The sequence below is a fragment of the Perca fluviatilis genome, chromosome 6 (genome assembly GCF_010015445.1).
Source record: "Perca fluviatilis chromosome 6, GENO_Pfluv_1.0, whole genome shotgun sequence".
Lineage (NCBI taxonomy): Eukaryota > Metazoa > Chordata > Actinopteri > Perciformes > Percidae > Perca > Perca fluviatilis.
In genome coordinates, this window is record NC_053117.1 from 38,099,940 (window position 1) to 38,244,118 (window position 144,179).

The 144,179-nt window shown below is 41.3% G+C and overlaps 3 protein-coding genes across 3 annotated transcripts in view; all 3 read right to left on the bottom strand.

Annotated features, from left to right (window-relative positions):
* Window positions 1–17,198: 17,198 nt before the first annotated feature.
* Window positions 17,199–59,353, bottom strand: slc25a37 (solute carrier family 25 member 37). The gene is made up of 4 exons (XM_039804292.1): window positions 59,036–59,353; window positions 21,309–21,537; window positions 19,650–19,706; window positions 17,199–18,472 (listed from the first exon to the last, which is right to left on the bottom strand). Exons 1-4 carry the CDS (start codon window positions 59,231–59,233, stop codon window positions 17,949–17,951), a joined length of 1,008 nt encoding a protein of 335 aa, XP_039660226.1. The 5' UTR covers window positions 59,234–59,353; the 3' UTR covers window positions 17,199–17,948.
* A 20,986-nt stretch (window positions 59,354–80,339) lies between these two features.
* entpd4 (ectonucleoside triphosphate diphosphohydrolase 4) lies at window positions 80,340–101,009 on the bottom strand. The gene is given in 14 exon segments (XM_039804371.1): window positions 80,340–80,908; window positions 81,708–81,815; window positions 81,817–81,867; window positions 81,968–82,053; window positions 83,888–84,212; window positions 84,758–84,924; window positions 87,538–87,668; window positions 87,780–87,839; window positions 92,266–92,369; window positions 92,486–92,636; window positions 94,797–95,002; window positions 98,083–98,280; window positions 100,354–100,501; window positions 100,875–101,009. Coding segments are annotated over 13 exon segments (1,830 nt in total). The 5' UTR covers window positions 100,362–100,501; window positions 100,875–101,009; the 3' UTR covers window positions 80,340–80,673.
* Window positions 101,010–108,503: 7,494 nt separating this feature from the next.
* Window positions 108,504–144,179, bottom strand: part of abhd17b (abhydrolase domain containing 17B, depalmitoylase) — a 39,163-nt gene continuing 3,487 nt past the window's right edge. Inside the window, 5 exon segments of the mRNA XM_039803806.1 lie at window positions 108,504–109,210; window positions 110,397–110,576; window positions 138,081–138,412; window positions 138,415–138,467; window positions 138,470–138,579. Of these exon segments, the coding sequence (XP_039659740.1) occupies window positions 108,991–109,210; window positions 110,397–110,576; window positions 138,081–138,412; window positions 138,415–138,467; window positions 138,470–138,569 (885 nt within the window). The 5' untranslated portion in view covers window positions 138,570–138,579 and the 3' untranslated portion in view covers window positions 108,504–108,990.

Here is a 144,179-nt window from a genome sequence, read left to right on the forward strand (position 1 = left end):
TAAATAAATGAAAAAATATTTTAAGTATAATTTAAATAAATTATATTTAAATAAAAATAATTGGAAATATAAAAATTATATAAATAATTCCTTATATTGAAATAATATAAAGAAATAGAGAAAATAATAATGTATATTTTAAAATTGCAAATACAAAGAGCAATGAAAGCACCGAAGTGTAAAAAAGCATAAAACAATTATTAACATTAGTACATCTCAGTATACTTTATATTCCAGTATATCAGTATAAGTTAGACCAGCGGTTCTCAAGCTTTTTCAATAATGTTCCACCTTTGAAGAGTGTTTTAAGCCATGTACCCCCTAACAAAAATAATTTCCCCTGGGATTATTAAAGTATTTCTGATTCTGATTGTGATTAACCAAGCGCAAATCATTTTTGGTAGAAAATAAAAGTCTCTATTAAGAGGAAGAATACAGAGATGTCAGCGATAGATTTACTAAACAACAGCCTTGGACCTGGAACACATTTACATGATGATAGAAAAAGGAGACAAAAACTTGGAAAAATACGTAGAAAGAAAGAAGGATGTAAGGCAAGAATAGTTCGAAAATAATAACAAATACTTAGAAAAAGAGACACAAACTTCAAAATAGTAATAAAAACTTCAAAAAGACACAGGTAGAAAGGGGAAGGCAACACTAGGGACGACAAAGTGACAAAAAAATTCCAAAAAGTGACTTTGAAAAAAGACAGTAGAAAAAGTCAGGAAGAAAAGGCAAAGAACAGGTCAAAACACCACGACAAAACCTTCAAAAACAAGCAACAAACTTCAAAAACAGCGACAAACTTCAAAAGCGAGTAGAAGTAACTACAGCCTTTGAACTGAAAAACATTTTGCAAAAATCTTACGTACCCCCTGCAGTCCTCCAAAGTACCCCTAGGGGGACATGTACCCCAGAGTCCTCCAAAGTACCCCTAGGGGGACACAGTACCCCCTACAGACCTCCAAAGTACCCCTAGGGGGGACATGTACCCACTGTAGTCCTCCAAAGTACCCCTAGGGGTATAGGTACCACCTGCAAAGGACACCACGTGCCCCAGCTTTGAGGAAACACTGTGTCAGAGTACATCCCAGCCTGACAGACTGAATATTAACCGTCTATGACTGCAACACACTGATGTTACGGAGAAGTTTTTCTGTTTAATAACTAGATCTCGTTTGTGTTCCTCAAGCGTCTGTGGACCCGCCCGCCCCGGCTCCTCCGAGTCCGGCGCTTCTCCTCCTCCTCCTGCGGCAGGGGAAGCAGAAGCGCTCCAGAGCTGCGTTCACACACCTGCAGGTGCTGGAACTGGAGAAGAAATTTAACCACCACGAAATACCCGCCGGCCCGGAGAGGGGCTCACCTGGCGGCACCTTAAGACTACGGAGACGCAGGTGAAGATCTGGTTTCAGAACCGCAGGTACAAGACCAAGCGGAAGCAGCAAACCTCCCAGTTCTGCAGGGGCGTGTGCAAAGCAGAGGGACTGGGAGACGAGCTGCTCGATCGATCCTGAGTCTCGTCCTTCTGCAAAAGTGTACCAGTACAGACCCTACCTGTGGGACTACAGCGGCCCCTGGGGCCGACGCTATGGTGACCCGGGGAAATAATCAGGCGGTCTCTCATGAGCCATCGTACATAAAGCTAACGAAGGTAGCGTAAAGGACTGAAGTACTGCATGGGAGAAGGGCCGAGTGGATGGCTAGGTCATAAAACACAGGGCTCTCAATCGGAGAGGGACACAGGGCTCTCAATCGAGGAAGTGGCGTTCGAGTCCCGGGGAAAACACAAGACTTTCACCCCATGAACTATTCATATATCAAAATAAAGCACTGTGATTCCTATTTGTTTTCCAGCCATAGGCGTAATTTAGGGGATCAGGGGTTGCAACCCCCAATAATAGAAAGAACAGAAGTTGTTGTTACTTTTCAATGTTATTGCCGCTTGATTCAACGTTTCCAACGTTCAAGTTTTTATCTTATTTTTCAAGTTTTTTGGACAATTTCTTTATTTTTTGTGGACCTTTTCGATGTTTGTTTTTTGGCCAATTTTTTGAAGCCTTTTGACTTTTTGTCTCTTTCTTCTTCTTTTTCAATCATTTTTCCGATGTTTTTGTTGCTTTTTTTAAAAATGCATACGGACATATCCGGGACCTCCCTAGATAGTTGGAGATCTGAACCCCACACAAGTTCGCCCTTGATTCCAGGTATTTATTACTGTCTGAACCACATTGACTGCTGCTGTATAAAGCTTGATTTATAGTTCTGTGTTGTAGCTATGCCGTAGGTACTCGGGGTGTAAATCACACGTTTTCTTTTGCTTGTGAACATGTCTGTGAAGAGGAGACTCAATGGTACCCAGAGAACCCATTTTCATTCTGATGTTAAGGGACCCCTTTGAAAAATGGCCATGCCAGATAGCCTAACTTTGGAGTGTTAGTTAGTTTTATATGATACAAATATCTAGCTTCACTCTAACTTTAAAAATGGAGCCTCTGAAAGACAGGAAAGGCCTAAAAGATTCAGGGATTTTGAGAAAACATTCCCCCGAAACAGCAAGATCTACGTCATTTTGACGTCACATTGGCACACTGTAAAACGGCCTTTACTCTGCTAAATTGAACTATAAAGACTGCTGAACTTAACTGTCCAGCGTTCACTTAATTTTCGTAGGATATCGTACAAATTTGTGTGCGTAAGTTTTCGTAAGATATCATACGAACCTGTTCATGAGAATGCGATGCAATATTGTATGAAGCTTTGATTTATAGTCATAAACCTATGTGTAGCATCCCGGATATTTAGGCTCTTTGTTCACGATCAGAGTTGATTCTTTGTTGTTTTGGCTTTGATTCATTTGGTGTATTACAGTACATTTACCAGTCAATGATTTTGTTTATTCATACACACATCCTGTAATTCTGAATGCTTTGAAGAAGAAAAAATATGTACAAAATCATACAAATATCGTGCTAATGAACATGATGTGGATTTGCACAATGAAACGTTTGATGTCAGTTGAAGCATTGTTGTTGATTTATTCATTATTAAATGAATGTTGATACATGTGAATTGTCTTCAATGCTCTGTGTTAAAAAATACAAATAATACATTAGTCCAGTATTAAAGCGAGATCGCTGCAGTGGGACGGCGCGAAACAAGCTACAATGTAAGTTAATAGTAATTGTCCAGCTTGTATTTACCTTCACAAAAGTGCTTACGTTCTGCGCTGACAGACTCAGATTAATATTCTAAGTGTCTGACAACATTATGGAAAGGATCCCTTCAGAGATAGACCTTTAAAACCTCTTTGAGACCTTTCTGTTTAACCAGAAACAGCTCTGAAGTTCGCTAGCACTAAACCCACCAGACTCCATTAAAAAACAATACTTTTATCGTGTATAGAGCCAGCATATTTTCACATGAAAATTGGTAAACTATGTGTTTATTTCAAACAAAACTAGAGTTGTGATGGTTGGAAAAGTGGAAAGACGACCCAAAATGGCTTTTCATTCATTTTATTTTGTTTCTGTCGACTTTGAATGAAGTGTATTTCCACGATGCTTAAATACTATTTATTTACATGGAGTCTGGTGGGTATAGCGATTTCGCGGATGTTTTATGTCTAAAAAAGGATCTTACTCTTTAATAGAAAGGTCGACCTCCTTAGAAATCATTTCCATAATGATATCAGACACTTAGAATATTAATCTGAGTCTGTCAGCGGCAAAATGAGCACTTTGTGAAGGTAAATACAAGCATTTGAATGTGCCCGGCCAGTTGTTCTCTGTCCGTGAATCTGGAGGCGGAGTTAATGAAGGAGGGGGTTGTATTTGTTAGGCAGTTGAGTTAAAATATCAACAATCTTTGTGTAGAATCACTTACTGCACCTTTAAATTAATCGCTAACCAGAAAACAATCAACAGATTAATGGGAAATTAAAATAATCTTTAGTTACAGTCTTATAGACAAGTACACGTTGAACTTTAGCTTATTGTTAAATGATAATACAACATATTAAACTATGTATGTAACAATGAGTTCTGTGAAGCAGCTAGTTCGGGTATAAAAGAATGCCCTATAAGTTCATACTGGAGACATTTAAACTATCGTTGTGGAGTTAAACTCTGATAATACAGTACCACGAGAAGATAAGACGAGCCAGAGATGAGGGTGAGATTGTAAATGAGGGCTGAAGAATGAGATGTGATTCCTTTAAAGAGCCCCTGACCCGATCTCGTGGAGATAAACACGCTCCGCGGCTTTCTGGAGATGACGTCATGGGGAAGAAACTGCAGTTTTTTTTTTATCCGAGACATTTAGTTTAAAATGACTCAGTTTGGCAATCGAAAAAATAAAATCATAAACAGATTAGTTCATAAGAAATGATAAATAATATATTCAAAGAACAATAGGAACATATAGGAGTTGACATGAAAGGACAAAACGTATGATTGGAAAAGAAACAAATGGTATAGAGACGCAAACAGCAACTAAAATAAACTGTACTTTAACATGTATCCTAAAATATAAAGTATATGTCTTTTTTAAAAGATAATTTTTTGGGTCTTTTCTTTTTATTTGATAGTGACAGTGGATAGACAGGAAAGGTGGGCGAGAGAGGGGATGACACGCAGCAAAGGGCCGCAGGTCGGATTCGAACCTGGGCCTCTGCGAAGGACTCAGCCCACATGTGGCGGACGGCTCTTACGAGGTGAGCTAGAGGTCACCCCAGTATATATCTTTTAAATTCTTTTTTGGTGCTTTCATCACTAGTTTTTTAAAAGCTTGATTTTAGGGCTGCAGCTATCGATTATTTTAGTAATCGAATATTCTACCGATAATTCCATCGATTAATCGTATCGAATAAGAAAAACTTATTACAGCAATAGTAAATATTTATTATTGCTGTTTACTAAAAAAAGGATATATACAAAAGACAGGTTTCCTTTTTTAGAAAAAGCAACATTTTTTATTGCCAAATTCCAAGACCCTTAAAACAAAAAACATTACAATAGTACATTTTTGGTGGCCCAAATGTTAATATTTTTCACCCCATTCCCCTTCTTGCCTCTGGCTCTTTACACTGGATATGCAAAGAGAGCGGTTCACTGACCAGAGGCTAAATGTGACTGTATGAAGCTTACCGCGGGGCTATTCAACTACACTGTTCTGGGGGACATATTTTCAGAAGCCTGATACACCGTGAGGAGCATAGCTATATCTATGGTGAGCAGAAAGAATAAAGAATGCATGATGACGTCATTCACGTGCATATTAAGTAGCCATGCTGGGGGGAGGAGCCGGTTTGTCTCCGGCAGCAGCTAAGTTTCCAAAGATTAGAAGCAAACTAATAAACAGACTACAAACCGACAGCGTTCTTCTTTCCTTCATTTGTAATCTGGGCCGTCTGTCTTGTGTTTATATACTGTCTGTGCTTGTGTTGTGTCCATAGACAGTATCCGCAGAAGCAAAAAACCTCTTGTGCGCTAGTAATAATCCTCCGTGCGGAAACACAGTGAGCCGTACAACCTTAATTACACTGATTTAACGAAGCTTCGAGGCAAAGAATTTTGCTTCGAGGATTTTTTGTAATCGAATTATTCGAGTTATTCGAGGAATCGTTTCAGCCCTACTTGATTTAGACGCACGCTTTCAGCGTGTTCCACGTTCGCTTTTGATGCTCAGCGCCCACTTTCGATTCTTTTGATGCTCGCTTTCGACGTTTAAAAAAGTAAATACAAGCAGGAATACCCTGATTACTAAAGGAGTTATCTGGGTCAGTGAACAGGGGGGCGAGGAACTCCGTTTTTAGCCGGGGTAAGGTGTTTAAATGGCGTTTGATAAAGCAGGGTATTGGGTTAACCTGAATAGGATCTCACATGGTTTTGAAACCGCATGTAAACGCACTGACACGCTCAGACTGTTATTCTAAGTGTGTAAGTAACATTTCACTCCTTCACAGTTTCTCCAGTATAGATGGAGAGAATCGCTGAATCACAAACTTCACAATCATCAAGTGTGCCAATATAACCAATATAAGAGTAGCGTTGGGTACCGAAACGCCTACGCAACCGGTAGGAATCAGACCGGATTAGAACGCAAATTTCGGTTCCTCATGTGTCGACTGAAATATTTTCCCTCTGTAAAAATATCACCCTTTCTCTGTCTGTCTACCGTTAGCTAGCTACCGTAAATGTAGGCTACTTTTAAAATGCCATATTTTCCCTCTGGGCTCACCAAAACGGATGTTAATATATTGTTAAATTTAAATCATTTTCAATTAAAAATAACGCTATAAAAGAGCCTTTCTTTGATGTCCTTTTCAGTTTTTTCAAGAATCGGTTCGGCATCGGAATCGTAAAAATCCAAACGATACCCAACCCTACATGAAGTGTCAAATATTTGTTTTTGATAACATAACTGATAAAATCAAGCTACGATTATTTTAATAGCTTAGTATTCTATGCACTAAACAGGTATATTAATGTATAAAGGCTTTATGCGGCTCTACACGTTATTGTAGGCCAAGTTTAATATGCAACTTAATTTTATACAATATATGTAGTAGGGGTACCTTCTCACTTTCTGTTAAGGGGTCCTTGGCTTAAAAACTCCAAGGAACCCTGCTTTAAAAGATTTCTATCGTTTCCTTAAATGGAAAAGAAGAGTTGTCCTCTACGAGTTCTCTGGAACTATTTATATAAAAGCTGAACAATGTGACCTAAGAGTCCTGTGAGTTTTCTGTAGCTCCATGCAGGTTGGCTCAGCGCTGATAAGATGCCATGCAGGATTTAGGGCTTTAAGTATTTAAGGAGGGTAAGTTTGTTGTAACACAACCAAAGTGCGAGCAGAGGACTGATGGGATTGATAGAGGGAGAGTTGTAACCTGTCTGACTTTGGGAAGACGGGATTAGTCTTATACCCGAACGCAACAGAACAGTTATTTATCTTTCAACCGTTTGTCTCCACATTCTTCTGTTTTTGAGTGTTAATCGTTCCTCAACTCTGTTAATCTTTCTGTGGAGTTTTCCCAACAAGTCCTTCAAACGACACGACGATATAGCAGGTTTGTTCCTGCCCTCTAATACGACCCCCGCCGAGCGTTTTAAATAAAGCGCCCCTAGCGCTGGCGGGAAAATGACCTCATGTCTAAACCAGAAAACATCGGTAACGGTCGCTTTTTTAAAAACATGTTTAACGTCGTGAAACGGTCTCAGTTTGGTTACGTTTACGCACAAAAACTACAACCAAACTTGTGGTTTGGGTAAAAATCTGACGTTATGTCACTTCCTGAAGGTTACGCACGTGACGCAGAACGTGTTTAAGGCTTAACGCTTTGGCCACATTGAACGCGCAACGTATGCGGACCGTTAGCGGAGCGTATGTGCAGCCGAATGTATCTTTTAACCGGCTACGCCTGCTGCACACACACGGCGTAGGATCGTGTGATACGCAGGCGAGAGGGAGAGCTTTTGCTTTGGGATTGTAGTTGTTTCTTCCGTTTTTTTGGAGCCGGTACAGCGCCGTGAAACGTCAATCTACTGAAAGTCCTGTGATTACCTTTCTTCCTGCTTAACTACCACGGCCACTAAAGGGCGTAGCTGCTAGAAAGGTAAATATAAGTCGTAATTGCTGCTTGAATAAACAACGTCTGGGAGCGTTTTCCAGGGAATTTCTTTTTTTAAATTTATTTATTTATTTGACAGGGACATTGCACAACAAATGTGTTGCACAGACCAGAGATAGCTACAAGCTAATTTTCATCTGTAGTCCCTGGGCAGAGGCAAAGTGACAGCAGTTATATACAGTGGATAATGAGCATTCCTGCTAATAAGTTCATTCAATATAAAATACAGATAAAATACAAATACAGCACCTACCCACGGATCACCTCAATAGACCTGCAATTTCAATATTGACAGTATGTACAATTATTACAGTTTTTTGTGTTTTTAATTTTTTTAATTTTATTATTGCCTACCTAAAATTTAAACAGTACCCTAATTTACCAGTTTGGTAATAATGATCACAAATCTGACCGTCTTTCAACCACTTCTTGAGGTTAACTTTGTAACACTCTCTCAAACAACAACTGGCAACAAATTCCACATCCCTGCGGCTTTCACAGAAAAGCAGTTCTGCCCCAAAAGTAGAGGACCTAAAGTTAACATAACAATCTCCTCTAAGAAGAGGGCGCATAGTTCTAATACCTGCCTCTTCACAAGGTTTCACAAACTTTCTCAGGGACTGTGGGGGCAAATTATGAAGAATCTTGTATACTAAACTGACATTTGAAAACACAACGAAATTGTCAAACGTTAATAATTTAGATTTCTTCACAATGTTACAGTAATGGTATGAAAAAGTTTTTTTATCTAAAATTTTAAGTGCCTGCTTGTACAAGCTTTGAAGCGGTTGTAACGCAGAATTGGTTGAAAGAGTCCAATTTGTGATACAATAAGTAAGATGATAAAATATCATTGAATGCATATAAAGGAAGGACAGTTTCAGCTTTCCTCAACTCAACTGTTGGTTGTTTTGGGGACTTTACCTCAAAATCAGACCCTCTAGATCTGGTCACTCTCTAAACTACATCTACAGATAAACTAGTTTAGTTTAACGTCTATTTTACGTACATTGTTGGATTGGAATTTCCTTCGCTTATCATTCGAGTGGTTTCAGTAGATATCTCGCAGCACAATTTGGGGTGGTAGTAGCTCAGTCCGTAGGGAGTTGGGTTGGGAACCGGAGAGATGCCAAGTTCACCTCCTGGGCAGTGCCAAGGTGCCCTTGAGCAAGGCATCGAACCCCACCAACCGTTCAAGGCGCCTGTCCAGCAGTCGCAGCCCACTCACTAAATCTACATCTCTCCATTTGTGCATGTAAAAGGACCTGAGCATGTGTGTGTGTGTGTGTGTGTGTGTGTGTTTCAGGCCTGTGTGTAGTGTGTAGTTACATAAATTATAAATTGTAAATTGTAATTTCCCCCACTGGGGATTCATTTAAAAAGAAAAAAGGTATAAGTATAAGTAAGTAAAGTATAAGTAAGTAAAGCTGCAAAGATGAATCAATTAGTTGTCAACTATTAAATGAATTGGCCAATATTCTGATAATCGATTAATCGGTTTTAGTCATTTGTTGTGAAAAAGAAGTAAAAATTCTCTGATGTCATCTTGTTAAATGTGAACGTGTTCTAGTTTCTTCTCTCCTCTGGGACAGTAAACTGAATATCTTTGAGTTGTGGACAAAACAAGACATTTGAGGATGTCATCTCGGGCTTTTTGGGGAACACTGATCCACATTTTTCACAATTTTCTAATATTTTATAGACCAAACAACTAATATGTTGAGCCAGAACATAATCGACAGATTAATCGATAATAAACTCGAAATTGATATGAGCAGAAAGTTGAACATATTATTGGATAGTAAGTAGTAAATAACTTTATTGTCCCCGTGGGGCAGTTGGGTTTGCAGCACAATCGCAAGGCACTTTATAACATGACATCAGACATACGATACAAACAAATAATTCTTATATCAGACACCGACAGACAAAACATGAAGGATATCTTCGAATGTAAACGCTAAAAAGAAACGATCCAATTTAGACCTTGAATCTTAACATTTTCCTCAAACTAAGGTGATTTCTTATAAACAGCAGCGTTCGTTCGAGGCCCTTGGAGTAAACAGGTAATTAGACATGAAGAGGGCCGATAGCATCTGTTTTGACGGCGTTCTGAAATCTGACAGTATCTCTCAGCGTCTCTCGGTGTCTCAGGCCGTACACAAACACGCTCATCAGATAAAGGAGCTTGTTGAAGGGTGAAGCCGAAGGTTAGGAGGACAACTATTACATTTGCACTTGGCTTTTGTAATACCTGCACTTCCGCCGACTCAAAGCGACACGGTACATTGATTCACAAATACAGAAGCCTTTAAAACAACATCCTCTTGTCTGGATGCCTCAGATGGCTCGAGGAGTGCCTCTAAATCTGTCTATGCGCCGCCTGGATTAACTGGATTTAAAGCAAGTGAAGGATGAAAAGCAGTGAGGAGGAGTGTATAAAAAGCATTACTGCTTTATATCTAGTGTTGTTTTTGGCGGCCTGTTTTAGTCTAGCCTTTGTGTCAAGCTGTCATTTTAGTTTTTATTAGTTTTAGTTCAATCATACTCTGTTTAGTCTAGTCAAGTGTCAGTCGACTAAAAGTCTGAGCATTTCAGTCTTATTTCAGTCAGAATTATCCATGACTATTTTCATCTAGTTTTAGTTCCAGTAGCTAACGTCTAAAGCTAACGTTACCTAACGCACAATTAACCACAGCCTCATGAGTAGGCATGAGCTTTCTAAAATAGAAAGTAAGCTTATGTTAATGTCTTGACTTACCTCAATTTCATTATGGAATGCCTTGAGATGTCTCTTAAAGTGCTCATATTCTGCTCATTTTCAGGTTCATAATTGTATTTAGAGGTTGTACCAGAATAGGTTAACATGGTTTAATTTTCAAAAAACACCATATTTTTGTTGTACTGCACATTGCTGCAGCTCCTATTTTCACCCTGTGTGTTGAGCTCTCGGTTTTAGCTACAGAGTGAGACATCGCACTTCTGTTCCTATCTTTGTTGGGAGGCGCACATGTGCAGTAGCTAGGTAAGGACTACTAGCCAGTCAGAAGCACCAGGATGTTAGCAATACAGAGGTCAAATTTTTTATTTTATTTCCCTGAACTAAATATGTGCATTTTAAGACTTTAGGAGAGCAACTATTTTATATTAGTAGCTTCAAATGCGAGACTAGTTGACACTATACCCAAAAACAAACGCGTTGACCAAAGATAATCCACTTTACCGCCCACTCAGTCACCCACCGTCACAAGCAATGACGGTGATGACGGTCAGACAGAGGAACAAGTCGTATGTTGGCGTTGTACAAGTTTATTTTAGGCAGTTAAATCACTTTTTTCAGGGGAGGTGGAACGAGGTCGAGCAGGTAGGTATGGAAAAACGCCTTAAGGTCCCATGGTGGCCGAGCTTTGCCTCTCTACTCTTGGATGATAGATTTTGTACACGGCTACATAAAGATGGTAAATGCCAAAAGACACACAGCGTTAAGAAGAAGTTTATCTTCTTTGTCTATACATTTAGGGGATCTGATTGTGAGATGCAGTGTGGTCGTGGAGCCGTCGTCATGTTCTTCAAGGTGGCCAATGAGGCTTTGAAAAACAAGCAGATCTTCATAACAGATGAGGAGAAGCAGCGAAGCCCGACCACAAAGACAGCCTTTGTCAGTGCTCCAATATGCCGTGACTGTCTGACAAATTTGTTGGGAGTTGATAAGGAGGTTTAAAACAGCCCTGATCTTTTCACATGGGAACACTCGTAAACTTCCTCAGAGAGTGTAACTGGATCCCTCATGTTTCAAGCTACCAGTAGAGCAGCTGCCTTTCTTCTCCCATCAGCAGCTTGTCTGATGGTTAGCGTTGATTGTGCGGCCGCGAGCGGCGTGCAACAGGAAGAAAAAGACACGCAGACGGAGAGAGAAAAGTCATTTTCCACTGTTGTTATCTGCGGGATGAAGATGTAAAGTAGTGGGACAGTTTACTTCAGATTAAAGCGATTAGAGAACAGTATGACAAGGACGGAGGAGCGTTCATTGTGCGCTTCAGATAAACAACTTGCTCACGGAGAAGGGCGAAAACTAAACACACCAGGGACAATAACGTTCCAGCACAAGTGTACGTGTCCTGAGGCATGTTGTTTGGAATAAAGCTCTGCACTGTCTGCATCTCAATAGTCTCGCATCCCAGCTCTATCTCCACAGTGCTGTGGAGTAAGGTCTGGCGGGTCTGGCTACACCATTGATGCATTCTGGGATAGGAGAAAAAAAAAACACTCTGGGTTGGTCGCATTTCTTTAAAGGTGCCCTGCAACACGTATTTCATAACTTTGTGGTAATGTCTGAAGTTCTACCATGGACTCTGTAACCTTGGTTACCTTGTTTCAAGCCATTCTAGCGTGGTATAGAAAGCCTGCAGGAAGACTCAGCTCGATTTCTGCCAGTTCTCATTAATATTCAACAAGCTATGCTGTTTGAATCGGATTGGCTAACAGCTAGCCAATGAGAGCCTAGCTGTCAGCATCCTTTACCCAGCGCAACTGGGCGAGCTCATGAATAGTAATGAGCTCAGGCAACATGATGTCAGACTGACCAGCTTTTGTGATTGGTCTGATTTCTCTGCTTATTTCTGTTCAGTGGCTAGAGCTGACAGAGGAGGTAGCAGTTCATTTTCACATTCACGACATAACACAAACACATATGGACATAACATATTTTAAAAAATGGTTTTGTGTGGGGCGGCGGTAAGATCCGGACGCAGAAACGGTGGCTCTGCAAAATATAGTCTTGGGGAGGAACTTGTTTTGGTGAAACATTTGCAAAATTACACATTACAAATGTCATTGTAAATGGGGGTGCCCCTCAATGATCTCTTGAGTATAAATAATGTTTGAATTAATGAATAAACGTGGGTATTGTGTGGCCACTATGATTGGACACGTTGCCCCCACACATAGTATGACATCCACAAACCCAGTGACATCACATTTCAGTTTCAACTCTGCCTGTGGGGATTGGCGCGTGTGTGTGTGTATGAAGACATATTTTTTACAGTCTCTGGTGAAGACAAAGACTAACTTTATAATACTATACCGCCCTCTACTGGAGGATACTCTGTGTGTGAGTGTGAGTGTGTGTATAAAGACAACCTTTATGATACTATACAACCCTCTAGTGGAGAATACTCATTGTGTGTGTGTGTGTAAAGACAACCTTTATGATGCCACCCTCTACTGGAGAATACTCACTCTGTGTGTGTGTGTGTCTGTATGTATGTATATATGTATATGTATGTGTGTGTGTGTGTGTGTGTGTGTGTGTGTGTGTGTGTGTGTGTGTGTGTGTGTGTGTGTGTGTGTGTGTGTGTGTGTGTGTGTGTGTCTCTGTGTATATATTTATATATGTGTGTGTGTATATTTATATATGTGTATGTGTGTGTGTGTGTGTGTGTGTCTGTGTATATATTTATATATGTGTGTGTGTGTGTGTGTGTGTGTGTGTGTGTGTGTGTGTGTGTGTGTGTGTGTGTGTGTGTGTGTGTGTGTGTGTGTGTGTGTGTGTGTGTGTGTGTGTGTGTGTTGATGCTATACCCCCCTCTACTGGAGCTGTATAACTCCTGCAGGATACTCACTGTAAAGCCTCATACAGGTGTTTTCAGTTTTTTTGGCTGATTTGACGTCTACTCAGGTTGAAGATGTGCCAGAGCTCAGATGCGAATGTATTAGGTCACTAATTTGTTCTACCAATAAGGATGATAAAAGTGTCATTTGTGAATTCTCTACTTATAACTATAATTATACACAGTACCATAAGAAGATGATAACTCATGAGTATGTTTATGAGTCATAGATATTTTTTGAGGACATAGACCGAATACCGAAATGTTAAATACATTGCACTGGAAAAGGTGGTAATTAAAAAATAAAAAGCCCATTAACTTGTCAAACTCCTGGTGGTTTTACAGTATGTTCAAACTGAAAGAATAAAAACAAACCAACATGTCAGACAGGACATAGAGCAGAGCTGTCAAACTCAACTTCCCTAAGGGCCAGACTAGAAACAGAGAATCACATTAAGGGCCAGACTAGAAACAGAGAATCACATTAAGGGCCAGACTAGAAACAGAGAATCACATTAAGGGCCAAACTAGAAACAGAGAATCACATTAAGGGCCAGACTAGAAACAGACAATAACATTAAGGGCCAGACTAGAAACAGACAATAACATTAAGGGCCAGTACAGTTGTATTGTACATTTTATTGATATGCTTTTATTAAATATAGAGAAATAAGAGAAAAGTCAAATATCTTTGACTGTATTGTTGCATGTCTCATATAGTCTTCTCACTTCCGGTTTGGTTGAAATAAAGCCCTAAAAAAAAGTTCCTTAGCCATCATAGAAAAAAACAGCCAAAAAGGTCACAAAAGCAATAAAAGCGTAGAAAAAGAGAGCCCCAAAAAACATTGAAAAAACGCCAGAAAAATGGAAAAAAGTGCCACAAAGTAAAGTAAAAAAACAAAAACAAAAAACTGGCAAAGGTTGAAAAAGTGACAAAAACTAGGTGGGCCAAAATTCATTGAGAACCTAAATTGATGCGGGCCGGATTAAAATCTGCGAGGGGCCAGATTTGGCCTGCGGGCCTCGAGTTTGACACACGTGACATAAGAGCATCAAAAGCAAATCCTGATTTAGTTCAGTTTAGATTCTCACACACACACACACACACACACACACACACACACACACACACACACACACACACACACACACACACACACACACACACACACACACACACACACACACACACACACTTCAGCTCCAGTGTTATAAACTGTAGCAGCATTATCACAATCATTTCATATTTGCATCATCATCATCCTTTCAAGCGTTCCCGTTATGGATGTGACAACCAACTCCAATATTTAAATCACTTGTGCGTAATCAGCAAAACACTTTTATTTACATTATGAAAGTCAGCTGTTCTGGCTCCTTTAAAATGTGAGAAAGTATTAGAAACATGACACGTTAAAAGTACTTCGACACAGTTTGGGAATTATGATTCGACACCTCGAAGAAATTAGGGGGCAGTGCTGACTGCAGAAATAACACTAATTAATGTACGCGTTAATTAATGTAACGCTTAATTAATGTACGCTAATTAATGTACGCTAATTAATGTCACTTTTATATTCAAGCTGAGAAAACATCTTATTCATGTGAGATCCATATCACATGGGCAGCTATATTAACCCTTGTGTTGTCTTCCGTTGTCCATTATTTAAATGTTTTTTTGTCACTTTTTGTCACTTTTTCTGATGTTTTTGTCAATTTTTTCTGCGCGTTTTTCTTTTTTTGGTTGACTTTTTGTTGTTTTTTTCTGACTTTTTATCATTGTTTTTTTGCAAGTGCTATACAATTGAATAAAACACCCAAATTTAATGAAAGTAGGGGACTGATCATTTATTTTACTTGTGAAGGAAACCATCCACGTTATTTTTTTCTTGACTTTTTGGTTGAAAGAAACACAGATTTCTGATATAGAAACGTTTTGAAAATAGATCAAATTTGACCCGAGGACAACAGGAGGGTTAAATACAAGTAGTTTTTATATTTTTTTTTTTATATATATATATATATATATATATATATATATATATATATATATTTATATTTATTTTCAGTCAATCCAAATTAGGTCAGTGTTATTTTACCAAACATGGTGAATAAAAACTAGGGCTGGGTATCAAATTGGGAGCGACTCAGGATGGGAACTATGGGGTGGGAGAGTTGGCAGCAGCCAGAAAAATGGCATCGTAATTACAGGTGAAAAGAAAGATGAATAGAATACGACGACGCATGTCTTTGGTATGTTAAAAAACGATCACACTGTACAAGCACAATTAATCTGTGTGAGACAACTGGAATCTGACGAACTCTTTGAACTTTAGCAAAGAGACGAAGACGAACTAAATAAATAAACTCCATAATTAAAAACAAATAAATCTGGCGGCTGCTTGCTGGATTGCATCAATATATGAAGGAATGTCTTGACTACTGAATGGAAAACAGCCGAGAGGTTGGAGAGAGCAGTATAAGCACACAGGAAATGTGAAACTACAACAGGATGAGTGGAAATAAAAAGAAATAGCGTGGACTGTTTACCAGCTGATTCGCTTCGACTGGTCCCACGGTCACAGAGTGCCCTCAGTTTCAAAATAAAAGTCATGGTGCTACATTTTAGATCACAGAAAGTCTGCACTTTAAGTTTCGCTCAATCATATATTCTGAAAATGTTTATGTATGTATAATATAAATATATATAAAACATTTTGATTAAGGATCATTATGTAGAGAAGGTTGAGAACTTGGCCTCCGTCCCGAGTAAACAGTCTTATTTGAGCCACCTTTTGGACCTGCATAATGTCGTTTCTCAGAAATGGTGACTCTCAAAATACTGTATATATATATATTCATGTTTTTGAATACATATAAACACAAGCTGCCTCTCTTTCTGTAACAGGGCAGATTATTTAAAACGAGCCTGTTATTGTGCGTGATTCAGGAACATCGTTTGCTTTAACAAGGCCGATAACCTTCATAGTGAAAGAAGCTCTCGCAATTTGCACTTAAAGCAAATAACAAAGCTAACGTGAAAATAGACTTTCTGCAGGCTGGCATAAAAAAAAAAAAAAAAAAATCATCTTTTGGAAATTGATCTTAATGCCTTAATTAAAAAAAAAAAAAAAAGGAAAAATCCAACCTTTTAAAGACACCATTTTGGAATTAAAATACCCCACATCATCACATACCCTTCACCATACCTAGAGACTGGCATGGTTTTATTTCAGTTAGCCTAATAGCTGGTTTGATTTGATTTCTTATCTCAGTTAGCTATTAGGCTAACTGAGATAAAACCATGCCGTGAGATATGGTGAAGGGTACGTGATGATGTGGGGGGGTATGGTGAAGGGTATGTGATGATGTGGGGGTATGGTGAAGGGTAATTGATGATGTGGGGGTATGGTGAAGGGTATGTGATGATGTGGGGGTATGGTGAAGGGTATGTGATGATGTGGGGGTATGGTGAAGGGTATGTGATGATGTGGGGGTATGGTGAAGGGTATGTGATGATGGGGGGTATGGTGAAGGGCATGTGATGATGTGGGGGTATGGTGAAGGGTATGTGATGATGGGGGGTATGGTGAAGGGTATGTGATGATGTGGGGGTATGGTGAAGGGTATGTGATGATGTGGGGGTATGGTGAAGGGTATGTGATGATGTGGGGGTATGGTGAAGGGTATGTGATGATGTGTGGGGTATGGTGAAGGGTATGTGATGATGTGGGGGTATGGTGAAGGGTATGTGATGATGTGGGGGGTATGGTGAAGGGTATGTGATGATGTGGGGGTATGGTGAAGGGTATGTGATGATGTGGGGGTATGGTGAAGGGTATGTGATGATGTGGGGGTATGGTGAAGGGTATGTGATGATGTGGGGGTATGGTGAAGGGTATGTGATGATGTGGGGGTATGGTGAAGGGTATGTGATGATGTGGGGGTATGGTGAAGGGTATGTGATGATGTGGGGGTATGGTGAAGGGTATGTGATGATGTGGGGGTATGGTGCTCTACCCACTGACCAACCCGGCCACCATTTGAAATACTCTCGACGAAGGTCCAGAGGGAGGGAAACGTTAGTTTCTTCAATAAATGGTGATGCTGTGGCAAGGGCAGAGTTGCTGGATCGTTCTTACTTACACAAACCAGAGGGCAAAAAGAGAGGAGAGGAGAGAAGCGAAAGCAGCATTAAATATTTACGAGGCACTTGGAAAGCGCAAGTGTTGCGTTCGCCGCGGAGTGAAAGAGGAATGGGTCGTAATGGGTTTTTCATAAATACACAATGAAATGAAAACAACCAGCATTGTGTTTCTTCCACGTCCGTAAAATACAAGCTAACAAAATAAATAAAAAGTTCCAATATTTAGAACGATAAGCGCCGTTCAACACAACTTCATTATACGCTCTCCGCATGTAGAAAAGAGAGGAAGGAGATGACAACCCTTCTACATTTATCTGTCCTTTTAAAAGATTAGTCATCTCTGTTGCATATCCTGGTTGTGCAATGTTACTCACCTTGATCACACACACACACGCACACATGTAGGTAAGTGAACAATAAGGAGAGGCGTTCCCTGCCACTCCTTTACAAAGAGAGACAATAGCGTTTGTTATTTCCTCAAACAGAAACACAGCGTCAGGTTCAAGCCTTCCTCCGTCAGTTCCAGTCGAGGCGTAGTTTGATTTCCCCAAACACCCTTTTCCATTTACGCCCGTCTCGCCTCCTGTTCCAGCCGCTGCTTCGTCAGGAAGTACTTGAAGAACTCGTACACCGACCAGGCGATGGCGGTGGAGGGCATCTGGTAAATAACGCGGGCTTGGGCCCCTCTGAAGAAAGCCGGCAAACCGCCGAGCCGGTACACGGTCCTGAAGGCGTTGGCCATTCCCGACAAGTGTCCGCTGACGTTCACCGAGTTGAGCGCCACGTTCTCTTGCGTGTTGAGCAGAGTCTTACAGACGTCGAGCGGCGTGGTTATCGCCGCGGAAATGGCTCCCGCGGCCGCCCCCGACACGATGTGGCTGCCGGGGTAGTAATGTCTGTGCGGGTTCAGCTGTTCCTGCATCAGCTCGTAGGTGATGAAGTGAACGGCCTGGAAGGGGATGTTCATGGTCAGCTGTGTGCTGTAGCTGCGGTAGAAGGCGCCGATTCCCTCGGTGCGCGTTACCGTTTTAAGGCAGTCCCAAAGCCCTCGATATGGCGAGTTGTACATCTGCATCCTCTGCTTCACCACTGAGCCATGGAAGGACACAAGTAGCCGTGTTAGCATGTTTCACCACATACATGTCATATTCGTTCGATACAATTTTATACTTGGGACTTAAAAAGGAGAAATCCAGCGGTCAGTGTAACGCTTATCAGTTAAATTTTCTAAGAAAATATCAAATTTTTCATTGTTTTCCCACCTTGACAAATTAAAAAATTGGATCTTTAACCGGTTTTCCCAATTTTCTGTTTTTATTCAGAGGATCAGAAATTGAGAAAATTACAAAATTGCATCTGAGCTCCAATTATTCAATACTGCAATGGTATTCTCTGTGCAAACCGTTAATTAGCTTATAAAGCTAGTCGTCGGCAGAGGTGTATAGTCCAGGTGCCAGAAAGTAAAAATCCTGCCATGTTTTTGGATCTGCCTCTACATCTAGAACAGGTGTTTTCACTAACGAGCTCATCTACCTGGGAGAGGAGCTGGTTTAGTGATGGTTGAGACAGCTGCTGGACAGGATTTCTACTTTCTGGCACCTGGACTATACACCTCTGGTCGTCGGGGCAGAGGGTAAAGTAAAAATAAATCACTACACCACTAACAAGGCTCAAAATAGCACCACACTTCCACGGTAGCATAATGAGGGTCCCTACATGTAAACCGTGCGTTATTAGCCAATTAGCGGTTTGCGATAAAACTGGTCACATTCGATTAGCATGAAAACATATCCCAGAGAACAGTCGAGTGCGTACGTGTGTTATTAACCCCTAGGTTCATTTTGCCGGATTTGTCCTTCGCGGTCAGGGTTCAAAATTAGCACCATTTTCCAGCCAAATGCTGGTAAAATATGCAAGTAGCCGGTAAATTTGCTTCACTCACCAGCCAAAAAAACAACGGTAATCTATTGTGTGGCTGGTAACATTTACATTTACTAGCCACGTGGCTGGTGGATGAAAAAGTTAATTTTGAACCCTGCTTAAGGTCAAAAACGAGAAGTGGCTCATTGATGTTTTTTTGGAGAACAATGGAGCTGTACGGCACAGAGGAATAAAGTCTATGAAGCACTGGATACACAGAGAATACTTAGCTAGCAGGATTTGTTGGTTGTGCTCCTCTCAAGGGATTTGTTGACAATAGTGAAATCATAGAATATAGTGAACTTTATTCTTTAAAAAAAGGCACAATGAAATCTCTTTTTCTTACCTTCAGCCGGGTTCATGACTGCATCGTGGAGAACCGTGGCCACGCTACCTGCTAAACCTGTTAAAACAAACACATGGTGTCAGGTCTGAACTTGTTAAAACAAACATGTCTTTTCAGGTCTGAATAAATGACGTAAAGTGTTTTATTATATCAAATGAATTTGTTTCAGATGAGCTTTTATTTTAGTAGAGGTTAGGGTAAATGTTTGGATTTTTCATATTTGGAATACGGTTTAATCTTTTCCATTGTAAACAGGATATGGCAATAAAATGACTTATCCTAACTACACTCCTCTGGGACTTTTATCTTAGCCTAGGGGTAAAAAAAAAAAAAAGCCGTTAGTATGACGATCAAGTGATTTTTGTTGAGACGTGGAAATCATAGACTGTTAAAAATAATGGAGGGAGCTTCCAGGTCTGAAAAGTGATCCAATGCTGAAGCTCCTTAAAGCTGCATTCTGTTTCATCTATTCCATTCCTGGAGTCAGCTGGGAACTTAAGGGAAAGTCCGCCCATCGACCACCAGCTCTGCGTAGGCTACCACACATACAGTACGTACGTGCTGACCAACGGCGCCAGTACCCAGAGGTCCGCGTTTACCGCCAGCAAAACTCCGTTGGATGACTCGCTTCACAAGGGTTTAGAATCGGCAACTTTCCCTCTTTAGCGTTTAGCTTAGCTTAGCACCACTGCAACCACAAACAACACTGGCTTAGACGTGTCCTCCACCCTCTCGTAAGGCTTCAAACAACCAAGATGGCGACGGCCAAATTGCCAAACTCAAGGCTTCAAAATCAGCAGTCCACAATCCGGCTGCTACGTAGGCCTGGAACAATTCCAAATTTTGCTCAGAAATAATTGCGATTAACAATATAATAATAGTATAATTTTTATTATTTATATTTTACTTTTTTAAACAAATTAAAGTTTAAATGAATCCCAGGATACATCTTTTGTTTTTGAGAGAGATATCATCATCATCAAACTTTTATTACAGACTCAAGGTCCAAATCACCCAGAACAATACATAAATACATATCCATAAAACGCATGCATACACACCTACCTACACATGTAATAAATATAAAAACAAACAAATTGTAATCTCTGTTATATTAAACTTTAGTGAGATAGGAAAAAGTGCTTCAAATTTGGTTCAAAGACCCTTGGTTAGAGCTGTAGAGATAGATAGATAGATAGATAGATAGATAGATAGATAGATAGATAGATAATGCTTAAATGAACAGAAAAATTAAAAAAATAGAACATTTATTCCCGTCAATAAAAAACAAAGCATTAATTAATTTCTCTGGCTTTAGACGGCTACAGCCGAGGATGTTTGGAGTTGCTACGGCAACAAGTGACAGCGCACATATACTGAGAGGCTTATGCCTCCACGCAGAGGTTCAGGGTTCGAGTCCGACCTTTGACGATTTCCTGCATTTCTTCCCCCCTTCTCTTCACTTTCTCACCTATCATTTAAAAAGGCAGAAAAGCCCAAAAACATATCTAAAAATAAAAAAATAAAATATGCTTTAATTGCGGTTTTACAAAATAACGGTGATTATGTAAACAAGCTGCGGTTAGACAATTATTAACGGTTACAGGCCTACTGCTACAGTACGTCCATTATTTTTTACAGTGTATGGGATTTACGTACCATTGGCTAAATTGCTGTTGCCTCCACTATGCATGACGTCACCCAGTGAGCGTTTGACCCGTTCGTAGCAGGCGAAGTAGAGCGCGTGTGCGGGTCCCGCTCCCATCATGGTGATGTTGAGGCCCCTCAGGGGTCTGAGGAGCCCCTCCGTCTGCATGATCCTTTTCAGAGCCTGATACACACCCTTGTATTGTGCATTTGGGTCTGGCTGCAGGCTCTGCATCCTGGTCTGGAAAAAATGAAGACAGATAGTTAAGCCATTGTTTATCATTTGCTATCAAGTACTAAAGCTGGGGCTGCGCATGACTGGGACTCCGAGTCAGGTCTGCAACTACTGTAATGGTTATTTTCATTGTCGATTATTTTCTGGATTAATGGATTAGTTGTTTGGTCTCTTAAATGTCAGAAAATTGTGGATCAGTGTTTCCCAAAAAGCCCAAGATAACATCCTCAAATGTCTTGTTTTGTCCACAACTCAAAGATATTCAGTTTACTGTCACAGAGGAGAGAAGACACTAGAAACATATTCACATTTAAGATGCTGGAATCAGAGAATTTTGTACTTTTTTTTTTCATAAAAAAAATATAACTTGAACCGATTAATCTTATCAAAATAGTTGCCGATTATTTAATAGTTGACAGCTAATCAATTCATCTTTGCAGCTCATGTGCAAATAATGTGTCCAACATTCACATCTCGCTTTCACAGACCAACAAACAAGTAATGTTAGATTTCTTTTAACATAAACACAATATTTCCCAATATAACTAACTTCATTATAGCCGTTTAAGCTTTACTATAACTAAATGTAATGTAAACTTATATGTTCTTTCTATAAACTTTGAGTATTAGGCATTTGGTTACTGAAGACAAACCTATTTCAGATTGTAATTGCATGAGATGTTTTATGATCAGGAATTTAGAAAGTTATCACTAAAAAAAGAGCACAGTCCAAGGATGCAGTTTGAACTGTCTGCGGGTTGCTTCGTACCCAGCTTAATTTATCCTTCACATTATCTCTAGAGACAATCAGTCCGTTGACCTGAATATAAAGAAAAAACACACTTTTGTCTCAGCCTTCAACAGAACAATGTGATCTGTAGTGCATTAAATGTAATCACGCAAACTTAAAAAACGGTGCTACCAAGTTCTGTGTGCCCCAAGATCCCAAATCTGTATCAAGCGGATATGTAATTGATATTTTATTGTTAAGCTGGAGGAAGGAAACCCATGGGAACACGCTGGGGAAGATAGACTCGGCCTGTCTCCTGAGCCAGCGTCACATCTCTTTGCAAATAAAAACATGCTTTGTGGTGTCCTGATAACTTGGCATCGTTGAGTAAAACAAAGAGCTGCCACACAAGAGACGCACATCACCGCTGCCAAGTACCTACTTACTGTCAGAACAATGTGACGCCCATAGAAATAAAATAGACAGAAAGCCCATTTCCATACAAATCAACTTAGCAGATTGGTCAGAGCAGCAGACATTTTTATGTGTACCATTAACCATGGTATCGTATAAACTTCCGATAATATGCCGACTTACAGCAAGTCGCAGAGCTGAGGCTTTGCAGTAATGGACAAACGAGCAGTGGAGTTGAGCTGCTGCTGGGTCTAACGTTAGCGGTCTGCTGACCCACTGCTGCTGGGTCTAACGTTAGAGGTCCTCTGACCCACTGCTGCTGGGTCTAACGTTAGCGGTCCTCTGACCCACTGCTGCTGGGTCTAACGTTAGAGGTCCTCTGACCCACTGCTGCTGGGTCTAACGTTAGCGGTCCTCTGACCCACTGCTGCTGGGTCTAACGTTAGCGGTCCTCTGACCCACTGCTGCTGGGTCTAACGTTAGCGGTCTGCTGACCCACTGACCCACTGCTGCTGGGTCTAACGTTAGCGGTCCTCTGACCCACTGCTGCTGGGTCTAACGTTAGCGGTCTGCTGACCCACTGACCCACTGCTGCTGGGTCTAACGTTAGCGGTCCTCTGACCCACTGCTGCTGGGTCTAACGTTAGCGGTCTGCTGACCCACTGCTGCTGGGTCTAACGTTAGCGGTCTGCTGACCCACTGCTGCTGGGTCTAACGTTAGCGGTCTGCTGACCCACTTCTGCTGGGTCTAACGTTAGTGGTCCTCTGACCCACTGCTGCTGGGTCTAACGTTAGCGGTCCGCTGCTGGGTCTAACGTTAGCGGTCCGCTGCTGGGTCTAACGTTAGCGGTCTGCTGACCCACTGCTGCTGGGTCTAACGTTAGCGGTCTGCTGACCCACTTCTGCTGGGTCTAACGTTAGCGGTCTGCTGACTTACTGCTGCTGGGTCTAACGTTAGCGGTCTGCTGACCCACTGCTGCTGGGTCTAACGTTAGCGGTCTGCTGACTTACTGCTGCTGGGTCTAACGTAGGGTTGTGCCGATAGACGATATCATCGTCCATCGTGATGGTTGACCGGCATCACGATGGAGAGCCACCATCGTGATGCCACGCCCCCCACCCTGTCAGACAAATGTCTGTAGTTAAGTGAAAGTAGGTCAAGTTGTTATTTACTGCCCCTACCAGCGCCAGCATTTAATACGGTCTATTTACAGAGGGCATTTAAATGTATGTCAGATTGTTTCTATGTTAATTGTTAGCCCACATGTAAAATATCATCGTCCATCACGACGTTTTACTGTAAACATCGTCAACTGCCAATTTAGGGGACATTGACCAACCCTAGTCTAACATTAGTGGTTCTCTGACCCACTGCTGCTGGGTCTAGCTGTCCCTCCTCACTCCCTGCAGCTCCGAGAACATCTCCTGAGCTGCTTCGGTGCCTCTCCTCCCAGCGAGTCGCGAGACAGTTTACAGCCCCACTGACGCGTATTGTCACTATGACAACTAACAACAATCGCCATGTTGTTGTGTATCGGTCAAATGACCACAGGAAACCGTTCAATGGCCTTTCTATCCATTTTATTTGCTCAGAATAGAGCTGCAAAGACTAATCAAAATGGTGATTGCTGCATAATATGTATTAGGGCTGCAACTAACTATATTTATTTACTAATTATTGTTATTTCTGATTTTTTTCTCGATTAATCAATTATTTGTTTGGTCTATAAAATGTCAGAAAATGGTGAAAAATGTCGATCCTAGTTTCTCAAAGTCCAAGGTGACGTCTTTAAATGTATTATTGTGTCCACAACTCAAAGATATTCAGTTTAAAATGTAAATCCACATATTTGAAAGGCTAAAAAATTACTTCAACAATTAATCGATTAATCTACTAACATTTGCAGCTCTGATATTAGGGTTTCTGCACGTTTCAACAAGTCAAATTTAAGACTTTTTTAGACCATTATGAATGAAATTTAAGACCTTTAACACAACATAAAAGTACGAAATGCAGAGTCACAAAATTACTAAATAAATGTATTCCAATTGAATAAAAGCGAAACCGAGTACTAATAGTCGGTAAATATATAGCAAATTATATTTGGACCAGCGAAAGAAAAAACTACAAGACAACAGAATAAAACCCATTATATAGCGCTACGGAAGCACTAGAGGCAGTCTTACATGTAAGACCTGTTTAAAATTATTTAAGACCTAGAACACAATACTTAAGGCCTAAAATTATTATTATTATTATTATTTTGAAATTTTAGACTTTTTAAGACTTTTTTAGACCCCGTGGAAACCCTGAATGTCCAATGTCTATTTGAACATGTGACGATGTGATAGGATACTGTAGCTAGCGTTTTATCCATGATTTATTTGCAAATAAACATTTCGAACATAATGTGAAACCGGTAATAATACTTCGAGCAAACACGAGCAAAAGTCTGCATGAAGACGTCATCAATGTCACCGTCCAACGATGGTTACAAAACCATTTTAGCATACTATAAAAGGAAACCCCTCCACCATCTACAGTGCACATCTTCAGCCGTCCCGCCTCTGTGGCGGTTTACTAATCAACCCTTCGGCAGACACACACCCTTTACTGCGCCGGGCGGACTCAAAATGTGCACAACAGCGATAAGATCCCCTCCTTCCATTATCACGGGCTACTCCCCGAATCCTGCTGCGTCTCCGTCTTTACTGCCAGGTTGAAACATACCGGTTGATTGTTACGACTACCCAAGGGCGTAACTTTGGGTTCAACATTTGGGGGTGTGGGTTGAGATCTCCAACTCCAAGATCTCCAATCTCTTTTATTTTTTAAAAAGGCAGCAAATGCCTCGAAAAAACGGTCAAAAATGAGACAAAAACGTTGAAAAAAGCAGCAAAAACATTGAAAAGGAACAGAAGAACTTCGGAAAAAGTTCAGTTTTGAATATTGGGGGAGGTTGCAACCTCCAAAAATTCTACTGAAGTAGCAGGTTCAGTAAACTGTTTCCACTATTTTCTGGTCAATATTGGCAAGTAAGTATTAGTCTATGCAACCATCCGATACAACGTAATTTAGCCCCGAAATTTTTTTTATTTATGTTTATTTATGTTCCTTTGTTGTTATGACTGACTGTCAAACTAGATGTCAACTATTAAATTAATCGCCAACTATTTTGATAATCGATTAATCAGTTTGAGTCATTTTATTCTATATTAAAAAGAAATAAAGTTAAATATATAAAGAGTCAAAGTGGAAACAAAATCTAAGTGATTGAGAAAATCCGTGGCGATACGCAGCAGCCCGATTCTATGCTGTTCATTGCAACTGTCAGGAATAATAAAAAAAATAAAAAAAAGGATCAAATAGGAAATCGTGCTTAATTCTTACATCAGTTTAGATTCAAAGAAATTTCAAAACCGATTCTTTGTAACCTCGAGACAAGCACGGACCAAACTGAACGAGCTGGAAGGTTCTTGTGTAAACTTGGGACACCTCAAGAGGAAATGGCAGCAGTGGATTGTGTAATAAAAGAGGTTTCATTTGGAAAGACTATGACTCTGAAACAAAGAGCATATGAGGTCTTTTTTTCCCGTGCAGTTTGTTAATGAAGTTTGCCTGTGCCACGTCAGGATTACTGTGAGGGCAGGATTACTGTGAGGGCTACAGCACACAGCTGACCATGACACACCCAAATTATCAAAACAAAAAGTACATTGTTGGGGAAAAACAATAGCTGAGCAGAAGAGGAGGATTGTAGGGGCAAAGTTCACATTTTAAACCAACAGTTTGTGGATTTGCTTTTGCAGACATCGGCCAATTTTTTAACAAAGCTCAAAACTAACCAATCATTTAATTCAGTCACTGAACATGAACTTTAACAACAGGCTTTAACTTCAAGATGGCACTCATTAACAAACTAATTAATTGATTTGATTTTTGAACAACAGTCATATAACGTAAAAGGGATGTAAAGATGCATCGTGAACCGGTTAAAATGGAATGTGTAAAGATTACAATTGGTTGAGATAGAAAAATATGTCTTTAAAAAAGGTGCTCTAAGTGATGTCACACGTTTTTTACGCTACAACATGTTTTGTCACATACAGCAAGGAGGGAGGGGCGAGCTAGCCTCCGTTTTGTTTGACAATACCTCGGACGTCAACAAAAACTGCCGTCACCCAACATCACTTAGAGCACCTTTAAATAAATAAACTAAAAGAAGACGTAGTGACGTCTGAAGTCAAACAAGTGAAACGTAAGGTAGATTACGCTCTAGGACGTTAGTTAGTTAGTTCATTTATTTATTTGAAGAGGTGTTTTTCTATTTATTTAGTTATTTTGGATGTGGGATTTGTTTTAGAAGTCTAAAAACATCTGTTGTTTTGCAGTTATTTGTCTGCAGCTCATTGTGTAAAATAAAATAGTGATTATCGTGTACTCAAAATAGTGAATCGAGTGTATCGTTAAAATAACATGATTAAGTTAGGAGGGTGGCTGTCATTTCCTCTCTTTCCAGGAAATGAAACAAAACGCTCACATTTGGGCGAATGTGAAAATAAAGCTGACGGTGGCTCAGACTTGGCCTCGGGTTTGACTCCAGAGAGACTTTAGAGCTGCAGAGGTGTATCGATGAGTTAGGGCGCTCGGACTCGGTGCGATTCGGGGGGGTGAAGTTGCAACATTGTCTCCTCTGGTCTAAGAAAACAACACCAAATTTATATTTATAACGTCTTGGGTTTTATGGATCTGCTTTTAGTGTTTCTAATATTTTAGAAGAAGGCGAAGAATGTGAGCAGCTGATAGACAACATGTGAAGAGAGAGAGAGAGAGAGAGAGAGAGAGAGAGAGAGAGAGAGAGAGAGAGAGAGATGATGATGATGTCACACAGACAACCAGCGATGTGTGCGCAGAACAGCTTATGGATCTGAAAGTTACCGTCCCTTAAATCATATATAAGTCCGTAAATTGTGTGCAAGGTTGAAATAGCAGGCTAGTAAATGCTCTGTTGTTGGTTTACTAGCTGTATTTGGGTCGGATCTCGTTCCCACCTGAAGTGAACTGAACTCCATTTCACTTGGAACTCGAACCGAGACACCGGTTTTCAAGCGGACCAGAGTCGTCTAAGCTTTCACACCAGCCCAAACGAACCGGTCTATCCAATCAAACGCTCCAGGGTTTGTTTTAAACTGACCCAACGAGGCAGGTGTGAAAGCAACCTTAGTTAGACGCCAACTATTTTGATAATCGTTTATCGAGTCATTTTTTTTATTATAATATAAATAGTCAAAAAGTATCTGATGCCAGCTTGTTATATGTGAATTTTTTCTAGTTTCTTCTAGGGGTGGGAATCACCAGAGGCCTTACGATACGATATCACCACGATACGATATTATTGCAATTTTAAACATACTGCAATATTCTGCGATATATTGCAATTCATTAACTTTTTTCCCAACTTCAAATTTTTCCCAATTTCAAATGATGTCCCCAAAAGGAAACTTTGTCAACATCTGTTTTATCTATAAAGATACATTTCTCTGTTTGTTCATCTCACTTCAATTGTATTGCTGCAAAATCTGATTGTCAAGCAGACAAACTGACCAACACATATCATAAAAGATCGATACTTGGCGTCTGTGTATCGATACAGTATTGCCAAGGAAAATATTGCGATACTATGCTGTATCGATTTTTTCCCCCCACCCCTATGTGACAGTAAACTGAATATCTTTGAGTTGTGGTCAAAACAAGACATTTGAGGACATCATCTTGGGCTTTTTGTTACCATTTTCTGACAGTTTATATAGACCAAACGACTAATTGATTAATCGAGAAAATAATCTGCAATGATCGCTTAGTTGCAGTGCTTCTCTGTCAATCCTGATTGACACACTGACATCAACACTAACCCACATTGTTCACCATTTTCTTACATTTTAGAGACTAAACACCCAATCCATCCATCCAGAAAATAATCGACAGATTAATCAACAATGCAAATAATCATTAAAGTTAGTTGCAGTACTAGTTTAATATGCTCACCCACTTCCAAGAGCCCAATGTGACAACCAACTGTCAATCCCAAAGATATTCAGTTTGCAATTTTAAAAAGAGCGTCCTCAATGTCTTTTTCCACAACTAAAAGATATTCAGTTTACTGTCACAGAGGAGAGAAACTAGAACAATATTCACATTTAACAAGCTGTTTTAAGCTTTACTGTTCTTATTTGATGCCTTTTGTTGCTTTCTCTTTCTACTGTCGATTGGTCTCATTTTTTAACACTCACTCTTGTGAAAACACTGACTTTGTTCTGTAAGGTGCCAACTTATATTAGATAAACTTATTATTATTTTTCTGGGTAACTCATGTCGTTACACTGTATGAAAAAAAAATAGCCTGAGTTAGCATGGAAACGTGGTTGCAACAACTAGTTAACTGATTAAAAGAGAGCTTTGCTGTAACCTTGCTGGAAATGTGACTTTGGGTAAATAAAGGTGACACTGGACGTTCAGTAGCTATGTTAGCAAAGTTAGGTTACACTGAAGGAACTACGAGGAATAGTAAAACAGTTGCTCAGTTTATTAAATTTGAAAACAAAAGACTTTAACAATCTTAATAAAATGTGTTTGCATGCTTCAGATATGAGGCTGGTAATTCCAATAGTGCTGTACCTAGTTGTGGGATTGTAGAGAGTACTTAGTGGCAAAAGATTATGTTCGAAAAGTGATTACAATTTAGATTTCCAATTAGTTATTTTTTCCTAGACAGCTTTTGCAAAGGGTGTGTCAATCGGTTCTTCACATGGGAGCAACTGCCTGCCAAGCTCCTTCCCTATAAGCACCTCTGAGGATCCTTGATAGATGCTGCACTAGGTTTACCGGGAACCCTGCCAGAGTTAGTGTTGTCCCATGAGTTGCTCTCATAGCCTGGACCTCCTCGATTGCTCCTACTTTCTTATATTTTGATGAACCTTAGACAAAGAAGTAAGGCCAATCCAATATAAAATTGCTTGCAAGTTAAAGATTAAAAATCTAAAATGATAGGTGTCTGGACAGTAGTAACTAGGTGGTTCTATATTATTAGTGCTAATAATAATAATAATAATAATGGTAAGTCATTTAGACTGAAAAACTTGTAAAAAGTGTGGATTTGGTACAAAGGTACTAGATGGCAACTAGGTGGTTGCTAATGTTACTATCATAACCACCTAGACTACTCAATAGAGACATATATGTTTAATACTCCCCACCAGAGAGAATATCTTTCAGCCTTCCATGGAAGCTTGTATTTGGATGAAGGTGCCTCATCTTCAATTTTGTCTGCTGGCAAGCCAAACATTCCTAAAGCACGCGTGTGGTGATATTTACTACCAACAATATATAGAACTTAGAACCTAAGTTTTTCATAAGTTGTGGAGCAGCTACTTTTATGATGACTAAAGGTAGTGATAGTGAGGAATCAGCAGATGATTAGACTGTGGGATTCTACACTCAAACTAACAATATGCAAATGTTATGATTTGCGCAACATTTTTATTAACAAGTCAAATATCAAAATGTCAGTTTTAGACTATCTACAGTCTGTAAGGTAAGCTAACACAGGTATGTTGGATATAACTTTAGTTTAGTGTCAGGATTCCAGTCTTCCCATTCTTCCTGCTGATTACTCATGTTTCAGTTGTTTTGCTAGCAGAGGAATAAAGGGAAAACATGACACAATACAAGTAAGCGGGAGGCAGAGTGCTATTCCCCGGTGGCGGGACTCTTTCGTGTCTCTATGTATGGAGAAAAAATAAAAGCTTTTCTTTTGTCTGGTCACATTTTACTTAAAAAGTTAAAATTCATTGATGATGTAATATTTGTTGGTCTTTTTCCTATATCTAGAAAAAGAACTGAGTTTGTAGGCCAAAGGCATCTCTCCTTTCTCAATCTCCATATTGCACTTGGCCTATTGTTGATTTTGATAATATTTTTTTTGATTAATTTTTTCCTTAGGAGTCCCTAACAACTACTTGCAAAAACCAAGCAATGCTCTACCTGGTTACGGTATTGCACTTCCTTTTTCGATCTGGCTGCAAGTAAGTACGGTTTCATTTCCTGCGGCAAAATCACTTTATATCCCCTACTCACTTAAAATAAAAGAACATTTGTACTAGCTACCAGATCCCTTTTAGTTAAGCTCACTGCAAATTCCACAATTACCTTTATGTCTTTGTAAATCATTGTCAAAACCAATTTTAACGTTAATCTTAGATTGCTATACCTATGTGAGTACTGACGAAAAAAAAAAAAAATGGTCCAAATCGATGCTAGCTGCAGACTGCTGACAGCTAATGCCAGAGCTCCCACTCAGCTAAAACATCAGTTTGGCGTAAAGATAAAGAGATGCCTTTGTGCTCTTAACAGACACAAAATGCAATTAAAATGTTTGTACAGCCTGAACCGGGCCCTTACATGACAACTAGATGCATTTGTGTTCAGCCCGGCTTCTGTAATAATCATCACAAAGTAGTTCCCTGTGTATTTGTAGCATTTATATCCATTTTGTGTGTGATCATCTAGTTTGTTGTGAGGTCTTGTCTGTGTTGATTGTGGTTTCCTTAGCGGGCTAGAGGGCCGACCCCGTCCCAACTTCTCCTTCCTGCCTCCCTCATGGCTTACCGTGGCGACAACAATCCAGTGGCCCCGCTGGTCTGGTGGAGGCCTTCCAGAAGACCATTCAAGCCTTTGCTTTGATAAAATTTATATTTTATTTCCCCCCTCAAAAATAGGTAATTGAGCACTGTAGTGGCTTATCTATTAGTGATATGTTACTACATGGAAGCGGGCCAAATAATGCCCTGTTTCTTGTACAGTATAAGCGTTACTGAAGGCTAGCTCAGCTCCATGGTTACATTACTCAAGCTTCTTCCTTTGTGAACACCTCAGCTCTTCACTCTTCACCACCACGGCCTCCTCAAGCCTGCACCTGTTTTACCTTTTCCTGCTACAACTGAATTCAAAGCGGGACTTCCAGCGTCTGTAACACTATTTTACTGTACAAGGCATACATAATTTGGTCTGTTTCCATGTAGTTACATAGTCACTAATATGGTCACTAAATCACTACAATACATTTACAGTACTACTACTACATTTTGAGGTGGGAAATAAAAATTTGTAGCGAAGGCGAATGGTCTTCTGGAGGACATCCACCAGACCAGCGGTTGCTTTCGTTGGATTGTTGTCGACCGCGGTAAGCCAGGGGGCCGGCAGGAAGCAGAAGCAGGGGCGCCCGGCGGGCCACTCCTAGGCTAAAACCACAACAATCAACACTGGCAAGACTCCAACTCACCAGCATCCAAATGGATATATATACTACAAATACACACAAACTGCTAGCGTGATGATTATGACCGGAACCTGGCTGAACACCCTCACTCATCCCAGGCGGCCGCTAGCAGCTATCAGGGGTAGGTGAATTTAAACAATGGCTAAGGTTGCTAAATGCATCTTGTTGTCATGTAGGACCCTGTTCATGTTGTACAGATGTTTTAATTGCATTTGTGTCTGTTAGAGGCACAAAGGCACTCTTTATCTTATGCCCCCAAAACTGCCCGTTTTGGCGGTGAGAGCTCTAAGGTTAGCTGTATTAGCTCGTGCTGCTAGCACCGAATAGGCTCATTTTTTTGCTATGGCGGTGCTCCATACAGTAGGTATAGCAAGAATATTGTAAAAATTGCCAGGAGTTCTCCTTTAATACTATTGATTACAGAAAAATGCCATATCACATTTCAAATACCAAATTTAAGTACGGAGGAGAAGGCCGAAATCCATCATTAGTGGTAGGTAGATTTGTATATTATTCTGAAAATGACTCCAGAAAAGTATTAATTCTAGAGTTTAAAGATGTTTTGGTGTGATTGAGCTAGAGTTTAAACAGCTTACAATTTTACAATAGCTCGCGACCACTTAGTGCTGTGGAACCCGATTTACCAGGTCCGTCGGACTTAACAGGTTAAAAACCCTACAATTTCCCCCACTACTGTTATTGTCAGACCAAGTTGTGCATTTGGATTGTATGTGAACTCACATCTCCACTTTCTGCTGTCTTGAGTTCAGGAACACTTCATGTCCTCCTTTTTCAGGGGCTGGAACTTAGTTCAAGGATCACTGTAGAGTCAGAAGAGCTCTGGTCCATTTCCTGGGGATTAAATACAAAGCAAACCAATTATTGTTGTTAGGTTAAAAAAATGATATGCCATTTACTTATTGATAATTGTTCTGTTAAAACTAATTTATTTTAGAATTCCTCTCCCACTACATTCCATATTAGTATTACTATGCACCACATCTAGCGTACCTAGTATAACCTGCTAAACTGACTGACTCTACTCTACCTTTTGGTGACCTTTTAAAGGTGTAATCTTTGACACTGATGATGATGATGATGGATAAAGCCTAACAAGCATTTTTTTTTCCAGATTAACCTAATGATGAAAATGTGACATATTATAGTGGGATTCATGTAGGCTTATTGCTTGGATTATGTACAACACTGTGATTTTTATAAAACAAAATTATAATACAATGACTTACACAAAGCAAAACCTTACTTGGAAAAAATAAGACCGCAACTCAGGCTAAATACTGGATTATCCTACAATAGCCCACTTAAGCCAGTCATGATGCCATGTTGTTCAATAAAAACATGATGCAGAGAGGGAAGAGATTGCTAGGTGTGTTTGCTTGAAAAGTAGGAAGTTTACATTGGCATGACAGAAAGGTAGGCTGTTTGATTTGTGTTGCAGGCTAGTTGACTTACTGATGAGTTTAAGCAGCGCATAATGAACCGATAACTTGTGGGGGGGCTATGGCAGAATGCTGTGACTGAATAAATACAGTTGCTAAGCATAATAAAACATAATGCTAATGTTACTAGCTACAGCTCTTCTTATGGTGCTGTCCCAGGTTTCTTCCTAAGGGGGAGTTTTTCCTCGCATCACTGTCGAACTGCTTGCTCTTGGGGGAAGTTGTTGGGGCTTTGTAGAAGTTATAGAGTGTGGTCTAGATCTACTCTATCTGTAAAGTGTCTCGAGATAACTCTTGTTATGATTTGATACTATAAATAAAAATTGAATTGAATTATGATGCTGCTGAACTTTTCTCATAAACTTGAGCTGATGATCACATTATTACTGAGGGTGCAGTTATAGGCAGTCATTACAGGTAGCTGTTGGTCTGTTTACATTTTCCCATTAAAAATACATACACGGAAAACAACATTGTAAACAAATAGCTAATGTTTCTGCTGCACTAATTTATGACTATGAAGGTAAATGCAAACGCGGTTGCAAAAGCGTGAGAGAAAATGTTCCACCTATTGAAAAATATTCACACAAAGATTTCCACAAATGTGTAGATTGATTTTTGCAGATACACAATATTAGCTTCCTTGTAATGCAACATTTACCCATCATTGTTTTAATATAAATAATAATAATATATAAAAATCAGTAAGCGTTGCATTGCAAATTTACTTTACTGTCATTGTATCTATGGTAAAATAAATCTACACATTTGTGAATTAGTGTTATTACATTCAGATCACGATGGTTGTGAGAATGTTTTCTATGATTGAAAATCTCAATTTCCAAGTTCAGATTTTGTTATGTCCTCTGGAAGCTGGTCCAAGATACGACACCATGCAAGGTGGTTAAAAGCTGCTTCCCCCTGTTTTGTTCTGACAGTAGGTTTCAGTAGTAGTTGCTAATGTTTTAATCTAAGGTGTGTCTTGGTTGAGAGAATGTTGTTGGAATATGTCATGCAGGTAGTTTGGTCCCATCCCTTTTGGTACTTAAAACTAACAGAAGTGCCTTAGAATCCCATTCTGTATTAAATTGGGAGCCAGTGTAGAGAACTTTTAAGACTGGCATAATATGATCTGTTCTTTTTGTTTTAGTAAGGATCCTGGCTGCCTATTTCTGTACCATTTGGAGTGGTTTTAAGAGTCTTTTAGGGAGTCCAGCACATTGCAATAATCAATCCCACTAGAAATGAAAGCATGTATGATTTTTTTCAAGATCCTCCCTTTGAAATATATTCTTTTAGTTTATTGATATTTTTTAAGATGAAGGTATAATGATTTTATGACTGTTTTAATGTGACTGCTAAAATTACGATCATTATCTATAGACACCGAGGTTGTTTTTTACCACTTTCTTTGCTTTTACGCCTTTCCTTTCAAGCAAGGTAGAAAGTTTGCATCTTTCCTCCTCCTTTCGAAACTACCACCTCAGTTTATTTTTTGTTAAGCTGGAGGAAGTTCTGTGATATCCAAGTATCTATTTCTTCAAGGCACTGTCAGAGAGAGTGTTAATGGGGTTATAGTCATTAGTAAAGATATGACAGGAGATAAATATGTTTACAACAGAACTTAAATAGATCAAATTGAAGCACGTTTTAGAGCATCAGAGTAATCTCATTTGTGTAAACTATAAGATGGCAGCCATAGAATGTTGAGGATGTTTCATACATTGCATTGTTGATGTGTGACAGTGCATGACAGGGGTTTCTTGGAGATTTCAGGCAGGTTTAGGGGGATGTCGTCACACATTCATTTGCATATTGGTGATGTCATTAAACAGTTATTTTGCAAAAGCTTAGCCGAGTTGTTGTTGGGTTGCAGCTAGGGAAGGGATCATTAGAAGCAAAACTTGGAGGAGCTTGTCACTAAAATGAGAATAGCTTGTCCACCTTAAAGGTCAGCCCACGGTTGGTGAGTGTTCCTTAGCTAAAGTTGTGCAAAGCTTCTGTGCCGGGCTGGCTACATTCCGCACTCCTTTAACTCCAACCCAGGTAGCAAGCAGGAGACGGGAACTTGGCTTTGGTCTTGAGGAGTTGTAGCAATTACCAACAGATATCTGTACACAGACTAAAATTCTACATTCACATCTATTATGCAAATGATTATTAACTTTATACTCACATTCTCTCTTTTTTTCCTCTCTTTTTCCACTACACACTATTAATGTGGTCGGCTGTACCTGGGGCTGCATGTAGCAACATGCATGTGTGTGTGTGTGTGGATTTAATAACTTACTGTTTGTGTCCATCATACATCCGTGTCCAGAAGACAACAAGCAGGAGCCCCTCCTGTTCATCGGCTTCTATACAGTCTATGTTTGCAGTCCAGATGATGTCCAAATAGTTTTTATGTTTATCACGGCTTTGGCTGCCCTAAAGCTCTATAATGGCAGAGATAACCCTGCATGAGACGCTCAAAGATGGATTTATCAACAAAACTGCACGGTGGAATACTAGTGTTGCAAATCGGACCTTTGCCATGCACACATCAACCTTTTCTGAGTCTCATGCACCAAACCAACACTGATTTCTGACAATATTTCCAAACAAACATTCTATAGCAGATATTGTACGTGTACCCAGCAAAATAAACAAAAGAGATCATTAAGTGCAAATTCATAATACGAGTTGTCCTAATCATCACTTTACTGACCTGAAGAATTTAAAGGGCTGTCCACACGGTGACCAATGAATGGTTGTCAAATCATTCTTCCCCTGCAAGTCATATCATATATCATATTAGTCACACATTTTAGCTGCATTTCTCCAGTTTATTAACAGTAGATTAAGGCAATCGTGTCACATGCACCATCAGAGAGGTAGTATAACACTGTATGTCCATATTTTCGATAAATTAATAGCTACAAAAATTTATATTTTCCATTGTGTCTGACGAAATAATGAAAACTGTGAGTCTAAGAGGGCTTTCAACATTATACATCTTTCTTAAGCCATACTAATGCTCCAATGTGTAATAAATAAATAAATATGCCAGATTACAATACAAGCTTATAAACCAATTAACACTACAAACGACATCAAATATTAGTCCAGAAACATGATAGGATGGTTTTTATGGGAAAATCTTTAAGTCAACATATTTTCTCTCTGGAGAAAATAGTTCCCCAGCCCCTCTCCTTCTGTAGTCACCACTCCCTCTCATCAACACCCCCACCCAGCACCCACCAGCACTATAACTGATTCTGACTGCAAGACACATGTTGCGGTACACTTCATGTCCAGTATCAGTGCATTTCAACATTACTACAGCCATCTCTTGATTTATACTTTTGTTTGACCCACACGACGCGTATGTGTAAAAGTTGCAAAATGGCGACAGGGTCAAAGGCATGTGCCGTTACTAAATGGCTGACCTGGTCCTGAGAACCACACCTGCTACTGTCTAAACTAAGGTTTCCATTTGCGACTCTCCCGACGGCAACGGCTGTTACTGTAAACTAAGTATGTGTTGGTTTTATAAACTGTAATGTTAGCTGCCAGTAAACTAGCTAGCATTAACTTATTTGGCTGACAAGATATAAGTTAACCTTCTAACATTTACTTTCAAATTAATCTATAAAGGTTGCTTTACATGTGAAAACAGTTACAAATCTATTTTAAACAGAATTTGTAAACGGGTTTTAAATGGAAGTAAAATCAATTTTAGACTCACCATCTCTCCCTGATCCATGACTCCAGCCTGCTCTCGTCCATGCAGTGAAGATCTGACGTAGAGTTCACAGCTTACGTGAGGGGAGGGGCTGGACACCATGGGGACTCGGTATACACACTGGCCACATGGCCAGAGTGGGAGTTGGGCGTAGTGGGGATGGGGACTTGAACATGACATACGTGTGTAACAGTGTTTTCTTTTAAACGGCCAAATTGGTAGCTCAATTTGAGAAAAAGCGATCCAGAAACCAAACGAACCCTGAAACCTTTTCCGGCATATAAGCAGGCCGAATGCTTTTGGCTTAACTTGAAATAAAAATAATTATTTTTAATTTATTATTAGTTTGGTTTTCCTCCCAAAATTAAGCCAATGACAGTGTGTCATACTAAATGGATAAATTTTTCCTCATTGGGAAAAATTAATAATAATTATAATAAATATTTTTATCTTACATGTTCATAACATTCATCAAAATATCTGTATAGATCGGGGTGGGCCTGTGGCTCTTGAGCCGTATGCGACTCTGTGCCTTCTCCTTTCTGAGGACTCTTACTGTGTGGCTGTGTTATTGGTGGATTTTTTTTTTTTTTTTTAACTTTTTGAAACATTTCAGATTGGTTAAAAAAAGCACTTAATGAATTATTTTAAAATAAAAAATAAGCGGCAGGTTTTTTATGGACAGATTCTGCAGCCTGAGGAAAAAAAAGCAGCCCCAGATCACCTTTCCTCATTATTAAACCTTTCACTGCTGAGTCAGATTGTTTGAGAAAGCCCCTCTAGTGACAAATGAGTGAAAGAATGGCCAACCGGTACAATCAGATTTAAAAGGATTGTGGGTAACAAAGACTGTCAGGTTTCCCACTGAGTCAATCTAAGTAAGGAAAAAAAAAAACTATGAAAACTGCTATGTATTATGACTTTCATTAGATATGGAAGTCCCGGTTGTATTATGTGTGGACCTGCATGTGTTGTGTGGCTTTTTGCTGCTGGTGCGTGTTTTATTGTGGCTCTTTATTCTGAACTGGTTGGCCACCGTGGGTATAGATGCTTGTTGCATGTACGTGCTCTTATCCGTTCAGTTGATATTTGAGTTCACACCATGCCAAACTCACCTAATGTAAGGGGAGGGCCTGGACACGCAAGCAAACACACCTCATGTTTGCCACATGGTAAAGGCATGGCCAGAGTGGGGGGTGGCGTGGTCAGGATGGGGACTTGAACATGACAGATTGTGTGTAACAGTGTTTTCTTTTAAATGTGGTAACATTAGCTCAATTTAAGACTACAATTTAAACCATACGCTACAAACCCTGAAAGTTTTAGCTTATATAAGCAGACAAATATTTGGCATTATTTGAAATTAATTTCATTATTATTGGGTTGTTTTTATACTAAATTAATACATTTTTCTCCCCATCAATACAAAATTAATTAATAATAAATATACATATTTTTATCTTACATGTTCATAACATTCATCAAAATATATTTCATATATTGTAGTTCTCTGATTCTCAACTTTGTTCTACGCATAGCTCCCTCTCTTCAATCTCTCTCTAACTCGGCTCCACCACAAACCCTGGTTGCAGCGCTCATTGAGCCACTGTCTAAAACTGCCATTTCCACCAGCTGAGAGTTTGTAACAGAAATAAATGCATTATGGATCATTTTATTTCTATAGTTTGTAAGCTCACTCAACCAGCTGACTTCTGTTGAAACAGAAGACGTCTCTAACGTTTTAAAACCAGCCTCTGGAGACTTGACCAGCTGAGTCGCAGCAACACCATTAGCCGGTTTGTGTCCAGCTGAGACAAGCCAGTTTAGACTGCTGAAACTGCAATGTTCTAAAACAGTTGTGTCTCGTCGCCAATCTTTGGTCTAAACTCTTCTATAATATATTAGAAACTTCCAATTTGATAAAGTCAGTGTTTATCAGACCACAAATGAGACAATTATTAGAACAACACAGAAACTGTCTCTCACTTGTTACTCAAAATTGTCATGAAAATGACTCAGAAAAAATATGAAATACCATAAATATGTCAAAATACACTGAAAGGGGCCTTTAAGATTTTTTAAAGTTAATTACAAAAAGTAACAATATATTCATCATTGTTAGCTTATACTATATTATCTATATGTAAATGAAATGTAGGGATAAGATGCAGATCTGAAGCAACATCAGAAGTATCCATGGTGGGGAAAAAAGGGAGAATGGATGGCAAGCAATAAAGCTGAACTGCACCAAACCTTCAAATGAGCTTGAATATCAGGTATGGTAGTCCAGCAATGAGATGGCATAACTAAACTATCAAAACCATACTATAAAAAGGTTGCTCAAATCAAGCAAACTGATTTGTTCTGGTTCATAACAGTGATAAAATAACAACCACATACAAAAGCTATAATTAAAATTCCTTTGAACAACAAGTATCACTCCAAGTTTGAGATACAACATTACACAAACTGATAGCTGGTGCAACGGACAAAAGCTGTTCATCTGCACACACACTGCCATGAAACAGAGTTGGTTGGCGAAGTATCTATATACTGTATATATTTAGAATATTTTTAGCCGCTTTATTTTGCCATCAGACAGCCCTTTACTAAAAGGAATTGAAGTTGTTGTCTATGCGCTCTTAAAAGCCTTCTTCATTGATAAACACAGCAATTTTAATCTAGCAGAAAACAGGAGTTGCTCTTCTACCACTGCCAGCAGTTAGTTGCTTGTCTAGTTCTGTCTCGATTGTTAAGTTAGTTTTGTTATTGTGTGCCTTTTCATTAGCTTTATGTAAAAGAAATAGTCTGTGCAAAAGTCTGTGCTAGGCTAACATTATCTGCCCTGCTATATGTTGTGCCTTTATCACAACATACTATGGCCTGTTGTAAGCTATTACTTAAGTATCAAAATATCTTAATCATCTCTTAAATAACTATAAATATAATTATAATGAATACATATTTAATACATTAGTCTTTATTGAACATGTATAGCATAAAATAACGTGAGGTTTTGTTTGGAAATAACTGAATTCATGCCAAACTGTCTGTTCCTCTGGGCCTCTCTGCTTCAGAGGTCACAACCAGGTCAGTTGAGACATATTGGGTGGGGGAGGGAGGACTGCAATCTGCACCTGCACTACTGCTGCATTCAAGGGAATATGGAAATTGCAATTTTACTGACCCTGACTGGTCATGTTTTTACTAAAATGGAGGACTGCTGATTTTTTTTTGCAGTTATTTTAAGACAATTTTGCTCTTGCTGAGTAATTCAAGGCATCCTCTGACCTGGATGACTGAAAACACACTTTAAATTATGGATTTTACTTTTCTGTTTTGTGAAATTTACCTCAACATGAAGACCCATAGTTCTGTAATATCCAGGCACACCTGAACACACAGTTAGAAACGTGCTTGTTTGTTTAAACCTAAACAGCCCAAGTTATGAAGGATACAGATGCAGCACCCAGATTAATCCATGTGAAACATATTACATTTTTATCAAACTAGGTTGGGCTGAACGTAAAGGAAATCTGGGCTAGGGTAAGTAATGATCTTATCAAACAGAATATACAGATTTCTTTGTAAGCAATAGCAATAGCGGGGGTGAGGGTTATAAGGGGTTTTGTGGCAGAAGGCGGTCATATATACACATACAGTTATTTGTTAATGAGGGGGAAACATAGATATGGTAGCTTTCAACCAATGATCGATTAACAAACTGGATAATGCAGCTGAGTCTGGCTATGTCCTGAGTCCTGTTTACCTTACCAGAAGCAGGAAGCCTATGCTTTTTCAGCCTTTTGCAGTGGTGTTGATTTTTGCATCCCACTTAAGATCCTGGGATATTGTGTATTCTTGAATGTGTGTCCCAGTGGTGACTACTGAGCCAAGAATGTTAAAGATGATAGGTAAAGGTCCCAACTTTTCCAAACTTAAATATATTACAGAAGTTATAATTATGAAATAGGCTATATATATTAAAGCCTACCTTTTATTTTTGCTCTCTATCAAAAGAAAAATATGTTGTATGCTGTAAATCAAGGCCCAAACGCACTGAAAGCGATAATTGCCGCAGTTCTTTTGACCTGCCTCATTTGATGCTTCCATGGCGCACTGCAGGCATCAGATTTTAAGCGCCAACACCACAGAACCAGCAGTATTGTAGAAAAGGTCGCTATTTAGGCAAAGGTTTTGTATGCTACAGATCCCCCAAACAGTAGAGGCATTAGACTTTTTGTGCCATAACGGACATTTAATTTTTTATATTAAGAAATATTTAAGTTGCATTCATTCATTTTCACTTTTTTATAATGACTATAAGCTACAGAACAAGTTTATAGTCCAGATTATGGATACATGAACAGAGGCACCGACCCTGCACTTACAAAACAGATGCCGGATAGGGTTTTTTTTAGTGACAGCGCAGGTCACTAAAAATTATTGTAAATATGTATGATATAGTGCTTGTTCCTCATCCTCCACTGCATCAATCCTTCCCATTTTTTCAGCTCATCTGTAAATGCCATCACAATGATTACTGGGCTTTTAAGAGAAACTTTCACTCAGTTGCCGTGACATTTTTGAATGGTTTAGGTGCACAGAAGTATGAGCTTGATTCACACCATCATAAACATCCTCTCGTGTTTCACCATCAACAAAAATAAATAGAAGGCTGTTTGTAGAGCGGATCTCCGTGGCGTATACACACAACTATCATGCTGATCTCACACCTGGTGTGGCTAGTTTCATAGCAATAAACTATGATCACAGTCAGTGAGACAGCGAACAGACTAGAGTAGACTAACGCTTTTGTTAGCGTATTGGCCATTTAAAACATTGGGTGTACTTCAAAACGCGTGTCAGATGCTTTTAGTGCGTTTGGAACTTTAGGCCAAACTTTTGCCACGGAAGCTACTGTATTGGAAGGTTACTCCTGAAAATTTAAAGAGTGCTGGAATGTGGAACGTGTGATACTTGTTGAATGGGGTTATTATCTTCGAACCTTTGCCTATCATCTTTAAGGGCAGATGGAGGGTGCTCAGGGGGGCTCTTCCTGAAGTCCACAATCATCTCCAATGTCTTCTGAGCATTTAGTTACAGGTTGTTGTGGCTGCACCAGGATGCCAGCTGCTTGACATCATGTGCAATGCGATGACACATTGTTGGATATAAGCTTTACAGGGGTCCTGGAGGGCCAGTCAGTAGTGTACAGAGCGTAAAAGCAAAGGGAGAGCAAACTGCACTGTAGGGCTCCAGTGCCGGGAGACATGGTCAGTAAGATGTGTGCTTTCGAGCCTCAAATGATGTTTCCTATTCAGTATTTTGGAAATATGTGGCCAGATGGGAAACCCTATCTCCAGCATAATGGTTTTGGGTTAAATTCCCACTGCGATACATCAACCAATGTGTCCCTGAGCAAGACACTTAACCCCTAGTTGCTCCAGAGGTGTGCAACCTCTGACATATGTAACAATTGGAAGTCACTTTGGAAAAAGCGTCCGGCTAAATGACATGTAATGTAATAGAGCTGTAATCCTACATCGAACCTTTGCAAGGTTACTAGGTCTGGTTTTATAGTTATATTAGATGAATGAGGTAATGAAGATATTAGGCACAGACGTTTGACATGATGAAGATGTTGCATGCATGGTTAGTAGCCTATATTACCAAGTTTCTAATGTTATGAAACAAAACTATGAAGAAATAACTGAGCAAGAAGATTTATCTATTGATCTGAAGGGCCAATAGGCCTATAGTGAGGTGTTTTTACAGTTTCATAACCATTGGTAAATAGATTCACTAATTCACTAGTATATTTGATGGATCATCAGGATAAAAACATTTTGAAAATCAGTAATCCTATCTTGATAATTTAGGTCTATAAACAGGTAACTGGCAAAGTAAATACAGTTATAGTATTATGACAGAAAGATAAACTAGCTATCTGCAATATAATTACAGTAAAATGTAACATTTAACTTAACTAAGGCAACAAGATTTGTTCATAATTCTCTTATGTTAGACAATAAATAGCCTCATTTTAGTTAAAATTGCAAATTAAACAAAAAGAAAAAGCACATTCTAGGACATGTTTAAGCAGAGATAGCTTTTTTAAGTGGAATTGAATTTTGAATTTTATGTTAAACCACTAGATATTGATCAAATTGTAGGACTTTAATTTTACAGTATTCTGAGTTTGAGTTACTATGGCTGGGCTAACAGAAAGTTCAAATTGTATTATGCTGTAATACCATCTCCCACCAGGAGGGGTGCATCATTGACTGAGTTAAATTTTCATTATGCTGCAATACCATTTATTACCAGGGAGGGGCATGTTTCACAGAAAAGTTCACACACTTGCAATACCACCGTTTGCCAGTAGGATGTCAGCGTCTTACACACACACACATTTTTCTCATGAAAACCCCCCCAAAGGGGACATTGGAGATATTGATACTGGGCATATTAGGAAGCTGTTTTCTATGCTTTGAGAGGGGTCTGCCCGTGGGGACCCTGATTTTGGTCCCCACGGTGACACGAGTCCCCACCTTGTGAGTGTGTATTCAGGTCAAGGTCCCCATCGGTATAGAAATGCGAGTACACACACACACACACACACACACACACACACACACACACACACACACACACACAGCCACACACACACACTTCAGCTCCAGTGTTATAAACTGTAGCAGCATTATCACAATCATTTCATATTTGCATCATCATCATCATCATCCTTTCAAGCGTTCCCGTTATGGATGTGACAACCAACTCCAATATTTAAATCACTTGTGCGTAATCAGCAAAACACTTTTATTTACATTATGAAAGTCAGCTGTTCTGGCTCCTTTAAAATGTGAGAAAGTATTAGAAACATGACACGTTAAAAGTACTTTGACACAGTTTGGGAATTATGATTCGACACCTCGAAGAAATTAGGGGGGCAGTGCTGACTGCAGAAATAACACTAATTAATGTACGCTAATTAATGTACGCTAATTAATGTACGCTAATTAATGTACGCTAATTAATGTCACTTTTATATTCAAGCTGAGAAAACATCTTATTCATGTGAGATCCATATCACATGGGCAGCTATATTAACCCTTGTGTTGTCTTCCCGTTGTCCATTATTTAAATGTTTTTTTTGTCACTTTTTTGTCACTTTTTCTGATGTTTTTGTCAATTTTTTCTGCGTTTTTCTTTTTTTTGGTTGACTTTTTGTTGTTTTTTTCTGACTTTTTATCATTGTTTTTTTGCAAGTGCTATACAATTGAATAAAACACCCAAATTTAATGAAAGTAGGGGACTGATCATTTATTTTACTTGTGAAGGAAACCATCCACGTTATTTTTTCTTGACTTTTTGGTTGAAAGAAACACAGATTTCTGATATAGAAACGTTTGAAAATAGATCAAATTTGACCCGAGGACAACAGGAGGGTTAAATACAAGTAGTTTTATATTTTTTTTATATATATATATATATATATATATATATTTATATTTATTTTCAGTCAATCCAAATTAGGTCAGTGTTATTTTACCAAACATGGTGAATAAAAACTAGGGCTGGGTATCAAATTGGGAGCGACTCAGGATGGGACTATGGGGTGGGAGAGTTGGCAGCAGCCAGAAAAATGGCATCGTAATTACAGGTGAAAAGAAAGATGAATAGAATACGTGACCATGTCTTTGGTATGTTAAAAAACGATCACACTGTACAAAGCACAATTAATCTGTGTGAGACAACTGGAAAATCCGAACTCTTTGAACTTTAGCAAAGAGACGAGACGAACTAAATAAATAAACTCCATAATTAAAAACAAATAAATCTGGCGGCTGCTGCTGGATTGCATCAATATATGAAGGAATGTCTTGACTACTGAATGGAAAACAGCCGAGAGGTTGGAGAGAGCAGTATAAGCACACAGGAAATGTGAAACTACAACAGGATGAGTGGAAATAAAAGAAATAAGCGTGGACTGTTTACCAGCTGATTCGCCTCGACTGGTCCCACGGTCACAGAGTGCCCTCAGTTTCAAAATAAAAGTCATGGTGCTACATTTTAGATCACAGAAAGTCTGCACTTTAAGTTTCGCTCAATCATATATTCTGAAAATGTTTATGTATGTATAATATAAATATATATAAAACATTTTGATTAAGGATCATTATGTAGAGAAGGTTGAGAACTTGGCCTCCGTCCCGAGTAAACAGTCTTATTTGAGCCACCTTTTGGACCTGCATAATGTCGTTTCTCAGAAATGGTGACTCTCAAAATACTGTATATATATATATTCATGTTTTTGAATACATATAAACACAAGCTGCCTCTCTTTCTGTAACAGGGCGGACATATTTAAAACGTTTGAGCCTGTTATTGCGTGTGATTCAGGAACATCGTTTGCTTTAACAAGGCCGATAACCTTCATAGTGAAAGAAGCCTCGCATTTGCACTTAAAGCAAATAACAAAGCTAACGGAAAATAGACTTTCTGCAGGCTGGCATAAAAAAAAAAAAAAAAAAAATCATCTTTTGGAAATTGATCTTAATGCCTTAATTAAAAAAAAAAAAAAAAAAAAAAAAAAGGAAAAATCCAACCTTTTAAAGACACCATTTTGGAATTAGAATACCATCATCACCATACCCTTCACCATACCTAGAGACTGGCATGGTTTTATTTCAGTTAGCCTAATAGCTGGTTTGATTTGATTTCTTATCTCAGTTAGCTATTAGGCTAACTGAGATAAAACCATGCCGTGAGATATGGTGAAGGGTACGTGATGATGTGGGGGTATGGTGAAGGGTATGTGATGATGTGGGGGTATGGTGAAGGGCACGTGATGATGTGGGGGGTATGGTGAAGGGTATGTGATGATGTGGGGGTATGGTGAAGGGTATGTGATGATGTGGGGGTATGGTGAAGGGTATGTGATGATGTGGGGGTATGGTGAAGGGTATGTGATGATGGGGGGTATGGTGAAGGGTATGTGATGATGTGGGGGTATGGTGAAGGGTATGTGATGATGGGGGGTATGGTGAAGGGTATGTGATGATGGGGGGGTATGGTGAAGGGTATGTGATGATGTGGGGGTATGGTGAAGGGTATGTGATGATGGGGGGTATGGTGAAGGGTATGTGATGATGTGGGGGGTATGGTGAAGGGTATGTGATGATGTGGGGGTATGGTGAAGGGTATGTGATGATGTGGGGGTATGGTGAAGGGTATGTGATGATGTGGGGGTATGGTGAAGGGTATGTGATGATGTGGGGGTATGGTGAAGGGTATGTGATGATGTGGGGTTATGGTGAAGGGTATGTGATGATGGGGGGTATGGTGAAGGGTATGTGATGATGTGGGGGTATGGTGAAGGGTATGTGATGATGTGGAGGTATGGTGAAGGGTATGTGATGATGTGGGGGTATGGTGAAGGTATGTGGATGGTGTGGGGGTATGGTGAGGGGTATGTGATGATGTGGGGGTATGGTGAAGGGTATGTGATGATGTGGGGGTATGGTGCTCTACCCACTGACCAACCCGGCCACCATTTGAAATACTCTCGACGAAGGTCCAGAGGGAGGGAAACGTTAGTTTCTTCAATAAATGGTGATGCTGTGGCAAGGGCAGAGTTGCTGGATCGTTCTTACTTACCACAAACCAGAGGGCAAAAAGAGAGGAGAGGAGAGAAGCGAAAAGCAGCATTAAATATTTACGAGGCACTTGAAAGCGCAAGTGTTGCGTTCGCCCGTGAGTGAAAGAGGAATGGGTCGTAATGGGTTTTTCATAAATACACAATGAAATGAAAACAACCAGCATTGTGTTTTCTTCCAGTCCGTAAAATACAAGCTAACAAAATAAATAAAAGTTCCAATATTTAGAACGATAAGCGCCGTTCAACACAACTTCATTATACGCTCTCCGCATGTAGAAAAGAGAGGAAGGAGATGACAACCCTTCTACATTTATCTGTCCTTTTAAAAGATTAGTCATCTCTGTTGCATATCCTGGTTGTGCAATGTTACTCACCTTGATCACAAACCACACGCGCACACATGTAGGTAAGTGAACAATAAGGAGAGCGTTCCCTCCGCCACCCTTTACAAAAGAGAGACAATAGCGTTTGTTATTTCCTCAAAAATTTACACGACCCCCCCCCGCTTTTCTCGGCGTTGTAAAAATCATGCTTTTCTTTCCTTCCTTCTTTGTTTTGTCGTAGTTTGATTTCCCCCAAACACCCTTTTCCATTTACGCGCCGTCTGCCTCCTGTTCCAGCCGCTGCTTCATTGTGAAGTACTTGAAGAACTCGTGACACCGACGCGGGCGGTGGAGGGCATCTGGTAAATAACGCGGGCTTGGGCCCCTCTGAAGAAAGCCGGCAAACCGCGAGCCGTTACACGGTCCTGAAGGCGCCATTCCCGACAAGTGTCCGCTGACGTTCACCGAGTTGAGCCACGTTCTCTTGCGTGTTGAGCAGAGTCTTACAGACGTCGAAGGCGTGGTTATCGCCGCGGAAATGGCTCCGCACGCCACCGGCACCGCGATGTGGCTGCCGGGGTAGTAATGTCTGTCGCGGGTTCAGCTGTTCCTGCATCAGCTCGTAGGTGATGAAGTGAACGGCCTGGAAGGGGATGTTCATGGTCAGCTGTGTGCTGTAGCTGCGGTAGAAGGCCGCACTTCGCGCGTTACCGTTTTAAGGCAGTCCCAAAGCCCTCGACATTGGCGAAGTTGTACATCTGCATCCTCTGCTTCACCACTGAGCCATGGAAGGACACAAGTAGCCGTGCGTTAGCATGTTTCACCACATACATGTCATATTCGTTCGATACAATTTTATACTTGGGACTTAAAAAGGAGAAATCCAGCCGGTCAGTGTAACGCTTATCAGTTAAATTTTCTAAGAAAATATCAAAATTTTTCATTGTTTTCCCACCCTTGACAAATTAAAAATTGGATCTTTAACCGGTTTTCCCAATTTTCTGTTTTTATTCAGAGGATCAGAAATTGAGAAAATTACAAAATTGCATCTGAGCTCCAATTATTCAATACTGCAATGGTATTCTCTGTGCAAACCGTTAATTAGCTTATAAAGTTAATTGCCGGTAGAGGGTGTATGTCCAGGTGCCAGAAAGTAAAAATCCTGCCATGTTTTTGGATCTGCCTCTACATCTAGAACAGGTGTTTTCACTAACGGGCCTCATCTACCTGGGAGGGAGCTGGTTTAGTGATGGTTGAGACAGCTGCTGGACAGGATTTCTACTTTCTGGCACCTGGACTATACACCTCTGGTCGTCGGGCAGAGGGTAAAGTAAAATAAATCACTACACCACTAACAAGGCTCAAAATAGCACCACACTTCCACGGTAGCATAATGAGGGTCCCTACATGTAAACCGTGCGTTATTAGCCAATTAGCGGTTTGCGATAAAACTGGTCACATTCGATTAGCATGAAAACATATCCCAGAGAACAGTCGAGTCGGTACACGTGTGTTATTAACCCCTAGGTTCATTTTGCGCCGGATTTGTCCTTCAAGGTCAGGGTTCAAAATTAGCACCATTTTCCAGCCAAATGCTGGTAAAATATGCAAGTAGCCGGTAAATTTGCTTCACTCACCAGCCAAAAAAAACAACGGTAATCTATTGTGTGGCTGGTAACATTTACATTTACTAGCCACGTGGCTGGTGGATGAAAAAGTTAATTTTGAACCCTGCTTAAGGTCAAAAACGAGAAGTGGCTCATTGATGTTTTTTTGGAGAACAATGGAGCTGTACGGCACAGAGGAATAAAGTCTATGAAGCACTGGATACACAGAGAATACTTAGCTAGCAGGATTTGTTGGTTGTGCTCCTCTCAAGGGATTTGTTGACAATAGTGAAATCATAGAATATAGTGAACTTTATTCTTTAAAAAAAAGGCACAATGAAATCTCTTTTCTTACCTTCAGCCGGGTTCATGACTGCATCGTGGAGAACCGTACACGCTTACCTGCTTAAACCTGTTAAAACAAACACATGGTGTCAGGTCTGAACTTGTTAAAACAAACATGTCTTTTCAGGTCTGAATAAATGACGTAAAGTGTTTTATTATATCAAATGAATTTGTTTCAGATGAGCTTTTATTTTAGTAGAGGTTAGGGTAAATGTTTGGATTTTTCATATTTGGAATACGGTTTAATCTTTTCCATTGTAAACAGGATATGGCGAATAAAATGACTTATCCTAACTACACCTCTGGGACTTTTATCTTAGCCTAGGGGTAAAAAAAAAAAAAAGCCGTTAGTATGACGATCAAGTGATTTTTGTTGAGACGTGGAAATCATAGACTGTTAAAAATAATGGAGGGAGCTTCCAGGTCTGAAAAGTGATCCAATGCTGAAGCTCCTTAAAGCTGCATTCTGTTTCATCTATTCCATTCCTGGAGTCAGCTGGGAACTTAAGGGAAAGTCCGCCCATCGACCACCAGCTCTTGGCGAGGGCTACCACACATACAGTACGCATGCGCGACCAACGGCGCCAGTACCCAGAGGTCCGCGTATCGGCCAGCAAAACTCCGTTGGATGACTCGCTTCACAAGGGGTTTAGAATCGGCAACTTTCCCTCTTTAGCGTTTAGCTTAGCTTAGCACCACTGCAACCACAAACAACACTGGCTTAGACGTCCTCCACCCTCTCGTAAGGCTTCAAACAACCAAGATGGCGACGGCCAAATTGCCAAACTCAAGGCTTCAAAATCAGCAGTCCACAATCCGGCTGCACGTGAGGCCTGGAACAATTCCAAATTTTGCTCAGAAATAATTGCGATTAACAATATAATAATAGTATAATTTTTATTATTTATATTTTACTTTTTTAAACAAATTAAAGTTTAAATGAATCCCAGGATACATCTTTTGTTTTTGAGAGAGATATCATCATCATCAAACTTTTATTACAGACTCAAGGTCCAAATCACCCAGAACAATACATAAATACATATCCATAAAACGCATGCATACACACCTACCTACACATGTAATAAATATAAAAACAAACAAATTGTAATCTCTGTTATATTAAACTTTAGTGAGATAGGAAAAAGTGCTTCAAATTTGGTTCAAAGACCCCTTGGTTAGAGCTGTAGAGATAGATAGATAGATAGATAGATAGATAGATAGATAGATAGATAATGCTTAAAATGAACAGAAAAATTAAAAAAATAGAACATTTATTCCCGGGCAATAAAAACAAAGCATTAATTAATTTCTCTGGCTTTGACGGCTACAGCCGAGGATGTTTGGAGTTGCTACTGGCAACAAGTGACACAGCGCACATATACTGAGAGGCTTATGCCTCCACGCCAGAGGTTCAGGGTTCGAGTCCGACCTTGACGATTTCCTGCATTTCTTCCCCCCTCTCTTCACTTTACTCTCACCTATCATTTAAAAAGGCAGAAAAGCCCAAAAACATATCTAAAAAATAAAAAAATAAAATATGCTTTAATTGCGGGGTTTTACAAAAATAACGGTGATTATGTAAACAAGCTGGCGGTTAGACAATTATTAACGGTTACAGGCCTACTGCTACAGTACGTCCATTATTTTTTACAGTGTATGGGATTTACGTACCATTGGCTAAATTGCTGTTGCCTCCACTATGCATGACGTCACCCAGTGAGCGTTTGACCCGTTGAGTCAGGCGCTTAGAGAGCTGCGGTGTGGTCCCGCCCCCCATCATGGTGATGTTGAGGCCCCTCAGGGGTCTGAGGAGCCCCTCGTCCGCATGATCCTTTTCAGAGCCTGATACACACCCTTGTATTGTGCATTTGGGTCTGGCTGCAGGTCTCTGCATCCTGGTCTGGAAAAAAATGAAGACAGATAGTTAAGCCATTGTTTATCATTTGCTATCAAGTACTAAAGCTGGGGCTGCGCATGACTGGGACTCCGAGTCAGGTCTGCAACTACTGTAATGGTTATTTTCATTGTCGATTATTTTCTGGATTAATGGATTAGTTGTTTGGTCTCTTAAATGTCAGAAAATTGTGGATCAGTGTTTCCCAAAAAGCCCAAGATAACATCCTCAAATGTCTTGTTTTGTCCACAACTCAAAGATATTCAGTTTACTGTCACAGAGGAGAGAAGACACTAGAAACATATTCACATTTAAGATGCTGGAATCTGAGAATTTTTTACTTTTTTTTTTCATAAAAAAAATATAACTTGAACCGATTAATCTTATCAAAATAGTTGCCGATTATTTAATAGTTGACAGCTAATCAATTCATCTTTGCAGCTCATGTGCAAATAATGTGTCCAACATTCACATCTCGCTTTCACAGACCAACAAACAAGTAATGTTAGATTTCTTTTAACATAAACACAATATTTCCCAATATAACTAACTTCATTATAGCCGTTAAGCTTTACTATAACTAAATGTAATGTAAACTTATATGTTCTTTCTATAAACTTTGAGTATTAGGCATTTGGTTACTGAAGACAAACCTTATTTCAGATTGTAATTGCGATGAGATGTTTTTATGATCAGGAATTTAGAAAGTTATCACTAAAAAAGAGCACAGTCCAAGGATGCAGTTTGAACTGTTCAGGGGTTGCTTCGTACCCAGCTTAATTTATCCTTCACATTATCTCTAGAGACAATCAGTCCGTTGACCTGAATATAAAGAAAAAAACACACTTTTGTCTCAGCCTTCAACAGAACAATGTGATCTGTAGTGCATTAAATGTAATCACGCTAAACTTAAAAAACGGTGCTACCAAGTTCTGTGTGCCCCAAGATCCCAAATCTGTATCAAGCGGATATGTAATTGATATTTTATTGTTAAGCTGGAGGAAGGAAACCCATGGGAACACGCTGGGGAAGATAGACTCGGCCTGTCTCCTGAGCCAGCGTCACATCTCTTTGCAAAATAAAAAACATGCTTTGTGGTGTCCTGATAACTTGGCATCGTTGAGTAAAACAAAGAGCTGCCACACAAGAGACGCACATCACCGCTGCCAAGTACCTACTTACTGTCAGAACAATGTGACGCCCGTAGAAATTAAATAGACAGAAAGCCCATTTCCATTACAAATCAACTTAGCAGATTGGTCAGAGCAGCAGACATTTTTAATGTACGTACCATTAACCATGGTATCGTTATAAACTTCCCGATAATATGCCGACTTACAGCAAGTTCGCAGAGCTGAGGCTTTGCAGTAATGGACAAACGACGCAGTGGAGTTGAGCTGCTGCGTGGGCTACGCGTTAGCGGTCTGCTGACCCACTGCTGCTGGGTCTAACGTTAGAGGTCCTCTGACCCACTGCTGCTGGGTCTAAGTGCGTGGTCCTCTGACCCACTGCTGCTGGGTCTAACGTTGAAGTTCTCTGACCCACTGCTGCTGGGTCTAACGTTAGCGGTCCTCTGACCCACTGCTGCTGGGTCTAACGTTAGCGGTCCTCTGACCCACTGCTGCTGGGTCTAACGTTAGCGGTCTGCTGACCCACTGACCCACTGCTGCTGGGTCTAACGTTGCGGTCCTCTGACCCACTGCTGCTGGGTCTAGCGTTAACGGTCTGCTACCACTGACCCACTGCTGCTGGGTCTAACGTTAGTCTCTCCCCACTGCTGCTGGGTCTAACGTTAGCGGTCTGCTGACCCACTGCTGCTGGGTCTACGTTAGCGGTCTGCTGACCCACTGCTGCTGGGTCGAACGTTAGCGGTCTGCTGACCCACTTCTGCTGGTCCTAACGTTAGTGGTCCTCTGACCCACTGCTGCTGGGTCAACGTTAGCGGTCGCTGCTGGGTCCAACGCTTAGCGGTCCGCTGCTGGGTCTAACGTTAGCGGTCTGCTGACCCACTGCTGCTGGGGTCTAACGTTAGCGGTCTGCTGACCCACTTCTGCTGGGTCTAACGTTAGCGGTCTGCTGACTTACTGCTGCTGGGTCTAACGTTACGCGGTCTGCACCCACTGCTGCTGGGTCTAACGTTAGCGGTCTGCTGACTTACTGCTGCTGGGTCTAACGTAGGGTTGTGCCGATGAGCAATATCATCGTCCCATCGTGATGGTTGACCGGCATCACGAATGGAGAGCCACCATCGTGATGCCGCCCCCACCCTGTCAGACAAATGTCTGTAGTTAAGTGAAAGTAGGTCAAGTTGTTATTTCCCCTACCAACGCCAGCATTTAATACGGTCTATTTACAGAGGGCATTTAAATGTATGTCAGATTGTTTCTATGTTAATTGTTAGCCCACATGTAAAATATCATCGTCCATCACGACGTTTTACTGTAAACATCGTCAACTGCCAATTTAGGGGACATTGACCAACCCTAGTCTAACATTAGTGGTTCTCTGACCCACTGCTGCTGGGTCTAGCTGTCCCTCCTCACTCCCTGCAGCTCCGAGAACATCTCCTGAGCTGCTTCGGGCGGCTCTCCTCCCAGCGAGCTGCGAGACAGTTTACAGCCCCACTGACGCGTATTGTCACTATGACAACTAACAACAATCGCCATGTTGTTGTGTATCGGTCAAATGACCACAGGAAACCGTTCAATGGCCTTTCTATCCATTTTATTTGCTCAGAATAGAGCTGCAAAGACTAATCAAAATGGTGATTGCTGCATAATATGTATTAGGGCTGCAACTAACTATATTTATTTACTAATTATTGTTATTTCTGATTTTTTTTCTCGATTAATCAATTATTTGTTTGGTCTATAAAATGTCAGAAAATGGTGAAAATGATTCTATCCTGTTTCTCAAAGTCCAAGGTGACGTCTTTAAATGTATTATTGTGTCCACAACTCAAAGATATTCAGTTTAAAATGTAAATCCACATATTTGAAAGGCTAAAAAATTACTTCAACAATTAATCGATTAATCTACTAACATTTGCAGCTCTGATATTAGGGTTTCTGCACGTTTCAACAAGTCAAATTTAAGACTTTTTTAGACCATTATGAATGAAATTTAAGACCTTTAACACAACATAAAAGTACGAAATGCAGAGTCACAAAATTACTAAATAAATGTATTCCAATTGAATAAAAGCGAAACCGAGTACTAATAGTCGGTAAATATATAGCAAATTATATTTGGACCAACCGAAAGAAAAACTACAAGACAACAGAATAAAACCCATTATATGGGCGCTCGCAGGCACTAGAGGCAGTCTTACATGTAAGACCTGTTTAAAATTATTTAAGACCTAGAACACAATACTTAAGGCCTAAAATTATTATTATTATTATTATTTTGAAATTTTAGACTTTTTAAGACTTTTTAGACCCCGTGGAAACCCTGAATGTCCAATGTCTATTTGAACATGTGACGATGTGATAGGATACTGTAGCTAGCGTTTTATCCATGATTTATTTGCAAATAAACATTTCGAACATAATGTGAAACCGGTAATAATACTTCGAGCAAACACGAGCAAAAGTCTGCATGAAGACGTCATCAATGTCACCGTCCAACGATGGTTACAAAACCATTTTAGCATACTATAAAAGGAAACCCCTCCACCATCTACAGTGCACATCTTCAGCCGTCCCGCCTCTGTGGCGGTTTACTAATCAACCCTTCGGCAGACACACACCCTTTACCTGCGCCGGGCGGACTCAAAATGTGCACAACAGCGATAAGATCCCTCCTTCCATTATCACGGGCTACTCCCGAAATCCTGCTGCGTCTCCGTCTTTACTGCCAGGTTGAAACATACCGGTTGATTGTTACGACTACCCAAGGGCGTAACTTTGGGTTCAACATTTGGGGGTGTGGGTTGAGATCTCCAACTCCAAGATCTCCAATCTCTTTTAATTTTTTAAAAAAGGCAGCAAATGCCTCGAAAAAAACGGTTAAAAATGAGACAAAAACGTTGAAAAAAGCAGCAAAAACATTGAAAAGGAACAGAAGAACTTCGGAAAAAGTTCAGTTTTGAATATTGGGGGGGTTGCAACCTCCAAAAATTCTACTGAAGTAGCAGGTTCAGTAAACTGTTTCCACTATTTTCTGGTCAATATTGGCAAGTAAGTATTAGTCTATGCAACCATCCGATACAGCAATATTTAGCCCCGAAATTTTTTTATTTATGTTTATTTATGTTCCTTTGTTGTTATGACTGACTGTCAAACTAGATGTCAACTATTAAATTAATCGCCAACTATTTTGATAATCGATTAATCAGTTTGAGTCATTTTATTCTATATTAAAAAGAAATAAAGTTAAATATATAAAGAGTCAAAGTGGAAACAAAATCTAAGTGATTGAGAAAATCCGTTCGGTTACGCGCAGCCCCCCGATTCTATGCTGTTCATTGCAACTGTCAGGAATAATAAAAAAATAAAAAAAGGATCAAATAGGAAATCGTGCTTAATTCTTACATCAGTTTAGATTCAAAGAAATTTCAAAACCGATTCTTTGTAACCTCGAGACAAGCACGGACCAAACTGAACGAGCTGGAAGGTTCTTGTGTAAACTTGGGACACCTCAAGAGGAAATGGCAGCAGTGGATTGTGTAATAAAAGAGGTTTCATTTGGAAAGACTATGACTCTGAAACAAAGAGCATATGAGGTCTTTTTTTCCCGTGCAGTTTGTTAATGAAGTTTGCCTGTGCCACGTCAGGATTACTGTGAGGGCAGGATTACTGTGAGGCTACAGCACACGCTGACCATGACACACCCAAATTATCAAAACAAAAGTACATTGTTGGGGAAAAACAATAGCTGAGCAGAAGAGGAGGATTGTAGGGGCAAAGTTCACATTTTAAACCAACAGTTTGTGGATTTGCTTTTGCAGACATCGGCATTTTTAACAAAGCTCAAAACTAACCAATCATTTAATTCAGTCACTGAACATGAACTTTAACAACAGGCTTTAACTTCAAGATGGCACTCATTAACAAACTAATTAATTGATTTGATTTTTGAACAACAGTCATATAACGTAAAAGGGATGTAAAGATGCATCGTGAACCGGTTAAAATGGAATGTGTAAAGATTACAATTGGTTGAGATAGAAAAATATGTCTTTAAAAAAGGTGCTCTAAGTGATGTCACACGTTTTTAACGCTACAACATGTTTTGTCACATACAGCAAGGAGGGAGGGCGAGCTAGCCTCCGTTTTGTTTGACAATACCTCGGACGTCAACAAAAACTGCCGTCACCCAACATCACTTAGAGCACCTTTAAATAAATAAACTAAAAGAAGACGTAGTGACGTCTGAAGTCAAACAAGTGAAACGTAAGGTAGATTACGCTCTAGGACGTTAGTTAGTTAGTTCATTTATTTATTTGAAGAGGTGTTTTTCTATTTATTTAGTTATTTTGGATGTGGGATTTGTTTTAGAAGTCTAAAAACATCTGTTGTTTTGCAGTTATTTGTCTGCAGCTCATTGTGTAAAATAAAATAGTGATTATCGTGTACTCAAAATAGTGAATAGATTTATGGATTAAAATAACATGATTAAGTTAGGAGGGTGGCTGTCATTTCCTCTCTTTCCAGGAAATGAAACAAAACAAACACTTCCCATTTGGGCTAATGTGAAAATAAAGCTGACGGGCTCAGACTTGGCCTCGGGTTTGACTCCAGAGAGACTTTAGAGCTGCAGAGGTGTATCGATGAGTTAGGGCGCCGGACTCGGTACGGGGTTGAGAGGGTGTTGTTGCAACATTGTCTCCTCTGGTCTAAGAAAACAACACCAAATTTATATTTATAACGTCTTGGGTTTTATGGATCTGCTTTTTAGTGTTTCTAATATTTTTAGAAGAAGGCGAAGAATGTGAGCAGCTGATAGACAACATGTGAAGGAGAGAGAGAGAGAGAGAGAGAGAGAGAGAGAGAGAGAGAGAGAGAGAGAGAGAGAGAGAGAGAGAGAGAGAGATGATGATGATGTCACACAGACAACCAGCGATGTGTGCGCAGAACAGCTTATGGATCTGAAAGTTACCGTCCCTCATACATATATAAGTCCGGAAATTGTGTGCAAAGGTTGAAATAGCAGGCTAGTAAATGCTCTGTTGTTGGTTTACTAGCTGTATTTGGGTTCGGATCTGTTCCCACCTGAAGTGAACTGAACTCCATTTCACTTGGAAAACCGAGACACCGGTTTTCAAGCGGACCAGAGTCGTCTAAGCTTTCACACCAGCCCAAACGAACCGGTCTATCCAATCAAACGCTCCAGGGTTTGTTTTAAACTGACCCAACGAGGCAGGTGTGAAAGCAACCTTAGTTAGACGCCAACTATTTTGATAATCGTTTATCGAGTCATTTTTTTTATTATAATATAAATAGTCAAAAAGTATCTGATGCCAGCTTGTTATATGTGAATTTTTTCTAGTTTCTTCTAGGGGTGGGAATCACCAGAGGCCTTACGATACGATATCACGCGATACGATATTATTGCAATTTTTAAACATACTGCAATATTCTGCGATATATTGCAATTCATTAACTTTTTTCCCAACTTCAAATTTTTCCCAATTTCAAATGATGTCCCCAAAAGGAAACTTTGTCAACATCTGTTTTATCTATAAAGATACATTTCTCTGTTTGTTCATCTCACTTCAATTGTATTGCTGCAAAATCTGATTGTCAAGCAGACAAACTGACCAACACATATCATAAAAGATCGATACTTGGCGTCTGTGTATTGATACAGTATTGCCAAGGAAAATATTGCGATACTATGCTGTATCGATTTTTTCCCCCCACCCCTATGTGACAGTAAACTGAATATCTTTGAGTTGTGGTCAAAACAAGACATTTGAGGACATCATCTTGGGCTTTTTGTTACCATTTTCTGACAGTTTATATAGACCAAACGACTAATTGATTAATCGAGAAAATAATCTGCAATGATCGCTTAGTTGCAGTGCTTCTCTGTCAATCCTGATTGACACACTGACATCAACACTGACCCACATTGTTCACCATTTTCTTACATTTTAGAGACTAAACACCCAATCCATCCATCCAGAAAATAATCGACAGATTAATCAACAATGCAAATAATCATTAAAGTTAGTTGCAGTACTAGTTTAATATGCTCACCCAATTTCCAAGAGCCCAATGTGACAACCAACTGTCCAAATCCCAAAGATATTCAGTTTGCAATTTTAAAAAAAAGACGTCCTCAATGTCTTTTTTCCACAACTCAAAGATATTCAGTTTACTGTCACAGAGGAGAGAAGAAACTAGAACAATATTCACATTTAACAAGCTGTTTTTAAGCTTTACTGTTCTTATTTGATGCCTTTTTGTTGCTTTCTCTTTCTACTGTCGATTGGTCTCATTTTTAACACTCACTCTTGTGAAAACACTGACTTTGTTCTGTAAAAAGGTGCCAACTTATATTAGATAAACTTATTATTATTTTTCTGGGTAACTCATGTCGTTACACTGTATGAAAAAAAAATAACCTGAGTTAGCATGGAAACGTGGTTACCCAGCAACTAGTTAACTGATTAAAAAAAGAGAGAACTTTGCTGTAACCTTGCTGAAATGTGACTTTGGGTAAATAAAGGTGACACTGGACGTTCAGTAGCTATGTTAGCAAAGTTAGGTTACACTGAGAAGGAACTACGAGGAATAGTAAAACAGTTGCTCGGTTTTTATTCCGGTTTAATGCAACGTTACGCCAGCCTGCTCAACTAGTTTGTTCAGTCGAAGCAGCCAGGCTGTCGTGTTTTAATCAGCTATGCTAACTAAGGATGGGCAGTTGGGACATTCTATAGCTAACGGTCGTTAGCCAGCCGTTTGCACAGTTAGCAACGTTCTGTGGCTAAGTGAATGAGCCGTTGCGGCAAAACAAGTGTGATGTGCCGCTACGCAGCCTCTGTGCACGTTACCTTGACAGAGTCCACGGGGTACATCACCGTGTGCTCCAGTATGCCCGCCACGGCTCCTGCTGTCATGTGGGTCGTCACTGAGACATGAGGTGGCAAGCTCTCGTAGTCGCCGCCGTCACTACCGAAAGGCTCATCGTCTTTGCTTTTGGACTGCGACATCTCCAGCGTTGCCACCGCCGGGTCCGAGCTCAACTCCATGCGTGGAGAGCTCTCTCCCCCGTCGGTCTTCTGCACAAGATAACACTCAGAGAGGCGACGGCGGCATGGATAACCACAACATCATCTCTACTTACTGGAGTTCCAGCGCCCCTGTGACGTCCACAGCTGGAGGCGTGGCTCGGATGTATATGGACCAATCATTTCCAGGATACTCAACAATGGGGCGGGCTCTTGGTTTGAGGCGGCCAATGAAAAGTTTTCGGTGGTAGATTCCTTTGACACTTCACTGAGCTGCTGCCATGCATGCCGACTTGTCTCTGTTTTTGAATGGGTTTGACAAAAGTTTAATCGCATAGTCCTGCTCGATTAGATAAGTAGGTTTGGTCTCCTTATCAGGCAGCATCTGTTTTTTTAATATTACTATAGGGAACTCGTACAACTCTCCTTTTTCATAAGGACAGCTCCAACTTCTTTACTGGTTCCTCGAATATGGTAGGCTACTATCTATGGTAATATCCTACGAGTTGTTTGAGGAAATATTAAGACCGACAGGCAAATAGCCTTGGGAGGGAAGTAAAAATATTAAAACTACTCTATTACAAGTCAAAGTGCTTCACAGTTTTACAAAAGTAAGAGTAACACAAAAAATTATATTTATTCAAGGACTCTGCATCATATTTTTATTAACTGACAATGTGTAGTTTTTTAAAACTTAAATCTGTTGATTTTTTTAATATATTTTCTCATATGTTGTCAAAAAAAGTCAATAAAAACAATCTAAAAAAAATAGATAAAAGGGGGTAAGAATCTAATGATTTCATGGAATCGCTTTGAAAAAGTCGTTGGGTGTATATAAGGTCGGTATAACTGTCTAAAAATTACCCAACAATGAGTAAAGTCAAGAAGTTACAAAATAATAAAATAAGCTTAGGCAACAACCTCTCAGCCCCCTCTCACCTGTGACCCTCTTTAATTTGAACACACTGTTCTGCACACATCATCCTTCACGTAACGTAAAAAGTCTTACGGCGTGTAAATATCCTGGAGCGAGTACAGAAGCTTCTTAGCAAAGCACACACATCCTGAATGAGAAGTAGGGAATTGTTAGCAAACTTGTACATAGGCGTATATTTCGGGGGGTTGGGAGGGTGGGGTACCCTCCCAACCCCCCACCCAAGATTTAAAAGAAGTAGATTTTTTTTTAAAAAGACTATTTTTGGGGCTTTTCCCTTTATTTCAGAGTGATAGTGGATAGACAGGAAAGGTGGGAGAGAGATGGGGGATGACACGCAGCAAAGGGCCGCAGGTCAGATTCGAACCCGGGCCACTGTAAAGGACTCAGCCCACATGGGGCGCACGCTCTTACTGGGTGAGCTAGAGGTCGCCCCTAGTAGAGGTAGATTTGTGCTCCTCAAAAAAATATGAAAGACAACCCACTACCCTGAAAAAGGTAAAAAAAAATAACTGTTCAGGTTCAACATTTTCTGGAATTTGGGCAATTTGGTTGAAAGAAATCCATATTTCTGATATAAAACACTTTGAAACGGGTTAAATTTGACCCAAGGACAAGTTCAGGAGCGATGCTCATTTCCTGTATTTCACCTTTATGAGGCAAACCATAAATTAGCTGTTAAAAAGCCACGCAGGCTGGTGGCCGATGAAGTCAACTTTAGGAACAAACAGTCATGCTCACAGAGGCGAGTAACTGAGTTACACTTCGTTTTCTCACGGCCAAGTAAGAACGTTTTGCTCAGGGTTTCCCCCAGAAAAGTTGTTGAGCCCGTTAGCAAGTGTCTTTCATTATTAACGAGGAGCCGAAGTCACATGACTGATGGCAGCATTGATGTAGAGCCATATGCATGGTCATTTATGGGCTTTTTAAAATTTTTTTACTTACTTTAGTTACTTTTATGTCTTTGCTGCGTTTTTCAACATTTTCAAGTTTTTTGGGACCTTTTTTTTGGGACCTTTTTGCGTTTTTTTTGTACGTTTTAGTCACCCTTTTCGGCATTTTTTTTTTTGAGTTTTTGTCTCCTTTTGGAGGTTGTTTCTGACGTTTTTCATTTTTTTTTTTTTCCTTTTTCAACGTTTTTTTGTCACCGTTTTGCATTTTTTTTCTATGTTTTTGTCGCCTTTTTCTGCAATTTTTCTCCTTTTTTGAGGGTTTTTTAAACATTTCTCGTTTTGGACCTCTTTTTCAACATTTTTTACGGCTCCAACCGAGCTGCGCCAACATAACTGTAGTTTAAAAAACGTCTTAAAAATACAGTACAATATAATTCCTGGGGGAAAACCCTGCAAGTAACATGCTGCCAAAAGCTGTAGGCGACTTTACAGGTTTGTCTAGTTACATTTTGAAACATCTTACTTTTCTAAATGACAAATGTCGTAGCGATTCAGTTACAAAATAATAAAGTGAGCTTACGCAAGATCACTCATCCTCCCTGTAGTCCTATTACATGTAAACATAATGATCTGCAAACATCATCCGTTCTTCTGTTATGTTAATGCATTCATCAGTAAATAGCCTGGAGCGAGTGCAGAAGCCTCTTAGCAAAGCACACACATTTATGTTTTACTTTCGGCTGCGGAATAAGAAGTATTTCAAAGTTATCTCACTTTCAAACGTGTACGTTAACTGATGCTCCTTCACCGGTTCCAAATTACTTTCTTATGCAATTAAATGAGCCCAGCAACTAATCATGTTCAATGAATGTCTACACACTTTTCATCTGGTATTCTTAATAATTTATACTATGTTTGGGTCTTTCGGTCTCTTGTTACAGGCCAGAAAAAGTTTCAATTACACCTAGATGATCAACTGGATGCCAGTTTGTGTTTAGGATATTCGACTGAACATAAAGAGTCAGTTGGTGCTGAGCTGCAAAGATGAATCGACTAGTTGACAACTGTTAAATTAATCGGTTAATCAGTATGAGCAAATTTATAAGAAAACATTTACTTTTCAAAGAAACAACTCGCACATCCAAACATTCTTGTGTGCAGGTGCGATGGAATCGTAGACTGTTAATATTAATGGACAGCGCATGTGTGACGTCACCCGTTGGTTTGTGGAGATCTGCTGATGAGTCGTGGAGTTTGCAGTTATGGGCGCAGCCATCCTGGTTGGGGATGTGACGATTTTAGACGAGAGGGAGGAGAGAGGGAGGAGCCCTTACACTCTCCGTTACGTTACACACTTTCTCTGGCGATCACATCATAGCCACGCCCTAAAACATCCCCTGCTTTGTCGACGATTTTAAAATCAACGCTACCATAATTAAAAAAATTAACATCATTCTGTGTTGCAGTAGACTTAAAACTAGCGATTGAGACCATAAACTCATTATGAAAATATTTACTGAGGTAATAAATCAAGAGAAAAGTGGGTCACTTTCTCATAGACTTCTACAGAAACTGACCGCCTTTTGCAATCACACGTGTCTCCCCCTGCAAGAATTCAGATAGGATGCAGGTTTAAGGAGTCTCCCCCTGCAGGAATTCAGCTATAATGCAGGTTTAAGGAGTCTCCCCCTGCAGGAATTCAGATAGGGTGCATGTTTAAGGAGTCTCCCCCTGCAGGAATTCAGCTATAATGCAGGTTTAAGGAGTCTCCCCCTGCAGGAATTCAGATAGGGTGCAGGTTTAAGGAGTCTCCCCCTGCTAGAATTCAGATAGGGTGCAGGTTTAAGGAGTCGCCCCCTGCTGGAATTCAGATAGAAAGCAGGTTTAAGGAGTCTCCCCCTGCTAGAATTCAGATAGGGTGCAGGTTTAAGGAGTCGCCCCCTGCAGGAATTCAGATAGAAAGCAGGTTTAAGGAGTCTCCCCCTGCAGGAATTCAGATAGGGTGCAGGTTTAAGGAGTCTCCCCCTGCAGGAATTCAGATAGGATGCAGGTTTAAGGAGTCTCCTCCTGCAGGAATTCAGATAGGATGCAGGTTTAAGGAGTCTCCCCCTGCAGGAATTCAGATAGAAAGCAGGTTTAAGGCACTTCCGCATTTGCAGTACCTCGCCGAACCAGATGCTTTGTCCATTAATATTAACAGTCTATGGTTGGAAGCAACCCAGTATCACGCCTAAGCGGGTAATACCCCCGCTGGTCTATTGGGTTTGGCGTGTCAGTGTCACATTACACGCATTATGAATATACTGGGTTGGTTGGAAGATAACATCAACTTGGAAACAAAGGAACAAATCCTACACTCTGCTCTTGCTACAACACCACCGTTCATATACAAACACTAACGTTTCGGTCCCGCTGGACATTCATCAAGATTATACTCTACTTATATACTACTGCTGCATTTACATCGCTACGTTTTGGTTTAAAAACGAATATCTTTTGCTACATTTACACCTCTCATTCCCCCTGCTCTGGCGTTTCAGAGCCTCTAGTCTCGCTTTGCCAGACCTTCCTGCACAGCGCTGTGGAGGAAGGTCTGGCTAGTCCACACAGCATTCTGGGATGGAAGAAAAACGTGCTCTGGTTTATTGACATTTATTTAAACCAATCACTGGGGGCGGTGCTAAGCACCGGACGGAGCCACGGTGCCTCTGCAAAATAGCCTCGGGAAGGAACTTGTTTTGGTGGAACGTGTGTACGTTCAAAAGTAGTTTTAGTCGTGCAAAACAGAAAACTCAGGTTGGACAGATAGTCTCGCTAGCTGTCTGGATTTACCCTGCAGAGATCTGAGGAGCAGTTAACCATAGTCCTCAGAAATCCACCAGAGGTTAGAACGCCAACACAGAGACAGAGGAAGAGGACAGACATCTGGACGAAAAGAGGGACATCCGGCAGAATTTCTGGCAGCACCGGCCCAATCCTAGAAGTGGAACGTCGTCTAGACTAGGTAGACTACCGAGCCCCTAAACCGGAGACATCTGGAAACACTTCTGACCCGTTGTGGTTTGGAATCTGCGGGGTTGTGTTGCAGTCTCAACGGCCACAAACACCGACACTGACGCCAACGTTTCTCCTCCTGATTGGCTCTTATCGGTCACGACGTCTCGTTCTCTGAGACTAAAGCTACTAATGTTACCATGGCAACTACCAGCAATGGTAGGAGTCTCCACCAAGGGGGGTAAGCCTCTCTTCAGAACTCGAACCTCCTATGGCGCCATTTTGATGCTAACAAGCACTCACCTCCCTTTAGCATCCCATTGACTCCCATTCATTTTGGCGCCACTTTGACAGCGAATAACTTTACATCTGAAGCGTTTAAAGACTCTATTTGTCCGTTGTTTATTTCTAAAGAAACACAACAATGTATAAAAGGCTCCATTACCTTGTATCTCACATTATTGCTCCGTAGCTGACGCTTTTATAAAAATAGGCTAACGATTGTGTCATAACCACACGACTTTCTGTCGTACAGTAGAGGAATTACCATATAGTACAGGAGAAGCTCACAGGCAGTTTGGACTTCCATTAGCTGTTTAGGTTTAATTACTAATGTTAGCATGTTAGTGATCAGTAATTAGCCTGTGCCCATGTTATCTCCTTACATATACCTACGCTCTCCGTCTCTGTAAGATTGGGAATGATTGAGATTTCTCTCGGCACAGCTACCAGAAGACTTCACACTTTCAGACAGGTTGCTCTCGTCACATCTACGTCTTCAAGCTCAGTTGGAGGCTGCTCAGTAACGCTCAGCCAGCACCGGGAAAGAGACTTCTGATATCCTTCACTGGTCTCTGTCCAGAGACACGGGGTCTGTTGGTCCATTATACAGTGCCTTGCGAAAGTATTCGGCCCCCTTGAACTTTTCGACCTTTTGCCACATTTCAGGCCTCAAACATAAAGATATAAAACTGTAATTTTTTGTGAAGAATCAACAACAAGTGGGACACAATCATGAAGTGGAACAAAATTTATTGGATATTTCAAACCTTTTAAACAAATAAAAAACTGAAATATTGGGGCAAAATTATTCAGCCCCCTTAAGTTAATACTTTGTAGCGCCACCTTTTGCTGCGATTACAGCTGTAAGTCGCTTGGGGTATGTCTCTATCAGTTTTGCACATCGAGAGACTGACATTTTTGCCCATTCCTCCTTGCAAAACAGCTCGAGCTCAGTGAGGTTGGATGGAGAGCGTTTGTGAACAGCAGTTTTCAGTTCTTTCCACAGATTCTCGATTGGATTCAGGTCTGGACTTTGACTTGGCCATTCTAACACCTGGATATGTTTATTTGTGAACCATTCCATTGTAGATTTTGCTTTATGTTTTGGATCATTGTCTTGTTGGAAGACAAATCTCCGTCCCAGTCTCAGGTCTTTTGCAGACTCCATCAGGTTTTCTTCCAGAATGGTCCTGTATTTGGCTCCATCCATCTTCCCATCAATTTTAACCATCTTCCCTGTCCCTGCTGAAGAAAAGCAGGCCCAAACCATGATGCTGCCACCACCATGTTTGACAGTGGGGATGGTGTGTTCAGGGTGATGAGCGGTGTTGCTTTTACGCCAAACATAACGTTTTGCATTGTTGCCAAAAAGTTTGATTTTGGTTTCATCTGACCACAGCACCTTCTTCCACATGTTTGGTGTGTCTCCCAGGTGGCTTTTGGCAAACTTTAAACGACACTTTTTATGGATATCTTTAAGAAATGGCTTTCTTCTTGCCACTCTTCCATAAAGGCCAGATTTGTGCAGTATACGACTGATTGTTGTCCTATGGACAGAGTCTCCCACCTCAGCTGTAGGTCTCTGCAGTTCATCCAGAGTGATCATGGGCCTCTTGGCTGCATCTCTGATCAGTCTTCTCATTGTATGAGCTGAAAGTTTAGAGGGACGGCCGGGTCTTCGTAGATTTGTAGTGGTCTGATACTCCTTCCATTTCAATATTATCGCTTGCACAGTGCTCCTTGGGATGTTTAAAGCTTGGGAAATCTTTTTGTATCCAAACCCGGCTTTAAACTTCTCCACAACAGTATCTCGGACCTGCCTGGTGTGTTCCTTGTTCTTCATGATGCTCTCCGCGCTTTACACGGACCTCTGAGACTATCACAGAGCAGGTGCATTTATACGGAGACTTGATTACACACAGCTGGATTCTATTTATCATCATTAGTCATTTAGGTCAACATTGGATCATTCAGAGATCCTCACTGAACTTCGAGAGAGTTTGCTGCACTGAAAGTAAAGGGGCTGAATAATTTTGCACGCCCACTTTTTCAGTTTTTTATTTGTTAAAAAAGTTTGAAATAGCCAATGAATTTCGTTCCACTTCATAATTGGGACCCACTTGTTGTTGATTCTTCACAAAAAATTACAGTTTTATATCTTTATGTTTGAGGCCTGAAATGTGGCAAAAGGTCGAAACGTTCAAGGGGGCCGAATACTTTCGCAAGGCACTGTATACTGTCTATGCTGCCTTTATGCCCAGTATACCAGAATGTTGATGAGATATTTGGGGTTGGATGTGTTAGTTTAAACAGAGATTAGTTCTTCTACCGGAGCTAAAAAAACGTGTGTGTACGGAGATCGCTTTTGGCTCAAAACTCCACTTAACAATCGAAACGTCTGTCTTCGAACTTTTAAATTCTCTATTTCGCGAAGGTCCAAGAGTATACTCTTATAGACGCTATAGACTCTTGATAAAGGTCCGGAGGGACAGAAACGTTTTTGTAAATAAAAGGTGATGCTTTAGCAAGAGCAGAGTGCAGGATTTTTTCCTTTGTTTCTAAGAAAAAAGTCAAAGTTTTCTGATGTCAGCATCTTAAATGTGAATATGTTCTAGTTTCTTCTCTCCTCTGTGACAGTAAACTGAATATCTTTGAGTTGTGGACAAAACAAGACATTTGAGGACAATGTCTTGGGCTTTTTGTTACCATTTTCTGCAATTATCGCTTTGTTGCAGTGCTTCTCTGTCAATCCTTTTTTTCTTTTTACCCAATTTTGTGAACTACCTTGTTGGTCAAAATGCAAAGAAAGACAGAGTGTTAATGATCTTCACAGACCAACGAGTTGGATCTATTAACTATCCCGTTGGCTGAAACATAAGCTCTAAACACAACGGAGGGTGTTACATATCAATGACTCAGCGTTTACAGGAGCCAGGCATCTTAAAGAGCCACTTTGTTGGAGCAGCGCTGTTACAGTATTTACATGTTCTGCTCATTTACATGTCAATCTTACAATTACAATATTGGGTAACACTTTACTTGAAGGTATCTACATAAGAGTGACATGACACTGTCATGACACATGAACCCTAACCCTAACAATAACCATAACTCACTACACCGCTCCTCCGCTCTCTTCACTGGTTACCAATTGCTGCGAATGGATCGGTCCCAGCATACATCCAGGACATGGTCAAACCATACACCCCAACCCGCCCACTCCGCTCTGCATCAGCCAAACTGCTTGCTGCCCCCTCACAGCGAGGGACAACTAATCACTCAACGAAATCCTGAGTGATTAGTTTGCTGTCCTGGCTCCCAAATGGTGGAATGAGCTCCCTATTTAGGATGTTTAGGATCTTACTCTTTAACAAAAAGGTCTATCTCTGCAGGGATCCTTTCCATAATGTTGTCAGACACTTTGAATAATAATCTGAGTCTGTTCTCGCTCAATATTGGACCGATTTCAAATTTTTTTTTTCTTTTGACATTAGTCACTTAGACATCAATGCATGGGCAAATAGGGTCCAGGTTAAAAACAACTGAAGTTACCCTTTAAGCTTATGAGTAAACTTAATAACAAAGCACCAACTCTTATTTTGCGTTATTCCCTTTGTGCCATGTTTGATTTAGACTATTTCAGGGAAATGGTGTTATTTAGTTCACAGTATTTTGTATTTGCACTTTTAAATGTAATGTGAAAAGAGTACTATAATTGTCTTTGCTGTGTCCACTGAAAATATGTTTTAAGTATTATTAGTGTCTTTGCTGTTGGAAGTCCACTATGAAGATATGTTTTGAAGTATGTATATGCTCCGATTGTTACACGGTGAAGATGGTTAGTGCGAGGTTACTTTATATTAAAACCACTGCACTGTATGCAGAATTTACAACAGTTTGAAAACATTGTGGCTTGCATAGTTGTGTGGTTGAATCCACTGCTGTTGATGCAGAGGTTATGATTTTAGATCCCTCTGTGAAATCTGTTTATAGCAACTGCACGGAGTCATTCGTTTTTGGTAAAATTGGTACGTTCTAAGTTTTAATACTCATTTTGAGTACAGAACCTTTTTTGTCAATGCAAATCATTTCAACATACAACTGCATTTACACACACACACACACACAACAAGGAACCAATGGCTATAATACATTTGGATAGAGTTAACTTTAACAAATCAGTTAGATTTAGAGACCCCACTCGGGTACCAGGGACATGATGAAATTGCCTTAACGTTACATAATACCTTTACATAATACTAGCTTTAAAGAGGCGCTGTGCAGTTTTGGCCATTTCTTCGCTGTTTTCTGGCTTTTTGCTGGCAGGTTTCTCTATAGACCCCCCCCTACAGGTTTCTCTATAGAGCCCCCCCTACAGGTTTCTCTATAGAGCCCCCCCTACAGGTTTCTCTATAGAGCTCCCCCTACAGGTATCTCTATAGAGCCCCCCACAGGTTTCTCTATAGAGCCCCCTACATGTTTCTCTATAGAGCTCCCCCTACAGGTTTCTCTATAGAGCCCCCCACAGGTATCTCTATAGAGCCCCCCATCGGTTCTCTCTATAGAGCCCCCTACAGGTTTCTCTATAGAGCCCCCCTACAGGTATCTCTATAGAGCCCCCCCCTACAGGTTTCTCTATAGAGCCCCCCCACAGGTTTCTCTATAGAGCCCCCCCCCTACATGTTTCTCTATAGAGCCCCCCTACAGGTTTCTCTATAGAGCCCCCCCTACATGTTTCTCTATAGAGCCCCCCCACAGGTATCTCTATAGAGCCCCCCCACAGGTTTCTTATAGAGCCCCCACATGTTTCTCTATAGAGCCCCCTACAGGTTTCTCTATAGAGCCCCCCCACAGGTTTCTCTATAGAGCGCTCCCCTACATGTTTCTCTATAGAGCCCCCCTACAGGTATCTCTATAGAGCCCCCTACAGGTTTCTTATAGAGCCCCCCCACAGGTTTCTCTATAGAGCCCCCTACATGTTTCTCTATAGCGCCCCCACAGGTATCTCTATAGAGCCCCCTACAGGTTTCTCTATAGAGCCCCCTACAGGTTTCTCTATAGAGCCCCCTACAGGTATCTCTATGGAGCCCCCCTACAGGTTTCTCTATAGAGTCCCCCTACAGGTATCTCTATAGACTCCCCCTACAGGTATCTAATAGAGCCCCCCACAGGTTTCTCTATAGAGCTCCCCTACATGTTTCTCTATAGAGCTCCCTACAGGTTTCTCTATAGCCCCCCTCCAGGGTTCTCTCTATAGAGCCCCCTACAGGTTTCTCTATAGAGCTCCCCACAGGTTTCTCTATAGAGCTCCCCCCACAGGTATCTCTATAGAGCCCCTACAGGTTTCTCTATAGCCCTCCTACAGGTTTCTCTATAGAGCCCCCCTACAGGTTTCTCTATAGAGCTCCCCCTACAGGTTTCTCTATAGAGCCCCCCTACAGGTATCTCTATAGAGCTCCCCTACAGGTTTCTCTATAGAGCTCCCCCTACAGGTATCTCTATAGAGCCCCCTACAGGTTTCTCTATAGCCCCTCCTACAGGTTTCTCTATAGAGCCCCCCCACAGGTTTCTATAGAGCGCCCCCTACAGGTTTCTCTATAGAGCCCCCCACAGGTTTCTCTATAGAGCTCTACTTACATGTTTCTCTATAGAGCCCCGCCTAAATGTTTCTCTATAGAGCCCCCCACAGGTTTCTCTATAGAGCTCCCTACCAGGTATCTCTATAGAGCTCCCCTACAGGTATCTCTATAGAGCCCCCTACAGGTTTCTCTATAGAGCCCCCCCTACAGGTATCTCTATAGAGCTCCCCACAGGTTTCTCTATAGAGCCCCCCACAGGTATCTCTATAGAGCTCCCCTCCACGGTTTCTCTATAGAGCCACCCTGAGCGGTTTCTCTATAGAGCCCCCTTACAGGTATCTCTATAGAGACCCCTACAGGTATCTCTATAGAGCCCCCCCTACAGGTATCTCTATAGAGCCCCCTACAGGTTTCTCTATAGAGCCCCCCTACAGGTATCTCTATAGAGCCCCCTACAGGTTTCTCTATAGAGCCCCCACAGGTTTCTCTATAGAGCCCCCTACAGGTATCTCTATAGAGCCCCCCACAGGTATCTCTATAGAGCCCCCCTACAGGTATCTCTATAGAGCCCCCTACAGGTATCTCTATAGAGCCCCCCTACAGGTTTCTCTATAGAGCCCCCCCACAGGTATCTCTATAGAGCCCCCACAGGTATCTCTATAGAGCCCCCTACAGGTATCTCTATAGAGCCCCCTACGGTTTCTCTATAGAGCCCCCCACGGGTATCTCTATAGAGCCCCCTGCGGGTTTCTTATATAGGCCCCCTACAGGTATCTCTATAGAGCCCCCCACAGGTATCTCTATAGAGCCCCTACAGGTATCTCTATAGAGCTCCCCCACGGGTTCCAAGAGCCCCCACGGTTTCTCTATAGAGCCCCCTACAGGTATCTCTATAGAGCCCCCCACAGGTATCTCTATATGAGCCCCCCACAGGTATCTCTATAGAGCCCCCTACAGGTATCTCTATAGAGCTCCCCTACGGGTATCTCTATAGAGCCCCCCCTACGGGTATCTCTATAGAGCCCCCTACGGGTATCTCTATAGAGCCTCCCCTACGGGTTTCTCTATAGAGCCCCCCTACGGGTTTCTCTATAGAGCCCCCTACGGGTATCTCTATAGAGCTCCCCTACGGGTTTCTCTATAGAGCCCCCCACGGGTATCTCTATAGAGCCCCCTACAGGTATCTCTATAGAGCCCCCTACCGGTATCTCTATAGAGCCCCCCTACAGGTATCTCTATAGAGCTCCCCTACAGGTTTCTCTATAGAGCCCCTACAGGTATCTCTATAGAGCCCCTACAGGTATCTCTAAGGGCCCCTACAGGTATCTCTATAGAGCCCCCATAGGTATCTCTAAGAGCTCCCTCACGGGTTTCTCTATAGAGCCCCCCTGAGGTTTCTCTATAGAGCCCCCTACAGGTATCTCTATAGAGCCCCCTACAGGTATCTCTATAGAGCCCCCTACAGGTATCTCTATAGAGCCCCCCTACAGGTATCTCTATAGAGCCCCCTACAGGTATCTCTATAGAGCCCCCTACAGGTATCTCTATAGAGCCCCCCTACAGGTATCTCTATAGAGCCCCCTACAGGTATCTCTATAGAGCCCCCTACAGGTATCTCTATAGAGCCCCTACAGGTATTCTATAGGGCCCCTACAGGTATCTCTATAGAGCTCCCCTCTGGGTTTCTCTATAGAGCCCCCCTACAGGTATCTCTATAGAGCTCCCTACAGGTTTCTCTATAGAGCTCCGCACATGTTTCTCTATAGAGCCCCTACAGGTATCTCTATAGGGCCCCCTACAGTCCTCTCTATGAGCCCCTACAGGTTTCTCTATAGAGCCCCCTACAGGTATCTCTATAGAGGTCCCCTACAGGTATCTCTATAGAGCCCCCTACAGGTATCTCTATAGAGCCCCCTACAGGTATCTCTATAGAGCTCCCCTACAGTTCCTATGTTTACTTGTGTCTGACTCCTCTCTCAGTCAGTCTGCCGTTTCCTCTTCCTCTGTTCCTCCTCCTCCGACGATGCTTTCCGAGCTTTCTGCTTCTTCTTAGCCGGCTCAGCCATGACGGTAGTGTGAAGACCTCCATCTCTACCTTGTTAGCCGGTTCCTGATTGGGCGTACGCGTGCAGTGCCGTGAAGCAGTTCGTTACGTCGCGAGACCGGACATCACGCGATACTTCCTGAAGTAGCCACATTCTAATCACGTGGGACCGATGTACACATTCAAATAAATTTTCAGTGACCAAACGACTAATTGATTCATGGAGAAAATAATCGGCAATGATCGCTTTGTTGTAGTGCTTCTCTGTCGATCCTTTTTTTCTTTTTACACTACAGAGAGAGAGAGAGATCTGAACCTTTTTGTTTCTCCAAATTTTGTGAACTACCTGTTGGTGAAAATGGAAAAGAAAGACAGAGTGTTAATGATCTTCACAGACCAACGAGTTGGACTGGATCTATTAACTATCCCGTTGGCTGAAACATAAGCTGTAAACACAACGGAGGGTGTGTTGCAATATCATCCAACTGCGGCCACAAATGGGCGTTCTCGTGCTGTGGGGATTCCCGTTTCGCAGACTGGAACGCCCCCTGCTAACTGTCAACACCGTGTGTTGGGCGACGAAGTGTTACATATGTGACTATCACGGTTCAAAATTAACTTTTCGTTTACCAGCCAAATGGCAAGTGAATGTTCAAATTTTTACCAGCCACCCAATAGATTACCATTGTTTTTTTGGCTGGTGAGTGATGCAAATCTACCAGCCACTTGCACATTTTACCAGCATTTGGCTGGTGGACAGTGCTAATTTTGGACCCTGGTGACTATGTAACAAGAGTTACATATCAATTACTCAGCGTTTACAGGAGCCAGGCAACTAAAAGAGCCACTTTGTTGGAGCAGCGCTGTTACAGCATGGGTTAGGGTTAGGGTTAAAACCATAAATGAAATGGACCACCAGATCCCGTGTCTCTGGACGGAGACCAGTGAAGGATATCAGAAGTCTCTTTCCCGGTGCTGGCTGAGCGTTACTGAGCAGCCTCCAACTGAGCTTGAAGACGTAGATGTGACGTGAGCAACCTGTCTGAAAGTGTGAAGTCTTCTGGTAGCTGTGCCGAGAGAAATCTCAATCATTCCCAATCTTACAGAGACGGAGAGCGTAGGTATATGTAAGGAGATAACATAGGCACAGGCTAATTACTGATCACTAACATGCTAGTTAACATTAGTCATTAAACCTAAACAGATAATGGAAGTCCAAACTGCCTGTGAGCTTCTCCTGTACTATACGGTAATTCCTCTACTGTGTGACAGTAAGTCTCGTGGTTATGACCCAATCGTTAGCCTATTTTTATAAAAGCGTCTGCTGCTAACGAAGCCCATAGTATACGAGACAAATGGACTTTTATATCATTAATCGTTTCTTTAGAAATAAGTAAAAAAAAAATAAGGAGTCTTTAAGCTTAAGAGTGAATTATTGTTAGTCAATAAGAAGGCACGCAGGAGATGTAGTATGGCATGTTGGCTTGTGGTAGAGCTTAAAAAAACCCCTTGGTTATATAAAAGCTTTAAAAGAACCACTGGACAGGACAGACAGTGGGAGAATACAACTTTAAATAAAAGGTCACCTCCACACCTGCCATGGCCTCTCTCCTGGAGACATTACAAAATAAATATATATGGATAATCACAGATATGTCAATGTTTAGTTCAGTCAGGATAACGCTATAAAGTTGAATAAAACACCCAAAATTCAATGAAAGTAGCGATATGATCCTTAATTTCACTTGAGAACAGCGTTTAATGAAACCATCCGTGTTATTCTGGGGCAATTTAGTTGAAAGAAACCCAAAATGTCTGATATAAAAACTTAAAAAATGGGTCAAACTTGACCTGAAGATAACAAAGAGGTTTAAGACCATCCTTTTTTTGTATTGCAACTTTTCTGAAACGTTATGTTTGAATATGCAAATGAGGCATTATCTTGTTAAAAATTTGTTTATTTCAGTCCTTCCAGAAAAAATCTGGAGTTTTTTTGTGATTGTTGTGGGGCAAAAATCCTTGAATATTTGCCAAATTTTTTTTTTAAATGCGATGGATTATGCTATATATGATATTTATGCAATTTTATGCAATGAAATTGCGGGAACCTGCAAAAACTGCAGTTTGATGAAAAAGATTAAAAGAACAGAGTGATTCCCCCCCTCCCCCCCAACACCCTGCTTTTCGATGATGTTCTCGTCGCGTAATTACGTCACTTCATAACGTCACTTCATAACGTTCCCATGGCAACAGGGGAAAATGGCTGCTCTCGTGTGACGTAAACGCAACATTTTTCTCCTTTCTGCTAAGATATATTACGGGACTTTTTTGCAACGAAAATGCGGGGATTATGAAATCACGCAAGCCCCAAATATTTTGCGCGGAAATCGGCAATTTATGCGGCGAAAGTGCCCCCCCGCATAAATATGCGGACTTTGGCTGATTATGCGTTGAATTATGCGATCACATAATCGCGTTTTTCTGGAGGGATTATTTGTTAAAGGTGCTCTAAGTGATGTTGGGTGATGTCACTTCTCATTGACGTTCGAAGTATTGTCAAACAAAACGAGGCTAGCTCGCCCCTCCCTCCTCCTCATCCTGTCCCCTCCCACTCCCTTCCGTGCAAATTCGATATTCCAATATATCGGCCGATATTAAAAATAAATAAATCCAGAAACGCGTAACAAAACATAAACAGATTTCCTTAACATTAGTTATTTGTAGTTAGTCCTCACTAAAATAATGATAATGCAGTTTAAAAATGAACTGTTATTGTCACAACCAAACAGAGGAACATCAAAATATATTAAAGTTCTGATAAATAAAATGTATAAAAATACAAACTTAAGATATAAAACGTAAAGTCCTTTGAACAAAAACACAATAACAACAAATCAAATGACTGAGTGTAGCCAACAGGGAGGCTGTAGAGCGCCCTCTGGTGGACAGACTAACAGGGAGGTTGTAGAGCGCCCTCTGGTGGACAAACTAACAGGGAGGTTGTAGAGCGTCCTCTGGTGGACAGACTAACAGGGAGGTTGTAGAGCGTCCTCTGGTGGACAGACTAACAGGGAGGTTGTAGAGCGCCCTCTGGTGGACAGACTAACAGGGAGGTTGTAGAGCGTCCTCTGGTGGACAGGGAGGTTGTAGAGCTCCCTCTGGTGGACAGACTAACAGGGAGGTTGTAGAGCGTCCTCTGGTGGACAGACTAACAGGGAGGTTGTAGAGCGTCCTCTGGTGGACAGACTTACAGGGAGGTTGTAGAGCGTCCTCTGGTGGACAGACTAACAGGGAGGTTGTAGAGCGTCCTCTGGTGGACAGACTAACAGGGAGGTTGTAGAGCGTCCTCTGGTGGACAGACTAACAGGGAGGTTGTAGAGCGCCCTCTGGTGGACAGACTAACAGGGAGGTTGTAGAGCGTCCTCTGGTGGACAGACTAACAGGGAGGTTGTAGAGCGCCCTCTGGTGGACAGACTAACAGGGAGGTTGTAGAGCGTCCTCTGGTGGACAGACTAACAGGGAGGTTGTAGAGCGTCCTCTGGTGGACAGACTAACAGGGAGGTTGTAGAGCGTCCTCTGGTGGACAGACTAACAGGGAGGTTGTAGAGCGCCCTCTGGTGGACAGACTAACAGGGAGGTTGTAGAGCGCCCTCTGGTGGACAGACTAACAGGGAGGTTGTAGAGCGCCCTCTGGTGGACAAACTAAACAACGCCAACACTCACAACATGGCTGAAGGGGGTTTCCTCCGTTTTTATTTCATTTTTTAAATATTAATTTATCGGCCGTATAAATATATAAATAAATGCCGATACAGACGGTTTGGAACATGTCTAATATCGGCTGATATATCGGTCAGGCTCTAGTGGAAGGTTTGGTCTGTGTGTGTGTCTGTCTGTGTGAGTGTCTGTGTGTGTGTGTGTATGTGTGTGTCTGTCTGTGTGTGTGTGTGTGTGTGTGTGTGTGTGTGTCTGTGTGTGTGTGTGTGTGTGTGTGTGTCTGTCTGTGTGAGTGAGTGTGTGTGTGTGTGTGTCTGTCTGTGTGAGTGTCTGTGTATGAGAGCGTGTGTGTGTGTCTGTGTGTGTGTGAGTCTGTGTGTGAGTGTGTGTGTATGTATGTGTCTGTGTGAGTGTGTATCGGTCGGGCTCTAGTGGAAGGTTTGGTGTGTGTGTGTCTGTCTGTGTGAGTATCTGTGTGTGAGAGTGTGTCTGTGTGTGAGTGTGTCTGTGTGTGAGTGTGTCTGTGTGTGTGTGAGTGTCTGTCTGTGTGAGTATCTGTGTGTGTGAGTGTCTGTGTGTTTGTCTGTGTCTGAGTATGTCTCTGTTTGAGTGTGTGTCTGTGTGTGAGTGTCTGTGTTTGTGTCTGTGTATGTCTGTGTGTGTGTGTGTGTGTGAGAGAGTGTGTGTGTGTGCTTGTGTGTGTCTGTCTGTATATGTCTGTGTATGTCTGTGTGTGTGAGAGTGAGTGTGTCTGTGTGTGAGTGTCTGTGAGTGTGCTTGTGTGTCTGTGAGTGTGTGTCTGTATGTGTGTGTGCGTCTGTGTGTGAGTGTCTGTATGTGTGTGTGCGTCTGTGTGTGAGTGTCTGTATGTGTGTGTGCGTCTGTGAGTGTATCTGTTGCTGAAGTTGAGATTTCTGGCTCAAAATCTGGGAACAAAAGCTTTAGAGATATGGATAGTTTTAAAGACACTAATTAGAGTAATACATTTATATATGAACATGAAACTTCCCCAGCTGATTACTTACATTACGACAATACTTGTGAAGAGCGTTGTATGGAACCATCCACGTTATCTTCTTATGATTTGGTTAAAAGAAACATTTCTGATATAGAAACTTTTTATAAATGGGTCCAAATTTGACCCGAAGGACAACAAGAGGATATGTAATTGTGTCTTTCGAATTCTCAACGATAAATATATTGAATTACCTCCCAGCCGGACGCTGTAGTCGGATCTTCTCCTCATGAAATAAAAACATCCAGCCACAAGTTTACCGTAAAACTTTATCATTATTGAATCGCAATGTGACGACACTTATTTCACATTCATCTGTGCAAACATTTCACTAAAGACCATTCTCATATAAATAACGGGGCATGTGCTCTCATTTACAATCCCCTCGCAGCAGTGATATGACAGCTTCTGAAAATGAAGCCCCGACATAAATATATGCAACGGGATCCGACCTAAAAGTCAGATGACCGAACACACGAACTTCAGCGGGGCTTTAAAAGAGAGAAGGATTCTCTCGGAAACTAAAAGAGAAGATGGTGTGTTTTAGGAGAGATCCCCCCCCCTCCCCCGACAGTGACAGGACATGTATTGCACTAGTTTAGCTATCAAAAGGCTATCGTCATGTTGACACACACACACACACACACACACACACACACACACACACACACACACACACACACACACACACACACACACACACACACACACACACACACACACACGATTGTATTGCATTTAAGGTCCGTAATTCATTTGCAATTACAAAATGAAAAATAAAAAACATTGTCTGGTGTCAGAATCAAAGAAACGAAAAATCAATCAAAAACTGTATAGTTATAGTTTTTGGCAATTCCTTTCATCATTATACTTCCGTTTTGAGACTGAACGTGCCCCTTATTTCGGAGGAAATATGTACGGTAGTGAACGTGGGGAGACAAATTATAATTTGATCCCGTTTGAGTTGAGCCACGGATTACACGTACGATGTTCGTCACACTGAAAGGTAATTTTGCAAGTGAAGAAAGTCTCCGTTTGTCGTGAAACGGTTGAAGTATAACGGTGCATTCATCTCAATGGGAGCAGCCGTGCAATGCATTCTGGGAGCGTCGCGGGGACTTTGGAGAAGCCGGGCGTCGAGTCGCTCTCTCCTCATTTGCATAAAGTTGAATCCAGCCGACTTTATGCAAATGAGGAGCGGTCGGCTCGGCTCGCCGCCTCTCAAAAGCTGACAGAAATCTTTTAAACTGACTTCTGTCGATCTGAAATGAAGACAGAGTCAGCGACTGCTTAGCCTATTTCTCGCCTAAAATGTTTTCAGAAACATGTTTCGGTGAACTATTTTCGTAAAATACGACACTGTATTGCCGGTTTTTGAAATCCCGGAGCAGACAGACCCACGTGAGGCGTTCGTCCAATCAGCTGCAGCCGTTTTCTTTTCTCGTCAGTGGTCAGTGAAGAGAAAATGGTGACGAGAAGCCCCGTGGTGAGGAGCAGAGAGTAACAACGCTGCTTTTCTGGTGTTGTGCTAATCCCTCCGCCCAAGTAGCAGTGCTTCACCTTTCTGAGAATATAGTTCCCAGTATGTATACGGTTAGAAGATGGCTGTGTGTCATGTGACCTTGTTATTTGCACACGCTGTGACTATACAAATCACAACATGTAAATAGGAACATGTTGGTGTTATTTTGTCACTTATTGGGAGCAGTAGGCTAGATGGAGCCGGTTACCTCCAGGATCTGTGCTAAGCTAGGCTAGATGGAGCCGGTTACCTCCAGGATCTGGGCTAAGCTAGGCTAGATGGAGCCGGTTTCCTCCAGGATCTGTGCTAAGCTAGGCTAGATGGAGCCGGTTACCTCCAGGATCTGTGCTAAGCTAGGCTAGCGGTAGGAGCGTCAGACAGAGTTATGACACGCACAGAGATGAGAAGGGTATGTATGGACTTCTCTAACTCTGGGGGATACGCTGAATAAGTCCCAATAAGTCGGCGTGTTCCTTTAAGCTGACGAACATCATGTGTGTAATCCATGGCTCAATTCAAACTGGATCAGATCATTATTTGTCTCTCCTTGTTCACTACCGTATGTAATTTTTTCCAAAAATAAAGTGATGAACACAAGACTAGAAAGTTTCTTGTGAGCACGAGAAATAAAAAGACCCCCACCCCCCATGTCCCATTAGGGGCTCCGATTCAGAGACCAGAACAGGTTTTCTGTTTTTTTTGGTTTAAAAACAAATATACGTTTTTTTTCCATTTTCTAATTACAAAAGGCTTACGGATTAATGATACCGGGAAGCGTGAGAAGATCCTGTAGAAATGGCGAGTGCTCTTACCATTAAACAAAAAGAAGAGAAGATGTGACCGTAGACATAAAAAGGCATGAAAAAAAACTAAAAACAAATACAGTACGTCAAGCTTTGTGAAATTCAGAAGTATACATTACATAAACCATGTAGGTATTGAAGATTTGCTAGGGTGCAAAGTACCGTTGGGCTTGTCTTTTACATAAATTAAATAGAGGATAAAAAAAATAAAAGACATGTCATTATTCAACCCGTTCTCACTCCGAACGAGTAAAATACGGACGTTTGGACTAGAGGTGTTGAAATTAATCAAATAATCGATGCATCGAATCGTGGACTTGGACGATGCTGCATCGATAATCGGCCGGCTCATAATCGATTATTTCTGTTTATAATGTAATGTGGGCCTAACAACATTTCTGTTTACATATTCTGGTATGTTCTGCACATTCAGGAAGTGCCATGTGCTCAGTGCTGTATAGTTTTATGTATCCAAGTTATTTAGTATTAGAGCACTGCAGAATGTTTGGTTTTTGAAGCTTGGAAAGTTATGAATTAAATATCCTACATGGCTTTTATAGAAACATGGATTTGATGCATCGTGATGCATCGAGATATCGAATCGAATTGAATCGCTGACATGATAATCGTAATCGAATCGGGAGATCAGTGAAGATTCACACCTCTAGTTTGGACGGTGGCTGTCAGCGTCTGAAGCGACGCAAAAAGCGCCCTTCAGCGTGTTTGTAGAACGCACCTTAAAGGTCCCATGGCATGAAAATTTCACTTTATGAGTTTTTTTAACATTAATATGAGTTCCCCCAGCCTGCCTATGGTCCCCCAGTTGCTAGAAATGGTGATAGGTGTAAACCGAGACCTGGGCATCCTGCTCTGCCTTTGAGAAAATGAAAGCTCAGATGGACCAATCAGGAATCTTCTCCTTATGAGGTCAGTATTAGGGGACCACTAAGGTCTATATAAAAGCATCCAAAGAGCACCATGTCATGGGACCTTTAAAGGGATACTCCACCGTTTGTTGAAGTAGTTCTTACCACGGTCTCCCCCGGCTGTAGATAGGTGGGCCAACTCATTCTTTTATCTCAGTGCAAGTAATTAAGTTTTTTTTTTTTCTTTTGTTGGCTCACTTTTACTCCCAACATGCTAACCGGCAACATAGGATTCCATTCACTATGCTAAGCTAACTAGCGGCGGCGCTGCCGGTGTTGCACCGGACTAAAACCATGCATGCACAAAAAATGCGTTGGCCCACCTATCTACAGCCAGGGGACACCGTGATGAGCCCTATTTCAACATACGGTGGCGTATCCCTTTAACCTAACTGCGTCAAAAGTGGCGCCAATAGTCCCGACCCAGCGCGTTTAGATATGACGCTAAAGGAGACTTTTAGCGTCACTAACAACGCCAGAGACACCTGACCAAGCGTCCGTATTTTAGGCGATGGGAGTGAGAATGTGTTGCATTATTAAACAAAATAACTTCAAAACACAGAAGATTTTCATGGCTCCGGTTAAGTCCGAAGACTCGCACTCGATGATCTTCGTGTGGTCGATTCTCTCCAGCATCTCCGAAGGGGTTTCGCGGACTTTCTAAAAACGCTCGCTGGACAAGCAGATCCTCTCGGAGAGAAAAATGCGATCGGCTTTGGAGAGTCAGACGTGCTGTCAGGACTTGAGAAAGTTTAGAGGTCGATGGGGATCGTGGGCGAGCCGAGGCCCTCCTCTAACCACGGCACGGAGGAAGGCGTGCAGGACTGCGCCGCGCGCCGATGGATGCGGCGGAGGCGCAGTAAGTACAGCATGATGGACAACAAGACGATGAAGAAACAAGCCAGGAACAGGTAGTGGTTGTTGACAAAGGAGAAGCTGTGGCGCCAGTGAGAGTGCACCGCTTTCAGACTTTCCTGCTGGATGTCCCTGGAAGAGACAAACGTTACCGTGTCAACAAACAAGTCAGTTCAGGGCCGTGTTCATTAAATGTTAAAGTGCTCATATTATGCTCATTTTCAGGTTCATAATTGTATTTAGAGGTTATATCAGAATAGGTTTACATGGTTTAATTTTCGAGACCCTGCGGAGCCACGCGACTACGCAGGCGAAGTGTCGCTCCCCGTGTGAAAAACCCTTAAAGCTTCATCGGTGAAGTGACTAAGAACGGGGCATACAGTACAGGCCAAAAGTTTGGACACACCTTCTCATTCAATGTTTCTTTATTTTCATGACTATTTACATTGTAGATTCTCACTGAAGGCATCAAAACTATGAATGAACACATATGGAATTATGTACTTAACAAAAAAGTGTGAAATAACTGAAAACATGTCTTATATTTTAGATTCTTCAAAGTAGCCTTCTTTGGTTTTTTTGGTAACTCTGCAAACCCTTGGTGTTCTCTCAATGAGCTTCATGAGGTAGTCACCTGAAATGGTTTTACCTTCACAGGTGTGCTTTGTCAGGGTTAATTAGTGGAAGTTTGTCCCTTATTAATAAAAAAAGCAAAGGGTGGCTACTTTGAAGAATCTAAAATATAAGACATGTTTTCAGTTATTTCACACTTTTTTGTTAAGTACATAATTCCATATGTGTTCATTCATAGTTTTGATGCCTTCAGTGAGAATCTACAATGTAAATAGTCATGAAAATAAAAAGGAAACGCATTGAATGAGAAGGTGTGTCCAAACTTTTGGCCAGTACTGTATGTGACAGGAAGTCTTACCTCAGAGGCAGAAACCGTGTTCTGTAGAGAATCGCTCCGAGCGTCCACTGGACCTCCTTATCGTAGACCAACAGGGCGGTCTTCAGGTTTTTATAATTGGCTGGGAACGAAGCCTGAGTGCAACACTTCGTACATCCATGCTGATTTAAAACACTGGTACCTGCAGACCGGAGCACAAAGACATCCATAAACATTCTTCTTCTTCTTCTTCACGCTAGCAGGCTGCTTTAGGAGCGGTTCGGTAACCCGGTGAGACTTACTTGAGTCTGTGGAGATCAGCGTGTGAGGCGTACAGGCCGGAGTCGAAGCGCTCCCTCAGAGTCTGCCACTGGGTCGAACAGTAACTCTGTGAACGTTAAACCACAACATTAGGAACGTTAATACGACGTTAACCCCCGTTGTTTACAGATAATTATGTATTATCTGACATGCTTCATAGAGACTAGGGATGCACTGAATCCAGAGTTTGGGGGTTCGGCTGAAAACCAAATCCATTGGTTTAGATTCTGCCGAATACCGAATCCTCCTCCCATCCTCGGTCCATTAACACAGTAAATACATTAATGAAGTAAACAACGTCCACAGCAGTGTATTAACACTGTCTGGTTCCAGTTTTTAGCTGTGCCTGTCCTTCCTTTGCCGTATCTGAAGTTGCTGCATTCTGGCTGCTGTCTGGAGATTCCTTCATGCACAACTCGTATTCTTTCGGATGTTTCAGACCAGATGTTGTAACAGCGGCCATGTTGTGTATTGTTTAGGGTCCTCGCCACCACCAGACAAATCGGCATTGTAAATTGAACATGTAGCTGGACTTGAATGGCCTTCTTTCGACTGAAAGTACTGCCAAACAACAACTTTTTCTGCTCACGAGTTTCCATTTCCACTTTGACCTTACATGCAAACAAATTTACAATATGGGAATTAAATCCTGAGAGTCTTGCTAGAGTCGGGGCGCTCGCATCGTCCCAATCTTTTGGTGTGAAGTCTAGATGTTCCAACAAAATCAAACCTGTTGGATATTATCGTTAAGTTTTAAGTCTTGGTTAGTGAAGTTAAATCACGTGAACATTGTCAACAACCAATGGGTGCTCTCCCTCCAGCACCAAACAGGAAGCAGCAAACAACTAGAGACAGTGTTGTTGATGGTTGCTATGGCGCCGCGCTAAGCTACACGCTAACCCTTCTGAAGCGCGTCGTCCAGCGGGAGTTTTACCGGCAGATAAACGGCAGGGTACTGGAGACATTCATCTGCATGTACGGAACAACAGAACATCTGCAAACTGTCCCTCAAGTTACCGGCTAACGCTAGCAGTAGCTAGCTAGCGAGCTAGCTTGGTTGCATTTTTCAAAACTAATCTAGTTGTAGTCTTGCAATGTGTGACCCTGCAAGAGCCCCAGTCTTTACATGTTATAACAGTCTCGATCGTTAGACGTGAGAAGATTGTCTTTAGATGTGAGATTGTGTCAGACTTTAAGTCTTTACAAAGTCGGTTCAAAGTCTCCTAGGGCCCTATTTTGGTGCAAGATATGGCCCCTGGTGTCTTTTAGGCATTAGGAGGTCATAAAACTCGGTCCGAGCCGTCTTAAGTCAGTCTTTTTCTGTCTTGACGTTCCAACAAAATCAACAGGTTTGATATTATCGTAAGTTTGAAGCCTCGGTAGTAAAATCTTCTAGTCTGTGACTACAAACTCAGTGCCATTAAGACAGAGTGTCTTTAGATGGGAGATGGTGTCAGACTAGGGCTGTGCAATTAATTAAAATGTAATCGTGATAATGATTTCGGCTCCCAATGATCACAAAACCTGAATAATCGAGAAAAACAATTATTTAGCTCATTACGTTTTGCAAGTAAAGTCTTATGTTCTCTTGTGTTCTGAATGAAAAAATAAAGTTTAAAAAGGAAAAGTATTATGGCAAATTTCACAGTTATGTGTTGTTGTTTTTTTTACTGTCGATTTTGTTAACTTTTTACAGTTTATTTTAAGTTCAATAATTGCAACATCTTGCCAGAAGTCAACGAGTAATCGTGTTAAATTATTATTGATTGAGTGATGTCAATATTGACCGAAATAATCGTGATTATATTTGTTTCCATAATCGAGCAGCCCTATGTCAGACTTTAGTCTTTTCAGAGTCGTCTAGTGTACTGTATGTCTCTGTGAGAGTAGAGTTTGTTTACCTTGGCAGCTCGGGCATATTTGGAAGCGTTATAATCGCCGCCCATGCGCAGCACATCCTCCGTGCAGTAGTAGAACTCAGAGAAGCCGTAGAACTGACTGTTGTCGTAGTCGATGGCCGGCTGGTAGACGCCGTTGAGCGAGGTCAGGGTCTCGTTGGTGCGGTTGAGGAACGGCTGGAGAATCTGTCTACACTGGTCAAAGTCTCCGGTGCCTCGCAGATAGAGCTTCTGGGTAGACGGGCCGATTTCATCCTGCAGGTCTGCGGGCAGACAAGGGTCCAGGAGCGGAGAGTCTGCCGTCTCGCCGTTATGCTGCCCTAAGAGTCTGGAGAAATCAGAAACGCGGTGTAAAAACTTTACTGACCGGGACACAAAACATTCGGGACAGTCCCGAAATCCACAGCAGGTGTCCCGAATCCCGAATCCTGCCCTAATTGTCCCAAAAATTAGAGCAAAGTCTCAAGAGCAGACTCTAAAACTACTCCAGACTGGAGTAGTTTTAGAGTCTGATTGAACATTAGAAACTGTTCATGGTGATTTTTAATTGAGTCCTACTGCAGCCAGCTCCCGTAATCACCTGAGTTCATGATTTTAATGATTTTTTATTTGTAATAAGACAAGACAGTTGAGTTTCTGAATAAAAATAATAAATAATCTTGGTGCTGAGTTTTGAAATTCATGTTAAGTACAGGCAGCCACCAGAAGGAGTGATTGGAGTGGATGTTGCTGATGTTAAAGCGCAGACAAGACAGTCAGTTGGTCGCAGTTTTGAAATTCACGTTACACCCCCCCCACCCCCGAATTTTACCCGGTCTCATCTGGTCACCCTAGAAAACATTTAGCAAAGAGTGATGTGGCTGTGGATCTCACTTGTTTCGAGTGGCGGTGTTTCTGATGACACTCTCCTCGTATCTTTGGCGGGCCGCATTTCCTCCGAACCCAAGGAAGGTGGACACGTAAACACGATAAACGTGCTCGGTGCGATGTGCGTCACAGCCCAAGTTGAACTCGGCCAGTAAGTTCTTGGCAACTTCCTCCTAGGAAACAAGAAAACCCATAGTATATTGTTAAACTCTCATTTTGTTTCAACCTGGACCCTATTTTCCCATGTTTTTGTTTTTAAGTGACTGATGGGAACAACAATCTTTAAAATCGGTCCAGTAGCAAGCGAGAAACAAGCTGCAAAGTAACGTAAATGGGCAATTGTGCACCATACATTTTTGTCCACTAAAAGTGCTGTTTTGAGATTAATATCCTAAGTGTTTGACAACATTATGGAAAGGATCGCTACAGAGATAGACCTTCTTGTTAAAGAGTAAGAACCTTTTTGTTTAACCATCACCAAACCCACCAGACTCCATGTAAATAATCAGGACTTTTATCAAAACACACTTCATTCAAAGTTGACAGAAACATAATAAAACTACCAAAAGCCGTCTTGGTTCGTCTTTCCACTGTTCCAACAATCACCACTCTGGTTTGGTTGAAATAAACCCTTAATTCACCCATTTACATGTGGAGATATGCTGGCTCTATACACACTAAAAGTCCTGATTATTTACATGGAGTCTGATGGAGATATGCTGGCTCTATACACGCTAAAAGTCCTGATTATTTACATGGAGTCTGGTGGAAATATGCTGGCTCTATATACGCTAAAAGTCCTGATTATTTACATGGAGTCTGGTGGAGATATGCTGGCTCTATACACACTAAAAGTCCTGATTATTTAAATGGAGTCTGATGGAGATATGCTGGCTCTATACACGCTAAAAGTCCTGATTATTTACATGGAGTCTGGTGGAAATATGCTGGCTCTATATACGCTAAAAGTCCTGATTATTTACATGGAGTCTGGTGGAGATATGCTGGCTCTATACACGCTAAAAGTCCTGATTATTTACATGGAGTCTGGTGGGTTTGGATAAAGCGACTTGTGAGCTGTTTCTGGTTAAAGAAAAGAGATCTTACTCTTTACCAAAAAGGTCTATCTCTGTAGGGATCCTTTCCATAATGTAATGTTGTCACCAATGAATGGAAGACAATGGGGTCCAGGTTGCAATAAAAAAAAAACTTAAAAATTACCCTTCAATGTAACTCAAAACAATATAGAACAAAAGCTGTCTAACTAGATGATGATGAGGAAAATTAAATTGAGCATCTTGTGGTTTAAAGAAAAAACTACGAGAGCCAAAAGGAAAAGCTGTGTGTGCCAAACCTGCTAGTACATCAATCACTACAACACAAACAAAACAACTGGACATGAACAACTTCCACTGCATTTAACCGTCTCTTAAAGGTCCCATGGCATGACAAATTCACTTTGAGGTTTTTTAACATTAATATGAGTCCCCCCAGCCTGCCTATGGTCCCCCAGTGGCTAGAAATGGTGATAGGTGTAAACCGAGCCCTGGGTATCCTGCTCTGCCTTTGTGAAAATGAAAGCTCAGATGGGCCGATCAGGAATCTTCTCCTTATGAGGTCATAAGGAGCAAGGTTACCTCCCCTTTCTCTGCTTTGCCCGCCCAGAGAATTTGGCCCACCCATGAGAGAGAGAGAGACATCATGGCTTTCAAATGAGCAAAGTGGCAGATACAGTATTAGGGGACCACTAAGGTCTATATAAAAGAGACTTCAGATACAGTATTAGGGGACCACTAAGGTCTATATAAAAGAGACTTCAGATACAGTATTAGGGGACCACTAAGGTCTATATAAAAGAGACTTCAGATACAGTATTAGGGGACCACTAAGGTCTATATAAAAGAGACTTCAGATACAGTATTAGGGGACCACTAAGGTCTATATAAAAGAGACTTCAGATACAGTATTAGGGGACCACTAAGGTCTATATAAAAGAGACTTCAGATACAGTATTAGGGGACCACTAAGGCCTATATAAAAGAGACTTCAGATACAGTATTAGGGGACCACTAAGGTCTATATAAAAGAGACTTCAGGTACAGTATTAGGGGACCACTAAGGTCTATATAAAAGAGACTTCAGATACAGTATTAGGGGACCACTATGGTCTATAAAAAAGTGGCAGATACAGTATTAGGGGACCACTAAGGTCTATATAAAAGAGACTTCAGATACAGTATTAGGGGACCACTAAGGTCTATATAAAAGAGACTTCAGATACAGTATTAGGGGACCACTAAGGTCTATATAAAAGAGACTTCAGATACAGTATTAGGGGACCACTAAGGTCTATATAAAAGAGACTTCAGATACAGTATTAGGGGACCACTAAGGTCTATATAAAAGAGACTTCAGATACAGTATTAGGGGACCACTAAGGTCTATATAAAAGAGACTTCAGATACAGTATTAGGGGACCACTAAGGTCTATACAAAAGCATCCAAAGAGCGCCATGTCATGGGACCTTTAAGTACATGAATTAATGATCTCAGTCCAAAAATCCTGCTATGGAGTCATGCAGCAGGCTCACAGTGTGACTTCAACAGTGATGGATGGAGAGCAGATCCTCTCCGCGGGACAAAAATGGTGCATACATGGTTTAAACCAGGCAATGACAGAGGTTGGAAGGAGGGAGAAGAAACAAAGGTTGAGTGACAAAAACAAAAACAGCACAATAACAGAATTGGTTGTGGATAATAACCTGTTGTGGAGAAGCAAAGCTTACAGTTTTGGGCACTTCGTATGCGATCTGTGTGGAGACCCCGCCCATGTCCAGGACACCGGCAGTCCTTTTCCTCACCTGCGCCTCCTGCTGATCACTGCCGGGGACATTCACCTCCACCACAGCTTCCCCATCTTCAAAGATTGACACAAAAAACAGGTGACAGAGTCAGGCAGGGTGGGTTTACCATGTGTAAAAATCTACTTTTTTTGTACTGTTGAAATACTACTTGCTTCGGTCCTTACCATTATGCACATGGTTAAACCTCCCGAGGACAAAGTTTATTCCAATCCATGCATAGACACCTGAAGCAAATGATGACAAAATGTTTAGTTTGGTTTATTATAAGGATCCCCATTAGCTGACGCCTAGACGACCAGCTAGTCTTCCTTCCTGGGGTCAAAAACAACTTCAAATCAGACAGCATTAATACAGACAACACCAAAACATTTCATTGCACATGAAAAGGAAAAGCAAAAGAAACATAAACTCTAACAAGTATAAAACTAAAACACAAGGAAAGAAACCAGACAAGTATCTAAAAAATGTAATTTAATTCTACTCAACAACTTTATTAATCCCATAAGGAGCCATTCGTTAAGAGCAGCTACAGACTACACACAAACACACATACATACAGCACACCAGCCTACATCCTAGAGCAGTGGTTCTCAAGCTTTTTCAATAATGTTCCCCCTTTGAGCCATGTACGAACAGCACGAATTTTGGTAGAAAAAAAAAGTCTCTATAAGGAGGAAGAATACAGCTCTGTCAGCGATAGATTTACTAAACAACAGCCTTGGACCTGGAACACATTTACAATATCATGGAAAAAGGAGACAAAAACTTGGAAAAGATGGTAGAAAGAAGGAAGGAAGGCAAGAATAGGTCAAAAATAGCAACAGAAACTTAAAAAAAAACAGTAGAAAGAAGGAAGGCAACACTAGGGCGACAAAAGCGACAAAAAAAATTAAAAAAGTGAAACTTCGAAAAAGGTGGCAAAAACTTCGGAGGAAAAAACAGAAGGCAGGCAAGAATAGGGCAAAACAAGCGACAAAACCTTCAAAAAAAAGGTGACAAACTTCAAAAACAGAGACAAAAACGTTGGAATAAGCGACAACCTTGGAGAAAAAAAAAAGAGAGTAAAAGGTAACTACAGCCTTGGAACTGAAAATCATTTTGCAAAAAATGTCACGTACCCCCATTTGAGAAACACTGTCCTAGAGAGTAGTTATCCATTTAAAAGTCGAATTGCAGAAGGCATAAAAGAATTAAAATGGCATTACAGTGGTATTAGTTTTCAAAGCAGGTCAAATATAACGAGGTCTTGGTGGAAGAACATGATCTGAAGAAGACAAAACGCTCGTTGCTTTGCACAAGATTTGTTGATTCCAAAGATAATTTAAATCTCTTTGTTTCACACCATTACTTTTAGAGCAGATTTTGACTGTAATACATATATATATATATATATACATATATATATATATATATATATATATATATACATACATACATACATATATATATATATATATATATATACATATAATACATATATATATATATATATACATATACATACCTTATATATATATATATATATACACATATACATACATACATACAGTGCCTTGAGAAAGTATTCGGCCCCTTGAACTTTTAATTTGCCACATTTCAGGCCTCAAACATAAAGATATAAAACTGTAATTTTTTGTGAAGAATCAACAACAAGTGGGACACAATCATGAAGTGGAACGAAATTTATTGGATATTTCAAACCTTTTTAAACAAATAAAAACTGAAATATTGGTGCGCAAAATTATTCAGCCCCCTTAAGTTAATACTTTGTAGCGCCACCTTTGCGCGCGATTACAGCTGTAAGTCGCTTGGGGTATGTCTCTATCAGTTTTGCACATCAAGAGACTGACATTTTTGCCCATTCCTCCTTGCAAAACAGCTCGAGCTCAGTGAGGTTGGATGGAGAGCGTTTGTGAACAGCGGTTTTCAGTTCTTTCCACAGATTCTCGATTGGATTCAGGTCTGGACTTTGACTTGGCCATTCTAACACCTGGATATGTTTATTTGTGAACCATTCCATTGTAGATTTTGCCTTTATGTTTTGGATCATTGTCTTGTTGGAAGACAAAGCTCCGTCCCAGTCTCAGGTCTTTTGCAGACTCCATCAGGTTTTCTTCCAGAATGGTCCTGTATTTGGCTCCATCCATCTTCCCATCAATTTTAACCATCTTCCCTGTCCCTGCTGAAGAAAAGCAGGCCCAAACCATGATGCTGCCACCACCATGTTTGACAGTGGGGATGGTGTGTTCAGGGTGATGAGCTGTGTTGCTTTTTACGCCAAACATAACGTTTTGCATTGTTGCCAAAAAGTTCGATTTTGGTTTCATCTGACCACAGCACCTTCTTCCACATGTTTGGTGTGTCTCCCAGGTGGCTTTTGGCAAACTTTAAACGACACTTTTTATGGATATCTTTAAGAAATGGCTTTCTTCTTGCCACTCTTCCATAAAGGCCAGATTTGTGCAGTATACGACTGATTGTTGTCCTATGGACAGAGTCCCCCACCTCAGCTGTAGATCTCTGCAGTTCATCCAGAGTGATCATGGGCCTCTTGGCTGCATCTCTGATCAGTCTTCTCATTGTATGAGCTGAAAGTTTAGAGGGACGGCCGGGTCTTCGTAGATTTGTAGTGGTCTGATACTCCTTCCATTTCAATATTATCGCTTGCACAGTGCTCCTTGGGATGTTTAAAGCTTGGGAAATCTTTTTGTATCCAATCGGCTTTAAACTTCTCCACAACAGTATCTCGGACCTGCCTGGTGTGTTCCTTGTTCTTCATGATGCTCTCTGGCGCTTTACACGGACCTCTGAGACTATCACAGAGCAGGTGCATTTATACGGAGACTTGATTACACACAGCTGGATTCTATTTATCATCATTAGTCATTTAGGTCAACATTGGATCATTCAGAGATCCTCACTGAACTTCGGAGAGAGTTTGCTGCACTGAAAGTAAAGGGGCTGAATAATTTTGCACCCCCACTTTTCAGTTTTTATTTGTTAAAAAGTTTGAAATAGCCAATGAATTTCGTTCCACTTCATAATTGGGACCCACTTGTTGTTGATTCTTCACAAAAAATTACAGTTTTATATCTTTATGTTTGAGGCCTGAAATGCGGCAAAAGGTCGAAATGTTCAAGGGGCCGAATACTTTCGCAAGGCACTGTACATATATATATATACAACATATACATACATACATATATATATACACATACACATATACATACATACATATATATATACACATACATATATACATACATACATATATATATACACATATATATATATATATATATATATATATATATATATATATATATATATATATATATATATACATACATACATACATACATACATAAATACATATATATATATATACATATATATATATATATATACATACATACATACATACATACATACATACATACATATACATATATATATATATACACTGTTATACTGTTCAGGCTGTTTCTGTCTTTCACTGCGAGGCTGTGGAACCAGCAGATAAAAGAGAAAGTCATAACACTATATGACACAATGCAATTTAAGACCCAACATCTCCAGATTTTTACACTTCATAATAAAAGCATTTAAATAACAAAAAAAAAAATCGGGGACTTTTATTGTGAAAATTATAAGAAATAAAAGACGTTTTACAGCCGCTGCTTTGTCTACTTGTGATCGGATCGCTCAGAACGGAGCCTTTGGGCTACATTCACACCGCAAGTCTTGATGCTTAATTCAGATTTTTTTAAATTCATGACCTTTTAAAATATATATATATATCAGATTCCAGTGTGAACTGTTTGCGGTTTCGAACTGACCCGCATGCGCAAAAGACCAATAACAGTGACGACAGACGCAGCACGCTGTTGCACTAAAGTTAGGGAGGTTATGGAGGAAGTCAGCATTTTCACTTTTATTTCAAAATGTTTGTGTAATGGCAGCTGTAACATTAATGAGCAGTTGCTCAGGAGGAGGAGAATGAAGAGAAAGAGAGTCAAATTGGCTATTTTGGCCTTTTGCAGGGGGTTATGGCTGCAAATTAATGAGGTCTAACAGCTCCCTCTCCCTCCGTTGACTTGCTCCATCACTGTTCTCCATGTTGTAGCCTAGTCCAGTTTTTAATGTGACTGTCTGTGTCTCGGGTCAACTCCCACCGGAGCATAATTGTGACAAATGTTGATGTAGATTGACGTAAAAGTCGCATCAAATCCGCCTCGGTTGTTCACACTGCGGCTACATTGAAGAAAAATAAATCTGACCTGGGTCTGATTCAGGACCACATATGGAAGTGGTCTAAATTGGATTTGAAAAAAAATGAGATCTGTCCAAGATTTGCGTGTTCAAGCTACTTCTGAATTAGTCTGACCTGCTCACTTGACCCCCAAAAAATTCTGATTTGGGCCACTTTTGCCTGCAGTCTGAACGCAGCCTTTGTGCACCATGTTACTTTGTGTCAGGAAATCTTTCAACGCCAATAAAGTGGTGAATCAAAACTATGGCATTGTTTCATTAAATGCTATTACATAATCACAATGTTTTATAAAGGCATGACTCTAAATAAAGCTGTAAATGCGATACCTTTTAGTTGAGCATACTGCTTTTTATTTCCTCTCTATTCCTTTTGTTTACCTTCCTGTTTCCCAGAAATCACTTCCACGTGCGAGTCAGAGAAGAGGAAGTTGAAGTGGACTGGGATGTCTGTTCGCAGATCCTCAAGAAGAGCTTCTTGTTGACTGAAATCAAACAAATCAACTTCAGCATAAGATGTACGGCATATAAAACATCAATGCTTTTACCTTTTCAGTGGGAAATGTAAATGTGGGGCTTGTGGAAGTAGAGCAGGTTGTACCTTTCAGGGAGGACTCGCATTCCCGCTGTGCACAGGATGTACAAGGGAGTTTCTTGGTGCTTATTTTTGGGAATGTGTTGGGCTGCAAAGCTCAGCAGTGGATAGATATAATCGCTGGCTTTCTCAGGTGTTTTAGCCAATTCAGAGATACCTACAAAGGAAACAACATACAGAACCAAACATGTATATTTTATAGAGAGTAAATAACAAACTAGCATGTAATGGTTCAGGCTGTTGTCGTGAACCATTCGTACATATAGCTAAAGCTATGTAATCAGTCCCTCCAGTAAAACGTGATTATGCGATCGCATAATTCAATGCATAATCAGCCAAAATCTGCATATTTATACGGGGACGCATTCTTTTTCAAATATGCTGCACTTTCGCCGCATAAATTGCCGATTTCATAATCCCCCGCATTTTCGCTGCAAAAAAGTCCCATAATATATCTTAGCAGAAAGTTGAAAAATGTTGCGTATACTTCACACAAGAGCAGCCATTTCCCCCTGTTGCCATGGGAACGTTATCACTTTTTTTTCTCTTTTTCATCGAACCGCAATTTTTGCAAGTTCCAGCAATTTCATCGCATAAAATTGCATAAATATCATATGTAGCATATTCCATCGCATTTTTTAAGAAAACGTGCAGCATAATCAAGGATTTTTTCCAGCAACAATCACAAAAAAACTCTAAGGACTGTCTGTAATGCACTGTAATTCAAATGTTTTCCACAAATTTACTACTGTTTGTAGGCACTACATTAACTGCCGCTTTATAAGAGCGCAAATGTCCTGGTAGGGAGGAGGTGGGGGTGGATGTTTGGGACATTAAAAACAGGGCTTTCAAGACGGGGAGAGGAACTCATGTCCCGGAAGAAGTTAAGGGGAAAGCACAAGACTTTCGCCCAGATCTGTTTGTGTCCCGGGAATACTACTTAACGGGGCCGCTGTTTTAACCCAAACCACAATCTTTTTCCCCAATCTTAAGTAGTCGTTTTGGTGTCTAAACTTAACCGTCTTTGCCGCAGGACGCTCACCTTTTTTCGGCTAAACTTAAAGTGCTCATATTATGCTTTTTGGCTTTTTCCCTTTCCTTTATTGTGTTATATTTCTTTTTTGTGCATGTTATAGGTTTACAAAGTGAAAAAGCCCAAAGACCCCGCCAAAGGGACTTACCATCTCCAACAGAAAACCCTGTTCTCAAACTGCTCCAAACAGCTCTACTGTAGTCCAGCCTTTACTTCAGAGACAACACACGTTATAATGCTCGCCTAGCTGCTAGCCTGGCACGCCCTCATACTCTGCTTCTGACTGGCTAGTAGTCCTTACCTAGGTACTGTCAGGGCACGCCCTCATACTCTGCTTCTGACTGGCTAGTAGTCCTTACCTAGGTACTGTCAGGGCACGCCCTCATACTCTGCTTCTGACTGGCTAGTAGTCCTTACCTAGGTACTGTCAGGGCACGCCCTCATACTCTGCTTCTGACTGGCTAGTAGTCCTTACCTAGCTACTGTCAGGGCACGCCCTCATACTCTGCTTCTGACTGGCTAGTAGTCCTTACCTAGGTACTGTCAGGGCACGCCCTCATACTCTGCTTCTGACTGGCTAGTAGTCCTTACCTAGCTACTGTCAGGGCACGCCCTCATACTCTGCTTCTGACTGGCTAGTAGTCCTTACCTAGCTACTGTCAGGGCACGCCCTCATACTCTGCTTCTGACTGGCTAGTAGTCCTTACCTAGGTACTGTCAGGGCACCCCCTCACACTCTGCTTCTGACTGGCTAGTAGTCCTCACCTAGCTACTGAGCATGTGCGACTCCCAACAAAGATGGAACAGAAGCGAGATGTCTCACTCTGTGGCTAAAACAGAGAGCTCAACACACAGGGTGAAAAGAGGAGCTGCAGCAATGTGCAGTACGACAAAAATATGGTGTTTTTTGAAAATTGGTCGTCACGTGAGGGGCCGGCAGCGGCTGTTCTTTCGTAGGATATCATTCGAATAGTTTTACGACATCACACGAACCCGTTGATGAGAACATGTTGTACAATGACTGGAGTCTGGAGGAAGCGGCTCGACCTGCTCCTTTGTTGTTTTCCCTATTAGCGGAAGTTTTGGATAGTACCTTGAACTTTTTTTGGTACCGCCCTCGGTTCCAAGCAAGCTGAGCCGAGACTAGAAGGTGGAGTTAAAAGTAAAGCATACGTTTTCATACGAACCTGTTTTATGAGAATAAACCTCGAAAGGTTTTTCTTACATTATATTTCCTCAGTTTAGAGTCTTCAAACAAACGGTGCTATTACATTCACATCTTACCGGGTTTGATCTTCATGACCACTGGCTTGCGGTGTTGATCTCTCATTTGCCGGATGTCCAGCAGTTCGTGCGGATTGCCGTTATGCCGAGGCCAACAGTACACAAACACCCTGGAGCCGCTGCTGCCACAGTCCACCACCAGGCCGTAGTTCAGGTTGGGGTTGCTGGTATCGGTTGCATCCACATCGGTCACGCGGGCCAAGTGCCTTTTGGACAACAAAGAATTGTTAAAGACTATGTTGCCTGTGCTCATCATTCATGTTGTCTCGCATTGCCAGACCTTCGTTCACTGCGCTGCGGAGGAGGGTCTGACTAGTCCACACAGCATTCCTTGATGGGAGAAAAACATGCTCTGGTTTATTGGCATTTCTTTAAACCAATCACAATCATCTTGGGCGTTGCTATGCGCCAGACGGAGCCACGAGGCCTCTGCAAAATAGCCTCTGGAAGGAACTTGTTTTGGTGGAACATGTGTACGTTCAAAAGTAGTTTTAGTCATGCAACAGAAACCTCAGATTGGACAGATAGTCTAGCTAGCTGTCTGGATTTACCCTGCAGAGATCTGAGGAGCAGTTAACCATAGTCCTCAGAAGCCCACCGTACCTGGGGTGACAGAGCTTTCATCATTGCAGCCCCCTCCCTGTGGAACACCCTACCCATACACATCCATGACTGGACTGACCTGGACACGTTCAAAACACTCATCAAAAAACACCTCTTCAGATTAGCTTTCCACAAACATTAGTCTTACATTTCTCACCTGATAGTTACTGGTTTTTAGGGCTGTGCTCGATTAAAGAAATTCTTAGTCGACTAACACTCGTTCATCTGTATCGACTAATCGATTAGTTGATTTAATCGACAGATCTGTAAATCTGAGTTTCTCCGCAAAGAATCATGCAAAAGCACCACTTTAATTCTTGTGTTTACCAGAGATGTGCTCGTACGTTTCTTGGAAATAAGTCATTCAGCATGAAAAAAAGCATAAAACATGACTAATGGACTAAAGAAATCTAAGTTGACTAACACCAAAACGACCGATTAGTCGACTAATCGACTAAGAGGGAGCAGCCCTACTGGTTTTATTGTTTTTAATAGCTTTTAAGATGCTTGTTTTATGTGTTAGTTTTATTGCTTATCTGTTTTTAATGTGCTGGTTTTACTGTAGAGTCTCTTTGAGTGCCATGTAAAGCGCTATATAAATAATATGTATAGGCCTGTCACAATAACAAATTTTGCTGAACGATAAATTGTCCCAGAAATTATTGCGATAAACGATAATATTGTCATCGAGAGCATTTGCATCTAATATAATGATAATGGCATAATAATACAGGTACACCTTTTCAAAGATCAATACACTTTTATTTCTAAATAATATTTAACACTGGAACTGGAAGACATTTTAAATATCCAGAACATGTCTTTGATCTCCTTTAGTATGTCGTCTTTCACGGCTGATGTACAGTTGTGGAATCTGCGTTGTGACACAAGTTCTCAGACTACAGACTCTGTACTACATTTTACAATTATTTAACTCTAAATATTAAATTTAAATAATATATAATTAATAAATTAAATCTATCTGTATGGCTATCTGCCACATGGCGATAAATGTACCAAAATAGTTCTGTTTTTCAGTCTTCATTTTGGTGAAGGTGCGGCTTCTGCTCCTCTTCAGGTCGGAGCTTCGTGGGGCGGCCGACACGCACACACACAAACACACACACACACAACACACACAGACACACACACACACACACACACACACACACACACACACACACACACACACAGGTGCAACTCTGACATACTTTCCACACTCCGTGTCCGCGGACAGCTGTGGGCTTGTACCGTTAATGTTCTGTGCATTGTCGGAAACATGCAGCCACTTTCCTGAAACGTGGCGATGACTGGACCAGCGCCGTATTGTCCGGCCCCGCTCTCCACAGTCTCCCCGCCGGTTGTCAGCTGTGTGGTTTGGATTGAAAGGGAGAAACGAGACGCCAAATAACACGGTGGATATCGGCTCATATAGGCCTACTTTCTTTTGACGGCCCCTTAACTGCAAAGTGCCGGGGAAACCCTGCTCCAACTCTCAACTAGCGTTTGTCTGTCTCTGTCTCTCTGTCCGCAGTCCCCCCACCACAAACACACGCCAACTGACAAGAGGGTTCACTCCTACGTGTGCTAAGGAACCGAGTGGTCCTCCAGTCTCTTTGGTAGAGAGAGACGAGGAAAACAAACAAGCATGCAAATGGAAATTATCGCCCGGAAAAATTATCGAGCTCATTTTGTTTTATCGTGCGATAACTTCGATTTATTGACTATCGCGACAGGCCTAAATATGTATTATTATTATTATTATAAATCTCACCGGAGTTTAGAATTACAACACAAAGAAAGAGAAAGGCGACGCACATCCCGCCAAAATGAGGGAGATCCGGTGGAATTTCTGGCAGCAACAGATCAGCGTCGTGGTTATAGAATATCATTCACGTCACCTCCATCGCCGTATCAGGACAGGTCCTTAAGGAAAGCTAAATCCATCTTGGCTGAGACGAGCATCCCCGGGGGTGCTGCTACCATCAGGCTGCAGATACAGAACCAACCGGTTCAAGAGGTCATTTATTCAGTCTGCTGTGTGTGTGTGCTGGGACTGACTTTTTGTAATAACGTTTTTGTGCTTTTTATGTATTGGTTGTGTTTGTTATTTATATATTACTGTTGGCTGTAACCCAAATTGCCCTCTGGGGATAATAAAGATACCTTGAACCTTGAAGTCCATGTTTGGACACCGTTCGCAGCTATCGGCCATATCCAGACACATCCTGTCTGGCGCAGTTTCCGGTCTTTTCCTGGGCGATCGCCCCAGAAGTGCAAATAAAAGTAATTTAGCGAAGTGTTAGCTTCTCTCGTAAAGACAAAGCTAAAGTAAATGGTTAAAATGATATTTCGTTAGAAAGGTAAGAAGTTACTTTAGTGTGACACCATTAAATAAACTGAAAACATCACAAGATAATTTATATAAAGAAGTAAAAAACAAGACGTAAAACGACAAAATAAAGACTTTAAATGACACAAAAGATGTAAAACGGACTACGAAGAGATGTTAAATGTTTACAAACATGCATATAACGAGTACAGAGACGGTTGTCTCATGATCTGTCAAAGGCTGCAGGATATTTGGAGTTACAAATATCAGACATTTAAACATATTCCGATGGTCAGCCGAAGCGTGTGCCCGAGCACGGACACGGTATATAAACACGGAGCAGCGCTGTACCTGTGGAAGTGGTTTTCCTCCCTGATCCAGCCTCCGTGTCCCTTGCCAGAGACGAGCAGCAGGTAGAGCAGCCCGATGACGCCGAGCAGCAGGACGACGAGGAGCAGCTGTCGGAGGGAAGGTGTGAGGAGCCGGGGAAGGACCTGGGACGACACGCTGAAATGCCACGGGGCCGGGAACAGGCACGAAAAGCTGATCCTGTCGACACACATGTAAGACAGGACAGCCTGAGAAAAGAATACCTAAACATATCACAGATATATAGATAGGGCTGTGCTCGATTGAAGAAATTCTTAGTCGACTAACAGTCATTCAATCGTATCGACTGATCGATTAGTTGATTTAATCGACAGATCTGTAAATCTGAGTTTCTCTGCAAAGAGTCATGTCATAAAGCACCACTTTAATTCTTGTGTTTACCAGAGATAATTACATTATCTTAATGCAGCGTCACTACTTCAGCATGTAAATAATGCTCCTAAAATAAATAAATAAATAAAACGTTCTCCGACATGCACTCTAACAATGCAGCCCTATTTCTGGGGCCTCTTCTGTTCAACATCTACATGCTTTCACTGGCTCAGATTATGGAAAACAACAAAATAAGTTACCATAGTTATGCGGATGACACCCAAATTTACATAACCTTATCGCCAGGGAATTATAGCCCAATACAACGATTAAATATGTGCATTGAACAAATTAATGATTGGATGTGCCAGAACTTTCTTAAATTAAACGGAGGTGGTTGTTTTTGGAGCAAAAGAGGAACGATTAAAGGTCAGCACTCAGCTTCAAACGACAATGTTAAAAACAACAGACAAAGCCAGTAGCCAGTAGTCATTGACTCAGACCTGAATTTTAAAAGCCACATTAACATAATTAAAAAAATCAGCCTATTATCACCTTAAAAATATATCAAGGGTTAGAGGACTTATGTCTCAGCAGGATCTGGAAAAACTTGTCCATGCTTTTATCTTCAGTAGACTTGACTACTGTAACGGTGTCTTTACAGGTCTCCCTAAAAAATCAATCAGACAGCTGCAGCTGATTCAGAACACTGCTGCCCGAGTCCTCACTAAGACCAAGAAAGTGGATCACATCACTCCAGTACTGAAGTCTTTACACTGGCTTCCAGTGCCTCAAAGAATTGATTTCAAAATACTTTTACTGGTTTATAAATCACTAAACGGTTTAGGGCCAAAATACATTTCTGATCTGCTACTACACTATGACCCACCCAGACCTCTCAGGTGGTCTGGGACAGGTCTACTACACTATGACCCACCCAGACCTTTCAGGTGGTCTGGGACAGGTCTACTACACTATGACCCACCCAGACCTCTCAGGTGGTCTGGGACAGGTCTACTACACTATGACCCACCCAGACCTCTCAGGTCGTCTGGGACAGGTCTACTACACTATGACCCACCCAGACCTCTCAGGTCGTCTGGGACAGGTCTACTTGTTGTCCCCAGAGTCAGAACTAAACAGGGGGAAGCAGCGTTCAGTTTTTATGCTCCACATATCTGGAACAAACTCCCAGAAAACTGCAGGTCCTCTGCAACTCTCAGTTCTTTTAAATCTAAGCTAAAGACCTATCTTTTTGATGTTGCTTTTCTTTAAATAATCTATTTTATTAACTTTAATTTCTTATACTGCACTGTAACTTTTATTCTTATACTGCACTATCAATTTTATTCTTGTCTTTTAATGTTTTTAATTTGTTTATTAATGTTTTTAAATTGTTTTCTAACTGCTCTTTAATGTTTTATGTAAAGCACTTTGAATTGCCCTGTTGCTGAAATGTGCTATACAAATAAAGCTGCCTTGCCACATACACACAATACCTCCATATCGATATTGCGGCGATATTTCTATTCTACAACTGGGGCTTTAACAAAATATCTTCACACTTAGATTTTAGATAAATAATCATCAGTAATATGGACATAATGTCTAAGTGGGGTAAAGGGAATTAATAGAACAGCTAGAACAGTCTGGGAAGTTCAGAAAATGACATCACTTTACTGTAATGCAGCCTTTAAAACCAGGAAAAGACAAAACTTATGTCATATCACGATATCCAAAATCTAAGACTATATCTAGTCTCATATCACGATATTGATATAATATCGATATATTGCCCAGCTCTACTTCTTGATGGAAAATACCGGTAATTATAAAAAGAAAAGAAAAAGAAATTGTCTGTGGGAAAGTTCACAAATCAATTTACATTCCCAAAAAAATGACAACAAACCAAACACTAACCTTCCCATGATGCAGTTAGTCTTCTTCTCCTTGTTGTTGTTGTTGTTGTTGTTGTTGTAACGTAAATGAGGACTCAGTCTGCGGAGGACGGGAGCTTGGGCTCGCTGCTCCGCGGCTCCATCCCGTTTCCCTCACTGGTCATCGTGACCTTTTTAAAAAAGAAAAAGGAAAATGGAGAAACATTTGCAACTTCTGAGAGATTCCGTAAGAGAAAAGGCCTTTAGAATAACGTCAGAAGAAGTGGTGCTACTACATGACATCCGTTGTGATATATCGCTGCAGTAATGGGCGGTTTAAACGGATTCAAAATGTTAAAAACACTATTGTTAAAAAAACACATAGGCTGTAGCTAACGTTAATAACGCGTTATCAGACGTCTGTCTGTGGAGAGTGACTATCGTAACGTGTTTAGCTTTACAGCAGCGAGCTAAAAACACCTGAATTTGTCATATTATTACTAAACGTCCGTGTCGGCGCAGTACAGTCTTATGTTCGCGGCATTTAAATGATTCAATACTCACTAATAACAAAGTGAAAGTCCATCCTTTTCTGTAAATACTGGCATTTTCTGGGCAGCCAGATGCTAACCGCTGGCTAACGCTTGGAGAATATGTGGCAGGTCTACGGCGAGTGACGTAGATGGTGACGTGGTTGTCCCCCACCAAACAACGGTGCGTTTGATTTTAGTCTCCGCTTTGCCCGGATGAGAACAACGTTCCGTCTTTGAACGGTCACGTAATATGCTCCTAAGTTTGGCTGTTTCTATGCTCGAGCCGAAGCAAAGTCTCTGTTTTTTTTTAAGTTAATTTGTTTATGTGTATTTGTTTGTTTGTTTGTTTATCTGTATTCTCAATAAAGTGTAGAAATTCTTCCTTTTCTTGGCAGATTACTACTTTTGTATTATACCGCCACCAACTGTACAGGAGTGTGTAGCCTAATACCATGGACATTCAGAGAGTATAGGCTTGTATTAATTCAAAACAAACAAACAACCAAAACAAATAAATAAATAAACCTTATATTCTTTTCATACCAGTATTAGTATTATAAAACACTCCTTCTCCTGTTGGGGGTTTTAACGGCAGCTTGCCTTCTTAATGTTGCAGTGCTGCCACCTCCTGGAGTGATTAGTTAACTCCGACAGTGTCCAGTGTGTCAGATATACAGTCATGTTCTCATCATAGAAAATACAGATGGACGCAGGGCCGGCCCGAGGCTTTTGGGGGCCCTGAGCAGGATTTGGTTTGGGGGACTCGCCACATTGTGATGTGCTGCCGCTGCACTTGGCACTAAACCAACTTGTGTATTGTAAATATTAGTTTAAGCACTCACATGTGCAAATAAGCATTTAAAGACTAATGTGAGACATGTTATAAGCTCAATTGTGAGACATTTCAAGCGCTCGTGGGGGCCCTCTGGTAGCCACGGGGCCCTAAGCAGACGCTTAGTTCGCGTATCTCTTATGCGTCGGGCCGGCTCTGAATGGACGACGCATCTTATCACCGTTCTTATAATACATCAAAGTTAAAATAGTTGGCTTACGGTTCGGTTGTAATAGTAAGCTTATGGTCAAAATAGTAATAAATCGAAATGGTTAGCTTAAAGTAGCGGCTTAAAAGTAACGCTAATGCAGTGGTTCTCAAACTTTTTGTCAGTAATGTAGGCTACCCCTTTTGAATAAAAGTCCTGATTATTTTCATGGAGTCTGGTGGAGATATGCTGCTCTATACACGCTAAAAGTCCTGATTATTTACCTGGAGTCTGGTGGAGATATGCTGGCTCTATACACGCTAAAAGTCCTGATTATTTACATGGAGTCTGGTGGAAATATGCTGGCTCTATACACACTAAAAGTCCTGATTATTTACATGGAGTCTGGTGGAGATATGCTGGCTCTATACACGCTAAAAGTCCTGATTATTTACATGGAGTCTGGTGGAAATATGCTGGCTCTATACACACTAAAAGTCCTGATTATTTACATGGAGTCTGGTGGAGATATGCTGGCTCTATACATGCTAAAAGTCCTGATTATTTACATGGAGTCTGGTGGAGATATGCTGGCTCTATACACGCTAAAAGTCCTGATTATTTACATGGAGTCTGGTGGAGATATGCTGGCTCTATACACACTAAAAGTCCTGATTATTTCCATGGAGTCTGGTGGGTTTGGCGATTGCGATTTTGGAGAAGTTTCTTGTTAAACAGGGTGTGTGAAATGTTATTTCTGTATTTTTCAACCTGGACAGGTTTATATTATTCTAAGTGTCTGACAACATTATGGAAAGGATCCCTACAGAGACAGACCTTTTAGTTAAAGAGTAAGATCCTTTTAGTTTAACATGAGACAGCCCCGAAATCACCATCACCAAACTCCACCAGACTCCATGTAAATAATCAGGACTTTTAGCGTGTATAGAGCCAGCATATTTCCACATGTAAATTGGTGAATTAAAGGTTTATTTCAACCAAACCAGAGTGGTGATTGTTGGAACAGTGGAAAGATGAACCAAGACGGCTTTTGTTAGTTAGTTTTATTTTGTTTGTTGACTTTGAATGAAGTGTGTTTTAGGATGATAAGAAGTCCTGATTATTTACATGGAGTCTGGTGGTTTTGGTGATTGCGGAGCAGTTTCTGGTTAAACAAAAAGGATCTTACTCTTTAACTAAAAAGGTCCATCTCTGTAGGGATTAAGAAACAAACATTTTCCCCCAAAATCAACAGTTCAGTCACACATGGATTGCATTTCAAATACAATTTTATTTTCTCTACCCATGTTAGAATTACTTTATTAATAACGTTATTACATACAAGTTCCTTCTGTCTTCAAATATGCTAAACAAAATTAACCTAATCAAAATCAGAGATGACGTTAGTTGTCATAGCAACATTGAGCGACGTAAGAAGAGTTGAGGTGATGACAAAAGCTTCTCAAAAAAATAAAAAAAACAAATATTTACAAAGTGAAAATGAAAAAGAAAGCATTACTTTGTTTTTAAGACAAATTAATTGTCAAAAGGGAAAAATATGTTTTCATACTAACAGACCCCAACCTGACACACAACAGTTACCATCTTAGTAGAGCTGCAAAGATTAATCGATTAGTTGTCAAGTATTACATAAATCGCCACTATTTAGATAATCGATTAATCGGTTTGAGTCATTTTATATGAAAAAAAAAAAAAAAGTAAAAGTTCAGATTTCAGTCCCTCCAGAAAAACGTGATTAGTGATTATGCGATTGCATAATTCTTAGCAGAAAGTTGAAATTTTTTTGCGTTTACTTCACACAAGAGCAACCATTTTCCCCTGTTGCCATGGGAACGTTATGAAGTGATGTGAACATCATCGTAAAGCAGGGTGTTGGAGGTTGAATTTGACATGTAATTTGAGTCTCTTAAGTTGGTATCCAATCAGAAAGCTATCTTAATATCTGATGTCTACTCAGATCTCTTTGTGTAAGTGCTCCTGCTGAAAGTCAGTCTCTTTTGTATCTTTTATTTCTCTCTGTATAGACTATTACTTTTATTTTTACTTTATTATTTGTATATATTTTTGTATTTTATTTGTTTACTTAATGCAATGACTGAATATCTGTAAACTATTTTTGGAAATTAAGTGTAAAAAAAAAAAAGCAGGGTGTTGGGGAGAATCACTTTTTCTTCTCTTTTTCATCAAACAGCAGTTTTTGCAAGTTCCAGCAATTTCCTCGCATAAAATTGCACAAATATCATAGCATATTCCATCGCATTTTTTAAGAAAACGTGGCAAATAATCAAGGATTTTTGCCCGCAACAATCAAAAAAACTCTGCGTTTTTCTGGAAGGACTGAGATTCCAGCTTGTTAAATGTGAACATGTTCTAGTGTCTTCTCTCCTCTGTGACAGTAAACTGAATATCTTTGAGTTGGGGACAAAACGAGACATTTGAGGATGTCGTTTTGGGCTTTTTGAGAAACACTGACCCACATCTTATAGACCAAACTACAAATAATGACTCAAAACAATCAAACCGATTAGTCAACAATGAAAATAATGGTTATGTTACGCTCTCTCTCTCGCTCTCTTTTCGTCCTCTCAACCTGCAAGTAATCAGACCTGAAGGTTTACAGTAGCACCCGTTGGCTTATTGGTTAGCGGTCACAGTATTTTACCCCTTTTTATGAAAACAGGCTCAAGTGTAATATTTAAAAAAAATAAGAGAACGATTCGTTGAGATTTCTTTTCTTATGTAAATCTGAGTTTGTCGACCAGACCTAAAAACATCATAAAATAAACTCGCCAGTCTCGGCATGCGGTAGCACTTTGACAGTAATCTGCTGTAATGGCATCATCATAAGAGTCTGTAACAGGGGTGTCAAACATGCGGCCCCCCCGGGCCAGAACCGGGCCGCAAAAAGGGTTCCAAAGTTTGTCCTCGGGTCAAATCTGACCCATTTTCAAGAAGTTTCTACATCAGAAGTTTGGGTTTCTTTTAATCACATTTAAAAAAAAAAATGTAACATGGATGGTTCTCTACAAGGCTCTCCACAAATCAAATAAATAATCAGTTCACTTCTTTCACTGAATTTGGGCATTTTTGTCAATTTAATAGCATTTGGAGGAAGAAAAAAAAATCCTAAAAGAACGTAGAGAAAAAAAAAAAAAGTGTAAAAAATGTCGGAAAAAGATTCAATAAACGTGGGAAGAAAAAACACAAAAAGGCGCACAAAAGAATTTGACAAAGACACATCGGGAAAAACGAATACGTTGAAAAAAGTGACAAAAAAAACAACAACTTGTGGTTAATGCGACAAAAGTGTTGAAAAAGACTGAAAATTAAGAAAAAGTGCACAGTCGACAGGACAACACAAGGGCTCATCTTAGAAATTCAGAGTTTTTTCTCTGAATATTTATCCATGGCCGTAGAACGCTGTCGTAGCAGAAGAAGCAACTTGCGTTTGTCAAAATCAAGCTGCGGAGAAACTCTGGAAGATTAAGTTTCTGATCTTCCTGCAGCGGGACACAGGTCTGACCCATGTGAGGTCAGATTAGGGGGTCAGGGTTGGGTACCGAAACCGGTAGGAACCGAACCGGATTAGAACGCAAATTTCGCTTCCTCATTTAGTTTCCACTCCGTGCGTCGACTGAAATATTTTCCCTCGGTCGCTCCGAAACAGACGTAAAGATATCCCCCTTTCTCTGTAGTCTACCGTTAGCTAGCTACCGTAAGTGTAGGCTACTTTTAAAATGCCATATTTCCCCCTCCGGGCTCACCAAAACGGACGTAAAAGCATATTAACCATTCACTGCACGTGATCGCTGGTAAACATATTACACTTGCTCTAGTCTGTCGTTAGCCAGCTAGCTTTTAGTGCATTTAAAGTGCCTACGGCGAAGGTGTGGCTGGATTTCACCGCCAAGGATTCAGACATCGCAAAACGCAACACGTTTCTCAACGATGACGTGCAAAGGAGGGAAGCTCGTCGTTTTTCAAGAACCGGGTCGGCATCGGAATCGTAAAAAAAACAAACGATACCCAACCCTAATTAGGGGTCTGTGGACCATGAACTGAATGAGTTTGACACCCCTGGTTCAGAGCTTTAATCAGCTGGCTTGGTTTCGTCTCACTCGGCATTTAAAAAAAAAAAAAAAAAAAAAAAAAAAAAAAGGGAAAATGAACAGCCGAACGAACCCAGAAACACCATGCAGACCCAAGATAAAAAGTTAAGACAAATCAGAAACATTTTGTCCATGATGCCGAGCTACTTAATGCCGATTTAAACCATTGTCCATTCATTATTTTATGCTCAAAACGTACGGATCTAAATGCTTCAATAACTTAAAAAAAAACTCTACACAACTTCCTGAACTGAAAAGGAATCGACACCAGCGGTGTTAATACCGTTCACCGTTCAGTCCAGATTGGCATTAGTGGTATAATTCTCGATCAAAGCACGCAGAGCGCTAGCTGCTGTCGCAGTAGCTAACGTAGTCGTCGTATAAAAAGACACGTCTAGAAAGATCTGACTCCGGTATATCAGCGAGACCTGTAAATAATAACTACAGTAATTATTTTACTTGATATCTTCACACCCAAAGACAGATAAAACACTGTCCACACTGGGTTTTTATAACCGGTACTATATATATATCTCAAGGCAAATACTTTTTACAGTATTTCATTGTTCTGAAAGCCATCGACTACAGCGTCGTGACACCGATCTCACGGCAGCGGTTCCCCAAACGTTCCCCAGCCTCTTCCCTACATCAACATTTCTACTTCTTATTAAAGCCCCTCTCCCCGACTGGGAGGTACGCCACAATCTGCTGTTTCTACGCGAAGGAGGGGGGAGAGAGCACAAGAGACAGAAAGAGAGAAAGAACGAGAGAGAACAAGACCGGGAACGAGAGAGAACGAGAGGGGAAAGGAAAGAGAACGAGAGGGGCAACGAGAGGGGGGACAAGAGAGAATGAGAGAGAACGAGAGAGAACAAGACCGGGAACGAGAGAGAACGAGAGGGGAAAGGAAAGAGAACGAGAGGGGCAACGAGAGAGAACGAGAGGGCAAACGAGAGGGGAAACAAGGGAAAACGAGAGGGAATGAGAGAGGGAACGAGAAAGAATGAGAGAGAGAACGAGACAGGAAACGAGGGAAAACGAGAGGGAATGAGAGAGAACAAGAGGGGGAACGAGAGAGGAAACGAGAAGGAAAACGAGAGGGAACGAGAGGGAACAAGAGAGAATGAGAGAGCGAAAAAAAAAAAAAAAAAAAAAAAAAAAAAAAAAAAAAAAAAAAAAAAAAAAAAAAAAAAAAAAAAAAAAAAAAAAAAAAAAAAAAAAAAAAAAAAAAAAAAAAAAAAAAAAAAAAAAAAAAAAAAAAAAAAAAAAAAAAAAAAAAAAAAAAAAAAAAAAAAAAAAAAAACCAAAAAAAAAACGATCCAGAGAAAGGCTCGTCACAACCAGCGTTTCTTCTCAGCGGGCGAGACGAGGTTCAGGCTGCTCCGATCTAACGTAGATACGGTAACCGTGGTGACCACGGTTACAGTAGATCTGCTGTAACCGTGGTCACCACGGGTTCCTCTCGGTTTGGTAGCTGCGGCGATCGGTGCGGCTTCACCGTCTGCTTCTCGTTCACCCGGCGGCCCCTTCACAAAACATATCCACGCTCTGCCGGCAGCGCAGCAGAACCACGAGTTATTTATTTCGTTCTAACTCGGCTCCCTCAGTTTGGGAACCACCGTCTGACAGCAACGATACGTCAGAGTTCACCGCGAGGCAAGAACGGTGCAAACGTTTACCAAAAAAAGCCCGAGAGCGAGGAAAGTAACCTCCGCTTTTCACCTGGCTGCACCAGCTGCAGACTGAGCCGCAGCTCGTAGATTATCAACTTCAGTACCATTTTTAAAGAGTAAAACGGAGCATTAGAGGCTGAATCCGACAGAGCTTTGGAGATGTTTCTAGATGCATTTTGTACAAAGTTCTTTGTGTGTCCAACTCTGCTATATGTGTATTTATATATAAACTAAACATTTGGCAACACTGGCACAGCTAGATAATGTCAGTTTGTCTCGTCTTCAGTGGCAGCTGATACGTGCAAATATCATGTAGAATATAAAACCAAATATAAACAGTAATCAAAAAAAAAAAAAAGAAACAACAACAAGACGAAGAAAAGAAATCACGGTGACTGCAGAGTGTAGGACCGAACTTGAACTCCGACAGAGTTCGGCTGGATTTAAAAAGAGAGTCCGTTCCACTTCTGGTCCGGTCCAGTTTGCAGCAAGGCGGTTTCCTCCGAACCTGAAAAAGCCTCCAGAAACCCTCCAACGAAGAAGAGCGGGCCGTGTCCTTCTCAAAAAAAGGCAGCAAACATGACACACACACACACACACACACACACACACACTTTCATTCACCTGTTTTCACGATGTGCAATTTAATGTAATGAAAAGAAAAACTCTAAAAAGCCAGAAACTAAAGTGATGGGTAAGTTCACAGCTGCAGCGTGGGGATCGGACGGTACTGACTCTGAAACTGGAGCTCAAGCACAAACTGACATTTGGAAAAACAGAAAAATGGGTTCAAATATCACATTTTTCTTTTTTTTTTTTTTCCCACCTTGACAAATTAAAAAATTGGATCTTTAAAACTGTTTTTCCAATTTTCTGTTTTTTATTCAGAGGATCAGAAATTGAGAAAATTACAAAAATTGCATCTGAGCTCCAATTATTCATAATACTGCCCTGGTATTCTCTTGCTCTACTTTGTGGAATATGCAGCTCATTCGCTGCATATGGACCAGAAAATAAATAAAAACTGACAGACTTTGGGGTCAGAGGTGCAACTGATGGTTTTGAGTGGGGGGGGGGCGGGGCTTAGTTAAGTGGAACGAGGGAGCGAATACCATGGCAGTATTGAATAATTGGAGCTCAGACGAATAAAAAACAGAAAATTGGAAAAACAGGTTAAAGATCCAATTTTTTAATTTGTCAAGGTGGAAAAAACTGAAAAATTTGATATTTTAACCCATTTTTCTGTTTTTCCAAATCAGTTTGTGCTTAGAAAATTTAACTGATGAGCTTTACACTGACCCCCTTCATCTTCCAAACTCTCCTTAAAGCCTGTCTCCTCTTCATCGCCCCCCCCCCCAGGTCCTCTACAGGTTGACCAGCTCGTGTGCGACGAACTGTTTGAGTCTCTCCAGGTATTGTCCGTAGAGCTCCACGTCGTTGTGTCCCGCGCCCTCCACCCAGAGCGGCTCCACGGGCCGCTGGCAGCGCTCGTACAGCGCCAGGCCGTGGGAGAAGTCGATGACCTCGTCCTCGGTGCCGTGGATCACCAGCACCGGCGACGTCACCTTGGAGATCTTGTCAATGCTTCGGAGCGAGAAGATAAGAAACAGAGTTAGCTAGGGATGTAAAAATATATAAAATTACAGACATGAAGAGAGTCAGAAAAAAAAAATAAAAGACTAGGAAATGAAGCAGAGCTAGTTTGCCACCACCAGAGGGAGCTATTGAGAATATCTTTTAAGTGCTGTGACTCATTAAGAACACTTCTGGTATTGATTTGAAAACATCTTAAATTTATAAGTTCATGTTTGCAAGCTGTGTGCGCCTGATGTAAATGCATTCACACAATGTTATTATTTGTATTGGTTTTAAAAAAGGGAATTTCTGTATTTTTCAACCTGGACAGACTCCGATTATTATTCTAAGTGTCTGACAACATTATGGAAAGGATCCCTACAGAGACAGACCTTTTAGTTAAAGAGTAAGATCCTTTTAGTTTAACATGAAACAGCCCCGAAATCACCATCACCAAACCCCACCAGACTCCATGTAAATAATCAGGACTTTTAGCGTGTATAGAGCCAGCATATTTCCACCAGACTCCATGTAAATAATCAGGACTTTTAGCGTGTATAGAGCCAGCATATCTCCACCAGACTCCATGTAAATAATCAGGACTTTTAGCGTGTATAGAGCCAGCATATTTCCACATGTAAATGGGTGAATTAAGGGTTTATTTCAACCAAACCAGAGCGGTGATTGTTGGAACAGTGGAAAGATGAACCAAGACAGCTTTTGGTAGTTTTATTTAGTTTCTGTGAACTTTGAATGAAGTGTGTTTTACGATGATAAAAGTCCTGATTATTTACATGGAGTCTGGTGGAGTTTGGTGATGGAGATTTTGGGGCTGGTTCATGTTAAACTAAAAGGATCTTACTCTTTAACAAGAAGCTCCATCTCTGTAAGGATCCTTTCCATAATGTTGTCAGACACTTAGAATAATAATCTGAGTCTGTCAGTGGCAACAACAGAACTTTTAGTGGATGCAATTGAAGTTGCGCAGTTGCCCATTAACATTACATTGCAGTTTGTTTCACTGCTTAACACTGGACCAATTTCAAAGATTGCTGTTCCCTTCAGTCACCTGGATACAAAAACATGGGACAGTCCAAGTGGAACTAATCCCCACCAGAAGTTACCCTGTAAATGCACGTGTGCTTTTGTTATTTGAGTATCTGTGCAGTTTGTGTGTCCCACACAGTGAACTCACTTTGGGAAGGCGTCGAAGCAGTAGGTCTTCTTGGTTTCGGGGAAGGCCACCCTCATGCCAGAGGTAAGGGGGGAATGGAGGATGACCGCGGCGCTCTCGTAGCGCGACGCCAGGTCCACCGACGGCACGGTGCCGATGCTCTGGCCGTACACGATCACGTTCTCTGGCCGGATGCCGTACCTGCGAGAAAGGACACAGAACGTCAGGATATCACGCTTTCGCTGATCATCAACGGGATACTTACATTACCAGCCAGGGCTGCTCTCAGCTGTTTCCTCGACTAAATCGGCTGTTTCCTCGACTAAATCGGCTGTTTCCTCGACTAATCGGCTGTTTCCTCGACTAATCGTCTGTTTCCTCGACCAATCGTCTGTTTCCTCGACCAATCGTCTGTTTCCTCGACCAATCGTCTGTTTCCTCGACTAATCGTCTGTTTCCTCGACTAATCGTCTGTTTACTCGACTAATCGTCTGTTTACTCGACTAATCGTCTGTTTACTCATTGTTTATGTTAATGCTTTTTTCATGCTGAATGAATTATTTTCAAGAAACCTAAGAGCACATCTCTGGTAAACACAAGACCTAAAGTGGTGCTTTTACATGATTCTTTGTGGAGAAACTCACTTTTACAGATATGTAGATTACATCGACTAACTGATATAACCGAGTGTAACCAGACATTCGGGTGAATCGCAATTATACTGCCTTATAACAACAACAAGCAAAAAGAACGGAAACAGTTAGAGCTGACATTAGGAATACTGTCATTAATCATTCAGTGTGGATTATTTTTTTGATGAATCGATAAGTTGTCTGGTCTCTAAAATGTCACAAAATGTGGATCATTGTTCCCAAAAAGCCCAAGATGACGTTCTCAAATGTCTTGTTTTGTCCACAACTCAAAGATATTCAGTTTACTGTCACAGAGGAGAGAAGACACTAGAACAATATTCACATTTAACAAGCTGACATCCGAGAATCTTTTTCATAAAAAGTAACTCAAGCCGATTAATCGATTATCCAAATAGTCAACATGACATCGTGACTTATGTGTAAACATACACGGCACTTTCCTAAAGCCAAATGGCGCGTTATCCGTACGCATTTCGAGCTATCCGCGTGCATCTCTACGCTGTATACAGCGGACGGCAGTCTGCAACGTCACAGAGTAAACATGCACGCCACTTTCTACAGACACGTGGCTACGGTTGTGTTTAGGAAAAGAACAAACATGGAACGGAAACACCGGTCTCCTGGGTCAAAGTCCTTTCGCCCTTTCATACTACTCGCTACGGGTAAATTCACACAATTGCAAGGTAATGTAAGTCAATGGAGGCCAAACGGCGTTGATAAACACGCTACAAAGAGAGTACGCGTCTTGACAACACGCCACTAATGGCATATGTAATTGGCATGTCGTACATACCCCACTTCATGAGATCTAGGGCTGCCACCTCTCAGTCGACTAATCGGTCGTTTTGGTCTTCGTCGACTAAGATTTCTTTAGTCGATTAGTAATTTTTTTATGCGCATGCATTAATTACTCATTTCCAAGAAACTTATGAGCACATTTATGGTAAACACAAGATTTGAAGTGGTGCTTTTTCAGGATTAATTGTAATTACAGATGGTTAACTACATTTATATTGTGCTTTTCTAGTCTTAACCACCTCTCTAAGCGCACAGCTCTGTCAATTAAATCAACTAATCGATTAGTCGACAAAATTGTATAAGTGTTAGTCGACTAAGAATTTCTTTAGTCGAGGACAGCCCTAATGAGATCAGTCTGGAATAGTTGCAGATTAATTAAATAGTTGACAACTGAAGTGATTAATCTTTGCAGCTCTAGAAACAGTCCTAGTGCAGAGGGGCTTTTTGGAGCAGCTGCAAAGAGAGGACTGGCCGCTGTAGTCTCGTGATTCAGAGGGAAGGAGGGGGAATAAGAGCCAAACAAGCAGAAGAGACACAGATACTGGAGTCAGAATGAGGGAGAAACTGGGAGAGAGAGGGAGGGAGGGAGGGAGGAGAAACTGAAAGAGAGAGGAGGGAGGGAGGAAATGGAAGAGAAGACATTCCACAGCTGATTACGGAGAACGTGACCCACTCTCGCAAGCAAGCAGTCAGCTGACAAACCTGAAACGGTCAGAGAACACTGCATCACTGTGTACACACACACTAAATTAAATCAGCAACTATTTTGATAATCGATTAGTTTCATTTTTTTATAAAATAATAATAAAAAAAAAATCTTCTGATTCCAGTTTGTTAAAAGGTCCAGTGTGTAACATGTTTAGTTCATTATCAAAATCTGTGTTGCCCGTTCACAAACTTGTCCTTCATGAATATTTACCTCCACCATCAATTCCAAGTATTCCTTTTGGCTTGAAATGTTACATTTGCATGAACTGAGGTAGACGCATTGACATATATATATATATAATGGACCAACAGACCCCGTGTCTCTGGACGGAGACCAGTGGAGGATATTAGAATCACTTTTCCGGTGATCTCTAGCGTTACTGAGCAGCCTCCAACTGAGAGAGACAACGTAGATGTGACGTGAGCAACGTGTCTGAAAGTGTGAAGTCTTCTGGTAGCTGTGCCGAGAGAAATCTCAATCATTCCCAATCTTACAGAGACGGAGAGCGTAGGTATATGTAAGGAGATAACATAGGCACAGGCTAATTACTGATCACTAACATGCTAGTTAACATTAGTAATTAAACCTAAACAGATAATGTAAGTCCAAACTGCCTGTGAGCTTCTAATGGAGCCTTTTATACATTATCGTGTTTCTTTAGAAATAAACAACGGACAAATAGAGTCTTTAAACGCTTCAGATGTAAAGTTATTCGCTGTCAAGCGACGTAAAAAAAAGAAAAATGGCGGTCAGTGGGATGCTAACAGGAGGTGATACGTTAGCCGGTAAGGGACATACAGGACATACTGATCCGCCTTTCGAGTTTTCGCTGTCACATGATAAACTCACAGCTGCTGCTAATGCTGCTAATGGGTACCACACGTATTAAAAATCCAAATTTCAGGAACAGGAGTCTTCTTCTTCACCCAGAAAAAAGAAAAAGGAGGAGATTGAAAAGAGCGAGAGACCGGCTTTTTGAAGCGTGAAGGCTACCGTAGCTGTAATACCTACTTTGAACTGCGTGGTGAGAGAGAGTTGATTGAGATATACAGTACAGGCCAAAAGTTTGGACACACCTTCTCATTGTAGATTCTCACTGAAGGCATCAAAACTATGAATGAACACATATGAAATTATGTACTAAACAAAAAAGTGTGAAATAACTGAAAACATGTCTTATATTTTAGATTCTTCAAAGTAGCCACCCTTTGCTTTTTTTATTAATAAGGGAAATAATTCCATGTGTTCATTCATAGTTTTGATGCCTTCAGTGAGAATCTACAATGTAAATAGTCATGAAAATAAAGAAACACATTGAATGAAAAGGTGTGTCCAAACTTTTGGCCTGTACTGTACGATCTCAACGCTAGACATCCCTACACATTGGACTTTTTAAATGTGAATATTGTTCTAGTGTGTCTCTCCTCTGTGACAGTAAACTGAACATCTTTGCGTTGTGGACAAAACAAGACATCTGAGGACGTCGTCTTGGGCTTTTTGGGGAACACCGATCCACATTTAGAGACTAAATTGATTAATCCAGACAATAACGGTGCTCCGGAGTCTTAATAATCCAGCGCGATGAACGATGCACGAACACCAAAGTGCGACACTGCTGTGATGGATTATTATAAACTCCACACAACACGAGTCTTACACAACCTTTGCAAAAGGAACAAGCTGCAGTCATGAAGCCCGGCTGCTTCTAAAGTCAGACGCAGCACGGAAACGTCCAGACACAGACGCACGGTCTTCAGCAGGAACATACAAACGTCTACCGTTGGTGTGTCAGCAGACCTTCACACAGTATAAATAGGGGTGAAAACACTGGCACAGCATGGGAAAGGGTTACTGCAGACAGTAGGCCGCCAAGGTGTTACACACACACACACACACACACACACACACACACACACACACACACACACACACACACACACACACACACACACACACACACACACAACACACACACACACACACACACACACACACACACACACACACACACACACACACACACACACACACACACACACACACACACACACACACACACACACACACACACACACACACACACACACACACACGGCGAGGCATAATTGGGAGGAGGCTACAAACTTTAAAAACTATCAAAAGTGACCTTGCCCTTTCTGAAAGATCTGCCACACAGTTTTTTACCAACTCCTTCATGCTTTTATAACCGGACACGTTCAGTGCAATGTTAAAAAGGTCCCATGGCATGAAAATTTCACTTTGAGGTTTTTTTTTAACATTAATATGAGTTCCCCCAGCCTGCCTATGGTCCCCCAGTGGCTAGAAATGGTGATAGGTGTAAACCGAGCCCTGGGTATCCTGCTCTGCCTTTGAGAAAATGAAAGCTCAGATGGACCAATCAGGAATCTTCTCCTTATGAGGTCATAAGGAGCAAGGTTACCTCCCCTTTCTCTGCTTTTGCCCACCAATGAGAGAGAGACATCATGGCTTTCAAAACAAGCAAAGTGGCAGTTGGTCAAGGCCACACCCCCACCCTCTCTCCTCCTCAACAGCTACAGACACAGAAATGGTACATCCTAAGGAAAGCTCATTGTGGGACTGGCTCCAGTGGCTGTAATTCTGCACCAAGGCTGAATTTCGGGAAAGAGACTTCAGATACAGTATTAGGGGACCACTAAGGTCTATATAAAAGAGACTTCAGATACAGTATTAGGGGACCACTAAGGCCTATATAAAAGAGACTTCAGATACAGTATTAGGGGACCACTAAGGCCTATATAAAAGACTTCAGATACAGTATTAGGGGACCACTAAAGTCTATATAAAAGAGACTTCAGATACAGTATTAGGGGACCACTAAGGCCTATATAAAAGAGACTTCGATACAGTATTAGGGGACCACTAAGGTCCATATAAAAGAGACTTCAGATACAGTATTAGGGGACCACTAAGGTCTATATAAAAGAGACTTCAGATACAGTATTAGGGGACCACTAAGGTCTATATAAAAGAGACTTCAGATACAGTATTAGGGGACCACTAAGGTCTATATAAAAGAGACTTCAGATACAGTATTAGGGGACCACTAAAGTCTATATAAAAGAGACTTCAGATACAGTATTAGGGGACCACTAAGGCCTATATAAAAGAGACTTCAGATACAGTATTAGGGGACCACTAAGGTCTATATAAAAGAGACTTCAGATACAGTATTAGGGGACCACTAAGGTCTATATAAAAGAGACTTCAGATACAGTATTAGGGGACCACTAAGGTCTATATAAAAGAGACTTCAGATACAGTATTAGGGGACCACTAAGGTCTATATAAAAGACTTCAGATACAGTATTAGGGGACCACTAAGGTCTATATAAAAGATACTTCAGATACAGTATTAGGGGACCACTAAGGTCTATATAAAAGAGACTTCAGATACAGTATTAGGGGACCACTAAGGTCTATATAAAAGAGACTTCAGATACAGTATTAGGGGACCACTAAGGTCTATATAAAAGATACTTCAGATACAGTATTAGGGGACCACTAAGGCCTATATAAAAGCATCCAAAGAGCACCATGTCATGGGACCTTTAATGATATTTCGGTAACACTTTACTTGAAGGTATCTACGTAAGAGTGACATGGCACTGTCATGACACATGAACTCTAACCCTAACTTGTCATGACAAAAACCGAATGAGTTACTAAAAGAAGACTAGTTTATAATGTTTATGACACGTTCATGACAGTGTCATATCACTCTTATGTAGATACCTTCAAGTAAAGTATAACACATATTTCTTCAAAATAAAAAATAAAAAAAAGGTTAATTACTCCAAATGAGAATCCACTTTGGTCCAGTTCAAATTGGGTGGGAAGGCAGTTTCTCAGGGTGCTTTCACACCTGCCTAATATAGTTCAGTTAAAACGAACTAGGGGGTTTTCCACCTTGGTGCGGTTCGTGTGGGCAGGTGTGTGACTAGAGGCAACACACTCGGACGGGCACCAAACAAGCGTACCAAGACCTCTGTCCCTAACCGATGTGAGTCGAATGCAGATGTGAATGGCGCATGCCACAAGTAGCTTCCAAGATGCTAACGAGAGACTTCTGTAATTGTCAATACAATAAAAACGGCTATCACTTGAATGGCGTTTTGAGCTAACGTTAGCAAGCAAACCATCACAGATGGCTTCAACTTTTGAAATGATTTCCATCTTCTGTTATTTTTTTTGTAATGAGAAAAGTTCATTTGATTGATTTCACAAATTTCAGTAGGACACGTTATGCTGTAAACAGTTTAAATCTGAGAATGCGCGACTCACATCTGCACTCGACATCGGGTAGGGACACCTCCCTGAAACTCTGGAGCGGTTAGTTTGTGGAAAATGATTTAAATGAAATGAGTTTGACGACGGAGACGTCCACAACACGGGACCTTCTTCCTGTATTTACTGTCTCTCTCGTCCCAGACCCATCTGACCAATAGGCGGAGTGATCGCTCTACACAGAACAGACAACAGTATGAAAGGTAGGGAATAACCGAGCTGCAGGGCGGGAGACTTCTGGAAAACCAAACCAACTCTACTCCATCAAGAGCAGTAACAGTTACCTCTAAAGATCAATTACCTGGTACAAGGGCTGTTTGGTTGCTTCTAGAGATGCACCGATAGACCGGAATTGTCTCGGCCATGACCGGCAGGTCAGTCTGACATATGCCGATTTCATGCCGGTCAACGCTACAATTAACTGACAACAGAAGTTATACGAGTTACAGTTCTCAAGGACGCACGCACGCACACAGCGACGAGACAGCACAGTCTCTCCTTTCTCTCAACTTTTCCGCCGAACTCGCTCGCGGTGTGAAGCGCGTGTCGGCGCTATTCTCCCACATGTAGGGAACCTGGTGAGTTAACCTGCAACAGGTCAGCTGTTTGGACATTCTCCAGCGTGTGTGCAGAAGATAACAAGTTTGTAGTGTCAATTTCGTCAGACGAGACTAAATATGTTCGTCAACAACCTTTTTTTTCCCCCATGACTAAGACGAGACGATGACGAGACTGCGCCGATGTCCAAAAACGCTGACTAAGACTAAATTAACGTGCATTATTGTTTACGAAAAAAGACGAGACTAAAATGTTTTGCATAAAATAAAAACTAAGATAAAATCTCTCTTCATTTTCGTCTACAATCGTCTCTACTTTTTCATCATGAGAGAGAATATTCAGCTGTTACCGAGACCCGGTGCTACGGCACCGACAGGTGCCCTAACGACCGTTATCTACCGGACCGAATAGCCTGCGCTTCTCTCTGATGCTCCTAAACGGACGTTAGAGTCAACCGAAACATCGCTGCACGGGACGCTAGTTAACACTACACTTGGCAGCAGGTAACGTTAGCCTACCGTTAGCTAGTTAACACTACACTTGGCAGCAGGTAACGTTAGCCTACCGTTAGCTAGTTAACACTACACTTGGCAGCAGGTAACGTTAGCCTACCGTTAGCTAGTTAACACTACACTTGGCAGCAGGTAACGTTAGCTAGTTAACACTACACTTGGCAGCAGGTAACGTTAGTCTACCGTTAGCTAGTTAACACTACACTTGGCAGCAGGTAACGTTAGCCTACCGTTAGCTAGTTAACACTACACTTGGCAGCAGGTAACGTTAGCATACCGTTAGCTAGTTAACACTACACTGGGCAGCAGGTAACGTTAGCATACCGTTAGCTAGTTAACACTACACTGGGCAGCAGGTAACGTTAGCATACAGTTAGCTAGTTAACACTACACTTGGCAGCAGGTAACGTTAGCCTACCGTTAGCTAGTTAACACTACACTGGGCAGCAGGTAACGTTAGCATACCGTTAGCTAGTTAACACTACACTGGGCGAGCAGAGGTAACGTTAGCATACCGTTAGCTAGTTAACACTACACTTGGCAGCAGGTAACGTGAAGCATACCGTTAGCTAGTTAACACTACACTGGGCAGCAGGTAACGTTAGCATACCGTTAGCTAGTTAACACTACACTGGTGCGGCAGGTAACGTTAGCATACCGTTAGCACATAGCTAGTTAACACTACACTTGGCAGCAGGTAACGTTAGCCTACCGTTAGCTAGCAGTTGGATTTAACAGTTAAAATGCTGATTGCTAAACTGTGTAAAGGTTTGTCTCCATTTCCAACACGAGACGTACGACAGTCTGCAGCTGAAAAACAACACATGTTGCGTTCACTTGAAATACGCCTCGCCAGTTTCGTGCTTCATTTATTTTATCGTAAAATATCCTTTCCCCATGCAGTGTTTTGTTTTTGTTTACTGGTTAAATAAGGAAGAGGCTCAATATTTATATAAATTTTTTTTTTATAAAAATTGACTGAAATGGTTATCAGAAATAATTTATTTAAAAAAAAAAAAAGACTAAAATGTTTTGACTAAAACTTGACAAATATGGCGAGACTTTTAGTCGACTAAAACTTGACTAACATTTTTTGGCACAAGACAGACAAAATTAAAAAATAGGTGACAAAATTAACACTACAAGTTTGCAATATGCAACACCTGCAAGGAGACAGTAGGGCGTGGAGGGACCACACCAAAAACTCAGGAAAAAATTTTTTTTGGTATATTGGATGTGAAAAGAAGGAAATGGTTCCAACATTACACTTTAGGTGTGTGTGAATTTTCCACACCAGGAGTAATTTATATAGTTCTATTTTATAGTGATCCATTATCTGTTCCGAAAATGTTCCATGTTCTGTGCAAAATGTTCTATTAAAGAAAAGATAGAAAATAAATATTTGCGTGTGCTGTAAAGTGGTTAGAAAAAATGAAATTGGAATTTGCTAAAATCGGTATCGGCTGGCCTAACTCAAAAGAAAGTTGTAATCTCCCTTACGCATAACACACAGGTAGCATTAGATTCTGAATGAGTGTTTAATTAGAGCCGATTACACCTCTATCATGCTGAAGAGTTCACAGCCTGTAGGTGTGACCTGTTCACTAAAAGTTAGATTTAGCTTTCTTGTCACAACTAATGCCGCCCCCTCTTAGTTGATTAGGCGATTAAAATCAGTCGTTTTGGTCCCAGTTCCCCATTTCTTTAGTCGATAAGTCATTTTTTTTATCCTTTTCGTGTGCAATGACATCGAATAAACTTACGAGCGTCGATCTGATCTGATTTAAAGTGGTGCTTTTGCAGGATTCTTTGTGGAGAAACTCAGTTTCATAGATCTGTGGATTAAATCAACTAATCGTGTGTCAACTAAGAATTTCTTTAGTCGAAGACGGCCCTAGTCACAATGTTATTCGTCTACCGTTCTGAACAGCTGCTTCATTGTGGCCTCAGGTACACCTTTATCTGTGACCACCTTTTGCTTTGTTAATGCTTATCTAGTCAATGTTCTTTCCCATATCAGGCCACTGCAGCCTGGCCAATCCTAACATACAAACACTCCCCACACAGATGTCACCTGCAGGCTGCGGCTCAGGTGGTAAGAGCGGTCGGAGAAGGTTGGTGGTTCGATCCCTGGCTCTGCAGTCCCACGCTGAAGTGCCCTTCAACCTCAATGGTGCGCCATCGGAGTGTAAATGGGTGTGAATGTTTATCTGATGAGCAGGTGGCGCTCAGCCTCAGTATATGACTGTGTTAATGGTGCCTGTACTATGTAAAAGCGCTTTGAGTAGTCGTTAAGACTAGAAAAGCGCTAAATAAATAGTGTATTTGCATTTACTGGGTGGTGATGGCGCATATGACACATGCCTTTGGTGTGGGAGATCTGGGTTCAATTCCCACTGCGATACATCAACCAATGTGTCCCTGAGCAAGACAGTTAACCCCTAGTTGCCCCAGAAGCGTGCGACCTCTGACATATGTAGCAATTGTAAGTCGCTTTATACGATACTGCAGCACGGCTTTCCCCAAACCTAAAGTAGTTACATCTTTACATTTAGCCAACCTAAAAGTGCTGTTTTTGCCACGGACAGGCTGAGATTATTATTCTAAGTGTCTGACAACATTATGGAAAGGATCCCTACAGAGATAGACCTTTTAGTTAAAGAGTAAGATCCTTTTAGTTTAACATGAAACAGCCCCGAAATCAGAATCACCAAACTCCATGTAAATAATCAGGACTTTTAGCGTGTATAGAGCCAGCACATCTCCACCAGACTCCATGTAAATAATCAGGACTTTTAGCGTGTATAGAGCCAGCATATCTCCACCAGACTCCATGTAAATAATCAGGACTTTTAGCGTGTATAGAGTAGGGGCGAAAAAAAAAATAAAAAAAAAAAAAAAAATATCGATACAGCATAGTATCGCGATATTTTTCGTGGCAATACTGTATCGATACACAGACGCCAAGTATCGATCTTTTATGATATATGTGTTTGTCAGTTTGTCTGCTTGACAATCCCATTTTGCACAAATAAAATTGAAGTGAGATGAACAAACAGAGAAATGTATCTTTTTAGATAAAACAGATGTTGACAAAATTGTCCTTTCAGGACATCATTTGAAATTGGGAAAAATCTGAATTTGAAACTAAGGTAATACATTGCAATATATCGCAGAATATTGCAATATGTTTAAAATCGCAATAATATCGTATCGTGACATAAGTATCGGGATGATATCGTATCGTGAGGCCTCTGGTGATTCCCACCCCTAGTATAGAGCCAGCATATTTCCACCAGACTCCATGTAAATAATCAGGACTTTTAGCGTGTATAGAGCCAGCATATTTCCACATGTAAATGGGTGAATTGAGAGTTTACTTCAACCAAACCAGAGTGGCGATTGTTGGAACAGTGGAAAGATGAACCAAGACGGCTTTTATTGGTTTTATTTTGTTTCTGTCCACTTTGAATGAAGTGTGTTTTACGATGATAAAGTCCTGATTATTTACATGGAGTCTGGTGGAGTTTGGTGATGGTGATTTCGGGGCTGTTTCATGTTAAACTAAAAGGATCTTACCCTTTAACTAAAAGGTCTCTCTCTGTAAGGATCCATCCCATAATGTTGTCAGACACTTAGAACAATAATCTGATCCTGTCAGCAGCAAAAACAGAACTTTTAGTGGACGGAAACTGCCCACTAACGTCACATTGCTGCTTTTTTCACCATAAAACTGATTTAATTTCATAAATTGTTGTTCACATCAATCACTTGGACACAAAAACATGGGAAAACAGGGTCCAGGTTGAGAAAACAAAACAACCCAAGTAACCTTTCAAACCTGTGACCTTCTGTTTACCTCTAAGCTCTAAACGGTAACCTGTCCCGCTATCTTGGCTCTGTTCAGACGTTCAGGAAGGAGGACAGTCGCAGTGCAGCCCTGCAGCTGCACTCGTGTTGAAACGGCGCTACGACCGGCTTTGAACAACCCACTTCCACACAAGACGCAACCCCCCCCCCGGCGAGCACAAGCCTGCCATTTACTCCACTGCATTTCAGTTTGAATAGACGTCACCGTGCAAATGCCAGCCATGCTCCATGGTGACGCCCCTCCCCCTCAAAAAAAACCTTCAATTTAGTCTGCGGACACAAATCCAATCCATTATGCATCACATCCTCCCGTGTTCCCCTGTTCGGTCTCTTTCTCCCTCTTGGCTGCCCACCTCTCGCTCCCTGAAGACCTCAAAAGATATTCTCATCCCGTAGCAGCCACAATGACTAACAGATATTTTAGGATATCCTGAACATATGTACAGACAGATTAGAGTACCATCTGCACGACAGCAGGGGGATCCTTCACTGAAGCGTTATGTTGAGCACCTTTTTTTATTTTTTTTTAACTCTTACATCAACCAGAGATGTTCAGATCCCATTTCTTCTTCCCAATACCTGAACTTACTTATCGGCCGATACCGCGTACTAGAGCTGGTCAATATATTGATATCGTGATATGAGACTAGATATCGTCTTAGATTTTGGATATCGTAATATGGCATAAGTGTCTTTTCCTGGTTTTAAAGGCTGCATTACAGTAAAGTGATGTCATTTTCTGAACTTACCAGACTGGTAACTGTTCTATTATTTGCCTTTACCCACTTAGTCATTATATCCACATTACTGATGAATATTTATCAAAAATCTCATTGTGTAAATATTTTGTGAAAGCACCAATAGTCAACAACACAATATCGTCTGTATCGATAGAGATATTTGGTCAAAAATATCGTGAAATTTGATTTTCTCCATATCGCCCAGCCCTACCGGGTACCAATCAAATACCAGTGCATTAAAAAAATAATAAAAAGTACCATAATAAAAGGGTCCAAAATGACGTAAAAATGCTTTTTACTGAAAATTGATTAATCGTTAAAAGTAACTTTTCATGCAAAAATAGAAAATGCTGCTTTTCAGCCTCTCAAATATGGAGGTTTCCTGCTATTTACGGTCTTAGGTCATATTCAACTGAACAGCTTTCTGTTTGAGTGAAAAAACAAGATATTTAAAGACATCACCTTGGACTTGGAGAAACTAGGATGGACTATTCACCATTTCTTAGGGCTGGGCAATATATCGATATTAAGGCTGCATTACAGTAAAGTAAGGAAGTAAACTTTAAATAGCACCTATCACAGATAGAATCACAAAGTGCTTTACATGCAGCAAGTTTAACAATTTAAAAACATCATACAAAAACATAAAAACATGATAGATCAGTCAACTGAAAGCTTGTCTGAATAGTAGTGTCTTCAGCTGTTTTTTAAAAGAAACAATCGAATCGGCCACATGGCAGGGCATTCCACAATTTGGGAGCAACTGTCTGAAAGGAGCGGTCTCAGAGTTTTAACCCTGTAACACCCCTTGTTGTAAAATTACAACGTTACCTTTAGCCATCCATAAAAACAGTTATTTTTTATCTTACTTTTTACCACATTTACATAGTCATTGGGTCCTATTGTTCAATCTTACAATGCTATTGGATCGTACATTTGTTTATAAGTCCCGCCTTATGGCCATGAACTCACACAACCTCTCAAGGTTTCCTTCGAACAACATCTCTTTTTTTCATTGGACTGGATTCATGAGATTCAAGTAAGTAAAATGTCTTTTATATTTTTTTTGGTTGTTATTATAATGTGTAGAGCATGTACTTATGTAGTTATTTTGGAATATATGCATCAAATTCCATTTAGAGCTTGTTAAATATTTGTTGCAATTATACAACACTGGGTGAGTGTGGTAGTCAAAATAGCAGGCTTGTTGCAGTGGGCTCAAACAGGTTGTATTCCCTCCACTTCACCACTGCCTGAAACATTACATTGACAGTATACATTCTACCCTTGTGTTGTGTTCTGGTCAAATTTGACTGATTTCTGATCTCTAAAAAATGTAGTTAATTTGATCAGACTGACCTAACATTCCAGAGGATATCAACAGACAATTCAGTTCTGGGAAAGGTGAAAATGTTCCTGAATGTGGGGTGTGGATGTAAGTGGGGGTATGCATGTTTTCCTTTTAGTATGATAATTAGAGAGCATAAGAAGCAGTATTGTTATGTCAAGGCAGTATTGTGTGACTAAATGGCTGGTGATTCGGATGCACGTTTCATTTAGCATGATAAGGAGAGAGCATAGGCTAAGCCATTTACAGCAACTTACAATAAGCAGACAGTATTGTCTGCCTGGAAAACATTTGTACCCTGAGCACTTGGTCCACCACCATATCTATTACTTCAATATATGTACTACATACTACTGTGTTATGTACTACAATATAAAAAGCATATTAATACATGTTAATTATGATGGAAAAGAAAGACAAACTATGGAAACTCAGACCATGGCTTGATTCATTCAGAGAGAAATGCCTGCAGGTGGTACCAGAAGAGAAGAACTCTGTGGATGAGATGATGATTCCTTTCAAGAGTAAATTCAGCAGCATCAAGCAATATATGCGAGGCAAGCCAAACCCATGGGGATTCAAAGTTTGGGTGAGAACTGGAATCTCTGGCATGATTTGTTACTTCGATGTCTACCAAGGCAGTGTCAACGGAATACGAGCCAAATCTGAACTTGGATTGTCAGGTGATGTTGTGATGAAACTTACTTCCACACTTCCAGAAGGTCAGAACTACTAAATGTATGCAGACAACTACTTCACCTGTGTTCCATTATTAGTGAAGCTCCTTGATCGGGGAATTCATTATGTGGGAACAGCCAGGCAGGTGCGCCTACCCAACTGTAACCTTGAAGACAAGAAGAGCTTGAAGAAAAAGGGGAGAGGAAGCTATGACGTCAGAGGGGAGGGGACTCACAACATCTGTGCTGTCAAATGGTATGACAACAGGGCCGTCACACTTCTGTCATCCTTTGCTGGACCTGAACCTGTGCAGAAGATTCAACGCTGGGACAAAGCCAACAGAACCTACATTGAAGTTGAGAGGCCTTACATTGTTGGTGCCTACAACAAGACATGTTGAGGTACATGGGAGGTGTGGATTTGTTGGACTCATTTACAGCCAAATACAAGTTCCCCATCAAATCCCGTCGCTGGTACATGTACATCTTCTGGCACACCATCATTCTCGCTGTGGTCAATGCCTGGCTCCTCTACAAGCGGGACTGCAAAGCTCTCAAGATGTCCAGCAAAGAGACAATGAACAGGAGACAGTTTCAGGCACAGCTAGCATCCTCTCTCATCCTGGTAAACACAACACTTCAAACTCCAAAGAGAGGACGGCCATCTCCAGGCAAAGGGAGCCCAGCAACACAGGCGGTGACATCAGGAAGCCCTCTGAATGCTCAGAAGAGACCGTCCAAGAGATGTGCACACCTCCCATTGGATGTACGCAAGGACCTAGTTGCACATTTCCCACGGAAGACAGGGAGAGGACGCTGCAGACACTGCAATAAAGGATACACCAACACGCAATGCAGCAAGTGTGATGTTCGCCTTTGCTTTTCAGAGGACAAGAACTGTTTTTGGGACTTTCACAACCAATGAAAGTCAGTCATGAAAAGAAAAAAAGGAATGGAGAAGTTGCTAGAAAAAGCAAGAGTTTTATCTTGTTTAATTTTTTTTAAATAAATGACTTCATAAAAAAATATGACTAATGTGTGATTATTATTAATGTTATATACCGTTATGGGGCTAAGTAAGCAATCAAACCTGCAAATAAACCCTTAGTTGTTCTGAATTGTTGTTCAGACAATGTGAGTACAAAAACAGAAATTCTGCTCCCAGCTAAGCCCAATGTTGCAATATTACAACATTTCTCTAAAAACGTACATAAACATTTTTTTTTTTTTTAGGTTTTTCTATATTTGGGTCTTACAGGGTTAAGGCGGGTTTTAGGGACCATCAGGAGATTTTGACCTGAGGAACGAAGAGTGCGGAAAGAAGAGTAAGGGGTCAACATGTCTGCGATATATTGAGGCGTCTGTCCATGTAGTGCTCTAAAGTGATGTACTTTTCTGAACTTAGACTGTTCCAGCTGTTCTGTTATTTGCCTTTTCCCCACTTAGACATTATGTCCACATTACTGAGGATTATTTATCTAAAATCTAAGCGTAAAGGTAATTTGTTAAAGCACCAATTGTCAACCCTAGAATATCGCCGCAATATCGATAGAGGTATTTTGTCAAGAATATCGCGAGATCTGATTTTCTCCATATCACCCAACCTACCATGTCTTAAGACCAAACGATTAAGTGAGAAAATAATCAGCCTTAAATGTAACCAAGTTTATTGAGGTAGGACCCATAGGTCCCTCCTCGGTGAAGGCCGTCTCAGAGCTCTTATTTCTGCCCCGAGGACCGAGCATCGAGGAGCTGTAGAGAGCCAAAGTCCCGCCCTTCTACTTCCGGTCCATGGGACCTTAATTCGGAAAAAATATGAACGAGAGTCAATGGAGAGATAATTATTTTTTGATCCCGTTTGAATTGAGCCATGGATTACACATATGATGTTCGTTAATTTAAAACGTTAAAGATTGAAAGTCTCAGTTTTTTGTTCAAGTATAGGACTGTGAAAATACGCGATTAGAAAGACTTCACACTTCATGGATGACGTCTCTCTGAAGCTACGATGTCTGTGTGTGTCGTACCGGGGATGTAACGTTACTCTAATGAGCAGAGGATCTCGCTTGTTCTTTTGCCAATCTGCTGAGAACACTTGACTGGATAAAACACAGCAGTTAAGATAACGTTACATGTGTTGTTTAACAGAGCTAAGCTAGCGAGCAAGCAGAGCATCAAGCTAGGTGACCTAAGTTGTGTGAGATGAGAGATGTAGTTCACTGGGAGATGTAGTTCACTGAGCGGTTTCACACAAAACTAAGTGGTACTACGACAAACCTACGGCTAACTGAGACTTTCTTCGGTTGAAAAATTCTTTTAAATTGACAAACATCATGTCTAATCCATGGCTCAATTCAAATGGGATCAAAAAATTATTTGCCTCTCCCAGTTCACTACCGTTCATATTTTTTCAGAGTTAAGGTCCCATGAGGTCCACCGGAAGGGGGAGGGACTTTGGCTCTCTATAGGCGAGGATCCAGAGAGCAGCCTTCCTGGAAGCCGTGCAGCTGAAGAAGTTGCCTCTCTCCTCGCAGGATTTCCTTGAGTCTCTCTCGTGCCTCCTCGGTGGGAGGGACGTGAGGAAGGGAGGCAAGTGGAGGACTCAAGGAGGCAATTTAAGGGCTATGAGATGCAGTCTTCCACAAGCCAAAAGGAAAACACAGCACATAAAGTCGTACCATCACTGAGCTCTGCTCCTGTTGCTCCGTGTTTAAGGAGAGTCAGGTGAGCGATCGCGCTCCGCCCGACTGACTCAACCTCAGCAGCTCATCTACCTTTGGCCTCTTATCAGCCTAACTAGACACTGATAGTTCAAGTAAACAACACAAAGACACAGTCGGTTGGCTGTCTGAGTCCATGTTTGTGAGAAATTCTCCCCGCTGTGAAAAGCGCCTGAAGACGGATGGCATTTAGATTTGGATCAATATGATGATCGACCAGGAAGCAAGGTTTTCCCCGTTTGCTTTTATTGGCCACAGTGTGGGAAGACCTGCGTCTGAAAGCTTATTGGAAATGGGTTGCTAGGCTACCGCTCAATATTTAGAGTAGCAGGATTGACTGCTGGCCCGCCTCCATCTCAAGAGGGAAGAGACAGTCCTACACAGTGCCCTTCAGTAGAAGAAAAACACACGGTTAAAAGAAAACAGGAAGTGGGCTTTCATCAGTTTGGTCACGCTTTGGTCAATAAATCATTTCCTGAAGCTCGATTTCTTCGAATTCAGAACAAATAGTACACCTGAGTCATTGTACCATTAGTGCGATCATTAGTATGATAATAGAGGCTGTGTGAGTGTGTACACACGCTGACTCATGTCCTGAATCACCAGATCCACTCCCTGCTCAGGTGAAGGGAGTGCCTCGGCCACCGCGGCTGAACCAATGAGCGCAGGACCAGAGCGTGTTGTGCGCCTGTGGTTCGACTGTAAGCAGAGCAACAGGTGGTTTCCCTCCGTCATACGGCATCACCGTGGAGTAAAGCGAAAGCTGCAAAAACAAGTGAGTCAACACTAGGTCCGTCCTCGACTAAAGACATTCTTTGACGACTTAACACTCACATGATTTTGTCGACTAATCCATCAGTTGATTTAAAAATTGACAGATCTGTGAGCTTTAAGTGGTCGTTTGAAGTAGAAAAATGAGAAATATGAAGCAGTCCATTTACCATCTGTAAAACTGAGTTTCTCCTCAAAGTATCATGCAAAAACACCACTTTAAAAATACTGCGTTTACCAGAGATGGGCTCATTAGTTTCTTGGAAATAATAAACTATTTCTGTAGTATTTTTCTGAGCAAGCTTACAAAGAGATAGAAGTAGATAAAAACCATTAAAAAAAATAAAAATAAAAGCCGAGGCAGGAAAAACACTGTTGGTCTCACCAAACAAAGACACCCTATTACATTATTATTACATTACATCAGCTCACAGAAACATTAAATCATGGCAAACACACACACTACATACAGTGTATAATATTCTCTTTGTAGACCGGTGCAGGTTAGTGCCAGAGATTTATAGTAATGAAGTAGAACTACTTCACTACTGTACTTAAGTACTAAAAGGCTGTATCTGTACTCTACTGGCAACGTGGCATCATGACTTTGCGTAAACGTACACGCCACTCTCCTAAAGCCAAATGGCGTGTAATCTGGACGCATTGAGCTTTTCACATGCATGTCTACGCTGTATACAGCGGATGTAAACATACACACCGCGTGGCGTCACCACGTGGCGTGCTATCGCGAGAACAACGCACGTAATAAAAACATTTATAAGAAGAAGGTTGATAAACGCCACACACAGGACGCGATCCCGGCTCTCCTGGGCGACAGTCCTGCGTTTTACCCATACTAGGGCTGGGAAAAAAATCTTTGATTTAAAAAAAATCAAGTTGGTAGGTCAAATCGATTCATATTTAAAAAAAAAAAAATAAAAATAAAAAAGATTTCTTTTTCTCCCCCTTCTTCAGTATAGCGTACATATATTTTGCAATCGCTAAATCTTCCTTCAGGGTTTCCGTAGCACGCTGCCTGCGGCGCAGCCCTCTAACAAACGACTCTTCAACAAGGCTTTTCAAACAGTGTACCGTATGAGAAGAGCGGGGCGAGGTGGGGAGCCATAATGGAGGAAATTACCCTCTACATAGCTACGGATATGCTGCCAGTTTACTCTGTTGAGAAGGATTTTTTGTTTTATTAGCTCAATCCAATAAAGACTTTTCAGTTAGAGAAAGGGTTTGCCTTTGCAATTTCATTTATGTTGATGCACTTTAATTAAATACAATAAATATACATTTTTTATTACTCACTACGGTGATAATTCACACGTAATTTAGGTCAATGGAGGCCAAACAGCCTTGATAAGCACGCTAAAAAAGCGATTATGCGTCCTGATAACACGCCAAAAATGGCATACGAATTGGCGTGTCATACATACGCCACTTTATGACATCAGTCTGCTTCTGGAGTATTATTTTTTTCTCCTACTTCCACTTTTACTTCAGTACATATTTTCAATGAGTTTAATACTTTTACTCCGATACATTTTATATGCGCTGCATCGCTACTCGTTGCTGTTGTGAATTCCTCACGCTGCGGAGACTTACAGCGTGTGTAGTTACGGCTACGTTACGTAATCGGCATACGTTAGCCAAGTTATGTAGTTCAGAAGTCAGAGACGATGTAAGTTTGTACTCCATATAGCCATTGTTGCAGCTGATTCAACGATTCCTGAGTAGTTTCAGTCTGCAGGGAGTCCTGCATGTTAACCGTTTGACCCCGTGATGTGAAGCTGATCTAGTTTATCTGCATGTTGTTGCTAGCTTGCTAACTTTCCTGTAGCTACATCACACTAGCTAGGGTGCGATATGATTTTTTGGGTTTTAATTGTTGCTGTGCTTGAGAAGGATGTTCATTTTACTTGCAGTGTGATAATTGTACATTTTATTTCAGCATTTGTTAAGTGATTAATAACCCACTGTTGTATCAGATAATAGTTAAAAGTAGTACTAGTAGTGACATTAATGTACCTTTGAGTTTATTTCAGAAACTTCCTTCATATATCCAGCCATGTACAGCTCGTGTCTGCCCGTAATGCACCATCTTAATACCACGTAAAAAGTTGAACTCCAACAATATGATATTCAAACTTTTGACTCTTTAATAACTACAGTACAGGCCAAAAGTTTGGACACACCTTCTCATTCAATGTGTTTCTTTATTTTCATGACGATTTACATTGTAGATTCTCACTGAAGGCATCAAAACTATGAATGAACACATATGGAATTATGTACTTAACAAAATAGTGTGAAATAACTGAAAACATGTCTTATATTTTAGATTCCTCAAAGTAGCCACCCTTTGCTTTTTTTGATAACTCTGCAAACCCTTGGTGTTCTCTCAATGAGCTTCATGAGGTAGTCACCTGAAATGGTTTTACCTTCACACGTGTGCTTTGTCAGGGTTAATTAGTGGAATTATTTCCCTTATTAATAAAAAAGCAAAGGGTGGCTACTTTGAAGAATCTAAAATATAAGACATGTTTTCAGTTATTTCACACTTTTTTGTTAAGTACATAATTCCATATGTGTTCATTCATAGTTGTGATGCCTTCAGTGAGAATCTACAATGTAAATAGTCATGAAAATAAAAAGGAAACACATTGAATGAGAAGGTGTGTCCAAACTTTTGGCCTGTACTGTACATAATACTTGGACTTTTACTTTCAGTACTTGAGTAGTACATTTTAAAATAAACTACTTGCAATACTTAAGTACAAAACATGTTGAATACTCTAATACTTTTACTTAAGTGTGCTGCTTAAAGAGCACTTCACTTTTTTTGATAGAGCACTTGTACTTTTACTCAAGTATGGGTCTCTAGTACTTTATACAAGGCTGGTTAGTGCAGTTATTTAATTAGTTTTATTGCACTAAGTATAAAAGATCTCATCGATCATACAGAGAAAAAGATCGGAAGACACAAAAAGCCAAAACAGAAAAAAAGAAGACGAAAGAATCGGTGTTCAAAATGTCAAATAATCAGAAAGAGAAGACACGGTACAACAAGCAGAGAAAGTGAGAGAGACATGAGAGGCTCTCTCGTCAAAAATCATACCAGTCATAAGAATTTCTTCCACATTTTGATTCTAGCGATCAGTCAGGAATTAGCTCCGAGTGGTCGTAAAAAAACAAATCCTTAAAAACTTCACTCATCACTGCTGGTACGGTCTTACCCCGGTTAGTGAATAACTGGGTTATGCCAGTTCTCCCCGTATACGTGAGCCGGTAAGTGCGGCTACACACTGGCTGCGTGGCGTGCCTGTTTATATTTCGGCTCCCATGTTAACAGGTTAGAGCGTGCACGCTGCCTGCGTGACACCCACGTCTCAGGCGCGGCCGAAAATGCGTGCCCGCTAGCAATAGGACAGACGCCTACGCAAGCGTGTTGGAAGCGTTTCCAGGTAAAATAGAACAGGAAAAGATGTTTATATGTTCTTTAGACACAAATACATATTAATAAATGACATGTTGATGTTTGAAAGTCTCGAGGTTTTGATATAAATGCAGATATATAAAAAAAAAAAAAAAAAAATTATATAATTCCATTTTCTAATACTGCACCTTTCAATAAAGAACGAAAATATCCTGTAGCCTATTTTGACGTCAATACTGGAGACGTTGTCTTTGCAGTTATCAAATCAGTATATACATTTATGTTTAACATGGTAATTCATCTTATCAATGGGAAACGGACACGTTTCTGGTGTGTAAAGACGCAGCTGACACGCCACGCTCACCCCACACAGCCAGCGTGCAACCAGCCTAAGAATTGGAAAAATGCCGGAGTAACTCTACCTCCGGTACAGTAGGTGGCGATCTGCCAACGTACAACTGGCTCTCTCTTCTGGTTGACCCATGTCAGAAACACGACATTCTTGTCACGGCGTAGGAACGCACCGTGCTCTCGCCAGATGACTGACAACTTGTTCGGCTCATTACATCTGTAACGTTAGCTAGCGTCGGGTGGAATTAGCAGGCTAACTTCGTTAGCTGACCAACATTAACGTTCTCCAGCGGCCGCAGCGGGGGCTGCTCGGTCCCTCCACTTTGTTGCCGAGACACAGCGTTGACAGCCCCGGAGATGGACAATCTGTCTAGCCATCTCCCGATGTCTGCTGCCGCCTCGGCGGGGAGTAAAACAGACGGGCCGCAGGCGCCATGATGCTGACGGCCCGCTGATTCGGGCAACACCGTTTTGTTGTATGGTATCACAGCAACATCTACGACTCACAGCGCTGACTGTTCAAAAACCGCTCCAGCAGAGTGTGGAGGGGCAGTCGAAGCACCGATCGTAGCCCGGTCAAGGTGTCTACATGGAGGAATGACCCAGTTACTGAAGGAGTTCTCTACCTCCGTTAACCGGTAGGGGAAAAATAAAAGTATCGCAATATTTTCCGTGGCAATACTATATCGATTCACAGATGCAAAGTATAGATGTTGGTCAGTTTGTCTGCTTGACAATCCCCATTTTGCAGCAATAAAACTGAAGTGAGATGAAAAGACAGAGAAATGCATCTTTTTAGATAAAACAGATGTTGACAAAGTTTCCTTTTGGGGACATCATTTGAAGTTGGGAGAAATTTTAAGTTGGAAAAAAGGTAATAAATTGCAATATATAGATCACAGATATAACGCTGTCTGTTTGGAGGCCTTAGCAGCCAACCGAAAAGGTTCAATGCGTTTAACCCTTGTGTTGTCTTTCCATCAAAAAAAAAAAAAAAACTTTTCCTACGTTGGATGCCCTTTTTTCACAGTTTGTTTTAAATGGTTACATTTTTCTTGTACACATTTTCAGCGCTTATTTCTACATCCCATATTTTCTGATATAAAACAATTGAAAACGGGTCAATGTGAACCGAAGTCAACACAAGGGTTAAGGCAACATAAGTGGACAACACGATATACTGTAGTTGCCTGTGTTCTGATGTCCCAACCACAAACTTTACATTGACGAGTCATTTGGTTAACCCAAAAAGGGTATGCAAAATTGACACGGGGAACTAACCTTTGGTCTTAATTCAACAGTTGATTTCTTTGGTTATAAAAAGAAACCGTAAACCCTTTTGACACACTAAAGGAATCTGACAGACTTACTTAAGTTTTGGGACTTATAAAGTCCCAAAACTTAACAGAAGTTGAATACTACAATTCTACAGACAATATATCATGGGACATTTCTAAAAAAAAAAAAAAAAAAAAACTAATAGTTTAAGAAGAATGCACATCACATGTCAGCCAGTCAGACATTTATTTCATTTGTGAAGAAGCACATAACATGGATCACTGAAATGGCCCTTTTGGGTGACATCCTGTTACGTTATTTAACCCCCCAAAATGCGCAGTGGACTTGGGGAACCAACCTTTGGTGTTATTTGAATTGTTGATGTCTTTGGTTATAAAAAGGACACCAAGTAGCCGCCTTGGTTACATAATTATAACAGAGTGTACATAAAAAGGAGTAGCCAACAGGTTTTGCATTGATGTCATAAATTGCTGTTTCCACCTTCCTGCTGCAGACACAAACCACCCAGAGCAATTTGATATTATTTGAAGCTTCTCTTCTGTTGTTGCGGAGATTAAATGAAATTTCGGCACTGGTCACGACAGCGTGTGGGAGTAGGAGATTCCTCGCCACAACAACAAAAATAAGTAGGCTGGAACTAAATGTAAAAAAAAAAATAAATAAATAAAAAACGGGAAGAACAGAGCAGCCTAAAGTGCTTCTTTTCTCTTTCAAGTAGCCTGGTGCTGTGAATAGAAAGAAAACAGAAAGCATGGGACTCAGACTGTCCAGAAGACCTTTCTCATGCCTTCATCTCTTTTCCTTTCTAGCACATTCAACGTTTAAAGCTTTCAGCACAATGGTTTGTGGGGCATTCATGGTACTTTAACCCTTAAACCAGGGTGGGGGTCAAACTCAACTTCTCTAAAGAGCCACACCGGAAAATAAGAAGTGCATTAAAAAGGAACACAGCGACTTATTGGGACTTATTCTCCATATCCCCCAGAGTTAGACAAGTCCATACATACCCTTCTCATCTCTGTGCGTGTCCTAACTCTGTCTGACGCCCCCACCGCTAGCCTAGCTTAGCCCAGATCCTGGAGGTAACCGGCTCTATCTAGCCTAGCTTAGCACAGATCCTGGAGGTAACCGGCTCCATCTAGCCTAGCACAGCACAGATCCTGGAGGTAACTGGCTCCATCTAGCCTAGCTTAGCACAGATCCTGGAGGTAACCGGCTCCATCTAGCCTAGCACAGCACAGATCCTGGAGGTAACCGGCTCCAACTAGCCTAGCACAGATCCTGGAGGTAACCGGCTCCATCTAGCCTAGCACAGCACAGATCCTGGAGGTAACCGGCTCCAACTAGCCTAGCACAGATCCTGGAGGTAACCGGCTCCACCTAGCCTAGCTTAGCACAGATCCTGGAGGTAACCGGCTCCATCTAGCCTAGCTTAGCACAGATGCTGGAGGTAGCCGGCTCCAACTAGCCTAGCTTAGCACAGATCCTGGAGGTAACCGGCTCCATCTAGCCTAGCTTAGCACAGATCCTGGAGGTAACTGGCTCCATCTAGCCTAGCTTAGCACAGATCCTGGAGGTAACCGGCTCCATCTAGCCTACTGCTCCCAATAAGTGACAAAAATAACACCAACATGTTCCTATTTACATGTTGTGATTTGTATAGTCACAGCGTGTACAAATAACAAGGTCACATGACACACAGCCATCTTCTAACCCTATACATACTGGGAACTATATTCTCAGAAGGGTATGTATGGACTAATTTAACTCTGGGGGATACGGTCAATAAGCTAAAGTCCCAATAAGTCGGCATGTTCCTTTAAGGGCCAGATACGTTCAGTTTATGGACATGCTTTTATTTAAGAAAAAGTCAAATGTCTTTGACCGTATTGTTGCACGTCTCATATGGTCTTCTCACTTACAGTATGGTCGACATAAAGCCCTAAGAAAAGTCAGGGAAAAAAGTTCCTTAGCCAGGAGGTTTTAAATCAAGCAAAAACAGGATTACATTTTTTAAAAAGCAGCTTCCACACAGCGACACAAATCTACCAAATTCTGCTTTGAATGTCGCAAAATTATGTTGTATATTATTATTATTATTATTATTTTATTATTATTATTATTATTATTATATTACTAGGTTTGAAAACAGTTTCCTGTCTTTTTGGTTTGGTGCACAACTAGGCGGACCAACATTTATTGTGAACCTGAAATATATGCGCCGCAGGCCTCGAGTTTGACATGTGCTTTAAACCATCACTTTCTTTATACACTCTCCTTAAGAACTATTTGAACCTCTGCGTGTAGATTCAGGTTTTGCTTTTACTGGTTTGTTTTTAATGGCAGTTACACACCGACCAGACGGCCGACCGTCGGCAGACTGATCAGTCTCCCCGAGTTGGTCCAAAAAGTTCCTCAGAACACACCGCAGAGACGAGACGAAATACGTCTCCACAACAGCAGGCGGCGCTAATCTGTATTGATGCCCAAAAAATGAAAACCGGCAGCTGAAATTCAAAGCCAGACTTGTCATGGCTGCTCGTTGAGAATACGATCTCGTATTTGACTAAAATAGTTCACCGAAACGTGTTTCTGAAAACATTTTAAGAGAGAAATAGGCCGTGCAGTTCCTGAATCTGTCTTCATTTCAGATAAACAAAAAGGTCAATTTAAAAGATTTGTCAGATTTTGAGAGACTCTAGTCACCTCATTCCTGCTCGCCATTTCCGGGTGAGTCCCGACTGCCCTGCCGCCGACTTAACATGTCAGGTCGGCCAAAATGAACGCCGACAGACTGACTCGAGTCACTGACCTCGCCAGACTGTCTAACGGCTGATAATCGGTTAAGTTTGTCAGCGCCTTAAAAGTTATTTATTGAGCATAGTTGGAGATGGCTTTACGACTACTTCTGTCGTTTATGCAAACGACTAATAAAAAGAACCTTGAACCCTAAATGAAGCAGGCTTAAAAGAGATACTTCCAAGTCGGTATCAGACTGATCTGCCCAGTACAACCACAGACTGATCTGCTGGGAGCTGCCCAGTACAACAACAGACTGATCTGCTGGGAGCTGCCCAGTACAACCAGTCTGATCTGCTGGGAGCTGCCCAGTACAACAACAGACTGATCTGCTGGGAGCTGCCCAGTACAACCACAGTCTGATCTGCTGGGAGCTGCCCAGTACAACCACAGTCTGATCTGGTGAACCACCGAGCAGCTCCACTGGAGCAGGTTGGGGGTTAAGTGCCTTGCTCAAGAGGCACCTCAGTGACAAGTGCTGCTCTTTCACTTTCCCCACCCAGATTTTATCCTGTCGGTCTGGGGATTGAACCGGCAACCACCCGGTCACAAGTTCTCTTCTCTAACCTTTAGAGCCACCACTGTGTACGTGTGAATAAACCTACATCTTACCGCCTCATCACTCAGAAAAACTCCCAATAATCTCCAGATTTTCTCCATATCGCCCAGCCCTATTCTGCATCCATGCACCAAGAGTATAGAAGCAGATTGATAAAATACTTCTTTAATTGAAAATAAGCGAAAGTAAAGTTTTAACTTCCCACACAGACGAAGACACGGAGTCAGGCCTCCACGAAAGCTGGTTCTTCTTCACAGCAGTGGAACAATTTCCTGTATGCACAACCTTTATGATCAAGAGTTTCCTGTTTAACTGGCCAGCTTCCTTATTTACAGAAGACAACTCTGTGCATTATTAGGTTTTGGTGCAGCTTCTGAGCCGTTTTGGGCAGCACCCTAAGCCGAATGAACGTCACTAAAAAGACTTTACTCAGATCTAATGACTGTAGTTGGACTTCTTTAGCTTTTAGTTATGTCTTTAAGCTTTCTGAGTGTTACGGACCTATGATCGGCTCTAGCTTTTCCAATGTTTTAGACGCAGATACAGTGGTAATAACGGTCCAAAAGGATGTGAAAAAGAGACGTTAAATGACCAAAAACGGACACAACACGACTACAAAGAGACCCACAAAATGTATGGGGGAAATAGCATTTTTTTTTTTTTTTTTTTTTGAGGAAGGACGCCCAACCCCCTTGCCAAATACACGCTCCTAAGTCTTCCACAAAGCGAGGGAAAACGCAGCAGTATATTCTGTGAAACCTAGAAGTGCTGAGAGAGATTCACAGCAAGCGTCCGACACCGTAACATTTTGTCCTATCAGTATTATCCATCGTTCATACACATTTCTACCAATTCATTTCCATGCCTTTGAGGTACATTTTCATGACCAGACGTTCTCTGAAACGTGTATGTATAAAATACACCATCTAAAATAACTAAAAAGCTATATGTTTGATACAAAATAAACATGTATTCAACGCTGACACCAGTAAGATGTTAACAGGATAACATCGAAAAACAAAAAAATAAAAATAAATAACAAAATAAAGCAACAAAAACTTCGGGAAAAAGCCAAGAAAAGGATTATTTGGGGGTTGTAATTACACCTATGGATCCAGCACCTTCATTTTCGGACGGACGGACGGACGGACGGACACACACGGACGGACACACACACACGGACGGACACACACACACGGACGGACACACACACACGGACGGACACACACACACACACACACACCCACCTAAGGCCTCCAAACCAACAGCGTTATATTTGCGATATATATTGCAATTTATTACCTTTTTTCCAACTTCATATTTTTCCTAATTTCAAATGATGTCCCCAAAAGGAAACTTTGTCATCTATGCTGTATCCATCTCGAAACTGAATATCTTTGAGTTGAGGATGTCATCTCGGGCTTTTTTGGGAAACACTGATCCACATTTTTCACCATTTTCTGACATTTTAGAGACCAGACAACTGCTCGAGAAGAAAATGAACCGATTAAAATCGACAAAGAAAGTGACCGTTCGTTGCAGCGTTTCCTCCATCCATCGCCATCTCTCTTACCGTGACCGGAGCGCCTGCCAGGCGGCGTCTACGTCGGCGTACAGGTTCTTCTCCGAGGGTTTCCCAGAACTGGCGCCGTAGCCCGAGTAGTCGTAGGAGAAGACGTTGCAGTTGATGCGCGACCCCAGGCCGATGTAGAAGCTGCTCATCTGGCCCAAGTCTACTGCGTTGCCGTGGGAGAACAGCAGCGTGTAGCGGGCGCTGGGCGAGCAGCGGACAAACATGCAGGCGATGCGGTTCCCTCTCGTGGTGCGGGGTCGTCGACGCCACTCGATGGCGCCCCCGCTGGGTCTAGTGCACCGGACTGGGGCCCGGCGCGACCGGAGGTGCAAAGCGTCCAGCGGCTGCCGCTGTCGTCGGAGATGAGGCTGTAGGTGGGCTCCCGCGCAGGCAGGACAGCTTAGCCCCCCCCTCTCCAGGCCCCCCCCCCCCGCCCCACGGAGGACAGCAGAACAGGCAACAGAGCTCGCTGAGGGATAGGTGGTTCATCCTCAAAACACTGTGACAGAGACAGGGAGGGGGGGGAGAGAGAGAGTTTTTTTATATTTTTATATATATTTTTTAAAATTTTTTTTATATTTTTTTTTTTTTTAAAAAAAATAAAAAAAAAAAAGGAGAGAGAGAAGAGCAAGGAGGGGGGAGAGAAGAGACAGAAGGGAGAGAGAGAGACAAGAGGGAGAGAGACAAGGGGGGAAGAGAGAGCAGCAGGAGGGGGGAGGGGAGAGAGAGACAGAGAGAGGGAGGAGGAGAGAGAGAGACAAGGAGGAGGGGGAGAGAGAGAGAGAAGGAGGGAGGAGAGAGAGAGAGAGACAGGAGGGAGGGAGAGAGAGACAGGAGGGAGGGAGAGAGAGAGACAGGAGGAGAGAGAGAGAGAGGAGGGGGGAGAGAGAGACAGGAGGGAGAGAAGGAGGGAGGGAGAGGAGGAGGGAGGGAGAGAGAGACACAGGAGGAGGGGGGAAAGAGAGAGACAAGGAGGAGTGGAGAGAGAGAGAGCAAGAGAGGGAGGGAGAGAGACAGAGGGAGGGAGAGAGAGAGAGGGAGAGACAAAGAGGGAGAGAGAGAGAGGAGGGTGGGAGAGAGAGAGAGAGAGAGAGAGAGAGAGAGAGAGAGAGAGAGACATTTCATCAGAATTCAGGGGTGAAAAAAATAAAAATAAAAACTCAAGAATGTGATGCATCTTCATTTCCCCCCTAGAATCAATATTGTGAATTACATTTTTTTTAACCAATGATGATAGGTATATAATTCATCGCAATTGTATCGAAATATGGACTAGTGCAATATATCCAAATCACAGGGGGGAGCAATATCTGTTAATGGCAAAATAGGTGTCAAATGGTTGTGAATGAAGTAGTGTGGTGCTGCAGAGACGTCCCGGGCCTACACACCCTACACTACACAACCTACCCTACACACCCTACACACCCTACACTACACAACCTACCCTACACACCCTACACACACCCTACCCTACACAACCTACCCTACACCCTACACTACACACCCTACCCTACACTACACACCCTACCCTACACTACACACCCTACCCTACCTCACACACCCTACCCTACACACCCTACCCTCCCTACACTACCCTACACACCCTACCCTACACTACACACCCTACCCTACACACCCTACCCTACACACCCTACCCTACACACCCTACACCTACCCCACACCCCCTACGACCCTACCCTACACACTCTACCCTACACTATGCACCCTACCCTACACACCCTACCCTACACACCCTACCCTACACTATGCACCCTACCCTACACACCCTACCCTACACACCCTACCGACCCTACCCTACAGAAAACATCCTTGTTTGGTTCAGATCTTCGCAAAAGGTCACACTATAAATCATTTTAATTTCTTTCAATGTTAATTTAATGAAAATGAGAATAAGGATACAAAAATGATCATTCCCTCCAATATCGTGAATCATATCACAATCACAAGATCAGTCAAAATAGTCGCAATTAGATAGTTTCCTCATGTCGTGCAGCCCTAACCAAATGATGAAACTAAATATTTTCTGTTTGTACGGTATCGCCCACGGCGACTACATCGTATCTTTTTCCAGCAAAACAGAGCGATCGCAGAAAATCCATGTTATGTTCGTCATTAAAAATTAAGTAAATGTCAGACTGACATGTGATGCGCATTCTTCTTAGAAAACTAAGAGAAATGTCTCGTGATACATCGTCTCCAGAAGAGTCTTCGAACTTCTGTTTCCGATAAGAAAGAAGGAAAAGACCATCGCAATACTCAATATTATCGATCGAGATACTCTGAGAAGGGAAATACAAATCGAAATCCAAATATTGTGAGAAGAACCAAAATCGGGACAAAAGCGTATCGTCCGAGCCCTACCGTAAAGAAATCCACGGTACCCCTACATCGCAATTTAACAAGTAGAACTATTCAGAGGTTATTGGACCGGTCCAGTTTAACAACAAGTAGAACTATTCAGAGGTTACTGGACCGGTCCAGTTTAACAACAAGTAGAACTATTCAGAGGTTATTGGACCGGTCCAGTTTAACAACAAGTAGAACTATTCAGAGGTTATTGGACCGGTCCAGTTTAACAACAAGTAGAACTATTCAGAGGTTATTGGACCGGTCCAGTTTAACAACAAGTAGAACTATTCAGAGGTTATTGGACCGGTCCAGTTTAACAACAAGTAGAACTATTCAGAGGTTATTGGACCGGTCCAGTTTAACAACAAGTAGAACTATTCAGAGGTTACTGGACCGGTCCAGTTTAACAACAAGTAGAACTAGTCAAAGGTTATTGGACCCGTCCAGTTTAACAACAAGTAGAACTATTCAGAGGCTACTGGACCGGTCCAGTTTAACTCCACATACTGTTGATGTAGCTTATCGTTAAAACGTTGGCTTTCTTCCGAGTCGACTACTAAACGAACAGCTCCACCAAAAGCATCAGCTCGGTGGGTCCGTTCTAAGTGTAGGGTGTTCGGACAGACCTGCCCCCACTGCTAAAAAAAAATAAAAAATAAAAAATAAATCCCAAAAAAGGAAACCCTGAAATCTAAACGTTTTCTAGCAGAAGTGCTTTGGAGAACTAAGAATGAGAGAGAAAACAGATCTTCTCTCAAACAACTGAAACAGTCATCGGCTTCTGCATCCCGTGCAGCGCGATCACAAGGAAAACGCCACGAGAGCCGTTTCCCCACAGAACTCTAGAAAACAAACACCGGGTTGGCCTCGTCTGGTAGAAAAGCAAGCAGGGGCTTCTGGGACTCGGGCTAAAGCCGGGCTGCTGTCCTTTTAGTACACTTCTAACCCTTGTGTTGTCTTCCCGGGCTCCATGGGGTTTTAAGCCTCCAACGTCTCCTTCCAGGCAGCGCTGCTACCGCTGACTTCAAGGTACCTAACCCTAACCTTAACTCTAACCATAACCATAGCCTAATCCTAGTGCAGGCAGGCAGCGCTGCCTGGAAGGAGACGTTGGGGGCAAAAAACACCGATAAACTCTTCCGTCGACCAGGAATCCTTCGGTTTTTCTGGGTCATTTTCGTCGTCTTTTGACAATTTTGTCGCTTTTGTCACTTTACTCAATGTTTTTGAAGCTTATATATCAAGATAACAATACGCCCAGAATGCACCTGAACACACCTCCCTGTAAGACCAGCACGCCCAGAATGCACCTGAACACACCTCCCTGTAAGACCAGCACGCCCAGAATGCACCTGAACACACCTCCCTGTAAGACCAGCGCGCCCAGAATGCACCTGAACACACCTCCCTGTAAGACCAGCACGCCCAGAATGCACCTGAACACACCTCCCTGTAAGACCAGCACGCCCAGAATGCACCTGAACACACCTCCCCGTAAGACCAGCACGCCCAGAATGCACCTGAACACACCTCCCTGTAAGACCAGCCGCCCAGAATGCACCTGAACACACCCCTCCTGTAAGACCAGCGCCCAGAATGCACCTGAACACACCTCCCTGTAAGACCAGCCGCCCAGAATGCACCTGAACACACCCCTCTAAGACCAGCACTCCAGGAATGCACCTGAACACACCTCCCGCCCACCAGCGCCCAGAATGCACCTGAACACACCTCCCTGTAAGACCAGCACGCCCAGAATGCACCTGAACACACCTCCCTGTAAGACCAGCACGCCCAGAATGCACCTGAACACACCTCCCTGTAAGACCATCACGCCCAGAACGCCCCTGAACACACCACCCTGTAAGACCAGCACGCCCAGAATGCACCTGAACACACCTCCCGTAAAGACCAGCACGCCCAGAATGCACCTGAACACACCTCCCCTGTAAGACCGCCCAGAATGCACCCGAACACACCTCCCTGTAATACCAGCGCGCCCAGAATGCACCTGAACACACCTCCCTGTAATACCAGCACGCCCAGAATGCACCTGAACACACCTCCCTGTAAGACCAGCACGCCCAGAATGCACCTGAACACACCTCCCTGTAAGACCAGCACGCCCAGAATGCACCTGAACACACCTCCCTGTAAGACCAGCACACCCAGAATGCACCTGAACACACCTCCCTGTAAGACCAGCACGCCCAGAATGCACCTGAACACACCTCCCTGTAAGACCAGCACACCCATGGGTGCAGGTGCATTTGGTATTTAAACGACACGGGCGCTGGACGGGAAACTGTCAACTGCGTCGGTCTTAAACTAGCAAAGACACTTGCTTCAGGCTTTGCGCTGCGCCGGGTGCAGGATAAGACCCCAAAATGTTCCAACTCAAACTTTATGACGGAATAGAAATGAGGGTACCTAAAAATGTATGTGCCCAAACAAATTACAGAAACCTGCGTCTCTCCGGTAAAGTTAATTACGGCACTTAGATTTAATACTTTTTTATAAATGAATAATAGCCTCTACTTTCAGGATTAACTCTAATTAATCCAGTGTTTTCTCTACATTTATCAAAGACTTGCACCTAAGACTTATGTGGGGGGAAACCCTGACTCATTAAACGACCCTGTCCACGATGCCCGGTCAGACAAGTGAAAATAAAACCTTAACGTTGAACCCTGGCTAGTTCTCCTGCCTCCGACTGCTCTCGCCTGCCTCGAGGCTGCCTGTCCACTCAGTATTAACCTAAAAGCTTTCTGGTTTCACCGAGCAACTGGACCCTGAACCTCAGGCTTCCCTTTAGATCTTCCAGGTGCTTTTGAGTGTCAGCTGCATTAGACGTGTCAGCAGAGCTCATTTTTATGACACCGAAGCTGACAAAATGTCCTCAGGGAATGCTTTCTACACGCAAGTAACTTGACTCTGCATAACTACACGTGTGCTTTTGAATAGAAACACATCAGCGTCAGGTTATGACAATGTGTTGTGGATTGTATTTCCATTGAAGGTGTTCCAAGTAATAAATTACAATCTGCTGTTACATCTTTACATACTTGAATCTATGCAAATATGCAATCCTCTGCCAGGATACAGCAGCATGTTGCCAATTTCTTTCATTGTAGCTCCTCTAAAAGTCTTTGCAGGATGCCAAAAAAAAAAAAAAAAAAAATCTTTCTATATCTACCTTTTCACCGTGGATGAATCTGTCACGTTAGTCCAAACAAATAATCTTCCAATTCAAATCGATCTTTATTTTAATGATCCGATTTTGAATCATAAAACATTCAGAGATCGATCTTTTAAGAGGCTCCGTTTTAAAGCTAGAGTGAAGATATTGGTATCATATTGAACTTGACAATCTCAGGAACCCACGTCATGCTAAAGATCGCAAAGTTAGGAGAAATTGTGGCAGAGAAGAGGGAAAAACCGGCATGGCCGTTTTCACAGCCATTCACAGGTCTCCCTCTCTCATCCCACCGTGTGCACTAGAGAAAGCACTTTTTCCTGTGTGAGTTCACTGCTCTAGGGGCTATTCTTAACAACTATATTAATGTTTATTACTGCAGCAGGTTGGAGGGTTCCTTTCACAGCATTAGTTCTCGGAGAATCTTTCAGATCAAAGCAAAATTGGTATTGTAACTGAAATATCTCCTATCAAAAAGAAATGGAATTTAATCAAATAGGGACATCGTGAATCAGAATCACAATCGGTGGCTA

Coding starts and splice junctions, on each gene's coding strand:
- slc25a37 (XM_039804292.1), bottom strand. CDS start 59,233: ATGGAGTTGAGCTCGGACCCGGCGGTGGCAACGCTGGAGATGTCGCAG. Junction 19,707..21,308: donor CAACAGCAATTTAGCCAATG/GTACGTAAATCC, acceptor TTGTTTTAACAG/GTTTAGCAGGTAGCGTGGCC. Junction 18,473..19,649: donor AGTCATGAACCCGGCTGAAG/GTAAGAAAAAGA, acceptor TCCATGGCTCAG/TGGTGAAGCAGAGGATGCAG.